The sequence below is a fragment of the Primulina eburnea genome, chromosome 7, assembly GCF_022965805.1.
Source record: "Primulina eburnea isolate SZY01 chromosome 7, ASM2296580v1, whole genome shotgun sequence".
NCBI lineage: Eukaryota > Viridiplantae > Streptophyta > Magnoliopsida > Lamiales > Gesneriaceae > Primulina > Primulina eburnea.
Window position 1 is genome coordinate 852,996 of NC_133107.1, and position 138,684 is coordinate 991,679.

At 35.5% G+C, this 138,684-nt stretch overlaps 20 protein-coding genes and 3 pseudogenes across 54 annotated transcripts in view; 11 read left to right on the plus strand and 12 right to left on the minus strand.

Annotated features, from left to right (window-relative positions):
* LOC140836342 (B3 domain-containing protein Os01g0234100-like) overlaps positions 1-169 on the plus strand; it is a 3,836-nt gene extending 3,667 nt beyond the window's left edge. For both annotated transcript variants that reach the window (XM_073201791.1, XM_073201790.1), the window contains exon 7: positions 1-169. This exon is cut by the window's left edge and continues 751 nt beyond it. The gene's annotated coding sequence lies outside the window, so the exon portion shown is untranslated.
* Positions 170-3,797: 3,628 nt separating this feature from the next.
* Positions 3,798-4,731, minus strand: LOC140835936 (uncharacterized). Of its 2 annotated transcripts, none has more exons than XM_073201347.1 (2): positions 4,237-4,731; positions 3,798-4,100 (listed from the first exon to the last, which is right to left on the minus strand). In XM_073201347.1, the coding sequence occupies exons 1-2, from the start codon at positions 4,625-4,627 to the stop codon at positions 3,955-3,957; spliced, it is 537 nt and encodes a 178-aa protein (XP_073057448.1). In that variant the 5' UTR covers positions 4,628-4,731; the 3' UTR covers positions 3,798-3,954. The 2 variants fall into 2 exon arrangements, with proteins under 2 accessions (XP_073057448.1, XP_073057450.1); XM_073201349.1 differs by having other exon boundaries at positions 3,798-4,114; positions 4,237-4,727.
* A 1,904-nt stretch (positions 4,732-6,635) lies between these two features.
* Positions 6,636-9,357, plus strand: LOC140836343 (uncharacterized). Of its 4 annotated transcripts, XM_073201796.1 has the most exons (7): positions 6,636-6,932; positions 7,126-7,232; positions 7,545-8,101; positions 8,223-8,270; positions 8,388-8,496; positions 8,616-8,697; positions 9,097-9,357. In XM_073201796.1, the coding sequence occupies exons 3-7, from the start codon at positions 7,609-7,611 to the stop codon at positions 9,298-9,300; spliced, it is 936 nt and encodes a 311-aa protein (XP_073057897.1). In that variant the 5' UTR covers positions 6,636-6,932; positions 7,126-7,232; positions 7,545-7,608; the 3' UTR covers positions 9,301-9,357. The 4 variants fall into 4 exon arrangements, with proteins under 4 accessions (XP_073057897.1, XP_073057893.1, XP_073057896.1 ...); XM_073201792.1 differs by having other exon boundaries at positions 6,637-6,932; positions 7,545-8,119; positions 8,223-8,496; XM_073201795.1 differs by having other exon boundaries at positions 6,637-6,932; positions 8,223-8,496.
* A 3,068-nt stretch (positions 9,358-12,425) lies between these two features.
* Positions 12,426-13,805, plus strand: LOC140836344 (mitogen-activated protein kinase kinase kinase 20-like). Its single transcript, XM_073201797.1, has one exon. The coding sequence runs from the start codon at positions 12,572-12,574 to the stop codon at positions 13,637-13,639; it is 1,068 nt and encodes a 355-aa protein (XP_073057898.1). The 5' UTR covers positions 12,426-12,571; the 3' UTR covers positions 13,640-13,805.
* Positions 13,806-15,113: 1,308 nt separating this feature from the next.
* On the minus strand, positions 15,114-33,826 carry LOC140836345 (nicotinate phosphoribosyltransferase 2-like). Of its 2 annotated transcripts, XM_073201798.1 has the most exons (15): positions 33,378-33,826; positions 27,916-28,063; positions 27,389-27,508; positions 27,111-27,245; positions 26,961-27,022; positions 25,979-26,054; positions 24,552-24,653; positions 23,775-23,891; positions 22,848-22,906; positions 22,050-22,224; positions 16,807-16,941; positions 16,637-16,735; positions 16,150-16,258; positions 15,399-15,511; positions 15,114-15,258 (listed from the first exon to the last, which is right to left on the minus strand). In XM_073201798.1, exons 1-15 carry the CDS (start codon positions 33,542-33,544, stop codon positions 15,181-15,183), a joined length of 1,695 nt encoding a protein of 564 aa, XP_073057899.1. In that variant the 5' UTR covers positions 33,545-33,826; the 3' UTR covers positions 15,114-15,180. The 2 variants fall into 2 exon arrangements, with proteins under 2 accessions (XP_073057899.1, XP_073057900.1); XM_073201799.1 differs by lacking the exon at positions 24,552-24,653.
* Positions 33,827-35,392: 1,566 nt separating this feature from the next.
* Positions 35,393-36,847, minus strand: LOC140837326 (filament-like plant protein 7; annotated as a pseudogene).
* A 263-nt stretch (positions 36,848-37,110) lies between these two features.
* Positions 37,111-41,975, plus strand: LOC140836347 (OVARIAN TUMOR DOMAIN-containing deubiquitinating enzyme 7-like). Of its 13 annotated transcripts, none has more exons than XM_073201800.1 (11): positions 37,111-37,217; positions 37,321-37,427; positions 37,503-37,578; positions 38,096-38,248; positions 38,435-38,496; positions 39,200-39,284; positions 39,394-39,543; positions 39,692-39,812; positions 40,518-40,651; positions 40,752-40,852; positions 41,696-41,975. In XM_073201800.1, exons 1-11 carry the CDS (start codon positions 37,155-37,157, stop codon positions 41,799-41,801), a joined length of 1,158 nt encoding a protein of 385 aa, XP_073057901.1. In that variant the 5' UTR covers positions 37,111-37,154; the 3' UTR covers positions 41,802-41,975. The 13 variants fall into 13 exon arrangements, 12 of the variants coding, with proteins under 12 accessions (XP_073057901.1, XP_073057907.1, XP_073057903.1 ...); XM_073201806.1 differs by having other exon boundaries at positions 41,717-41,975; XM_073201802.1 differs by having other exon boundaries at positions 40,755-40,852.
* Positions 41,976-44,219: 2,244 nt separating this feature from the next.
* Positions 44,220-45,025, minus strand: LOC140835937 (ethylene-responsive transcription factor ERF011-like; annotated as a pseudogene).
* A 3,770-nt stretch (positions 45,026-48,795) lies between these two features.
* On the minus strand, positions 48,796-52,443 carry LOC140836348 (uncharacterized). Of its 11 annotated transcripts, none has more exons than XR_012119073.1 (10): positions 52,073-52,443; positions 51,271-51,333; positions 50,565-50,649; positions 50,391-50,459; positions 50,067-50,142; positions 49,807-49,852; positions 49,573-49,655; positions 49,420-49,464; positions 49,223-49,308; positions 48,796-49,088 (listed from the first exon to the last, which is right to left on the minus strand). XR_012119073.1 is itself a non-coding variant. In XM_073201815.1 (10 exons), the coding sequence occupies exons 1-10, from the start codon at positions 52,376-52,378 to the stop codon at positions 49,043-49,045; spliced, it is 930 nt and encodes a 309-aa protein (XP_073057916.1). In that variant the 5' UTR covers positions 52,379-52,443; the 3' UTR covers positions 48,796-49,042. The 11 variants fall into 11 exon arrangements, 6 of the variants coding, with proteins under 6 accessions (XP_073057916.1, XP_073057915.1, XP_073057920.1 ...); XR_012119074.1 differs by having other exon boundaries at positions 49,223-49,335; XR_012119075.1 differs by having other exon boundaries at positions 49,223-49,340.
* A 1,423-nt stretch (positions 52,444-53,866) lies between these two features.
* Positions 53,867-63,946, minus strand: LOC140836350 (probable WRKY transcription factor 15). Of its 2 annotated transcripts, none has more exons than XM_073201820.1 (3): positions 63,037-63,943; positions 62,822-62,947; positions 53,867-54,285 (listed from the first exon to the last, which is right to left on the minus strand). In XM_073201820.1, the coding sequence occupies exons 1-3, from the start codon at positions 63,777-63,779 to the stop codon at positions 54,123-54,125; spliced, it is 1,032 nt and encodes a 343-aa protein (XP_073057921.1). In that variant the 5' UTR covers positions 63,780-63,943; the 3' UTR covers positions 53,867-54,122. The 2 variants fall into 2 exon arrangements, with proteins under 2 accessions (XP_073057921.1, XP_073057922.1); XM_073201821.1 differs by having other exon boundaries at positions 54,160-54,298; positions 63,037-63,946.
* Positions 63,947-66,045: 2,099 nt separating this feature from the next.
* LOC140836351 (phosphatidylinositol 3,4,5-trisphosphate 3-phosphatase and protein-tyrosine-phosphatase PTEN2A-like) lies at positions 66,046-72,243 on the plus strand. Of its 3 annotated transcripts, XM_073201824.1 has the most exons (15): positions 66,046-66,286; positions 66,425-66,480; positions 66,569-66,683; positions 67,127-67,511; positions 68,282-68,383; positions 68,468-68,524; positions 69,250-69,315; positions 69,610-69,786; positions 69,881-69,967; positions 70,056-70,120; positions 70,193-70,269; positions 70,592-70,638; positions 70,817-70,947; positions 71,300-71,369; positions 71,541-72,243. In XM_073201824.1, exons 4-15 carry the CDS (start codon positions 67,128-67,130, stop codon positions 72,042-72,044), a joined length of 1,767 nt encoding a protein of 588 aa, XP_073057925.1. In that variant the 5' UTR covers positions 66,046-66,286; positions 66,425-66,480; positions 66,569-66,683; position 67,127; the 3' UTR covers positions 72,045-72,243. The 3 variants fall into 3 exon arrangements, with proteins under 3 accessions (XP_073057925.1, XP_073057924.1, XP_073057923.1); XM_073201823.1 differs by lacking the exon at positions 66,569-66,683; XM_073201822.1 differs by lacking the exons at positions 66,425-66,480; positions 66,569-66,683.
* Positions 72,244-73,167: 924 nt separating this feature from the next.
* Positions 73,168-75,182, minus strand: LOC140836352 (F-box protein At1g47056-like). Its single transcript, XM_073201825.1, has one exon. It carries the CDS (start codon positions 74,972-74,974, stop codon positions 73,349-73,351), a length of 1,626 nt encoding a protein of 541 aa, XP_073057926.1. The 5' UTR covers positions 74,975-75,182; the 3' UTR covers positions 73,168-73,348.
* Positions 75,183-82,065: 6,883 nt separating this feature from the next.
* Positions 82,066-84,226, plus strand: LOC140836353 (cyclin-D3-3-like). The gene is made up of 4 exons (XM_073201826.1): positions 82,066-82,794; positions 82,910-83,111; positions 83,279-83,409; positions 83,501-84,226. The coding sequence occupies exons 1-4, from the start codon at positions 82,294-82,296 to the stop codon at positions 83,762-83,764; spliced, it is 1,098 nt and encodes a 365-aa protein (XP_073057927.1). The 5' UTR covers positions 82,066-82,293; the 3' UTR covers positions 83,765-84,226.
* Positions 84,227-87,157: 2,931 nt separating this feature from the next.
* On the minus strand, positions 87,158-90,216 carry LOC140836355 (probable LRR receptor-like serine/threonine-protein kinase At4g37250). Its single transcript, XM_073201827.1, has 2 exons — positions 88,380-90,216; positions 87,158-87,895 (listed from the first exon to the last, which is right to left on the minus strand). Exons 1-2 carry the CDS (start codon positions 89,965-89,967, stop codon positions 87,198-87,200), a joined length of 2,286 nt encoding a protein of 761 aa, XP_073057928.1. The 5' UTR covers positions 89,968-90,216; the 3' UTR covers positions 87,158-87,197.
* A 2,891-nt stretch (positions 90,217-93,107) lies between these two features.
* On the minus strand, positions 93,108-104,620 carry LOC140836356 (probable cadmium/zinc-transporting ATPase HMA1, chloroplastic). The gene is made up of 12 exons (XM_073201828.1): positions 104,020-104,620; positions 103,579-103,914; positions 102,364-102,510; positions 99,669-99,864; positions 99,265-99,377; positions 98,728-98,966; positions 98,217-98,322; positions 97,794-97,958; positions 97,391-97,607; positions 93,842-94,029; positions 93,669-93,755; positions 93,108-93,457 (listed from the first exon to the last, which is right to left on the minus strand). Exons 1-12 carry the CDS (start codon positions 104,494-104,496, stop codon positions 93,275-93,277), a joined length of 2,454 nt encoding a protein of 817 aa, XP_073057929.1. The 5' UTR covers positions 104,497-104,620; the 3' UTR covers positions 93,108-93,274.
* Positions 104,621-105,855: 1,235 nt separating this feature from the next.
* LOC140835938 (probable cinnamyl alcohol dehydrogenase) lies at positions 105,856-107,550 on the plus strand (annotated as a pseudogene).
* A 4,282-nt stretch (positions 107,551-111,832) lies between these two features.
* On the plus strand, positions 111,833-114,230 carry LOC140836358 (probable indole-3-acetic acid-amido synthetase GH3.1). Its single transcript, XM_073201831.1, has 3 exons — positions 111,833-112,196; positions 112,618-112,719; positions 112,849-114,230. The coding sequence occupies exons 1-3, from the start codon at positions 111,874-111,876 to the stop codon at positions 114,227-114,229; spliced, it is 1,806 nt and encodes a 601-aa protein (XP_073057932.1). The 5' UTR covers positions 111,833-111,873; the 3' UTR covers position 114,230.
* A 793-nt stretch (positions 114,231-115,023) lies between these two features.
* LOC140836359 (uncharacterized) lies at positions 115,024-128,715 on the minus strand. Of its 2 annotated transcripts, none has more exons than XM_073201833.1 (2): positions 128,154-128,706; positions 115,024-115,335 (listed from the first exon to the last, which is right to left on the minus strand). In XM_073201833.1, the coding sequence occupies exons 1-2, from the start codon at positions 128,628-128,630 to the stop codon at positions 115,243-115,245; spliced, it is 570 nt and encodes a 189-aa protein (XP_073057934.1). In that variant the 5' UTR covers positions 128,631-128,706; the 3' UTR covers positions 115,024-115,242. The 2 variants fall into 2 exon arrangements, with proteins under 2 accessions (XP_073057934.1, XP_073057933.1); XM_073201832.1 differs by lacking the exon at positions 115,024-115,335 and adding an exon at positions 123,889-124,109 and having other exon boundaries at positions 128,154-128,715.
* Positions 115,841-120,911, plus strand: LOC140836357 (uncharacterized). Its single transcript, XM_073201829.1, has 5 exons — positions 115,841-115,992; positions 116,813-119,433; positions 119,520-119,628; positions 119,736-120,425; positions 120,779-120,911. Exons 2-4 carry the CDS (start codon positions 116,819-116,821, stop codon positions 120,396-120,398), a joined length of 3,387 nt encoding a protein of 1,128 aa, XP_073057930.1. The 5' UTR covers positions 115,841-115,992; positions 116,813-116,818; the 3' UTR covers positions 120,399-120,425; positions 120,779-120,911.
* LOC140835939 (uncharacterized) lies at positions 125,201-126,751 on the plus strand. Its single transcript, XM_073201350.1, has 6 exons — positions 125,201-125,359; positions 125,433-125,525; positions 125,673-125,780; positions 125,860-125,945; positions 126,012-126,420; positions 126,504-126,751. Exons 1-6 carry the CDS (start codon positions 125,216-125,218, stop codon positions 126,612-126,614), a joined length of 951 nt encoding a protein of 316 aa, XP_073057451.1. The 5' UTR covers positions 125,201-125,215; the 3' UTR covers positions 126,615-126,751.
* Positions 128,716-131,602: 2,887 nt separating the features above from the next.
* Positions 131,603-133,071, minus strand: LOC140836360 (uncharacterized). The gene has a single exon (XM_073201834.1). The coding sequence runs from the start codon at positions 132,652-132,654 to the stop codon at positions 131,680-131,682; it is 975 nt and encodes a 324-aa protein (XP_073057935.1). The 5' UTR covers positions 132,655-133,071; the 3' UTR covers positions 131,603-131,679.
* A 2,069-nt stretch (positions 133,072-135,140) lies between these two features.
* On the plus strand, positions 135,141-138,409 carry LOC140836362 (probable prolyl 4-hydroxylase 9). Its single transcript, XM_073201835.1, has 8 exons — positions 135,141-135,479; positions 135,605-135,712; positions 136,500-136,657; positions 136,782-136,884; positions 137,024-137,119; positions 137,603-137,668; positions 137,769-137,888; positions 138,124-138,409. The coding sequence occupies exons 1-8, from the start codon at positions 135,354-135,356 to the stop codon at positions 138,217-138,219; spliced, it is 873 nt and encodes a 290-aa protein (XP_073057936.1). The 5' UTR covers positions 135,141-135,353; the 3' UTR covers positions 138,220-138,409.
* A 250-nt stretch (positions 138,410-138,659) lies between these two features.
* Positions 138,660-138,684, minus strand: part of LOC140836366 (uncharacterized) — a 2,667-nt gene continuing 2,642 nt past the window's right edge. For all 3 annotated transcript variants that reach the window (XR_012119077.1, XR_012119076.1, XM_073201838.1), the window contains one exon: positions 138,660-138,684. This exon is cut by the window's right edge and continues 305 nt beyond it. The gene's annotated coding sequence lies outside the window, so the exon portion shown is untranslated.

Below are 138,684 nucleotides of genomic sequence, written 5' to 3' on the forward strand. Positions count from 1 at the left end.
TTAGGTCTGTATAATCAATCACTCACGTAGCTTCCATACATAGGTTACAACATACGCTAGTCTTTTTTTCTCTTCGTTTTAATTCGTTATAAGGTATTGACATTATTCATTTTGTTGCTGTGCTTTCTTTGGTTGGGTGCTTTTCTAAATTCAAATATATTGTTCCTTATTTTTGGGTCAATTAAAATATTTGGAAAAATAAAAAAAAATTAATTTTATATCAGCTAGAAATATTATTAATAATCATAAATATATTATAAAAAACACTCGATTTAATTTTAAATATATTCTTCAATGTAGCCAGCTAAGCATACATAAAAACATAAATTACTAAGATTTATATTGTCGGCAATTAATTATTGTCGAGTGGTTGGGGTAAAGTTGTTGGAGAAAAGCTAACTGAAAAAAAACATATTTCACAGTCATGAGGGTTTTCTCCTTTCATTTTAGATTATCTCATTCTCAAGTATGTCTCTTATCTCAATGTATTTTTATTTAAGTGTGTTGATGTTTTGTTATCTTGTATTAAAAGAAGAGCGTGCATTATCTTTAGAAACTTAATTATTGTACAACATAAAAATTGAAGTAAAATTAATATTATGTTGATCATAGTTTTTATCATAGTAATTTTTAATGATTTTTCACCGTAAATTTTGATTTTATTCTTTATTTTCATATTTATATATGAACAGGACCAGCGTATACAATATATTAGTTTTATTAAATATAATTTTACATGCATGAACACTGCATATATAACCGGAAGAAAAGGCCAACGATTAGATGATGATTCCAAACCAGGTAATTTTCACTAATAGAACTTAAATCCCATAGACTTCTCAGCAAAATCCAAGAGATTATCGATCTCATCTGCATCAATGTAACCACTTTGATCAGAATCAGCCTCACTGATTCCGCGTCCACTCTTCCTCGTGCTGAACCACCCTCCGCGGCTCCGAATCGCCTTTCTGAGTTCCTCTTGGCTGATCCGCCCATCTCTATCCGAATCAAACTTCATCAGCCAAATCTTGAATTCCTCCGCCGTGATCTGCTGTTTCCCCGCGCTAGGTGCGCCGCGAGGCCTGTCTCCTGCTATCGCCATTAAAATTTTGAGCGGATAATTGATTTTTGCTGGATTGATTCAACTATATACTGCATGCGATGCATTTATACGTGAGAGAAAGGGATTCTGAGAACACCAAAATATAAAATATTTGGATGGGGACATTTTTCTTTAATGGGTTCCTTCTTATCAATTAGAAACGATCTGAAAATGACAAATAAATCACTCGAATTTTGCTTTGATTTATTCCTGAAAATGTGCTATATATTATGCATATTTTAGTGGCGAATAATATCTCAACTTCTGTATTCGAAAATGGATGAGCACATGATATTTGAATTGATACCTCTTTTTCATGTATTATGAAAGTCTGAATTTCGAGTAGGTCTCGTGTGAGACCGTCTCATGGATCTCAATCTGTGAGACGGGTCAACTCTACCCATATTCACCATAAAAAGTAATATTTTTAGCATAAAAAGCAATACTTTTTCATGAATTATCCAAATAAAAATCCGTCTCATAAAATATGACCCGTGAGATCGTCTCACACAAATTTTTGCCCTGAATTTTTCTTTGTTGCTCAATAAAAAGTGTTAATAAAGAGAATCGACCTCCTGACAACTAGCCAATACTTGCCCATTCCAATAACTCAAAACACTCATTGAGAACACACATATATACTATTGTTTATTAACGAGGTATTATTCAAGAAGGTCTCCTAGAAATTACTATTATGAAATTTAGTCTCACATCGAGTTAGTTTTTGAAAATAGCCCTTATATATGTTGAGTTTCGGATATATTCTTGGGGCTATTTTTACACGTAATTTTTATGCTAAGAGTATTCTTTTTTAATGTGATAATCGATAGGGTTGACCCGTCTCACAGAAAGATTAATGAGTCCGTCTCACAAAATACGACTCGTAAGACCGTCTCATATAAGTTTCTGTCTAAAATAAATTATGGAACTACTACGCATTTAATAGATAAATTTGTTTGTTTAACTTGTGCATTACTTGCATTTGTTTATTCTATATTTAATTTATAGTAGTAAAAGCAAAACTTTATTAAATTAGAAATTTTTATTATGCCTCAGTATATAATTGTCTGATGTTTTTTAGGAAAAAAGGTAAATACCATTCCCATTTTGTAAATGAGAATCTATCGCGTCAACTAAAGTTTTCGGAATCAGTTCTTTGCTTTTTTTAGCAATTTTTTAAAAATAATAAGAAGAAGAAAATTAAATAATTACAAATAAGTAAATAAAAATGAGAATCATCATAAACAGTATAAATTAATAAAAATAATAATGGTGATTGTCATTGAATAATAACGTTAAATATGATTGGTTTAAATAATTCTTATTATTGTTAATATTATAAATTTATTTACTATTATTTTTATTCATATAAATATATTAACAATACCAATTATTTATTAGAAAAAAAGATATAATGCATAATGAAAGAACTTTTTAATTTCAATTATTTTGACAAATGATTTTTTTTTTCACCAAGTTATATAAGTGTTTTATAATGGGAAAATGAAAAAAAGAAGAGTATTTTAAAATTGTCATATCATAAACACTATTTGTAAAACGACAAAAACTTGTGTGGGACGGTCTCATGAGTCATATTTTGTTAGACAAATCTTTTATTTGCTTCATCCACGAAAAAATATTACTTTTTATGCTAAAAATATTACTTTCTATTGTGAATATCAGTAGAGTTGACCCATCTCACAGAAAAATATTCATGAGACAATCTTACAAGAGACCCACTATTTTAAAACTATACTTTTGATGTGAGTTATTGTTACATTTCTCTCCATGAATTGCAGAAATCACTTTTGGTGTGTTTGGTTGAGTGGATTAAATAAGGATAGATTAATAGTCCAATATTTATCGTTAAAATTTTAAGTTATTTTAATAATCGTTTTGACCCGGTTTAAGATCCAATTTTATGGATAACTATTTGATTAATAAAATTGGATCTTAAACCGGGTTAAAATGATTATTAAAACATCTTAAAATTTTAACGATAAATATTGGACTATTAATCTATCCTTATTTAATCCACCCAACCAAACACACCCTTTAAGTGTTACAGATTGGGATGGGTACGTATAGCATGACTTCATGAATACATATCCGTAAAATGTGGTTAAGTCGATGCTACATGTGGGGACACTGCCCCCATATGGTTTGAATGGATAAAATTCACAGACATATGTGATTTTAAAAAAATTAGTGGACCTCATATATGTGTAGCTAAATTTGAGCTTTTAACTCTATCATAGGGATAGTACCTCTATATGTAGAATGAAATCAACCGTATAATGTTATATATTATCATATCGATATATAAATAACCAAAGAAGATTTTATTCTCTAATAATAAATACTAGCGAAGTGGTCGGGTCCAAAAAGAGATGCGTGATTTGACTCTTAACAAACGGGTTTTTGAATGTTTAGCAGGCCCAAGATCAAAAACCAATGGTGGTGCTATGAAACTCATATTTGGATTCAGAGACATGGGTGGGCCAATGATGGCCGGACAGGCCTGTAAACATCCGTGGTTATCAATGGAGAGAATAAAATTTAAAGACGTGGCTAAGCAACAAACGAAAATAAGTCCATCTCTAATCTAAAAACACTCCCAAAGTCGTATTTCCCAGCTAAACTTAAATTCTAAGCAAAAATTATTACATAAAAGCTAAATATTATGAACAATAAATTAGTCGGCGTGACAGGTGAAAGATTAATGTATTCAATTATTATGGTGGTAAACGAAAATTTAAAAGAGTTGGTCGGCGTACATAACTTACGGAATAATTAAAATCATATAAAAGAAAGTCCCCGTTGCTTTTTCGTCTAATGCAATATAATTAACATTAAATCTGTAAGTTCATGTGAACTTCACAAGAATAATATATAGATCCAATGAAAGATATGCTAACGTTGAAGATAGTTAATTCGGAGATTGGCGAACAGAGCAAGCAACCAATTGTGCCCATTGTCTTAATCTTGTCTTCATGACCTGCGGATTATCTCCTAACAACACAAATTAAACCAACAGGTTTACCAAAACTACATAATTTATGAAGCAAAGCAAGATCAAATGATAAACTACGAAACAGATTTCAAGAAAATGACAAGTGTATAATTCTTTTTACCTGCTGGAGTTGGACCGAGAATGGTGTGCGGGCTTCCAACTGGGGAGGGAGTGTCACACTCCGGCTGGGCCGAAGAGGAAGGCTGCTGCTGCTGTTGCTTTGCGACGGTGCTATTGTAATTCTTGTTGATGGCGTAGTAGAGGCCGTAAGCGGGAATTGTGTCGGACAAGCGCTGGTCGATTTCGGAGGAGTCAAAGGTAAAACCGAGCTCTATGCAAGCCTTCAGTTCGTCAAGATCTTCATCGGTTAAGCTCTTGCTGCGTCTGTTACGGCAGACCTTCCGCCGCAGCCACGCCTCGTCGCGGTTTGAGTCTGGGGACCAGGAATTCAGTTTGTACAAAGAGCGAGGCGGCGGAGACCGAGGGATAGAGGGGTGAGGTAGATGTGACATGGGGTAGAGCGGCGTCCAGCCCCTACGGCGGGGAGGAGAGGAGCTCTATTGGTCGTCGGTGGGAGTTGAGAGATGGTGTTGGCTGAGATGTTAATAGCTTGGCTAAGTATTGCAGAAATGATTCGCTTTCATGTGGGCCCTCCATTCTAATTATTCATTGGTTGTCCACAACATGATGACCTGTCCTTTGTTTTTAAACAAAATCAATGTGAAGAGGACTGTTGGTTAATTTGATTACACATATTTAAATTAGTCATAATAAATAAATATTATTTTTTTATTATAAATATAAGAGTGGTTCTTATGTGAGACCGTATCACGGATACTAATCTGTGAGATGTGTCAACTCTACCCAAATTCACAATAGAAAGTAATACTATTAGCATAAAATAATGTTTTTCATGAATAAGATATTCATCTCACAAATACGACCCGTGAGACCGTCTTATATAAGTTTTTGCCAAAATATAAATATAATATATTTATATCATGATCAAAGATTAATTAAAATATAATTATTTCATTGAAATATAATTAACTGAAAAAGGGTTTTAATATAATATTAAAATAAAATAAAAATTTTTTGTAACGCAAGACAGAATGGTTTTATTTATTTATCAAATTTGCACATTTATTCCAAAATTAGTTCCACCATCTTAATAATATAATATGAGTTTCACGCTACTTAACAAACTTCTTCTCATAAAACTTAATTATTTGGTATTAAACTAAAATTGTCGCCAAGTTACCTAAAATTAGGTTTGAAGTGATATGAACTCAAACAATGATTATTGTAGTTGGGTATTTATACTATTTATGTTTCATTAAGTGACCTTTCTTAAAGTTAATTGCATTTAAAATTATAAAAGTATGTTTTTGATAATGCGATTTATTTGTATAAAAATAGGGCAGTTGTATTTCTTTCTATAGTCCGACATTCCATTTTCCAGTTTTAAAAAAAATTTGTAGATATATATGATAGATAATGTTCGTGGTTATACGGATCGGAGTCCACGGCAGATTGTTTCACTTTTTTCGTCTACACTATATATATATATATATATATATATATACATACATATATATATATATACATACATACATATATATATATATATATATATCGATCATTAAAAAATATCTTAATATAACGTAAATGGAAAATAAATGAGTATCAATATGTAAGCCAATTGGTGGATATATAAATGCAAAAGGACGTGCATGGTTTATAATGGACAAATTAAGTACAAATCAAAGGGCAGATTAGAGAGTTTAAAGATCTTGCTTTGGCAGCAATTACGAAAGGACGACGAAAATTTGGTTATAAAATTATATATTTGACAAATTAATATAAAAATGAAATATATTGTCGTGGAAAACGTTGTATTTAGTCAAGAAATAAAAAGGAACAAAGAAATTTCAAACTTTTTTGATAGCGAGATCATATAACATTTTTTTTTGTCATTTGCCTAAATGTAGGCAGATAATATATTTTAATTTCATAAGATATTTCCAAACAATCAAGGTTTAATACTTAAACGCATCATCTACCGCAATTTTCTGTTTTCGTGAATGGCGCCGTCATATTTGGGTTTTAAGATTATTAATAGGAATGTGACATATCCGTTAATTTTTTGGCAAGAAATCAAGAACCCGAATCACTATCTTTTAGATGTGCATCGGATAAACTTCGGATTCGAACGCTAACATAGTAACATGTAAACCAACTGTTATTATTGTTTCAAAGGTAATATAAATAGGATATATGTATGCATATACACGTTATAAAAATCCATAATCTTTGATTATACTAATATATATACATGCATTAAACCTCTTCGGGTAATATTATATTATATATACAAAAACATATAATGGATAATATCAATTGATTATTTACAATGAAAGCTGTGTATATACGATCATACATCAAATTCAAAAGTTGATTTTCAAAGTAATTTATTTATACAGATCGAACTGGGGCCCTATATTTTGATTTGCATGTATTGTCACATGGATTGCATATGAGATATGCAGGGACACCACCCCCCTTCTTCCGCCATTAATTTCTCCAAATCCAAGCCAAGCCAAGCCAAGCCATCGTAGCACAACAGTCAATAGATCATCATGTCCAAACAATCGCTTTCACACTAGTATAATTATTTGTTTCGATTCATACCATTTTTACGCGTCCTTTTTAAACGTGAACAAGAAACAAATCTAAAGGAGACAGGCTGCGAAGGAGTGAATTGAAGCATAATCGGTTAAGTCTGCAAATACCGAGTTTTCTCCGACACATCTAAAGGTAATTGAGTGAGCAGCCCGTGTCTTTGTTTTTGTCTCTACTTTGATCTTTCTCTGTGTGGAGAGAGGAAATGTGGAAATTTGGTCTTGTGGTTTTTTATGTGTTATATTGGACAAGGGAAGGGTAGAGTATTTATATCTTTGAAGCTTGATGTGATCCAGCACTTAACTTGGCTGTCCCTATGCTTTTGTAGCATTCCTGTCGTGGAATCCTACAAGTTTAATCCGGAGCAAAAGTTTTGTGGATGCTAATTACTCTAATCGAACCAACTCGAAACTTGACAAGGGAAATTTTTTTTTGGTAAGTTCTGGCCATGGGCTTGTATTTGGCAAGAAAAATTTACGAGTTCGACTCAAGTGTAAATAATATAGAAGATGAGTTTAATAATATCACAGCCGAATCGAAACCACCCCATGATCAGATTCGTTTTCGTAGTATGTTTATTTTGGGTGAGAAATCGTGAAAGAAATATGAAGTTAGAAGGTTCTGAAATTTGATAGAAAGTGTGTATGTTAACCAATGACCATTGAGATTCAACATGTAGACGCTTGTTTTGTTTTTTCTTCCATTTGCGTCGAACTCTTACCCAGTAAACGGTTCATGATTAATCAGGCCACATATATAACTTGGGGAATAAGAGAGCAATGTAGCCTACAATCAACATCAACTACAATTCATGAGGAAGAATATGGGATCGTTTAGAAATTCCGGTACATATACGAGTCCAGGGACACCGGAACATGGTGACATCAGCATGGTAGAAACTCCCAGAGGTTGGAGCTCAGAGCGAGTAGGGATGCCGAATAGCAGTAGTCGGAGGCATAATAGTTATGCTGCTGCTTTGATACCCTTTAACAGTGGAAGAGCATTGCCTTCCAAATGGGATGATGCTGAGAGATGGATTAAGAGCCCAGTTTTGGGCCACAAGTCTTTCAAGGCCGTACCTTCTGAGGCGCCAAAGAGGCAGCCAAAATCGAAGAGTGGCCCATTGGGATCTTCAGGACTTGTCCGCTTATCAAACTACTCGCCCACCTTGGGAGCCGAGATTGTGAAGAACTTCGTGGGAAATGCAATGTCTACCGGATTTTCCAGTTATGATACTGGAATTGAAGTAAACTCCAGTCAATTATATTGTGAAAATGCTATTGCTAGAAGTACTAGCGTGCCTGGTTTGTCAAACTTTCTTGGTGAAACTTCACTTCCTAGTTATCAAGTTATCATATAAAGTCTCTTAATGTGATAAATCATTTGCCCGAAAATTGTTATTAAATGATGGATTTGATTTTTCAGAAGTGGGGCTTGATGATGGCACCAAGGAAGAAGATGGGTATGTTTCATGTAGGGATATGTCGACTCAAATAAGTCCAGAAGGAAGTGTTAATTCGTCCTCCAAACCAACGTTTTTGTATTCCATTTTAACTTCCTCTTCGTTGGGTCCAAATGCAAATCCCGCAGCTGAAAAGGAAATCCGAGATGTGCAGGTAGATAAAAGCACCGGTACAGGCCAGCAGTCCAAGAAACAAGAACAAATAGATGTGGAGAAATTAAAGAATGTTCAAGTGAAGTACGTTAATAATTTGTAAACTCTAGGGAGATGGAATTATGTAGTTTCTATTGCAAATTTACAGAGTTCAAGACGATGTAAGATAACATGGCTGCCCATTGCACATTGCCATTTTACAGGTTGCTAAAAGAAGAAGCCAAGATAAGTGCTTGGGAGAATTTGCAGCAGGCTAAAGCAGACGCCGCAATTCAGAAACTGGAGGTTCGTTCCTAAAAAATTGGCATTTATCAGACATAAAATCATGCTATTTTGAAATTCATGCCAGCGAATGTCGAAACTCTGCCTTGAATTCTTGTATAGCCTTTGGTCAACAGTAGATTCATGGTTCTGTAAACTAACATATTCATTGCAGAATTAGAAGATGAAACTATTGTTTATCTTTCCATTCATTATCGCATCGTTCTGTGTACACGCCTCGTCATGAGAAAGCACAGCAATCACATCTGAAACTTAAAATGTTCGAATTTGATTAATAATTTTGGGAAATATGAGCCCCTATACTAATGCCCTCCAAAGATTTGAAGGGGTCAGCTTGTTACCATAATGCCCCACAAAGCTTAATTGGTGTTCTCTTAATAACAACTACACTTGTCTGTACAGATGAGACTAGAAAAGAAGAGATCAGTATCCATGGACAAAATATTGAACAAGCTCAGAGCTGCTCAGATGAAAGCTGAGGCCATGAGAAACTCAGTGCTGTCAGAAAGACATGAAAATCGAAGCAGGAGAAATGCATGCTTAGGAAGTTCCTGTGGCTTTTTTGTGAATTTTCCTTCTCTCGTTGCCCGTGAGGACAGTCCGTGACACTGACAATCCTTCGAATAAAATAATCAAATAGTCATTGCTCTGTTTGATCATCAATATTGTTTCTGTGTGTTCAGTGTACGTAATCATGCATGGCTCACTTTCATTTCAATGGTTTTAGAAAATATCGAGGAATTAAAGAGATGATGGCCATTTTAGTCCATGAATCTCAATTATGTGAAACTACCATTTCCTTGTAAAATGATGAGGAATAATTATAAGTTTCAAACGAAGATGACTTTGTGGTTTCAAGCTTCGACCCCTGGCTGCTGGCTTGAAATTTTAATTATTTTTTTGGAACAAACACCAATTGTAAGACAACCTAAATGTACAGAATGTGTTCGATCGTGTTCTACCAAGTAATTCATTTATTTAATTTTTATCAACGCGTTGTATTAAATTTGAAAATTGATCAGAGCTACGACATTAGTGTTAGACCATTCAAATTAGTATATATACAATGAAAAGATGAACTGAGTCTCCACTAACATAATAAATCCAAGTCAAATTATATCAATGGGCCCTCTCTGCAATATATTATACATGGTCGTCTGTCAATTTGGTGGCAACAATAAAAAAACGAAGGATCCAACTTAAATGTGGGCATCTAATAATATAATCTTTATTAAGTCCGAGCTAGATTAGTGTCATGGTTAATTTTTTCAATCTCCAAAATATATTTTTTTATTACCAATTAATTTTATGTACCGACAATGCAAGCAAACACGCAACGCGCAATGAAAACTTTTGAGTAGTCAAATTGTTCGAGGGAGCTCGTTCTCTTTCGTGTGGGAGGATAATTCTTTGGTAAATAAATTACCTTCTTCATTTGGTTAAGTTGTAAAGTAATTGACCCACGGTTGGATCGGTATGGATGTTCAAGGAAGTGAACGCCAAATTTCAGTCGCATCAGAGAAAATTAAAATCATAAATTGTTGGCATTCATTATATATTGGATCAGTTTATGTATCTATGTTTTTTATTTTAAAAAGAATTTTTTTTATGTTTAAAAAATGGTAAAAGCTGTTATACTATTATTTTGGCTAAAACGGTAATAATAATAATAATAATAATAATAATAATAATAATAATAATAATAATAATAATAATAATAAAAACAAAAACAAAAACAAAAACAAAAACAAAAACAAAACCAGAAAGTCGGAAGTAGTTTTATTTATTTTTATATATGTGGGTTTTTTCAATAGTATTTAGAAGAGTGTTTATCCAAAAAAAAAAATTTCTTTCAAGTGTTTTTCCGGAAAAAAAGGAACACTTTTTTTTTGGAATGTTTTTTTTCCATTCAGATGCACTAATTATAATAATAAAAATCCAAAAAATTAAATTTTAAAATTTCAACCAAAATAATAGCATTTCCCGAGTTCTTTGAATAGAACAAATTCTACGATTCTCCAATAAAAGACTCGGGTAACGCTGCTTTTTAAATTTAAGTTATATATATTTATATATATAATATAGATTTGAAAAATGAATTAAGATTAATAAATCTAATTTATTCACGGCAAAAACTTGTGTAAGACGGTCTCACATGTCGTATTTTGTGAGACAAATATCTTATTTGGCTCAATCATGAAAAAATATTACTTTTTATAATGAATATAGATAGGGTTGTCTCGTCTCACAGATAAAGATTTGTGAGATCGTCTCACAAGAAACCCACTCTTTATTTATTGGTGCTGTTTTCATCACTGAAGATTTGAATTCATAAATTTGCATAAAAGAATCATAATTCAAATCGAATCTGAAAGATCGATGCCATGTACACACAAATCATGAATAAAGTGAATGAATTCATCGAAACAAAATAAATTCATAATCAAATAAGGATTTAAACCGCCTTTGTCAAAATGGAATTTTACGCCATATCAGATTAAAAATTGATGCACTTTAATTACATGCTTCTTATTTTCCTTTAATAAAAATCATGGTGAATTGTATCTGGGATACACAAAAAAACCCTTTCATATTCATTGTAATTGTCACAAAAAACCCAAAAAAAGAAAAGAAACCCTTTGATATTCATAATATTACCAAAAAATATTGATGGAAAACGTTATTCTAAGGTAAGGTTTAAGCGTTAAAACGTGCGAAGATGTGAACGCGAAGACTTCGCTATCAATTGTCGACACCTAGTGCAGCTGCTATCCCTACATCTCAACATTTTTTGCATGAAAAATGCGAGCGGATGTAACGTATATGCAGGTAATTAATTAGTAAGAGCACGCACCATTATTATATCCATTAAGATATAATTGCCTAGACTTTTATCAAGTATTAGCGGGTCGTGGCATATGCTGGTCCGTAGAAATTTGTGGAATTGAGTGGTTAATTATATCTTATTAATGGTTTAAAACACTAATTAAATATTAGTAAAATGAAAAATTATTTTGTTTTTAAAATAATTTTCTCAATATGTACAATTTTGATTTTATATTGGTATTTAAACGGAATAAGGAATATATTTTAACCAAATAGTGGCTTTTGGTATGAAAGTTTATGTAATTGGTTTTTGACAAAAACTTGTATGAGACGGTCTCACGGGTCTTATTTGTGAGACAGATCTCTTATTTGGGTCATCTACGAAAAAGTATTATTTTTTATGTTAAGAGTATTACTTTTTATTGTGAATATGGGTAGGGTTGACCCGTCTCACAGATTAAGATCCGTGAGACGGTCTTACATGAGATACACTCTTGGTTTTTATATAAATAGTTTTTCTGCTAATAATCTCACTAAAAGTAAATACAGTTGGAAGTTAAGATGGAAGGTTTCTCAAATTAACAACTAAATACTGCATTAATTAAGGTTAACCACCACTTATTTATGAAGTGGGAAAAGAGTGCTAAGCATATTAATTATTACGACCAAATGCTCAAAAGCCACGCCAAACAAATCACATGCATAAAAGCGTTGTTTTATTAAAATGTTATAATTAATGATTGTCGAACAATATCAACCACGTTTTTAATTAACCGAAGAACGCGACATGTCCCTAGTAACAACGCACGTGCTTTTTATTATTAGAAACCAAGCCTTCCACTAATGGTTTGCGGCCACGAATTTACACCAACTCACTCAAAAACCTTCCTATATATACTGAGTTTCACAATATCACAGTAACGTGTAGTTTCTTTCAGCTCTGTATTTTCAATTTCAATCTCAATCTTCTCCTCCAAAGCTAGAGATTCAAGCTTGAGTGTATATATATAAACAATTTGAAATACTTCTACTATCTTGCGTTTTCTGAAGAATGGATTGGATTCGAGGTGAGAACGTGGGACATGGTAGCTTTGCTACTGTAAATTTAGCGGTTCCCAGAAGCAAGAGTGGTGGAGTTTTCCCATTAATGGCTGTGAAGTCTTGCGGTTTTTCGCAATCTTCTTCTCTTATGAAGGAGAAATTGATTCTGGACGAGCTTAAGGACTGCCCGGAGGTGGTTCGTTGCTTTGGTGAAAGCTTTTCATATGAAAATGGCGAAAAGTTGTATAATGTACTGCTGGAGTACGCCCCGGGCGGCACCTTGGCCGATAAACTCAAGAATTATAGTGATCGGAGGCTTCCGGAATCCGAAGTCCGGCGGTGCACGAAGGCTTTGCTTAGAGGTATTCACTATATTCACAAGCTTGGGTACGTTCACTGTGATATTAAGCTTCAAAATATTCTCTTGGGCTCTAACGGTGGGGTGAAGATTGCGGATTTCGGGTTGGCGAAGAAAGCAGAAGGAGGTGTTTCTGCGTGTGAATTAAGGGGCACGCCGCTATACATGTCGCCGGAGATGGTCTACAGCGGCGAACAGGGCCCTCCTGCGGATATCTGGGCCGTTGGATGCGTGGTAGCGGAGATGGCAACGGGATCTCCGGCGTGGCGGTGCTCCGACGTTCCGGGACTTTTATTTAGGATTGGTATTGGCGAGGAGGTACCTGAAATTCCCGGGAATTTGTCGGCGGAGGGGAAAGATTTTGTTAGGAGATGCTTTGTTAAGAACCCAAGCAATAGATGGACGGCTGAGATGCTTCTAAATCATCCCTTCATTGCTGATGATCAAGATTTTGATGATGACGTCGACGTCGTCTCCTTAACAACCAAAGAGGAACAAAGTGCCTCAATTTCTCCGAGATGCCCATTGGATTTCCCAGATTGGGCTTCGTCGACATGTTCAACTACATCTCTGCCATTGCCGGTATATTCCTCGGAATACGGCTCTAGTTTCTCCGGCGATTTGTGGTCCATTTCTCCGAGTGTCCATCTGCGAGACTTGGTGAACAATCAAATTCTCCTTGATTGGTCTGTTTCGGATGATTGGCTGACAGTTAGGTGACGGAGCTCGTTAGAGCAATTCAGATAGCAGGAAAATAGAATAGATTTTTATTACTAATTCTTCACTTTCTTTTGTTAGTTTTCACTTTTCTAATAGGCAAATGACAGGTTTGTTTTTCTCTTTGTACGTATATATCATAAATTTAAAGATTGTAAAAATTGTTCTACATCTTGATTCTTGATTGTGTGTATATATATATATATATATATATATATATATATATATATATATATATATATATATATATATATATATATATCATGTCGGATCGAATCAATATTGAATTTAGAGAAAAATTTGTGCATGGAAACTAATATTGAAAGCCCAGATGTATATGCTAGATGAACTAAATTAAAGAAATTTGATATTTAAACTGATTCAGTTCCTATAATTAATCAGACAATATCATCTATTTATTAAATTTTCTTGGGAAAATGAGACTGTTGCAACGTTGCTTGGATGTGTTAGGCAAAAGATTTGTTATTTCTCTGATTTTCTGGTATTTTTAATTTTTAGCAGCAACTTGCTAGCAGCAGGCAGCAATAGCCATCGAATTCAAGATACATATCCTCGACTGCGTACACACCACCTAAAAATAATAGAATCCGCCTTGACTTTTGTGCGCGGCAGTTAAATGTTTTTTTAAAAAAAAAAAAACAGCATTTCCCTATCCAAATATAGTCTTTTTTTATTAAGCGCAAATATAAAACAATTTGGCCCCTCCCAGAATTCATATTATTTTAAAATTTAATTAGAGGTCAGCACTTGCAAGTCGTGGATCGAGCAGCAATGCATGTATAGGCATTACATCCCAAAACCCCAATCCCAAACTAATAAAAAGCACGTGTGGACGTATTTTATTCGTTGTTTTCCAAGCTAGAACTAGCCTTTTATCTTAAATGAATAATAAGTTCAATTGAAATACACTCCTCTTTCGATCGAGATTGTTGCATGTAAACACTGAACGATATATTTTAAAGTTCTGAGATCTTAATTTTTCTTATTTACATATTGTGTATTTAATAATTTATGAATTTAATTATTAAAAAAAGAAATATATATCTGTAAAAAAAAAGAAACATATAAAAGAAACATCGATTGCATATGTTAATGAAACATATATAGAAAGTTGGTAACTTCTATATTGAATTTTGGTGAAACCATTCTTATGAATTAATAAAATTAACACATATATATCAGCTGATTTTAAATAGTATTTTGATCATTTGCCCAAAGCGTGTTTGTAAATAATAAATATCTATAATATATTCACTTAAACAACGAAAACCATCTCACCTAAATATTTATTAAACTAAAAAACATTGAAATATAATATGCAGAGCGGATTGCACATTTATTTTTACTAATAATTAATAGATAACTACCGTAGGTTAGGCTATATATATATATATATATATATATATATATATATATATATATATATATATATATATATATATATATATATATTTCTCTGCTCCTTGCGGGGTGGTCGGTTCCCAGTTAAAACTGTTTTCCCTTCCATTTATCATATCTCGCATTCACTGCAGCTCTCCAACTGGTGCTTCATTGAGCCACAAGAAATGAATGAAATCATATAATTTTGCACTTACACTAACCTGCCCAGAAGATGAAGTAGCAAATCAGTAGGATTTTGCAACGAGAAAACATAAAATTGGAAGAAAAAATATAATTGTTTTTAACTGGTGGAATGGAAAAAGATAAAAAGGTATCGGTAACTGTAAATTACTGTATGTACCTTGTAAGGTGTTGGATTCAACCTTCTCATGTGGTCGGGTCGCATCTGATCCAGTTGTTTAATACATCGTTCTCTTATTAATTTTATGGGTGGTAACTCTGCTCTATCTTTTCCTACAAATATGAAAAAGCAAAACGAACATTATTAACATGATGACCAATAAGGATGGCCTCTAAAAAAATTGCATAATGCTAACAAGGCGACGACCAAGATACACAAAAAAAGATTAGATGCAGGGTAGCTGTATTACATGAGATTTTGTACCATTGACACAAAACATGAAGGTTCACATACGAAATAGCATAGCTTGCAGAAAGTGATGTTCGTCCAAGAATTAAATGTCAGCAAGATGAAGTGTCACGCCAAATATGATCCTAGAGCACGGAAGTTCAATCTTTGGGGGAATACGGAGCATGAAAGCATTTGTTATCATTTGCAACTGGTAATATGGGGACGGATATCTAAGATACACAAATTATGACTCCTAGAAATGCTGATGAAACACATGGATTATATGTTATACAGAAGTGATTTCAAAAGGAACTGACTTTGAGAAACCAATTAATGCCTATGGTATAACATTGTCAAAAGAAAATACACAATTTTTTTATAAAAATATTCACTTTTCAGCATATGCAAGGCATCAAGATGCCAAGAAACTTTAAGGTACATATTGGACAAAAATAGGCCATGCATTTAATAGAGGTTTAGGAAAATATCATGGAATAACGCAAGAAACCAAATATCACACCTGATTTACCGGGCCAAAAACATTTCATAAGCTCCTCAACACGCTGTGGCACCACATATGCTCTTTTGGATTCATTGAACGGATGGCGACACAAAATTCTTTCACCTACCTGAATTTTGAAAATTTAAACAATAGTTGAGACACCAAGTGGTTATGCTGAGAGGCGAGATCATTTATTACACAAGTAAGCAGTGCAAATGCAATGAATACTAGTAATTATGCAATTGTTTCATCATAACAATTAAATGCTGCTAAAAAATCTAACTTCCATTAGCACAATAATTTTTTTGGCTGACTGAATACTTCATAAGGATGTTGCCCAAGATTCTTAAATGGTAAACAATCTCAATAGTAACACATTCAATAATCATCCCTCTGAAAGATGCAAACACTTTTTTTAATTGAGTAAAAAGTAGTATCTGAGAGCAAAGAAAGTTTCCATGGAAATCTACGAAGTATTGAGGTAGTAGAGAAATTGAATAAGTACCTTGGGAGGAGGTTCATTTTCCCCAGTCATAATATCCACAAGAGGGTACCCTTCCTTCCCATACAATCTGTAACACCTTTTTTTGCACGGAATGGAGACCTGAAGCAAAAGTTTTACGAATGAATTTCTATTCTAGGATATGTTTTGATGTGATATCATGAGGATCAAACCTTCGAGACATCTTCAGAAAGTTTTATACGTGGCTTGTTGTTTATTTCGACCAGTTTGAAAACGACACCTAAGGCAGGCTGAGCATAACATGTAACCAAATGTGTTCCAATTCCGAACGCATCAACTTCATGACCCTGGTGAAAACATAAAAAGGTAAAAAAAATTGCAAACCAAAAGGATAAAAAAAGTCTAATTTTTTTTTCATAAATAACAAAAGGTTGATGATGCAAAATATATAATCATTTGCATTGACAAGAATTTCCATAAATAAACAAGAAATAAAAGCCCCCAAAACGTGACCAAATTTTACCCACTGACCTCATCCTCGTTCATATATTAAGGTTACATTTTCTTTCCCATCTTTTCCAAAGGACAAACTTTATAGATTAGAAATGCAAGGCAGGGAATTCAAAAAGAATATTCCCCAGAAAAATTTACAAATTCATTTTTGAGATCATTAGAATGTATAAGCAGTTTACAGATTGGAAAATGAGGGAAAATATTTTATTATATCTGTCGTTTAGTGACTCATAATAGTTGAGCACCAAAAATAAGATCTCTCACTCAATTCCTTTCCAAAACTTGATCATAAAATCTCTTTAAAAGCGAAAATCAACATAGAAGGGAAACCCAGGAGATTTGCTTTTGTAAGCATATCATTTAGGCAAATACATGAAAGATGTTGGCAGCTCCTAAAGATTACTGCTAGAGTAAATGCAGTTGAAAGAAACATCACAACACAGCTAAACAGGAGAAATTCTCTATGTGGTGTATCAATGACTTGGGCCAACGGTGAATAAAACAATCACCTAACAATAATTTTATAGAATTGCAAATTAGAGAATCTTTCTTTCAACACTTTGGCATTATTCATCGTCGTACTTGTCCTCACACTTCCGAACAAAATGGAGTCGTTGAGAGAAAACACCGTCATATTGTTGATATGGGTCTATCTCTTCTTGCCCATGCTCACATGCCTCTCAGATTCTGGGATGATGCCTTCGCTACTGCTGTTTACCTCATAAATCGTCTTCCCACCAATGCCACACATGGGGCAGTCCCGCTTACCAGTCTCACCAATACTTCCCCTGATTACTCAATCTTCCGAGTATTCGGGTGTCGTTTTCCATATCTTCGACCATACAACTCACATAAACTTGAGTTCAGATCAAGCCAACAACAATTCGGGTTGTTCTTACTATTGCTCTCTCCAAGAGATGGTCCTTACAACAATTAGACGTCAACAATGCCTTTCTTAATGGGCATCTTCAAGAAACAATTTTTATGCAGCAACCTCCTGGTTTTGAGTGCCTCCAATATGGATTGCCGCTTGTGTGTCGTCTCAATAAAGCCATCTATGGTTGTGCTTGGTTTGATAAACTTAAATATGTTCTTCAGTCCACGGGTTTTGTTCAATCCAAAGCGGATGTATCTTTGTTTATTCGATATACATCGTCTTACATTATTTATGTGCTTGTTTACGTTGATGATATTATTATAACAGGAAGCGATACATCACGAATCCAGGATCTTATTTCCCAGCTGCACGCCAAATTCTCTTTAAAGCACTTGGGTGATCTTTCCTATTTTTTGGGCATTGAGGTCTCTCGCCCAACAAAGGACACCTTGTTCATGTCTCAAACTAAGCACATTAATGATCTCCTTGCTCGAACCAAAATGGATAATGCCAAGCCTCTTCCTACCCCTATGGTGTCTGGTCTAAAACTGTCTTCCCGAGAAGGGGACCCTTTTGATAATGTCACACTCTATCGGAGTACAGTGGGTGCTCTACAATATTTGACTATTACATGTCCAGATATTGCTTATAGTGTGAATAAAGTGTGCCAATTCATGCAAGCCCCTCTTCATCTACATTGGAAGGCAGTCAAGCGAATTCTCCGTTATTTAAATGGCACGATGAACTTCGCACTTCATCTTACTGCTTCTACATATCTATCCCTTTCTGGCTATTGTGATGCAGATTGGGCCAATGATCCAAATGATCATCGCTCTACCCCAGGCTTCTTGTTGGTTTCTAAGAAGCTCTCCCATTTCTTGGTGTTCTAAGAAACAGCCAGTTGTCTCCCGCTCCAGTACAGAGGCTGAATATCGCAGCTTAGCTAATGCCATTTCAGAATTAACATGGCTCAAATCCTTGCTCACTGAGTTGTACATCCCACTGTCCAAAACTCCAATCTTATGGTGTGATAACCTTAGCACTATATCTCTAAGTGCTAACCCGGTTCTTCACTCGAAATCTAAACACATTGAACTTGACTTATACTTTGTACGAGAAAAGGTTCTCTCCGAAACTCTAAGTGTTCAACATGTGCCCTCAATTGATCAAACAGCAGACATCCTAACTAAACCTTATCCTCGGCTGCCTTTCATCGGTTACGACTCAAGCTCAGCATTGATTCAAATCCCCTGCTGAGCTTGCGGGGGGAAGTCAAGTGATGACTTGCACCATGCACTTGGTTGTAGAGGATCTCACCTGATGATGCTTCTGGAAGATAGTAGAATCATCTTCTGTTATATTGTCACAACAATATTGGAGATTATCTCTTTTTTATTCATTTATTTTATTCTTATCAATTGTATATAAATACTCTTGTATTGTTTCATTCCAATATAGTCAATACGTAATTTTCCCACAACGTGTTTCTTCATTTCATCATCTTCTTCATTTCCTAACTATGTAGCACCGCCGCACCGGTTATGAGCATTGCTGATAGCTGATTTGTTGTAACAATAAAGCTTTATCGGTAAGCTTGACGGTCTATTGAGATCTTCTAAAACTCTTTTGATCCACAAAACTTCACATATTTCATTTGTCAATGCTCTGAATTCGGGCTCAACACGACTCCTTGCAACCACACTTTGTTTCTTACTTTTCAATGTGATTAGATTACCCATAGAAATGTACAATATCCAGACGTCGATCTTCTGTATCATCATCCGTATATGCTTCAATTCTCTTTTCTTCACATTTTAAAAACAAAAGTCCTTTCGCCGGAGAACTTTTCAAGCAATGACAAATTCGATAAACTACTTCAAGATGATCTTCTTATAGAGAGTGGATGAATTGACTACCTGGTATCTTCATTTGTCAACAGGTGTACCATCTTTCACTTCCTCGGGTTTGACATTTGTATCAATTGGGGTATCGACTGGTCTACAACCACTCATTCCAGTACCTTTTAAAAGATCAAGGGTGTACTTACGCTGTGAGACAACAATTCTCCTATTTGACCTAGCTACTTCCATTCTCAGGAAGTATCTTGGTCGGCCTAGATCTTTAACTTCAAATTCTGTATCCAAATTTTGTTTCAATCTGTCCATTTCTTCCATGTCATCCCCAATCAAAATGATATCATCCACATACACAATCATTATAGATATATTGTCTCTTATAGATTTTATAAGATAGTATCGTTAGCTTCTCCTAGACTGTAGCCTTGATCCTTAAGGAATGAGGTAAATCTCTCATACCATTCTTTGGGATATTGTTTAAGACCGTACGAGATTTTTTAAATTTGAATACCTTGACTCCAAACTTTTCGGTAAATCCAATTGGAGGATCCATGTAGACTTCCTCTTCTAGGTCACCATTCAAGAAGGCATTTTTCAGATCTTCATGAACATTGTTAGGGATAACCACATTCGATAATTGTGAAATAAAGACTCCAAGTTTCATGAACATTTTTCAGAGCTTCACGAAGATGGGATCTTTTTATGTGATACAAAATTAAACAAGGGATGCTGTGTGCAAGACCAGACATTTTTCTTAAGAGCAATAGGAAGATCAAGATCATCAAAAATTTTGAGACTACCCGGTACAGTGACATACGGATCACTGAGACTCTCATGTGAATTTCTTGATCCAACCTCTGAGTAGATGCTTGTTCGTGTTTTGGGACAAAGTCTTCTCGTTTTTTTGCTAGATGCTGCTTTGCCGTTTGATGAGATATTTTTATATGATACAAAATTAGCCTGGGCTTTGTTCAGAACTACTGCTGCTGAAAGCCCGTATATCACCACTAGGCTTAAACTCATGCTTAGAGCTTTTCTTCCAGTTTAAGGGTTGGTCGTGCAACTTCCAACAAGTATTTTGATTGTGATTGTTCCGCTTACAAACATCGCACCAAAGACCAGATGATTTCCACCTTTTGCTCCTGGAGCTCCTTTGGCAATGAAGGCAGAGTCGTCGCCTGCCAGTGGTCGCCTGACGCTAAATTTCAGCATGAAAAGGTGCCGAGATTCTTCGTGGCGCACCTCCGAGAAGTCCTCGCAAAGACTTGGCAAGGGCCAAGGATACAACCGCGCACATCATCCAGGTCGGCGTTAAGGCCAGCCAGAACACGAAGATTATGCTCCTCTCGATTTTTCGCGTATAGCGAGTTGCATCGGATGAGCTTTCCCATTTATCTTCCTGGAAAAAATCCAATTTTTGCCAGAGTACAAGCAACTCATCATAGTACGTGGTTACTGATCGATTACCTTGCCGCAATTTCCACATCCATGTGGTTAATTCATATATTTGGGAGTGATTGTCTTGATTGGAGTAGGTATCCCGTATTGCCTCCAAGACATCTTTGGTCGTGCGGAGAAAGAGAAAAGGTTTACCGATAGCTGGATTTATGGAGTCGATTAGCCATGCGATAACCATGGAGTTCTCAAAGTGCCACTGTAGGTAACGGGAATCGTCGAATGAAGGTGACTTAGTGTCGTCACTCAAATATCCAAGTTTGCCTTTGCCGTCGATCACGGGCCGGATCGACTGAGCCCATTCAGGTAATTGTGTCCCATTTAATTTATGGATGGTCACTTGGAAGGGCTGTTCTAGCAGAGAAATAGTTGGAGATGGTGAAGTATTGACCTTGGACCTTCACTGGTACTGGAAGAAGATGTACGCGTGGACGAAGAGGTGTTGCTGGCGGTCAAAGATGAACCAACCATGGCTGCTTTAAAGTCCATTGTCAAACCCTGCTGATACCATGTAAGTTAACGTAGAAGAGAAAAATGTTCTCTTATTTTATTATTCTGCTCATTCTCAATACAATGTACACCAATATAAAGTGGAAAAAATACAACTGAAAAGAAAAGATTAAAAAATATAATAATCAAGGAAATATTATCATATCTCAATCAATCACTGAAATATGAGATTCCAGTTGTGATGTCCTCTTGATTTATCAACAATCTGTATTGCTTTTGAAAACTATATGCTTTTTTTCTATACCTGTTTGTTTAAAGCATCTAAAGTTTCTTCATTGAGGTCATTGCTAGCAGTTATGCTCGTCTTTCCATACTCTGACACTCCAAATTCCTTCTCAACCACCCGAAAAAAATTTCGGGCCTCACATGACTGATAGGCAAGATCACCGGAATCAAGTCTAATTCCTATTGCTTTATAACTGCAAAAGAATATTAGAAAACAAGGTGTCGGAAGGAAAATATGCCCAACCTGTAGAAGTGGGATGGATAGAGAATACTTGTAACACGTTTTTGTCAGATCAATGATCAGCAGTTTAAGTGAAGTTAGGTGGCTTACCTGATTTAAGAGTGATGTCTTTACAGTCTACAACTATGTAACTTAATAGTCAAATCTATTCGCACAACTCTTGTAATTTTTTCACGTGCTGAAAAAGTAAACCACCTTTAATGTTTCCAGAATCATGTACCAACCAAAAAGTAACCGTATAATTTCCAAAATTTATTCGAACAGTTAAAAAGCTATAAGATCTAGCAATTTTCTTGGAACTATTTGAAACCTCGATTTCTATCTGAATCAGAAAAACTATCCAAGGATGATGTCTTCCCAAGACATCGCCTGATACACCAATACTTACTCAATATTTGTACTATTCACGATAGATATTTGCAAAACTACATTGAAAGAAACATGATTTCCATAGAGCCTACAGGTGGAGCACCCACATAACTAATATAAAAAACTGAAAAACAAGTACACCCTAAAGCTAGCATAGTTAGGATTCACGACATAAAGAATCAACAAAACAATAAGACTTGTACGCACCCGAAATCGTTTAGAGCTAGAGCCACTGCACAAAAATTAGGAATACCACTTCTCATCACCTGCTCAAAAAGATTACAAGAGTCACTTCATGACAGAAAAATAGGAATTGGTACTCTGATTGTGAACAAAATAAATGAAATTTGTGTGTATGATGTAAGTTTGCCAGTTTGCGGTACCATATGGATTCTTATGCACAATCAGTATAAAAATTTTAAGAAAGGAATTTGAAGTATTCACATGCTTCTCAACATATAAATTCAACCTTCTCCAAGATAAGAATATTTCAATCTGGAGAGATCAACTTTACTTGTTTCTTTGTCAAAAACGATAGTTTGTTGTTCTTGAGAGCAAAAACAGACGGGCAAACTGAGAGACATGCTAAAACTGGAACAAGTAAACTGAAGGAAGTTGAACTAAAAAACCAATGAAAGGATCCCTGAGAAACTATAGAGATAAAATGGACAAAACTTTAGGAAAAACTCATCTGACCACTGAAGTTTTCAACTTAATAAATGTAAACATTATTGCAAAGATTTACTGCTTTATTACCCTAGAGGTTGAATAATACACATCCAGGGCCCTTAAATATTTAATTAGATTCTATACCTGAGTGATATTACACAAATTCCTCTGCCCCACATACTAGTCAAAAAATACAAAGATATGCAAAGGATAAATTGTCATTGAGGTGGTAATTCAACGAATCTGTATCTGCATGGAATTAATCTATACTTCTTGATAACCATGACCAGAAAGTCAGGTCGAATGTCGTTCCAAGAATGAAATGCTATAGAAGCTATAGAAAACAAGACAGCATAAGCAAAGAGAATAAATTGAACTATAAATAATTTCACTTACATCATTTTATTTTTATTTTCGAAGAGAGAATTTCTAACTTTTTGTTTCTATTATTTTAGCTTCACTTACATCATACGTGTCAACAAGGGCCAAAAAGTTTCTCGGAAAGGCAAGAGCATACGAGATGAAAGCAGCCAGCTCACTTTGATTTGTTTCGCCAAAAATACAGCCCAATAAATCTGAACACTAATCAGATGAAAAGGTTGAATCAGAGAATACCATTTTAATGCAAAGATTTCTCAATACGTTAAAATTACACCACAAACATATCTCAACCTTTTTAGTCAGGTGATGTGATATTCAACCTCATCTCAACAAATTACAATAAGAATGTTATCAGCACAACTTTATATTATACTTTGGGATAAGATAATAAGAAAATAAAGATTGTACTCATTAAAGACTTTAAATTCTTTAGAACTTAAAATTTCAGAATGTTTCACACAGAAAAAGAACTGAAGAGCCAGTGTCAGGGGACACTTGTACTTTACACAAGAGTAAGTGATTTTGTTAACTTGTGATTTATGGGCATGTGCAGTTCGAATGCATCGATATAATTTTTGGTCTAATGTTTGGCTATTCCTTAATATTTATGATATCAGCACCTTGCACGAACTGAAAACCAACATATGTGGGACTCCACTGAACTTAAAAGCAATTACCTATGGCAAAAAAAAAAAAAAGCAATAACCAAAATAAAGATCAAAAGTTCATGTTTCTCACTAAAACCCAACAAGTATATCAAGATTTCATATTAACATGCAAGGAGGATATGAACTTGAAACTGATTGAGAATAAGAATGAGATAAAAGAAAATATAAAGCAGCAGGGATATATTAACTACACCTTCAATTTTCTTAACCAAGTATGCACCAAACTAACAAAATCTTCACACACATTTGAGCCATCACAACTATGAAGTGACTTCTTGGTGATCTCATCAATGCTCTGCACAGTCAGATGTTTGGTATGATAGATCGTGTGCATAGTAAGTTAATGACATATTGCTGAGCATTCAAATCATGAAATAGTTAATTGAGTATGTTATGTTTTCATTGCCATGTAGCATGGCCAGCGATAAGTCAATTACAACTACCTCCCTTAAAAATTGGCTAAATAAAAAGACCTCCACTTCAAAAATCATATATAACCACCTCCCTCATTTCATAAAGTAAATTTTAAGGAACATGCAAGGCAAATATTATAACCTAATTCTAGATAACAATGAATAAAAATATAGATTAACTTTATTCCTCATCCTAGATTCATTCCATATGTATTTGTTCATAGAAAAACTGACTTTTTCTATAAAATTAAGTATAATTTCTTTATTGAATATTAATTGGAATCCCCAAACATCTACTAACCCCATCTCCAAAATCACTTCGCATCAGGCAGATACAAAGGAAAAATATATAATTTGTTTTTAAATAATAGATCTATAATTAATTATATGATCAATAAATATACATCTTTTGATGTCTTCGAAATACAATAGCTTTGTGAACATACAATAGCTTTTTATTTTTAAAAAAAATACAATAATTTTGTGAGCATAAATTTAATCAGAAATAAATTTCAAATATAAATAGTTTAATTTGTTTTTATTTTCTCTTTTATTTCAATTTAAATTATGAAGATAAAAATTAGATATTAATTGATTTGAAAATGTGTGTGAGCATTAATAAATTAATGTGAGAAAATATAAGTGTGAGAATGAATTTAGTACAGCTATTTGGAGTCATAGATATCAATTTTTGTTATAGTCATTTTCTTTTTGTTTTAACAAAACTTATAAAAAAAATTAACCATTTTATAAATCCTGTTAGTTTTTTTAAAAAAAATATTAGGAAAATATAACTTTTTAAACCTCGAGTAGTTTTAATATGTTTTTAGGAATGGGCATTGACAATTAAGTGAAAAAGTAAGTGGATTTCATTAACTCCAGAAAGAAATCAATCATTAGATTGTGCTACACACTTGTTTATAAAATAATAACTATGAAGGGATGTAGAGTTCAGATCATCAAAAACCTTTTTTTTTAATTAGATGCCTATATAATCCAGGCGAGAAAAACCATACATAACAGGTCCTTCTGGCGAACACAATTTTTGACATGCATAAACATAGTAACTACTGCCACCTCCACTTAGGTAAAGTGGCATGAACTTCTCCCTTTTGAGGTAGGGGCGTGGGTTCGAACCCATGTAAAAGCAAAAAAATCCCCCACCCTAATGTTGTAATAATAAATAAATAAATAAAATGGTAACTACCAGAAAAGAGCTGACAAATGCATGGGAATGTGTTCCACGAAGTGGTATTCCAAATAGTTTTCCAGCGGCAACATTGCTGTTAACACAAACAACAAAGACAGATAAGCTCGTGAATAAAGTTCAATTGTCAAAAAGAAGCTACATTAAAACTGGAGGGCAAAAGGATAAGTATCATTTCTGCATGCCTTATTTCGATTTGAACCTACAGATCCATGATATTACCCTTTTTGGGGATTAATAATTGTTTTCAGAACTATTCAAAAAAAAAAATTGTTTTCAGAAGAACAAACAAGCAGTTATTCAAAATGCTGAAGATCAACTACCAAGCTAACTGCAACAATCATACTGACGTAGCAATTATATTTTTGGCTAGTTTAACAAGGGAAGGGTAAAAATTGTCCTCGGACCAGGGCCATTTGATTAGACAACACATGTAGGAAAACCAAAATGCTAATAATCAACAGTATGCTGCTTTTGAAATTTGACATCCAAAATTACAGGATTACAAAGACATTTTTCCGTTGCCAACAAATCCAATTCATAAAATTGAATTCAGAGGTATTTGAGATTACTCATGACAAAAAATAATATTGTTTCACACACGCACACACGCACATATATATATTTATGTATTTACACAGTCAATTTATGATGCACAACGTTGACCAGATTAAAGATTGGTAACACAGAGACAACAAAATCTCATGGCTCCTTTAACCTTCTGAAACTACATGTAGAAAAAGGACCACAAGAAGTATAATAAAATTGACATAATTCTAAAAACAAATTGACATAATTCTAATAAAAATTGGCATAATTATCAAATGACACCCACAAATGAAAAAGAAAAATTCAAAATGAAAAAGAATTGACATAATTCTAAAAACAAATTGACATAATTCTAATAAAAATTGGCATAATTATCAAATGACACCCACAAATGAAAAAGAAATTCAAAATTTGATTCATCAATGTGAGTCACCTTGTCGCATCAAATCCACCCATGTAACAGTACTTTGAGGCTCCTATTCCACCATCAGGGCCCTGCGTGAAAAGCAGACAAACAAAACATTTGATAATCACAAAAAAAGACTAGAACATCAACATAAAACAAATAGGCAATAGATGAGACCTGTGCTCGTCGCAGCCCAAATTCAAGAAGTAGTTTGGACTTTCCAGCAACAAAACGATGCCTTGCAGCATTTGTAGCTACCAAAGATGCATAATTTACTAGGTTTAAAAGTGGGGTTTCAAGCAGCTGAACAACCTTAAAAGACAAACACAATCACCATGAGAAGCAGCAACTAAAACCAATGAACTGATGCAAAGCAATACATTAGTACAGTTTAATAACTTCAAAAAGATCTCAAAATAGATTGCTTTAAAAGGGAATGCCTACTAGATACTTACTGCTACTGGTCCTTCAACTCTCATTAATGGCATCCTTGGAAACACAACACAACCTTCAGAAAAAGCATGTATCTCCACATCTGAACAATCTATTCCCCTTAGATAGTTATAGAAGCCAACCTAAATCAAACATCCAAAAGTCATCATTATTTCTGAATCCTCAATCAGTGTGCCACGGGAACAAATGAGACAGACCTGAAGTTCTTCGAAAGCATGAGAAAAATAATTTCTTGATAAAGATTAATGGCAATAATTGATGCAGCATGTAAATTGATATACCTAACATGTTGATACATGAAGAATTTCTTCAAGAACGTTTATCCATGGATCACTTAGCTTGATCATTTTATGCTAATCATTTAAGTCTGAAGCCGAAAGTTAAATTCCAAGGATTGATAAGACGGGCACTTGTATCTGTGTACATCACTATATGATATTTTGTTTCAAACTCGTAATCAATTATTAAAAATTTGAACATAAAAGCAAACTACTATGTGCCCATTGACACATTAAGTAAATCAATATACCTCACATGTCGGAGGCAAAGATGATTGGATAAAGGCAATATCATCTTCCGTAAATCTAAAATTAGCAATTAGCTTTATGCACTCTTCTAGACCAGCAAAAACTGTATATTCACCTCCAAAAGGATTCCTCCGAAAATACAAGTCAAACCTGAAAAAGGATACCTCATCACCATGAAGATGCTATCACACAGACTACATATTCTCCTCGTAGATAGATACATGATGGAGCATAAATATTTCCAGATAATTCTCACGGCCAAAAATAATACTATTATCTTTTTATATGGTTAAACTTTCAGGAAACCTTTGAATATTTATCCCATCTTAGCCATCTGTAGACAGGCACATGTACGTGTTAGCATATGAATACAGAAAGACAAAATCAGGCTCTCACCCAGCACAATCATGTTATGACAAATGTTAGAGTGCACACATACACTCAAGAGAAATGAAGAATCTTATTTCATCAAAGGGAAAAAATTACATTTGTAGTGTCTGTACAAGTATTTATAGCCGGTCATTAGCATTTCCTAACTACTAACAGTTAGGCTAACGGTCTAACTAAATGACAATTAAGCAAGTAAAGAGTTGACTGTATTGACTACTAACATCCCCCCTCAAGCTTGAAGAAGGTTGAACATTCCAAGCTTGGAGAGTAGAAAACAATGTTGGTCGGCACTCAATGCTTTTGTAAAAACATCGGCAGGTTGACAATGAGTGGAAATATGAGAGGTGGTAATAAGCTTGGCTCGAATCTTCTCTCGAATAAAATGACAATCAATATCAATGTGTTTCGTCCGTTCATGGAATAAGGGATTAGCTGCGATATGAAGGGCAGCTTGATTGTCACAATGCAGAACCGTAGGGTGAGTAAATTGTAAACCCATATCGGAAAATATACCACGCAACCATACAATTTCACAAGTTGCAGCAGCCATGGAGCGATACTCGGCCTCGGCAGATGATCGAGAGACAGTGTTTTGTTTCTTCGTTTTCCAAGAAATGGGGGAAGAACCAAGGGAGATGAAGTAACCAGTGATGGATTTTCGACTCATTGGACAGGAGGCCCAATCGGAATCGCAATAAGCATGCAGCTGCAAGTCACAGGAAGCTGATAACAAAATGCCTGAACCAGGAGATTGTTTGATGTATGCAAGAACACGGTGAGCAGCATGCAAATGAGAAGCTTTAGGAGCCTGCATAAATTGACTCAAATGTTGTACCACGTAACAAATATCAGGCCGGGTAATAGTAAGGTATATAAGCCTGCCAATTAATCTCTGATATACAGAAGGATCAGTCAACGGCAGATCAGGGACAGCAGAATCAGAGGTAAAGGTTGCATCAAACTCGGCCGTGGTTAACTTTAAGTGTTGCTCCATGGGAGTGGCATAAGGCTTGCAACCAGAAAGGCCAGCCTCAGAAATGAGTTCGAGAGCATACTTACGTTGATTCAGACACAAACCACGCTTAGATCGAGCAATCTCAATCCCCAAAAAGTATTTTAAAAAACCTAAATCACGAATATCAAAATGATCATGAAGATAGGCTTTCAATTCAGAAATGGAAGAGAGATCACTCCCTGTGATAACAATATCATCCACATAAACCAAGAGAATAGTAATGTGCACATCATGTCGCTTCACAAACAAAGAATGATCATGGGCAGATTGAACAAAGCCATGCTGTAGGAGAATGGAGCAAAACTTAGCATTCCATTGTCGAGAAGCTTGCTTTAAACCATATAACGATTTCAGCAGCTTGCAAACATTGTTAGACTTAGGACGTTCAAAACCAGGAGGAACATTCATATAAATTTCTTCATTTAAATCACCTTGTAAGAAAGCATTGGAAACATCCATTTGAAAGAGAGGCCAGTTTCGGGCAGTAGCAAAAGACAACACGCACCGAACTGTTACAATCTTAGCTACGGGTGAAAAGGTATCATGATAATCAACACCATATTCTTGAGTATATCCCTTAGCAACTACCCGGGCTTTATACTTATTGACACTTCCATCCGCGTTATGTTTGATCTTATAGACCCAACGACAACCAATGGCTTTCTTAGCCGGAGGAAGTGGTACGAGCACCCAAGTATTATTGGCTTCTAAGGCTGCAATTTCCACAGCCATGGCCTCACACCATTTAGGATCAGAGGAGGCCTCTTTGAATGACTTTGGTTCAGAAACTTGAGATATAGAAGCAAGAAAGGATTGATATGTAGGTGAGAGATGATCATAAGTAAGGGAATGTGAAATAGGATAGGGAGTAGAAGTGGCAGAGCAAACATAATCTCTGGTCCAAATTGGGGGACGGGACGGCCGAGATGAATGACGAGAAGGAACAATCTGATTTGAAGATGGAGTAACTACAGATTGTGACTGGGAAGAAGAAGCTGGGGAAGAGGTACTCGGCAATGGAAGATGGTCCTCATCGAAATCACATACTGGGGGGTGAGGAAACAAGGGCAAGGCTGGTTGGCAGGAAGCAAAGGGAAAGGTATCCTCATGAAAAACCACGTTACGAGACACAAAAAATTGTTTGGTGGTGAGATCAAGCAACCTAAAACCTTTTTGATGCGGAGGAAAACCAAGAAAAATATAAGGTTTGGCCCTAACATCGAACTTGTCTATAGGCTTGGGATTAGAAGCATAGCATAGACACCCAAAGACCTTAAGTTGAGTATAGGAGGGAAATTTGTGGAATAAAACTTCGAAAGGTGTTTTATTTGACAATAATGGAGTGGGAGTACGATTGATTAAAAAAGCTGCATGAAGCACACATTCTCCCCAATATATAGTAGGAAGTGAACTTTGAAACTTAAGAGCTCGCGCAACATTGAGAATGTGACGATGTTTACGCTCGACTAGCCCATTTTGTTGAGGTGTATATGGGCATGAACTTTGATGCACAATACCAAGGGACTGGAAAAGCATTTTACATTCATGGTTAAAGAAGTCAGATGCATTATCGGTTCGAATGGTCTGGACATTTTTCTGGAAATGCGTAGACACAAAGACAAAGAAGTGTTTGAGGACTTGAAGTGTATCGGATTTAGAATGCATTAAGAAGACCCAAGTACATCGAGAAAAATCATCGACAATGGTAAGGAAAAATCGTGCACCATCATGAGTTGGTGTCCGATATGGACCCCAAATATCTATATGAATAAAATAAAACACATGAGGGGATATAGCACGGTCACTGATTGGAAAAGAATTTCGTGTTTGCTTTGACAGTGGGCAAATGGAACAATGCTTGGTAAGATTCTTTTGTTTGATAAAAGGCAGACAAGATAATCTTGACACAGACATGTGACCAAAACGTTGATGCCATATATCAATATCATTGTTAGCATAAGCAGAAACATTACACGTTGGTGAATAAGGGGACAACCCATTATTGTCAAAACAGGAAGAAGAAAAACATTGGTGTGATCTAACTTTGTTCAAAGATGTCCTAACAAGATAGTATAATCCATGCTTGAGTTTACCAATCCCCGTGATCTTCCCAGTCAAGAGTTCCTGAAACACACAAAATGTGGGGTAGAAAGTGACACAACAATTATTGTCTTTGGTAAATTGGGATATGGATAACAGGTTAAAATTGAAGTCAGGGACATGAAGGACATTTGACAAAGTGCAAGAGGTGGATAAGTGCACTGAGCCACGAGATAAAATGGGCGCAGATATACCATTTGGGAGACGAACAGATCCAGTAGGTAGAGGACATGTTTGAGAATCTTGCAAACCATTAGAAGTTCCTGTAATATGAGCATTCGCACCAGTGTCCAAAATCCAATCATTAGCTTCAGAAATAGACATCAAGCTAGTGATATTACCTGCCCAATTTGCTGTAACTTCATTGGACATAGGTGAAGCCGCAAGCAATCGTAGAATCTGATCATACTGAGAAGATGTAAACATGCCACCAGAGGAAGTCACTGGTCCAGATTCAGTAGAAGATGTCTGTGAAACTGATGAATTACTAACAGGAACCTTAGACGGGTGAGGAGCTGACTTAGAGTTCTTCACTTGAGGAAATCTTTTATGCAGTTTGTGTCCCGGAGGGTATCCGATCAAACGAAAGCAATGACTAATAGTATGGCCGGGAGTATTGCAATTATCACACTTGACATTGTCAAATCGTTTAGAACTTGAATAGAACGCTGTGGTGGGAGCATCAGCAATCGGATGTGAAGCAAGAGTATTGCGATGAGTTTCCTCTTGAGAAGCAAGCGAATAAGCTTGATTCACCGAAGGAAGGGGATTCATCAAAAGTATTTGGCTGCGAATAGCACCATAACTTTCATTCAAACCCATAAGAAATTGAATTAAGCGTTGATGTTGATCATGCTTAACATATTCCTGCGATGTTGGACACGAACAGGTCGGTAAGATCACCAAAGAAGCATACTCATCCCACAGCTGCCGGAGTTTAGAGAAATAGACAGAGATTGTGGAAGAGCCTTGAGAAAAATGGACAATCTCTCGGTGAAGAGCATAGATCCGTGAACCACAAATTTTATCAAACCGCTCTTTGAGATCTGCCCAAACGCTTGAAGCATCGGTCGAATAAACCAATCCATAATAAATTTCTTTGGATACGGAGGATAAAAGCCAAGAGAGAACTACCGCATTGCATCTCTCCCATTGATACAGAGTTGGCGATTCCGCAGCTGGTCGTTTACAATCACCGGTGACAAATCCGACTTTGTTCTTCGCGTGTAAAGCGAGCTTCATCGCACGGTACCAAACTCCATAATTCTCAGTGCCAATTAACGGATCAAGCACAAGAGAAACCCCTGGCGCATCGGAAGGATGCAAATATAGAGGATCGTTGAAGCTGAAAGTTGAATTGTTTGACATCCTCGCATCAACAGAGAACAAAATTCACCAATAATATGCAGAAAACGCGACCGCCGCACTGCTGATGAATCAATTTGCGGAAAAAAAAATGCTCTGATACCATGTTAGAGTGCACACATACACTCAAGAGAAATGAAGAATCTTATTTCATCAAAGGGAAAAAATTACATTTGTAGTGTCCTGTACAAGTATTTATAGCCGGTCATTAGCATTTCCTAACTACTAACAGTTAGGCTAACGGTCTAACTAAATGACAATTAAGCAAGTAAAGAGTTGACTGTATTGACTACTAACAACAAATCATTCTATAACTTTTATATCGAGATTCATTTCAATAATGATTCAAGAACCATCAATGATGTTACGGAATTACATCATTATGCTTGCTCCCATCCAGATGTGCTCACTTATAAGTTGTACATCATGAGTTAAATCATAAAAACTAGCTCATGGAAGATAAACTTCGTAAGCGTTCATAGGCAGGTCTGGAGAAACGGATACTTTTGCGAGCAAAATTTTGCCGTATCAAAAAAAAAAAAAAAATCGAATCGGAAAAATGAAATAAAATACAGTTAACAGTCATATATTTACACTGCCCGTTCATTGTGCTTGCCTCCTTTCCAATACGCGTAGGCCATCGTAAACTGATAGAGATCAGTCAGTAGCGGTGTTACCATAGGATTGGTAGGCCCGTCGATGCTTCTGGACTGTCTTTCCTCTTTCTCGACCCCGTTCGCCGCCGGCAACGCCCCCGCCATGATTGCTTGAGGCTGGGTTGGATTTTTATCGATTAATTCTGAGTATGTGGTGTAGCATACAAACACAGAGATGGAAATGGTGGGAGCAGATCAATAGGACTGATTCGTGCAAAACAAAGCAACACGCACAATTTGGGGTCTCTTATTTTGAGCTGTCGAATGCCAATCGGCTTGTGGACCTCGTAAATAACGGCCATGTCTATGCTACTACTGCGACTGCAGTTCGTCTGTACACGTCAGCTCATGGGGCCGGGCCTTTTCAGCAGAAGTGCAAAAGCACACTTCACACAGTCTTTTATTTTGTTTTATTTGTCCAACTTTTTATGACAATGAAATAACATTTTTGTGATAGATTATCAAAAATAGTTATAATTCAAAAATTATGTACCAAGTCCAAAAATTAAAAACTCGGTGAACCTAAACAAAGAAAAGACAACACACTAGATCAAAAAAAGTTATCCTCGCATCATAATATTTCATAACAATCTATACTACATATTAAGCGAGAGCACCCCAATAATAACTATAATTGGTTAAACCTTTTCTAATGTTTTGAAATTATCTTTAATTTGTTTTTTTCACACTTTATTTATTTATTTATTTTTTTGGCGAAAAGCTTATTCCAATAACAGTTTATCATTTTTTTTCTCATACAAAATCATTCAGAAAAAAAATTAATCAAAAATCATAATCGATTCTAATCCAAAATTGAAAATTTTATACAAATATCACAATCCATTCTATTATTATATATTTTTATAAAACTCTATTTAATTAATTTTTCTTACTTTGTGGACACGCATGGCTTGTCACACAATTACGATTAATAATGAACGAATCCACACTCAGAGAACAACGGGGGCCGCTAAGAAAAGTAAAAGCAAGTACATGAAAAGGGTGAGCAAACCTGTGGAAAGCTCCCCCCCTTTGGCACCTCACACCGCCAACTCCCCAAACCTGAGAAATTCATGCACGGGCAGCTCGGCTCGGCCTGGCCCGGTGCGATATGGCGAAATAAAGATTGCACCAATTCGAAAACTTTGTGTCCATTAGTCTATCACCTGCGCTCAGACCAAACAGTGCGCCGTTAGCCGACAGTCAGGCTGCGTTCGGATCAAACAGTGCGTCCCTTGGCCTTTCACGCTTTCCAAGAAAGTTGTGTTCATATCCAGAAGATTGTGCTCCTCCTATGCAACCAATGAATAGTCTAAAAATAATCCCTCTATCTGCATTGATCATACTTTTCAAATTTTTGTTGCATTCTTTTCTCGTTCACTATGTGCTTGAAAGTTCTGCATATGTCGTTCGCTGTTAACAAGAGTTGTAGTGATTTATTTTCTTGATTGTATTTTAGAGACGAATGTCATCAACATAGAGCACTGTTATACAAGTGATCTCATCTCGTGGATAAAAGATTTATTTTTGCATCGACTTACTGCTTTCTGTTGCTGCAAATTATTTTAGTGTCAAACATCCAAACTAATCACATAATGCTAGTCAGATGGACTTCCTCAGGGACGAGTAATCTCATTACATGCCTTGGAGGAATGATGAGAAGTTCCAGCTGGCTAATCGACAGACACTACTGCCAACTTTTCCATTTCAGCAAAATCAGTCATAAGATTCATGTCTGAACTTCCCGTATATATGTGAGATGACGTGCCCAATTGTTTCTTGTTTTTTAAATGCTCAAGCTCTGAGATCAAAACAGAAGCCCAAGATTCCTCACAGTCACCTAGTTCTGCAGTTGTTTGGCCTTCACGTAACTCGTCTATCTGTCCTGCCCGTGATAGTCTGGAAGGTGTAGTGGCACACATGGTTCTAGCAAAGTGGAGTTCACTTGAATTCTTAAGTGCATTGTTCAGAATTCTGTTTTCTCATCACATGCAACTGCTCTGGCAGGGAATTGATTCTTTTGCTTGGTGTTTCAGAAGGCACGTTGACGTGAAAGTTCCCTGAACTAATCAGATAAGGATTTGGCCTTCTTCTCCTTATCTCCATTTGATTGTTTCCAAGCATTTCGACTTCATTCTTCATTTTAACAAAAGCAGCAGGGCCAGGCCGAACAAGAAGGCGTAGCCTTTGACATTCTGACTCAACTTAGCAATTTTTTTAACTCTCTTGGAGTTGTTTTTGAGCAATCTCAGAGGTTCGACAATTAAATTCCCTCTGCTCATTCTGGATGTCATGCTCCTTCTCAAGAACACGGACCTCGTACTTCATCTGAAGTATTCTCTTTTTCAGCAGATTCTACTCTCAACATTAGGACATTAAGATCAGCCCCTACCTGAGTTCTATGCTTACTCAAATCTTCAATAACCTTTTCCTTTCCTGATGAAGCTTTACCGAGATGAGTTTTCTCGGCGTCCTTTTCATCTAAAATAATCCTCGTTTTCTCAAATTCTTCTTTTGTCTTCGCCACTGCGCCATGAGCTCTTTTCTCCTATTCTTCACGAACAATCCTCAATTGCTGCACACACTGCTTCAATGCAACATCCAAGTGGCCTAATCGTTCTTCAAAAGCTGCTTTCTGCTGTAAAACATTATCAAGTTCTTGTTTCAAAGATACTGCTTCTGACCCTGCCCTCTCCCAGCCTACATATGAATAAATAGAGGATGTCAAATTATGAACAAAGTTGCGAGGAAAGGTTCCAGAAATCTACTCTGCGAGTTGTAAATAGGCTGTGATATACTATTTTTTTTAGCAGTAGATCACCTGCAACAGCTTCTTGGGCAATTTTCATCTGTTTCTTTGCCATGTTATCATTGATGTTCATTCAGAGAGGGCAGATGAAAGCTTGTCATCTAGAATTTTATGATCTCTTTCCAGTTCTGTTTTTTCTGCCAGAAGTTCCTGTACCTGTCAAAACATGTTGGAAAATTTTCCATGAGCTAAAACATTTTTCGGAACATTAAGCAAATAACAAGATACTTGAAGGCAAACAAGTTTGATCCATCGATTTTGAGTATCACACAACCTTTTTATAGTTCCAAACTTCCAATGGGCTTAATTGGAGTCAGAATCAAGTTAGACTCGTAATTGTACATTTGATGGGAGAAACAACAATAAAGAAGTATTTGTATCAAAACTCAGCAAATGGTTGACAATACTTGGTCAGGAGAATCTTCTTAAATGCTGCAGTTTTCACAATTTTTAAACAACTTTTTTATTTATGCATAGTAACTATTTATTAAAGACTAGTCAGAATTTATGTTTGATCTTTTTAATTTAACATATGTCATCAACTAATGTACTAAACCAGCTTCAGTACACTGAAACGATCTCTTTTCACAAATCGTCATTTTAAAGAATATCTTATTAAATAGGTTTTTCAAAAGAGCATAAGGCATCTATTTACTTTTAAAAAAAAACAAATAATTCAATGTTTTCTTTAAAAATAAAATAAGAAGGATATTTTGGTAAATTTATATCAAATTTATTTTTCGAAATTGAGAGATATTTTGCAAAATAATAAATTATTTGCGCCAACTTGAGGCCCGCTCTTTCTTGGACCAACCTGCCCCGGAAGCCCGACTTAAAGATTCCTAACCCTAACTTTTGAACAAAACATTTCACTAGATTTCGCCAACGGCTAGATGTGGACGAAAAATGGCTAAAACGAAGCATCAAAAAGTAAAACCCAAGCCTCATAAACAAGCGAAACAATCCCATGTAACAACCTGAATCATCAATTTCCATTTTCTCATGTTCAAAATACTCACGGTTATTGGCATTTGGGTGGTTTTGTTTTTGATTTTGTGCAAGTTGTGAACAGAATAAAAAGGGAGGAAAGCAAGCTGATACTTCTGGATTCCGAGCTCAGCTTGATGCTTTGGGATTGAAAATCATTCAAATCACCGCGGATGGTAATTGCTTTTTCAGGTTTGTTCTAAACTTGTAAGGAATTGTACTGCTCGTGAGTAATTGATTTGATCAGGCTAGTGTTGTTCGCGGCAGGGCATTAGCTGATCAATTGGAAAACAACGAGGATGAGCATGAAAAGTATAGGAGTATGGTGGCTCGATTTATCGAGGTATAACTTTTGCTGGATACAGCTTGGAATCAAATTTGGTGTTTTGAATCTTAGTTAGGGAGATAGATACTATTACCATTTTAATCGTATCACCATGTTGGTAATTTGGGATGTTAAGGTTTTGAATTGAGTAGGTAATTCTTCGTGTTTATTGGTGAAACTTGGAAGGTCTTTGGTTGTATGTACCAGAACCTGTTATCATATCCTTTTATTTGAAACAAATTTGTTACGAATCTAGAAAGACTGAAAAAATACTTAAATTTCATGGTATCATGTTTAATTATTTTATATTTGACAGATTTCTTTCGTTAGAAGTAGCATTAAGACCAATAAATTTAGTTCTGTTGCTAAAATCCAGGATTCGGATGACACTGCAATACGTTACAATTTGGTTGCGATTAACTGTGTGGGTTTTGTTACACAATGTTGTTGTGTGGTGTGGTCTGGTGTTTAATATTTTCTTTGAAAGTTGAAGGATACTGCTTTCAAGTTTGAGTGATAGATGAGCTACATTTAGCAGAACAATCGTGAAAAGTTTGAGCCCTTTGTTGAAGATGAAGTCCCATTTGATGAATACTGTCGGTCTATTCGAGAGGATGGCACTTGGGCCGGAAATATGGAATTGCAAGCAGCTTCTCTTGTGATGCGCATTAACATATGCATTCACAGAGTACGATATGTTTACTTCATAAATACAAAGAATTCTTTAACAGTTTCAACTGATTAATTGATGATAAACTTTCCTGAAAGTGCTCAATTTTTTAATAGCAGCAATGTGTTTGTGATCCTAAGTTATGCTGTATATTGACTAGACTTTGTAGATTTGTCAGGAATTCACATTTCAAACTTTGTGCAGCACATGTCACCTCGCTGGTACATACAGAATTTTGATATGCATGCCGCTCGGATGATTCATCTGTAAGTACTCTCCATTTCAGGTTCTCTTCTTGATTATCTTCAATATAACACCCTTCAATGAACAATTTTTCTTTGTTTTAATAACTGCTCAATTTATATGGTTTAACTACGTGATAAATGTGGATTTCTTTTTAATTGTTATCTCCCTTCATTTGGCTCATTAAATGTTTTGACTGACTTGTTTGATCGGTGTAATCAAAATGCAGTTTCTTAGAACAGAGATAAACCAATTAAATAAAACCCCCAAGTTGAAGTTGTATTTTTGTTACATGTGGCTAATTTTCCTTCGTTACTGCATTATCCTTATCAACCATAAAAACACTACCTGAAAAATCTGAGAATAAACAAATGAAGATACTTTGGTTTTGGTCATGTGACTTTAGGGTGTTGACATTCCATAGTTCTGACACATTTACGTGAACATTTTTTAGTTGTGGATAAACTTGAATATGAGTAAGTCGTGTTCGTTAATTTTCACTCAATGCCGCAATTAACTAAGCATCCACATACCTTGTTTTTCTTTCTGCAATTTCGACCATCTGTCTTCTTCAGCAAACTTTGCAATCAAGTTTCCAAGGCCTTATTATACCGTGCTTTTGTTTTTCTCTTTCATAGAGGGATAAGAAAAAGACAGTAACTGAACATGCATTGCTTTGTGAGGATGATCTTATTTCTGCCCCTCAACTTAATCATCATTTCGCAGTTCATATCATGATGGAGAGCATTACAATAGTTTGCGCTCAGAGGATGATGATTGCTCTGGGCCAGCTAAGCCAATTGTTATCAAGGTTTCTCACATTTTAGCATTCAAAGCTCTTACATAATTTTTTGCAAATTTATATATGTAGTGTATACTTCTGTACCTAGAATTCTAATAACTCCTACCTATATAAAAAGGGTGATGCTGATCTTTCAGCAAAATCCAAGCAACCAAAAGTAGCTGCCACGAAGTCTAAACATGATGGTTTGGGGAAAGTTATGCATCTGGAATCCATTGCCTTGGTAAAGTGTGGAAGTGGATGCGGAGATACAAGCAAACTAGAACAGGTAATTCCTGTGAATATATGAATCACCCTTGTCATTACATGACAACTGGAAGTGAAGCCAATAAGAACTTCCCCATATTTTTTCTAGAATGGGAATATGACACACATGATTGGTGATATTGTAACAAGTTTCTTTTGATTCATTCTAGGCCCTGAAAGAAACGCGTGGTGATGTTGATGCTGCTATAGAAAATCTTACAGCAGAACAAGAATCTGTAGATCAGCAAATTTCTCATGATGAACTCAGCCATTCAGTGAAAAATTCATGTGGTAATATCTGGGCAATCTTTTCCATGCCTCTGCTGATATCCAGTTTCTTGATTTTTGTTGTGCACCTTGAATATTGTATCCCATCTGAAGGGATAACTGAGGATTATATGTTTGTTTATTCACATTAGGGTTTTTGTGAAGACTTTGGATTTCAAAAGTGCTTCCAATCTATGGCTGCCATATCTTTTGGAGCAGTTGGGTTTTAGTTTCTTCTTTTTCTTTAAGAAAAATTTTGCATGAGTGCTTGACTCCCCCTTCCCATGAAGTTAACAATATATCTTGTCTGCAAATGCTGTCTTGAAATCTGACTGCTGGTGTCGGTATCAAAGAAAGCAAAAAAAATTCACTGGGATAGATTTAATAATTTGTTCCTAATTAATATTCTTAGCACGTCAAATTTCAGATAGTCTTTTTTTGTGCTCATCTAAGTGGATAATGCTGTCTCTCTTCTTCTTTCTGTATTTGGAGTCTTTTCCTTTATAATCTGTATCTGTAGATTGTTATTCTGATAATGGTCTGTAGGTGTCTTTAACCTGACATGGTCATAGTTTTTACTGATTTTTCATTTGTTCCAATGTACTTTCAGTTTTATGGATCCAAGCACTACCAATAGTTTTCTTCGGATAGTAGGTTTCTTTTATGGAATTTTGCTAATGGTTCTGCTTTCATGGCATTACATTGACTTGGCTTCATGTGGTACTGTAGTTTCTCCTTGTGGAAATCAAGATAAGGATTCTGAGCAGCACAAGTTAAAAGTTCAAGAAAGTACATGCCATCCGAATCTAACTGACAAGTTAAATGAAAAGATTCACAAGAAGAGCCCTCAACCAGATGAAATGGTTGTATGATCGACAAGACAATTGAAATTGAAAGTACTTTTAGTATCTTATCATTTGTCAACTTATCTAAGTTGTAGTTTATCCATCTCTTTCATTGCAGCAGAAAATATCAAGAAACAAGGCATGCCCGTGTGGTTCAAAAAAGAAATACAAGTCTTGTTGTGGTTCAGTTGCAGGGAATTCTTTTGGCAGATTTCCAGTGTATGCTTCTTAAACAAAATCCTCATATACAATCTATCCATAACTAATTATGACATAGTGACACCCGTGAAGGTGATATGTAAGTTAATTGACGAATTTCATTAACCCATCTCTAGGATGCCTCTGCTCTGATAAGCCTATATAACATTTTGCATAATTTTCTTGTAATAATCACACACAATTACAATAGTTGTGATATCTAAATCCTGGTGTTGTGATGCACGTTAACAAGCCACAAATCTTGTATGAAGCTTTTCTGTCTAATAAGAATCAATATAATGTACAACAGGAGGGGAACAACCGCAGCAAGACATGTACTCCAGCTAGTTTAGTTAACAAAGTAGTGCTTGCTTCTAAAACAAAAACCAATTTGTGAAGTTGACATTTCAAAGTCATTATAACGATTTTCCTCAGAAAATCGTTACTCGAGTAAATTCTGCTGTCAATTGTGGTTTCTGGATGTGGAAAGGCTGTTCTGACATTCTGTTGTATGTGAAGGCACAGTGAACTAAACCTAATCCTTCGTTGCACTTGCATGCACGTCAAATTTTCATAAAAAGGATCACGCCTTCATTAAATTCAGCTAGACATGGTTGATCTTATTGTTGGTTGTAATCGAGTTTGTGAAGAGTTTTGCTCATAAATTTGTTTTGATGTGATTTGGATATCATTTGATTTCATGGGTTTTTTTGACGTTCTCCTTTCATGTCCATGCAATGGCTTCCATTTTACGTTGGTTATTTCGAATTCAGTCTATTTTGCATGAACACACGTGCATTATAAGTATCGCATACATCTGCCTATTTATATCTATTAATTCACGTTATGCTATTACATTGACAGTGACCAAACAGTCGAATACAGGAATAGTGGGAAAGACAGAAAGCAAGGCAGGAGAAGCGGATCAACCGATGAAGGACAACCTGACCTGGGTGCACTCTGCATCTGATTCTGATATGACTTCCAGTGGAGGGACAAAGATGACTTTTTAAAGATAAAATCTGTAGCATTCTGTATTTACACACAATGATTTTGATCATGCAACATTTCTGTCTTCGTACGAAGACCCGTTATAGCGGAAGTTATTTTTTGATATAAAAAGAGATAAAAGTTAGATAAATCAAGAAAATACACAATAATATAATGATGGTTTATTTTAGGAAAAAAGTTTTCGACGTGAATCTGAAGTTCAAGTTGGATACAGGAAGGAAACAAGAAATTTACTAATGAGGGACTAATTATTCGGTTACATATTTTTATAGTCTACGTTGTTGTCTTCTTTTTCCTTTGTATCCCATGATTTGGTCGGCGGTTGAATTCTATATAGGAAATTCATTATTGGCAATAAGTGTGTAACATAGAATTCGCCACGATTTTGGACTGCGTATAATATTTCATAAGTGCGTGATTATACTTTCTCATTAAAGGATGAGTTTTTCCCCCTAGAGAATTTATTAAGATATATACTACTAACACAAATGCATTGGCATCTATCTTATGTTGCCTTCTTTGAGACTGAGTACGAAAAAATTCCAATTTAAAATACTACCCATTTCCCAAAATATGCAATAAGGAAGCATCATTTTTGTAGTTATGTTAACTGTACGAAACTTTCATTCTAGAATAAGTTGGTCAAGAATAAAAGATGGTGCCCCAAAAAATCTTGCTCTGTAATCCATATAAATAGAAATTACTATTTCTCAAATCCGCCTACCATAACTTTATAGTTTATTTCCTTTTTTTTTTTTGAAGAATTATAATTTCGTGTATGATATTACAAAAGACGAAAAACTTTTATTTTTTTAGTTGAATGTGATATTTTTTCCCTTTCTATCTCATTTCTAGCCATGTCTGTTGAGGATGACAATGTGTTAGGTTTGAGTAGAATTATATCCTCAGTCCCATCTCATTTATTATATGCATCCACATCTCAATCCCGATCCGATATTTAACTTGGTCTACATCCTCATACTCATCGTATGCTTGGATATTCATACCATATGCAAATATCTTATTATCGCATATATTTACATTTTCTCACATTTGAATTATTTCGAATAAACTATGAATATTTACTAAATTATTGAGAATAATAATGAAAAAGATAAATATAAGCATTAGCAAATTAAAAATTATAGAAGAAACAAACAAAATATTATAAACAATTTATCATATTATCGTTATCCTACAAAAATAACATCAACTATATGTATGAATTTTCGACTATGAAATGCTTTTGTTGGATGAAATGAAGAAAATTATTAATATTAGGATAAGGTATACATAGGATTGTTTACACGCCTTCGTCCTCGTTACCGAAAATTTTCATATCCGTTTACTCATTTATTTAATCGAGTAAAAAATAAATTTTCATACCCTTCTTTATTTAGGTCGAGTATTGGATTCTCCGTGAAGTTAAAGAGGGTAGGAAGCAAGATTAAGAACATCCGAATTTATCTTGGAGATTAATCAGTAGGAATGTCGTCCTCCTGAATTAGTCGAACAAAACCCAGATACTTGAGTCCTGACTCAGGAAAAAAAATAAGCAAATGGGAATTAAAAATTGCGCTCCTGAGTAGGAAAATGTTATCTTAATCTTTAATAAAATCATCACGTCGAACCTTTTTTCTTCATTTTTCTTGGCACATGACACAAAAATGTAACAGTGGCATGGGTAGGATAATCTCATCTCAGATTAAAATTTCAATTTTGACTCGTTAAATGTATAGGCAACTAGGAAACTCCTGTTAGTTACGGTCGCAACCCATTATACAATTTATATCGTATCTTCTCCGACGCTCAAATACAACTAATTTGTGACGCTTCATTTTTCTAGTTCGCAATTAGCATTTAGCATAATACCAACTTGTACAGAAGGACATTGAGGAGGCAATGCTCTTTTCATCACATTTCCAATTTTATTTTTCATACAATTTTTACAAACCAACATTGAAAATGTAATTTTAGACTTAAATTTATTTCAATCTATCCCATCCCACCTAGATAAAAACATTAATTAATTACACCAGAAAGAGCCAAGAACGGACCAGGGTAAGAGGAACTTTTATCTTTTTCAAAAATCGAACACACGATTTTAATTATTATTTTTTCGAATGACGGGAAAAAAATAAGAAGAAAGAAAGAAAAGCAATCCGCCTCTACTCGATCGATCCAGCCTGCTCACCACCACCATTCTACAATCATCATTATCATCTTGCTCTGCATTTCACATCACATGCAAAGATGAATCCAAATATGATATTGCGGTTGAACTTTTCAGTCTAATTGTATTGCATTCACCAATTCTTGAGTCCATTTAACAACATAACGGTGGAAACAATTAACAAAAGTGTTCTATATTGAAAGGAAAAAAAAAGGAATATTTTTATAAAAACAAAAACTACACCAAGGAAATAGTTAAGAGGAAAAAAGAACTAGGATGGTCTAGTTTCTTAATTGCTGCAAAGCTACGAGATGCATGCTAATTACCAGAGAAGAAGAAGAAGAAGAAGAGAGGCAAGGATGTATAATTTGGTTTTGATTTGATTTGCAGATCTTCAACAAAATTCAGCAGGCGGACCATCTTCGGGCTCGGGTTCAGGCTTCTTGTTCAAATCAATCTCGTCTTGTAACCAATACGGCTTCAGCGATTGATTATTTATTGCATGTACACCCGCACCGCCGCCCTGGAGCGCGTCAACTCTAGCACCGACCTCCGCCGCCATCTTCCTTATAGAGGCGGCGGATAGATCCTTTCACCCCGCCGGCAGATATTTCATCTGGGAAATTGAGCTTCGCGGTCGGTCCGCGGAGGTAGAACACAGCGGTGTCGTAGGCTCGCGCCGCCGCCACGGGTGACGAGTAAGAGCCTAGCCAAATCCTGGATCGCTTGTTTGGCTCACGAATCTCCGCCACCCACTTTCCCCACTTGCGCATCCTTATGCCTTTGTATGGCTTGTCACTCCTCCTCCGGCCCAGAGATCTGGGTGCGCCACCTCCTTCAGAAACGCCGGCGCCGCCGTCCATGACAAGTCCGGATAAATCGAAGGTGAATCGTTGTACTGGTCCCGCACAAATAGGTGGATTGGACAATAAGCAGAGGGGGTATTTGATTTGATATGGCTAAGGGATTAATGTCGTTGTCATGCGGTACAGAGGCAGCGCTGATAGTTGTCGCAAGTTTTATCAACTCAAAACAAAATGCACCGACACACCACCCACATAACAGAATCTCTCTCTAATTTACATTTTTTGTTTTGTAATTAAAAGAGTTATAAATAACAAGATTTTTATTTTACTATATTTTTACATAAAAATTACTTGATATCCAAATATTTCTAAGATACATATAGTTAATATATTAAAAAGTAGGTCTCTTGTGAAACGGTCTCACGAATCTTTATATGTGAGACGAGTCAACCATACCAATATTCACAATAAAAAATGATACTCTTAGCATAAAAAAGTAATATTTTTTCATAGACGACTCAAATAAGAGATGTGTCTCACAGAATACCACATGTGAAACCGTCTCACACAAGTTTTTGCTTGTATTAAAATAACACAAAATTTCATCAACAATCGTTGTAATAGTAAATTTTGTGAGACGTGTCTCCGATCTGACCCTACTCAATCTATGAAAAATATTATTTTTATGGTAAAAATATCATCTTTCATTTCATTGTAGATACGAATTAAATCGACTCATCTCACAAAAAAACTTACTTTTAAAATAATTTACGCTATTAAAAACTGCTATTCTTAATTAGTTGTTGTTATTATTATTATTTAAAAAATTGAATTGAAGGATATCCGGATCATGTGATAATTTGAATAAACTGGGGGTTTAATGTACAAATGGTAGTGTATTGTATAATAAATCAATAAATATAATGAAAGAGATTATTACTGTCTATAATTAATTAATTATCATTATTATTATATATGAAATTTGTAATGGGAGGTTAGGTCGGTGTTCGGCGCCGGGTTGAAAGATATCTCCGTGGCTTCATTTTCCTACCCCGTGTGTGTGTATTTATATATTTTACTTGACTGTATTAATTATTTGAAAATATAATATATTTTTTATGAAGAAAAGATTAAATTTCAAAAAAAGTGAGTAAGTTTCCAAGTAACTGCTCACAACTCTGACTTCGATAATGAAAATTAATCCCTTCAATGATGATATGTAGTTTATCTGATTTCGAAGTTTCAAATTTGAAATGAGTTTAGTCTTCTCCGACCCAAAACCGAACATTAAAATATCCATGGAAAATCAAACATTAAAATATTCATGGAAAATAAATTTTAATTCGAGACTGATAAAAGAACAAGTTCCAGCACTTCATCTCAAAATCCATACAGTGATCTGGCTTGGCACGCTATATATTAATAATGTACATGGTAATAAGAACAAAGTTGCTTTTCTAGTTGACAATAAAATTGTTCGAACGTGTCGAATTTAAGTTGCACTAATCGTCCTGTCCTGACGCGACTTCGATTGAATATTAATTCTTTCAAGTGACCCAATGGTAGGTAACCACTGATGAATTAATTGGTGCAAAATTAAATTTATTTCTGCATTGCTAGTCTGATTCCACATACTTCAAATTAATTATTCTCTAATTAATTTGAGTCTTTAACGGGATATTTAGAAAAATAGTTTTGATCAATTATTTTTTTTTAAAAAAAAATGACCTCGAGTAAATATAATTAAGGAGGTCATTTTTTAAAAAATAATGATTGACTAAAGTTAAATAACAAAATACCCTGTCATTCATTAACAGACTAGGGTTCTTCAATTCTATTTTCGGAGCCCCAGAAAACCTTGTCATTTCCAATTTTATAATCGAGGGATCTCCGAATCAAGATTTCTTAAAATAATTTTATTCACATTAATTTTTCCCAAATATAAATTTTAAAAAACTAAAGTACACAAACTATATGGGACATATTCGACCGAAATATATATATATATATATATATATATATATATATATATATATATATATATATATATATATATATATATAAAATAAATTGAACTCGTGAGTGATCATTTGATTCGTGCTTACCTACTTTAACAATGCATGCACTATGTAAGCATCAATAAATATCTAATTACGATACATCGACGGCTTCTATCCGAAATTCTATATATTCAATTTTCATGGTTCCCGAGTATATTTCGAGGATATATTTAACAATGGAGTCATGTCTGAAAATTTTATTTTAAAAAATAGTAATTTTTGTGTGATCGTGATCGTTTATTTTCGAGTTAAATGAATAAAAAAAATTCGATGAAAGGTACTCATGAGAATTTTCAGTCTACTTATTAATTAATTTAAAGGCACCAATTGTCTCCCACTAAATTCACCACAAAGCTTGGTCAAAATCATGATCGACATTATTGATCTTATAATAAAGTTTAAAATAAAAGCATGTTTGTTATTATACACAATGGATCTGTAATCCACGATATTATTGTCTTCCCAAGCTTACTTGTATATTCAATAATTTATACTTAAAAGTTTCTTATTCTATTACACCTTTTTCTTGTGGATTTAGAACACTTTTAAATAACTAAAATTTAAATTTCGTAAAAAACAGTTTCAAAATAATTTTATTTGACAAATCCCACAACATATATGATGACAGGGATTCAATTATTTAGTCTGACTTCGCAACGTCCTATGTTTTGACATCAAGTTCTCCCAGTCAAAAGGCTGATGAAACGACTGGACGCAGTGTCATTTTTTTCAATAAAAAAATAAGTGCTAATTTGAAATATGGGTTTACGAGTTCGTACATCTGAACTAGATGATGTTAATAAAAACTGATGCTTGGAAGTTTGATTTTTTTTTTCTTATCAACATTTTTTCAGTTATTTTTAAGGGTTTTTCTAATATGATTTATCTAAATAACTTGATTTGCAAGTTAGTTATTCATTCGAAATTTATCCAGTACGTACCGAAAATAGTGATCACGGGTTCCATCGTAACAAAAAAAATTAAAATCTATACTTGTATTAAAAAAATCCATATAAATATTTACATAATATACATCTACAGATTTTACGATGTCATAAAAATAATCACGAGAAGATATGTAATCTCAAGGAGATTTTACATTTCTAAAAATAATTTAATTGAATATTTGATAATGATTGTTTTTTTTAGGTTGAAGAGAGTGGTGATACAATGAGAACTCGAATTTAAGATTTTTTCCTCAAATTCGGGAATTTTAGTGCCATATATATGAATTATAGGTCATCCACAATATTGAATGTTACTTTGATAATGTAACACCAAATTTTCCACTGTTATCTATTTCTTTTTATATATATAGATATAGATGTATATGTGTCATTATATATTTTAAATATGTTTTTGAAAAAGGCATAAGCAAAGGTAGAAATCGTCGCCCACGTAATAAGTCCAAATGGTTAAAAAAAAAGTCAAAAGTGGGTGGAGAAAACTTTGCGCAAACAATAAATATCACAAATTGACCCCTCTTCTCTTCTTCTTCTTCTTCTTCTTCTTCTTCTTCTTCTTCTCTTCTATGCGTTTGCAATTTTAATGCATTGTAACATAGATTTATTTTTCAAGAGCAAACACACAGAGAAATTCACGGAGTTGGTCAAAACAGTTGTACTGAATCTATATCATAAGAAAAATATCGCATCATCAATCACTATAAAGAAACCATGCAATATCATAAATTATACTTTCTAAAGTAATATATTCTCATCGAACATCATTTATTCATTCTATAATTTAAACTAAAATTATCGTTTAGTAATCTAGCGTAGTTCAATTTAAACAATAACAAAGAAACAGTAAAGTTATTATTGTAATTTTTAAAAATATCGATGTATATTTGTCTCTTTGATATGAATATATAAAGAATTGCACACAGCCTTTAAGAAACATTAGTTCTAAGAATTAAGCAAACATATGTCTCTTTAATATGCAAACATGCACGTACTGAGTCGAACGAGAGAGCATTGCAGTTGAAATTATATGAGCAATCACATGCCGCCGTTTCTTAGATCTGTCCAGACGATTGCACAAATTGGTTTAATACATAAGATTGCAGTACATAATATATCTACTAACTATTTTTTCAAGTACACGGGGCTTCTCTAGACCCTTGAAAAACGCCAAGCTCTTTGCCAGGTATTGTTCCACTTCACCTTGATTTTTTACTTCGCATTCCCATTCGCGACTTTGCAAATCTAGATTTTCGGTTAAGAGAAATCGGTCACTGTCATACAAACAACAGATAAGGAACCGGATAAGCTATTTCTGATAAATAATAAAGAAATAACAAGTGGAAGATGAACAGATGAGGAACAAGTTTAAAGGATACTCCAGCCGCATCCCTTCACCAGATGTTGAGGAATAAAGAACAGTGCCTTGTAAACGATTTAAAGCCTCTGTTGAGCAGGCAGTATCCTGAGTTTAGGAGCATTCATTCAGTTTCTTTCCTCGAAATAGAGTACAAAAGAAAATTAGGTAGACTCGATGACTATCTGAATTATAATTTTTCATCTTATTGAAATGTACCTGAAAGTCTACAAATGACACTGGAGCTCCATACGTGCTCTGCATCTTCAATTTTAAAAATCCGTGACATCTATATCAGACCAAATAAAGATATTTTTTTATAAAATGCTATTATCATCAAATCGATAACTCTTTAAAAGATCTTCTACAAACCTCGAAAACACATGCGTCAGCTCTTCCTCTGAGCAGCTTGGACCCAAATTAGCCACAAAGATGGTTGGACACGGAGTATTGCTCTGCAAATAATTTGGAAAAATTATAATTCAGTTGCACAAGCAACCCTGAAAATTCTATACTTTATACTATCTGGCATATAATTATTACATAGGAGAAATTAGTTCGTTTTCAAGGAACTTGAAAAAAAAAAACTTTGGAAGTAACACTCACCGATTTTGCAGCCGCATTCACCAATCCACCATCAACACTTCCAAAACTGGAAAATGACAACGAATAAATTTAGTAGAGCCACTCTGTAATCAGCATGCTAGACTAGCAAAGAAGTCTCAACTCGAGGAAATAGGGCACAATGCAAGTACTTCAGCTTTGCGCTAGACCTTTCAGCCAGAAGTAATCATTAAGGTAGGTACAACACGCAAAATTGAAGCAATCACTTCCAAGTAAAATTGTGCATAAGTAGTGCAGATGACCTTTGTGTGGAAGGATAACCAATCGTGTTGTAAGCAGAATTACCGATTCCAGGCATGTGAATGCTGTCAACACCTGCTAGTGCCCAAGGGTGCAAACATGTGTAGAGTGAGATCTTAGAACAGTGTCCCCCATGTGACTAACTAACTACGCCTTAAAACAGAACAGGTAAGGACCTTTCAACCAGTAATATTTTCTTTTTTTGTAAAAAAGTACAATTTTAAAATATACAGGAAATAATGCTTACAAGCACCTGCAATTCACATTATACACCTCCAACTGGAGACTGTTAATAAGTACTACACAAACCTACGACACATTCTTACCAGGATCATAGCTCCTCTCAAAAGTAGAATATCCTTTTAGTCTCTTATCTGAACTTTGTCCCTCGTCATCTGATTTTTCAGGGTTGTGATTTCACAATATCAGCTACTAGCCAACAATCAATGGGGACTAAGGAAAAAAAGCACAAAAGGAGACTGCACTCAACTAGAATATACCTGATCTGCAGCGCTTTGACCTAGAATTAGATTTTGCGAGGTCAATATACAGAGTAGAACCTTTTTCAAGATAAAAAACAATCCCCTGAAAAAACGATTTAAAGGAAAAACCCAATAAACCATAGATCATGGTCCTTAAGTAGAACATTAAATATATAATTATTCAGCAATAAATTTTAATGAAATGGTTCTCTTTTCAAGTTGAGTGAAGTCTGAAGTGACTCTTTAACTTCTTATTTGAGAATTGGCGCATCATCTTTCCTTAAGACACCTCATTTCACTTAACAAATGAATCGTGGTGTTGGAAATAGAAGTAAGACTACAGGAGCCAAGCCAAGGATCTTATGAAGTTCTTGAATGTAGAGAAAATTTCAATGACGGTTGGCGGCTCGCGTACCAAGCCTAGGCTCGTCATACTCAAACAAAAATTCATGGCCAAACAGATGACTTTTTAACTTAGCTCTGTCCATTTGGCTCACCAAAGATTTGTCAACTTAAGCTTTTAACAAAATCTTTCAAAGGGATCAAAGATCTTTTCACTCTTCAATTACAGCATGTAAGAGTCAAAATATATTTTATCCTTGTATATAAAGTTTGCACCACGAATCTTGACAAAACAAGTTAAAAAGTTCATTACGTGATATCAGAAGTTTAAAATTGACAGAATTTGCAACTGCTGTGTTTTAAAATCCACGAGAAGTCTTACACTCAGTGCCTGCAACGCCATAACTGCTGACTGCTGGTCCACAAATGTTGCAAAAGCAAATGGCTGGAAACACATAAATCAGGTAGCATAAGGCATTTTCAGAAAAAGAGAATAAATTACTGTGATATAACACAAGTCGAGGTTCAAAAAATCAAAATGCTGAAACAATTCCAGCTAATTCAAGTTCACGAGAAATAAATCAGTTTGACAGAAAATAATTCTTAGAAAAACAGTAATCGACAGATAAGTAAATAAAAGGCTCTAATATTACAGCTAGGGAACCCAACAGACACCTGACACCATACAAAATCAAAATTAGCCAAGCAACGTGTCTACGGACTTCTCGCAGGACTAAATAAAATAAGATATAAGCCAGATAAAACAAGATCCCAAAAAGGCCAAAAGATAAAACTGGAGAAATACTCTAATTCAAGCACTAAGCTACCAATCTCAGGTACCCGACACAGTTAATATATACATGATAAAAACACAAAAATATCGCAAAAGTGATTAAATGAATCACAAACTGGTTCTTCCCAAATTTCAACGACCATAATTTAAGCTCATACGGCTCCTAATCCCCTTGCTTTATTCATTTAGCATGCGTAGGTAGTGGAATCCACAAAATTTCTCCAACCAGCAAGCCACTAAAACAAATCCTAGATGCCATTTAAAAAATTGGACACAGTAGCTGGAATCGAAACATTAATTTTTTAATAAAATAAAAATATTCAAGTTAAGCATAAAAAAAGCGAATGCTGAACTACTTCTACGAAGCACAAATCCATACAGGTCATGATACCTGACTATTAGATGAGGTAGGCGAACGAAGGTTGGAGGACTGGTATCCAGGGAATTCACGAAAAAGATTGTAAATTTCTCTAGGTTTTACAACTTCTGGAAAACCTGCGACGAAGAGTGTTCGCAGCTGATCGTTAGAGGACTGCGGATAGAGCGGGGAGGCGTAGGTGACAAATTGAGGTTGTACGTGAATTGGATGAGAAACGGCAGATGGAGGTTGATGATAGGTCCCCGGAGACGGAGGCGGGGTTGGCTGGTAATAAGGGTGGTGGATTGGTGGCGCGTAGTAAGACGTGAGGTCGTCCATGGAAGTTCGAGTTCAAAGATCAACGATCCGTAGGTTCCACCAACTTTTTAAAAGGATCGATCTACACTGGCCGGCCGCTCTGGGCCCTTTTCAAACCTATTAAATGAAGCATTGAACAGAAAAGCCCATTTAGATGGCCTAAAGCCCATAAATTAGGGAATTAGGAAAATGCCCACTATCAAACTTGTAATTTAAGATCACTAAGCTTTTTTATGAAAATAGTTTCATAGTCCTAACTGATCGTGAATACACGTGTAAGCCCTATGGGCTCTGGGTGAATTATTAAGTCCTGCCTGTTCTTTTTTTATAAAATTTGTTGGAAAATAAAATATAATGTTCTAAACAATTTGGAGATGGAACTTAGCCAAAAGATTTATTTTGACTTTCGAGGCTGAACAACAACATATCATAAAATTTTCAAACAAAATGGAGTGACTCATATCAGTATCAGTAAATTTTATCTAATCACTGATATAAACTATCATATTCTAATAAAATACAAAAAAAAAAATATTAACATGAGACACATCACATATCGGTAAAAACTAATATATATAACATACCATCTATGCATGTTGTGCTACTCAAGACTACAAAATAAGATTCAAAAACTCGATGCCATTTCAAACCAAACTTCATCTTAAATTTCTTGCCCCCAACCCAACCAAATTACCGGATCTTCAATATAATATATCCACACGAGCATTGTCCCTTGTAATTTTACCGAATTTCTTTTTCGTAAATAATATATTGGTCTCAAATCTACTGGCTTGTTTATTTTTTCACACAGATTTAAAAAAATCATTCGAAACAATTAGTTTATAAGCAAATTTCATATTTTATCTTTAATTCATTCATTCAAAAAAAAAAATGCATGTTGTTCAAGACTTGTCTCATACTAAATATAGATATTGAATTATATATATATATATAATTGAGACAACTAAAAAATAAATTATATTTAATTAGAAGGGATTGAGAAAATATATATAATGCATGCATTCACTACTCTACAATGCGCAGCATCTAACTTTGGACGTTCCAACTCCCAACGTCTTCGGCTTTTAATTTTCTTGGTCAACCGTCCAACGCACAAGCTGAGGGGAGGAGGGTCCCACCACTACATGCATGCTTCGTCATTATTACTCTAAGCCACAGTTTTGCCTAATCTTTTCCTTCATTTTTTTTTTCATTTTTCAATCATAATCATTATTACTTAAAACCAAGATATCTCTAAGTTTAATTATTTATAAGAAACAGACATCAAGATAATAAAATAATATGTTTCGAGTCTCACCGGCCAGTGGCGAGCACAGTTTTTTTAAGAACTTTATTATATATTAATTTTCTGAATGACTCAATTTAAAAAATTTCAAAATCAAAGTTGGAATAAATTAATAATCTTGGTCTCAATGATTGTGTCCCACATTGCATATAAATAAACTACATCAAATCCACCATTGACCATACTTTTTTTCTTTTAAAGGAAATAAGACACTAAAATATAATAGTTCAAGTTGATAATTCCCGAAATTCGCAACCATCGTACAAAGAAATAAAAGAACTCATGAACTCATAACCTCGGCAAAACAGATACCATTTTGACAAATAATTAATCCATAAACCCCAAATAATTAATTCGATTGTTAAACCACACAAATATTTAGGCAACCCTTGGTTAATTAGAGTACAATTGGTAGGATGCATGCTTTTAAATATTTAATTATATATATCGCAACTAAGATTAAGAAGACTCTAAGATCATGGTACTATTGGTTTCAGCAATGGAGAGAGAATGGTTGTGCTGGCCTTCGTAGGTGACGACTAGCATCGTTGGATCGTCCAAAGCCCTCTCCACATGTTTACGCGCCGGACACCCTCGAACACTGCTGCACTTGTAGTATCCTCTGCAATTATTTTCTATTTTTATGTCGGAAATCATCATAAAAATTCTAATATAATTGAATTTATGTGAGATATTTCAAAAAAAATGTGAAAATATATTGGACGAGAGCATATATATCAAATTCATGTTTAACATAAAAAAATCTAAAATAGCAATAATATTATTTTTTTACCAAGCTTAAAAAAGCAGATTGTTGCCATGTTTTGGTTTGGGGTTCGGGGAAATTAAGGCAACATTTGACAAAGGAGATGCCTTAATTAAGAAGCTAGGTTTAGTGGTAGCTAGATTTGGCGAATGAAACCCCGTCTCACGGCAAAGGAACAATGACACTTAATTAACTCGTGTACGTGTGAAATGTACTCAATTAGTCAAATAGAACTTGGATTTTTTGTTGTGTGTTCCCTCAAGTTGCCAAAAAAAAAAACCATTTGTTTTTCCAGTTACACTATATATATATATATATAGAGTAGGTGTAGTAGCCCGAATGCCGAATTGGGTAATTAACGGATTAATGGTGATTAATCATGATCGGAAGGTCCGAAGATGGTTCGGAAGCACCGAAGAGTTCGGCAGGTCCGAAGTGAGTTCGGTGGATCCGATCATTAGGTGTCAAGAGTTGATCGACACGTGGGAGTTCGGACGTTCCGAAGTGTAGGTTCGGTGGATCCGATCATGAGGTGTCAAGAGCAGCTGGACACGTGCATGTTCGGACGGTCCGAAGTGTATGATCGGAGGATCCGATCATGAGCTGTCAAGAGCCAGTGGACACGTAGCGTTCGGACGTTCCGAAGTGGTGTTCGGAGGATCCGAACATGGCCTATAAATAGTGGTCGGATTTCCTCATTTTGACTCGCCAATTCAGAGAGTTCCATAGCATTTCAGTCGTTTCTGACAGGTTCTAGTCTTGTTCCGAGATTTGGGCACTAGCGGGGAGCTGCTGGTCTTGTAGCAGAGCTGTGCTCTAGTTGGGAGCTAGCGGCATCAGCGGGCTAGCGACGGACGAAGGTTTGGAATTTTATCAGTATTTATCTCAGGATTATCTAGTTAAGTCTGGTAGATAAGTTTAGTGATGGTTTTCACTTGATGAATAGGCTTGGATTAGACCTGTTGTCTGGTTGTTCCAGTGGATTAGGATTGCTGTGATAGAGGTACGAAAGTACTATCCGAGATATCCTGGTTGAGTATACATTCATATATGTGTTGCATGATTATGTGGTGCATTGATATATGTCATATGATGCATGCTATTATGTCACGTTTATTACTGCACGTTGCATTTCATGTTGAGCCGTATCTCCTTCGAGATAGCCTTTGCTGTTGAGCTGTATCTCTTTCGAGATAAGCTATATCTTGGGGCCGCTCAGCCCTGTCTTGTGGACGCATGGACACCGAGAGTACACAGTGGCCGACGGGTCGGGAGGGCTTCGGTGGTCCGGGACATTTTAGGTCCACGTCTGTCTTGTAGTGGATGCAGTGACCCAGAGGTTGGACCGCGCGGCACTATCCACTTGGCGCCTCTAGACTGAGCATTGTTGAGATCCTTTTGTGATTCCTGTTTCTTGACTACCCCGGTATCATGATCATAGCATGTGCATTTCATATAGGTCTGTATACTCATACTTTTGTACTGGGCGTTCTTATCGCTCACGTCCTCGGTTTTGTTTATCTTGGACACCCCATTCCCTTGGGGCAGGTCTCAGGTTGGATGGTTCCGGAGGAGCAGGAGGAGGACGTTGAGTAGCCGGTTGGTTTAGTTTCGGTATCATTTGATTCGATATGGTTGTACCAGATATTCTTTACCTTATTTTGAGTTGTTCTAGAGTTCGTTTGGGTTGTATAACTATCATTTGTTAGTTGTTTCCGCTATTATCTCTGATTAGTAATTATTAAGTTAATTGCATGCTTAGTTTTCAATTAGTAGGTGATTCTGGAACGGGTCACTACATTTATGGTATCAGAGCATGCGTAGGATTTTGGGATATAGATTTTGTTTTGGGATTTCCGTTGACCATTTTTCCCTATTCTATCTTGTAGCGATGGCTGACCATTTTGATGACGGGAGTAGTCAGGGGAGTGTAGGTCGATGGGGTGACCAAGATGATCTTAGGCGTCACCATGAGCATCGTCATCGTCGGGATGGTCCTAGGCGTTTCGATATGCATCGTTTCATGCAGATGGGGCCTAAGCCTTTAGTTGGCGGTGAGACTCCCGATGATGCGGAGGATTGGTTAGAGCGCATGGAGAGTTGTTTCCGCGCATTCCAGTGCACCGATGAGCAGAAGATGGAGACCCTTAGTTTTCTTCTTGAGGGCCGTGCTCGCAGGTGGTGGCGATCGACTTCTGCGCCGATAGTTCAGTCTCAGGGTAGAGCGACTTGGGTCGATTTCCGTGCAGCGTTCATGCAGCTGTACTTTCCTCCAGCCCTTCGCCAGGCCAAGACGATTGAGCTCTTGAACCTGAAGCAGGGGAGTATGTCTGTTGATGAGTATCAGCAGAAATTCTTTGAGTTATTACCCTTCGCTCCTCATATCAGTGGCAGTTCTGAGGCCAAGTATGATCATTTCCTCCAGGGCCTTAATCAGGAGATCTTTGATCGAGTCACTGTCTGTGATAATCCTACTTCGTACGATGGGTTGGTGAACCGGTGTCGTCAAGCAGAGATCAGTCTCCAGCGTGGTAGGGCTATTCTTTCTTCTAGACCTCCGAGTACTTTGAGGCCTCGATCTCAGTCGTTCAAGAAATCTGGTTCGTCTTCTTCTGGATCTAGATCTCGATCTAGCAGTGTTTTCCGCTTTGGTAAGAAGAAGGAGTCTTGTGCGCATTGTGGGAAGAACCATCCATCGGAGCAATGCCGAGTAGCCGCAGGAGCTTGTTATCAGTGCGGAGAGATGGGGCATATTAAGAAGAATTGTCCTCAGTTGCGAGGTGGAGCAGGATCTGATTCTGGATCTCAGGCGACTGTTCAGCAGAGGAGGCAGGGTCAGGCAGTGGGTAGTTCGAATCTTCGACCTCGTGCCCAAGGTCAAGTTTTTGCGTTGAACCAGGATCAGGCTGCAGACGAGACCGAGAGAGTCATAGCAGGTACTTTTTGTTTATGCGGTATTCCTGCTTTTGTTCTTATAGATACCGGAGCATCTCATTCATTCATTTCTGCACGATTCGTTAAACGTCATAAGTTACCGTATGTTTCTCTAGACGTCATTCTTTCTGTTTCTACCCCGATGGGTCATTCGGTTTTAGCCAAGCGTCTAGTGATGGGTTGTCCTTTAGATTTTGAGGGTAACGAGTTGACTGCGAATCTTATGATTCTGGAGATGGAAGATTTTGATTGTATTTTGGGTATAGACATTTTGACTACCTACCGAGCTACTGTGGATTGTTACCAGAAGCTTGTTCAGTTTCGTACGACTGAGAGCTCTAGTTGGTTTTTCTATGGTGAGGGAGCGCGACCTCCGATGCCAGTAGTATCTGCTCTGAAAGCCTGTCGTGCTTTAGAGGCGGGCGGGGAAGGCTACCTCATCTATGCAATTGATACGTCCACAGGTAGTGTTGGTATAGAGGATATTCCAGTGGTTTGTGAATTTCCTGATGTATTTCCAGAAGAGATTCCTGGTTTTCCTCCGGTTAGAGAGGTGGAGTTTGGCATTGAGTTAATGCCAGGGACTGCACCAATTTCTCGTGCCCCCTATCGTCTGGCTCCGTCAGAGATGAGAGAGCTGAAGCAGCAATTGCAGGATCTTCTTGATAAGGGTTATATTCGCCCGAGTGTTTCGCCTTGGGGAGCTCCAGTCTTGTTTGTCAAGAAGAAGGATGGATCGATGCGGTTGTGCATTGATTATCGCCAGCTGAATCGGGTGACGATCAAAAACAAGTACCCATTACCCCGTATTGATGACTTGTTCGATCAGCTTCAGGGTACTTCTGTTTACTCCAAGATCGACTTGCGATCAGGTTATCATCAGATGAGAGTCAGAGATGATGATATTTCCAAGACTGCATTTCGTACTCGTTATGGGCATTACGAGTTTCTAGTTATGCCATTCGGATTGACGAATGCGCCAGCGGTGTTCATGAATCTGATGAACCGAGTCTTCCGAGATTTTCTGGATCAGTTTGTGGTGGTTTTCATTGACGATATCTTGATCTATTCTCATAGTGTGGAAGAGCATGTCCGGCACTTGAGGATTGTGTTGCAGATTCTTCGCGAGAAGCAATTGTATGCTAAGCTGAGTAAGTGCGAGTTCTGGATTGATCGTGTAGTATTCCTTGGTCATGTGATTTCCAAGGAAGGAATTTATGTGGATCCCAGCAAGATTGAGGCAGTGCTAAATTGGTCACGACCTACGACGGTGGCTGAGATCCGTAGTTTTCTAGGTCTAGCAGGGTATTATCGTCGCTTCATCGTGAATTTCTCCCAGGTAGCTAGACCTTTGACGCAACTTACTCGGAAGGATGTTCCATTTGAGTGGTCATCTGAGTGCGAAGATAGTTTCAGAGAGCTTCGTCGACTTCTGACTTCTGCACCTGTTTTGGCGTTACCGTCAGGATCTGATGGTTTCAGTGTTTACACCGATGCCTCTTCTCAAGGCTTAGGGTGTGTGTTGACGCAAAACGGTCATGTGATTGCTTATGCTTCCAGACAGCTGAAATCTCACGAGGAGAAGTATCCTACTCATGATCTAGAGTTGGCAGCTATTGTGTTCGCGCTGAAGATTTGGCGTCATTACTTGTACGGGGTTAAGTTTGAAATCTTTACTGATCATAAGAGTCTGAAATATCTGTTCACTCAGGCTGAGTTGAACATGAGGCAACGTCGTTGGATGGATTTGCTGAAAGATTATGACTGCGAGATCAAGTACCATCCAGGATCTGCAAATCTCACAGCTGATGCTCTTAGTCGCAAAGTGAGAGTTTCTGCACTTCAGACCAGTGCTATGATTAGTACTATTCAGGATTGTTGTTCGTTGGGATTTAATTTCAAACATCGGAAAGGTATGGAGAGCATTCGTGTTGCTACCATTTTATCTGAGCCAGCCTTGTTCGCTCGGATTCGAGATGCTCAGATGTCTGATCTCAAGACTCAGAGATTAGCTCGGTTAGCGGGTGGAGATAGCGGTTTCCATTATCAGTCTAATGGTCTTCTGTGTTTGTCTAATCGAGTTGTAGTACCAGAAGATGATAATTTGAGGGAGGAGATCTTATCTCATGCTCATCGAAGTAAGTTGAGTATTCATCCAGGAAGTAATAAGATGTATAAAGACTTGAGGACACGATTTTGGTGGAAAGGGATGAAGCGCAGTGTTTATCAGTTTGTTTCCAAGTGTCTTGTTTGTCAACAGGTTAAGGCAGAGCACCGTCGACCTGGAGGATTATTGTTGAATCTACCTATTCCTGAATGGAAGTGGGAGCATATCGCGATGGATTTCATTACTCACTTGCCATTATCGTCGAGGAATAGTGACGCTATTTGGGTAGTGGTGGATCGACTCACCAAGTCTGCTCATTTTCTGTCTTATAACCGGGATTTCACTTTCGATCGTATGGCTCGATTGTACATTCAGGAGATTGTACGTTTGCATGGAGTGCCTGTCAGTATTGTCAGTGACAGAGATCCTCGTTTTACCTCACGGTTTTGGGGTAGTTTCCAGTCAGCTTTGGGTACTACACTGAGTCTGAGTACTGCTTATCATCCGGAGACTGACGGTCAGTCAGAGAGGACTATCCGTACGCTTGAGGATATGTTGCGAGCCTGTGTTATGGATTTCGGACCCGCTTGGCAGGATCATTTGCCTTTGATTGAGTTCGCGTACAACAACAGCTACCATCGTAGTATTGGTATGGCACCATTTGAGGCGTTGTATGGGCGACGTTGTCGTACTCCTTTATTCTGGGACGAAGTTGGTGAACGACATGTTGAGGGACCGGAGTTAGTCCAGCAGGCTATTGATAAAGTTGCAGTAATCAAGAAGAGGATTAAGATTGCCCAGGATCGACAGGCTAGTTATGCGAACACCAAGCGGCGACCTCTTTATTTCCAGCCAGGTGAGAAAGTGTTTCTCCGAGTTTCGCCTTTTCGCAGGATTTTGAGATTTAGTCTCAAGGGTAAGCTATCTCCGAGATTCATTGGTCCTTTTGAGATTCTAGAATGTGTGGGAGATTTAGCTTACAGGTTAGCATTACCTCCGTATTTGTCCGGTATTCATGATGTGTTCCACGTATCTTTGTTGAGACGATACGTAGCAGATGAGTCTCACATCTTGCATCCCTCTGAAGTTCAACTTGAATCAGATTTGTCTTACGTGGAGCGACCAGTTCAGATTCTCGATCGCAAAGACAAGGTGTTGCGGAATAAGATCATTCCTCTTGTTTTAGTACAGTGGCAGCGCAGAGGCACTGAAGAAGCCACTTGGGAGGTAGAGAGTCGTATGCGTTCAGAACATCCAGAGCTCTTTTGAGTTTTGCTTTGTATATGTTTGTGTTTTTCAATTGTAATCGAGATATCAGTTGTATTCAACAACAATTGAGATATAATAGCGATGTTGTTATTTCGTTTTGTTCATTCTCTAAGCCTGATTTCGAGGACGAAATCTTTTAAGGGGGGGAGAATGTAGTAGCCCGAATGCCGAATTGGGTAATTAACGGATTAATGGTGATTAATCATGATCGGAAGGTCCGAAGATGGTTCGGAAGCACCGAAGAGTTCGGCAGGTCCGAAGTGAGTTCGGTGGATCCGATCATTAGGTGTCAAGAGTTGATCGACACGTGGGAGTTCGGACGTTCCGAAGTGTAGGTTCGGTGGATCCGATCATGAGGTGTCAAGAGCAGCTGGACACGTGCATGTTCGGACGGTCCGAAGTGTATGATCGGAGGATCCGATCATGAGCTGTCAAGAGCCAGTGGACACGTAGCGTTCGGACGTTCCGAAGTGGTGTTCGGAGGATCCGAACATGGCCTATAAATAGTGGTCGGATTTCCTCATTTTGACTCGCCAATTCAGAGAGTTCCATAGCATTTCAGTCGTTTCTGACAGGTTCTAGTCTTGTTCCGAGATTTGGGCACTAGCGGGGAGCTGCTGGTCTTGTAGCAGAGCTGTGCTCTAGTTGGGAGCTAGCGGCATCAGCGGGCTAGCGACGGACGAAGGTTTGGAATTTTATCAGTATTTATCTCAGGATTATCTAGTTAAGTCTGGTAGATAAGTTTAGTGATGGTTTTCACTTGATGAATAGGCTTGGATTAGACCTGTTGTCTGGTTGTTCCAGTGGATTAGGATTGCTGTGATAGAGGTACGAAAGTACTATCCGAGATATCCTGGTTGAGTATACATTCATATATGTGTTGCATGATTATGTGGTGCATTGATATATGTCATATGATGCATGCTATTATGTCACGTTTATTACTGCACGTTGCATTTCATGTTGAGCCGTATCTCCTTCGAGATAGCCTTTGCTGTTGAGCTGTATCTCTTTCGAGATAAGCTATATCTTGGGGCCGCTCAGCCCTGTCTTGTGGACGCATGGACACCGAGAGTACACAGTGGCCGACGGGTCGGGAGGGCTTCGGTGGTCCGGGACATTTTAGGTCCACGTCTGTCTTGTAGTGGATGCAGTGACCCAGAGGTTGGACCGCGCGGCACTATCCACTTGGCGCCTCTAGACTGAGCATTGTTGAGATCCTTTTGTGATTCCTGTTTCTTGACTACCCCGGTATCATGATCATAGCATGTGCATTTCATATAGGTCTGTATACTCATACTTTTGTACTGGGCGTTCTTATCGCTCACGTCCTCGGTTTTGTTTATCTTGGACACCCCATTCCCTTGGGGCAGGTCTCAGGTTGGATGGTTCCGGAGGAGCAGGAGGAGGACGTTGAGTAGCCGGTTGGTTTAGTTTCGGTATCATTTGATTCGATATGGTTGTACCAGATATTCTTTACCTTATTTTGAGTTGTTCTAGAGTTCGTTTGGGTTGTATAACTATCATTTGTTAGTTGTTTCCGCTATTATCTCTGATTAGTAATCATTAAGTTAATTGCATGCTTAGTTTTCAATTAGTAGGTGATTCTGGAACGGGTCACTACAGTAGGTCTCATGTGAGACCGTCTCACGGATCATAATCTGTGAGACGAGTCAACTCTACCCATATTTACAATAAAAAGTAATACTCTTAGCATAAAAAGTAATACTTTTTGGATGACCCAAATAAGAGATTCGTCTCACAAATACGACCCATGAGACCGTCTCACGCAAGTTTGTGCCATATATATAACAAAAAATAATGTTGAAAACAATGATATTTTAAAAATTAGATAATACTAAATATTTGGGTATTAAAGAGGATCATAAGATTTATCTGAAAATTTAGAGATTTAATACTTGTTTGATCAAAATTGATTTATTAATTTTTTTTTTTACTTTCATTGAATAATTGGCATAAATATTGATTTATGGAATATTTGATGACTAATTTTTAAAAAATTAATATAAAAAGTCCTGAATAAAACAATATTTTACTACTGAAATGCTGATGCGTTGGAACCTTGGATGTGGGGAACCTTTGATGGGTTTCTGACCGTATTTTCTCCAGGAATAATCATCCGGTGGAATATCAGACATCTTCATGCTGATCGCCGGAATCCTGATCACCCTCTTTAGTTTCAGTTTCCTGCCATTAAAACGGAAATCAAAGCTTAATCTTATGTTGAATCGTGGAACAGGTGCTGAATAGTTTAGGTCTTGTAAGCAAATACTCACTTTCTTTTTGAACAGTGGCAGGGGCCGGAGGAGCCACTGCACTTTCCGGAGACGGCGTTTTCCGACGAAGTGCATTTTCTTTTAAAAGAAGAACAAGATGACAGAGGAGGCTTCCCGGCAGAATTCGAAACCTGAGAAAGACTGCTAATCATATGAAGCACCGAGGAAGATGATGTTTGCTGCTGCTTAGTTTCAGAAAGACCGCCGCCGGCCAATGACGATAAAAACGAATTCCCTCGAGAAACCATCGGCGAGTGTGAGAAACTAATCGTCCTAGACCCCGATTCTTTGCCATTTTCCACGAAATTTTTCTTCAGAACATGATGATATTCTGGAGGTGAGACTTGTTGAATTGGTGTAGGACAGTAGACTTTGGCATAACTTTGAGCTTCTGCTAGAGGGTTTTCCGTAACCATGTGTGGAATCAGCACAGAATTAGGAGACGAGTCCGGATCATAAGCAGCAGTAGAAGAAGAAGTTAGCGGCGCTCTTCTGAACCGAGCATGACCGGTTCGCGTCCGGCTAAGAATAGATATAACTCTTTTAAACTTGCTCACCGCGACATCCGCCACCGCCGCGTAATCCATCTCCATTTCATTTGGGTTTCGATCTTTCTCTGACGTGAACAGGTTCAAGAGCTTTTCAACACTTTGTAGCCCAGAAGTAGCTTCTTTCTCAGCGTATTCTTCAGACTGTGAAATAAAACCGCTGTTCCTGTAATTCATCATGAGCTCCACAGCCATGGCTGCCGCCACCGATTAAAATCTGTCTTTCTTTTTCCAGTCTCTACGTTTGCATCCACAGTATTAATTTAGAGAACAAAAGAAAAAAAAATGGAACGAAGAACTATGAAATGGGAATAGAATTTGTTTTGAAAACGTAACTGAAGATTAGAGAGTCAAAAAGAAATAGAGAGGTGGTGGATGGTAAAGTAAACAGTAGGTCACTGACCTGTCAATTTATCTGCAACGTCAAATTTAGGTGCGAATAAAGATCAAATCTGCACCCTTGGATCATATTATTATATCGAATCTTGTGCGACACTACTGGCTGACAAACACAAATCTAATACTTTTTTTTAATTATTATTAAATCAAATCACATTAAGTTTAAATTTATCCAATTTTTGTTTCCAAATTATTTCTTACATCTGTAATTAAAGTTATGTAAGAAATGAGACTAGGTAAGTTGGTCACATGAACTTATGTTTTATGATCAAGACAAAAGGAAAAGGAAGAAACGATGCGTCCAAGACCTTGACCTCTTATGTATGGGGTCCAGTTGAAACATTACGAATCAGTCGTACTTATTATTTCAACTCAATTGAGATATGATTTAATTTATAAAATCCAATCAAATTTATTCAAGTTTATTAATTCAATCTTATGTACATTACTTTATAAATTGTTGTGGGATATAAATATCAAAGTTTTAATTTTTTTTACAAAGATTGGTCTCTGATTTAAAATAAAACGTTGAGAAAGAAAGCGAAAAGGTCAAACATGTGATCCCGGATGCCGTCTCCATCTCATAGAAAGGCGTGTGGGAATGGACGATTGGTTGTTTGTGTTCTGTGTATGTTGACTTTGAATAAATTGTTTGGAGACCTGGTCTCAAATCGGATCCCTATTCCCTCCGGTGTTGTCCTTTTCCTCTTGGTTTCACATCTATTTTACTACTATGATTTGATGATTTTCCTTTTTTTTAATCCTTAAATCCATTTTCAGTGGCTCATTATCATTAATACTTGATATGGATTTGAAACTCGTGTCTCTATATCAGATACAGAAGAAGTTACACCATCTCATGTAAGTGCAAAATCTCGATAAGTTGATATGCGCATGATGATATATATCTTAGTTGATCTGCACGAGCACACACTCGTCTTTTTTTATTTGGTTAGCAAGATCATGCAGTACTGTTTATAAGTCAGCTTCTCACAGCCAGTGTTCTTCTTATTAATGCAATATACATTCATGATAAAAAACCCTGATGTACTAAGCTATTGATTAGCTGAGAATCATGATAAATGCAAGGCTTCACCGAACTGCTAAAAACTGGTTAAAATTTGAGCTGGGCAGACACTCGATCGAGCACTTTAAAAATGGCCCTCCCTATATGGACACGAGTACTTTTAAATAATCAAGCTAAGGGGATATCCTTGAACATGATAGTACGTAGTAGTAGGAGTGGTAGTGGTCAGATTTAAAAATAAACGATTACAATAGTAGTACGTACTTTGCTAAAAATATATAACGATGTCGATAATAGTAACAATAATGACAGGAATAGTGCAAAACAGTATTGTGAATGAAAATAACGATAATGGTTATAACATCAACAACAACAATTCTTAGTTTAAATATTAGGTTTCATTTCGACATATATTTTAAAAATGTTTTAATATTTTATAAATGAAAAACTTAAAGTATATGTTTAGATAAAATTTTTGTTAAACGTTTTTTTATTTTAAAAAAAAGTGTCTCCAATTATTGTTTTTAAACAACAAGTGAGAAGTGCTTTTTTTTTTATTATTATTTTATGTTTTTGGAAGGAAAAAAAAGGGAGTTAAACGTGAATTAAACTTTTTTTATAGAATAGTTGTCGAATCATTGATGTTTTCAACTCAAAAACATTTTTATAGAATAGTTTTCTAAATATATATTTATTTTTAAAACAACTTTAAAAATAATTTTATAATTTTTTTTTATAATATATATTTTATAAGTATTTATCCAAACAAAGTCTTGATAATAGTATGAGTGCTATATTTTTGTGGATAATAATTGTAATAATTGTAAAATCAATTTTCTTAAATATATTTCGGGGGAAAAAAATCGTTGGCAAAAAAAAATGAAATTTAATCCTTGTCGATTCAATATGTTTTTCTACGAATGGGCTGGATAAGACCTGGATGGGAAATGACCCGAGGGCGAGCCCACTAACAGTGACAGTAAATGTCCGCTAAAATATCCAATCCAAATTCTCCAGCAAGGTCCGTATAGGCCCGTTAATCCGTCGTTGACCGATAAATGGCTTCGGATCTGGTGCTAATCGCGGAATCTGCCATGGCGAATGACAGCACAAAATCCAATATGATCGTATCCCTCTAGGGGAATTCCCAGGAGCTGACATTCATCTCCAATCATAGACAAGATTGTTAAATGGATTCTTCATAACACGTTTTACTCTCATTCACTCTTCAGTGAATTTGAGAATATTAACCGCGATTTTGCAATTTTCAGTCGAGGTTAGAGATCCGTGAACCATGTATTATAAGTATTCGAAATTTTACTGACTTTACGAATCTGAATATCAACAGGAACTTCTTACGTTGTTTATGTTCTTTTTCTTTCTTTCTTTCTGTTGTATGTGAGATGTTATGCAGCTAGAGCCTAGATTTACTCGTGTAATGTCATTCACTCTCACTTGAGCATCTACTATGTAAGTATGCAAATGGAATATCGATTGTGACTCGATTGCTTGTTTGCTATTTTAAATGCATTTAATGGATGTTCTTTTTGCAATATAGTGATATATTATCGACAAAGTTGTCCGAGGAAGGGTGGGGAATGTGAACACTTTTACGAGCAATGTTCAACGAGTGAGCTAAAATAATCAGTTTTATTACTTGTGTTTCATCTAAGGTAGGGAAAATTAACAAATTTTTAATATCATGGAAAATGTTACTGGTATAGAAAGTTGAAGTAAATGTTTAGTTGAACGAAGTAAATGCACTTGTAGCTGTAGTTGTTTTTGATAGATTGCATTTATGCACATTGTTTACAGCTTTCAGTGTCTCTAACATCAAAATAACAACCTGCCATAAGTTATGAACCTGTTGAAGCGGGGATGTATTTTTCGTCAGTGGTAAAGGAATAGGTGATGCAAAATATTCCTTTTGTTTAATGATGTATACTTCTACAATTGGTTTTCTTATCTATGTTTGTTGTTGATCTTAATGGCATACTTCTGCATTACTTGTGAGCGAGCCCCTTGCGTTGGAAAAAGTTTTTTTTTATACCTGAATTAGAACAATGATCTTGTGCCCTGAAGTTCATTTGTTTCTTGTTTATATCTTGAATATCAGAATGAACTCTGCTAATAATGATTTTGGCGTTAAATCTGAACCTTCCATTGTCTCTGAGAAAGAAAGTTCAGCACGCAACTCGTCTTCTACATTGTCTGCATCTGCCATTTCTTCTTGGGCCAAGAGTCTTAAACTTCCACAAATGACTCCAGAGACAATAAATGCTGGGAAGTCAACGTTTTCACGCCTTACCAGCGGCCTAGGCTTGCAGATTCCTTCTAAACCATCTTCATCAAATGAGACTGTAAATAGTAACTCTGAGAATACGCAATCAGGTGTTCTTGAATCATTTACTAAAGGAATAGTTGATTCATCTTTAAATGCTGTGAAGGCTGTGCAAGTAAAGGCAAGACACATTGTCTCACAAAATAAGCGAAGATACCAGGTACCAAACTTTTAATATATCTGATGTGTTGGATATCCACTCAAGTCGGAGATAACCTCCACGAATTTTTTTTTTGTTATTAGGTTTTTTTGCTGTATGAACCCATCACCAGCTCAGCTTTCTTTTCCTCGGTTCTTTGTGTAGCTGTGCTCGTTCTCAGTTTTAATTTGCATGAGATGTTACCAGTTTCGATGCTTGTTGAAATTTAAGTGTTCTAAGCATGCATTTGTCCTCAGAAATGTGTATGTACTTGCAATTATCAACTCAGTTAAAGCTAAAGATTAAAATTGCCATTTTCCCATTGCTGTTACTTGTTAAAAATGATGCGTTATGATAGCTATAAAATATGACCTCCCATTTAAAGGTAGCATAAGGTAGCAGGGATCCATTTCTGCGCACAAAAATATATAACGAGCAGAATACAAACTCGGTAACTTCAAATTCTTTATTTGACGAGATGGTGTACATTTGAATTTGTTGCTTTTTCATGTAGTAATTATTACCTATCAGACTGTAATTAACTTTTAGTTGCCCCAAGATTCAATATTTGTAAAAGCCATTATCAGTATAAATAATGGAAAATTTAAGTTATCTATATGGACAAAGGTTTATCATAATTTATTTTATCTCAACCAAATATATTTCCACTTCTTCCAATGTCTTTATTCCTGAGATTTAATCTTCAAAATCCTCTCCCCTTCCTCTGTGAGTTTATACATTTAATGTGATGAAGGTTTAGTGTCATGCATCTCCATTTTACTTGTTTTCAGGAGGGAGGATTTGACTTAGATATGACCTATATAACTGAGAATTCAATCGCAATGGGGTTCCCTGCCGGTGACTTGAGTTCTGGTTTATTTGGTTATTTTGAGGTGAGGCTCATTTAGCTCTTGTATTATATCTTTTGAATTTTTATTCAATCAGTTTCACCAGAGTATTTTGTGGAATATGTGTAGGGTTTCTATCGAAATCACATGGAAGAAGTCATCAAGTTTTTTGAGACTCATCACAAGGTACTTTGGCTGTTATATTTGATATTTACAGCTAAAGAAAATGATATCTTGGAAGGATAGGCATATCAACCGCCTGGAAATCAAGGGGTGGGTTATAATGGTGATAGGACTGCCTTGGGGAATGGGTTGAAAATATTCTTAAATTATTAACTAACAGATTGATTTGCTTTCCTTTCAAAAGGGTGATGAGACAGGTCAAGCATTACTGTTGTCAATTAAACCGAGTTAATATAATAGATTAAGTTAGACAGTTAACATCATGATGGAACTATAGAATAGGCATCACAGAAGAGCCAGCAATCTTATTACTTGATTTTCTCCTCTTAATTTGTTTGAATGGTCGCATGAACGATACGATATTTTTTAACTTTTATCATTGAACGAGCATCCAGTCGCAGACTCACTCAAGCAGCACTCATCAGCAAGCTTGATAGTTAGTACTGGGATATCGGTTTGCAACTAAGACGTGGGAATGCCTGATACAAGTATTTACTTGTGACAGAGTAGACATTTTATCCAATCTTTCTTCCATTACCAAGAAATTGTGTAATCATATCCTATTTTAGGCTTGGGTGCCGAGTCCTGTAACTTGTGTTTTAGGCTTTTATATGAGCTTCGACACCTGTTTTTATGGCCTCTGCCATTTTTTTTCTGAGGAAAACTATGGCATTTTGACATAATTTCAATGTTTGAATTGTTTATATCTAAGTAGTTCATTTATGCAGGGAAAGTACAAAGTGTACAATCTTTGTTCTGAGAGGTTGTATGATGCTTCGCTTTTCGAGGGAAAGGTACATGTCTATGGTACACAAAGCAAATTTTGCAACTTGAATCGGTATTGTTTGCAAGCCTATTAGTTCACTTCTGAAAAGAAACCCCAGAATCTTGAATTTCGGCTTCTATCAGCTCTAAAATCAAGAGTTTACTTTTTCAAAGGAAAATATGTATGCTGAGCCTCACAGAACTAGCTGTAATGAGTGGTTAATTTGGCCTCAGTTTTAATCCACCGCTCAGTTCTGCTCTGTTCAGAAAATAAAAAAATATGACTGAAACTCCGCTGAATGTACACGTTATTTTCCTTTCAGGTTGCTTCTTTCCCATTTGAGGACCACAATTGCCCCCCTATTCAGCTTATAAAATTGTTTTGTGAAAGTGCTTACTCTTGGCTGAAGGAGGACATTTTAAATGTGGTTGTAGTTCACTGTAAAGCTGGGAAAGCAAGGACGGGATTGATGATGTGTAGCCTTCTTCTATTTTTAAAGGTTAAATTTGTCCTACGGCATCATAAAATGCTGGAATTTATTCCATAGAACAGATTTTTTTATTAATTTGTTTTACCTTCCATTATAACTGCAGTTTTTCCCTACTGCCAAGGAGTGTATTGATTACTATAATCAGAAAAGATGTGTGGATGGGAAGGGTCTTATTCTTCCAAGCCAGATTGTTAGTCAAATATTTTCCATGCGATATTGATTCTAGTAAAGTCCCATACACATATATAGTGGCTAAATGTTTTTTGTACTGTATTTAGAGATACGTGAAATATTTTGAGCAAGTTTTGTCACACTTCAATGGTGAAACTCCTCCAGGACGTAGGTACTTTCTGGTTATTCATTTCCAAGATGAATCTTGCTATCTTTTTCAAGATACTAAAATCCCGTTATGTAGGTGCATGCTGAGAGGATTTCGACTTCACAATTGTCCATATTGGGTTAGGCCTTCCGTTACAATATCTAATCATACTGGTAGGTCCTTTAGTTCTTTATACTTTCCTTTTAGACTTCTGGTCACTTTTATACGACCACTAATATATAAACACTCAATGGAAAGAACTGAAAAAATTCAACCCTCGACCACACTTTACGAAAAAAGCAATGCACTTTATATTGAAGTTTGCTGATTTCCAGAATTGGGGATGTCCTCTAATGCCAAAACATATATTTGTTTATTCTCCTTATGATTTCTTGACTCTCTGATTTCAGCATTGAAGCCTCGCTATTTTTAAGTTGCAGATATTTGTTTTCATATTTGCTAGTCCTGTGATAAGTACCAACAATTTTTCTGCAGGTGTGTTGTTCTCAACAAAAAAGCATCCCAAAACCAAGGATCTTATGGTAAATTTATCTAACCTCTACTCCAAGTAGTTATTATTGATAAATGTTTATATATATAGACAAGGTATAAACCTTTTTTTGTAAATCAATTGACGTGTTCTTTTTTGAAGGATGGTTGTTTAGGATTTCCGCCCTAGGATGGGGTTCAAATAAACTAAACTTAGTCGAATTTTTGCAGCCAGAAGATTTTTGGATTCGTTCACAAAAAAAGGGTATTGTAATATTCGCCCTGCCAGGAGAACCTGGACTGACAGAATTGCTGGGGGACTTCAAAATTCAGTTCAATGATCGGCAAGGAGATTTCTACTGGTCAGTGAAATGCCTTCCATGTTCTGTTATATCTCAGAATTAGAAAATTCTCAATTTTCTTCAATGAAAGAGAAAATATCTAATTTCTACTCAGCAGTGGTCATCTAAACGTGAGATTTGTCAACAAGGAATATCGCATGCCTTGTCACACACAAATCAGTCAAGCAGCATTGACTATACTCATCACCTTTGCCTACTTGTTATTTTGTGTTGGTGCAACAGAACCAAATTTACCACGAACCTATAAATAGAGTAGTGAACTTATTCTTTTGAACTTATATTTTTATCCCTTTAACTGGCATTAGCAATATGACTCACATTGTGTACTTCATTAAATGTACTTTCTTCACAGCTGGTTGAACACCGCAATGATGGAAAATAGAGTGATTTTAGATGGTTCTGACCTCGATGGCTTTGACAAGGTAAGTTCCTTTTGTTATCACACACTTTTACCCGATATCCAAAATCAACACCATCTCATATTAAGAAATCTAGTGGTTTAGCTCTGACTAATGTCTTACCCCGATACTTAGCAATCCCCTATAACAGAGGAAGGTTCTATATCTTTTGCTGATTCAGCTTACTTTCTGCAGAGAAAATTGCCCTCCCCAGGATTTCAAGTTGAAATTGTGATGATAGATTATGACGGGACAGTCCCATCGAAGGTTAAAACTGATCGTGACACCAATTCTGCCAATGCAACATTGAGAGACGCTCCTTCAAGCACTGAACATAAAGCTGATCCAGATCAAAGCAAGGCCTCTGGAAAACAAAAAGAAGAAGACGATGTGTTTTCTGATAGTGATACAGAGGAACCTGCCAATTCAAGAAGCAAGAATGGGCCAGGACCTGCCTCACATCCCAAGTCTGGCACATCCCCTAGTGAACAAATTTCGAGCATATCACATCAGACTGAAGAGCTTTCGCTAGGTAGGAACTCACCTAGTTCCCATTTTGACACATCCAACGAAATGAAACTTGAAGGTATTCAAAGAGCTTCCTCCAACCCAAACATGGAGTCCACTGACTTAAAGGCTATTGCAGCAGATGCTTCAGTTTTCAGTTTTGGAGATGATGAAGATGATGAAAGTGATTGATATGTTTTAGTGAGGACTGCTGGTACTGGACCATTTATTTGCATTCGTCCACAAGAAAATGTAAAACGTAATCTTCGGTTATGATCCATTTGTCTGATATAGCTTCCATGTCAGTAAAATTGTGGTTTATATGTAGTTTGTGACTTTCTCGATGAGGCAAAAGGAGGATTTTAAAAACATGATGCATTATTTATGGACACCATCTCTGTAAATTAGTCCATGCTACAGAGCTCTAGATTATATAAATATTGATTCACCACGTGCACATATGCGTATGAATACATGAACGGAATTACTTATATTGGTGACAATTAAGAAGATGAAATCTGATTTGCAATTATGGGAAGGCGAAAACTAAACAAAAGCATAGCAAGTACCAAGTGTCAGACAAGAAAATGGCATCATACTCGTCTTTTTTAATGCGTGCATTCAGTATTACTCGTACTCAGGATTAAAGCCCTTCAGTCAACCGTTGAGCCAACTGGTTCGCCACCAAGAATGGACATGGTAGGTTACAATCAGAATTCAGATGACGCAGTGCCAGAGGACAAGAATCTCAGTTCGAACAAATACGAGAGGCAAATGTGCATCTGACACTACTAAAGAGTGATCTAAATGACGGTCGAGAGGGCCTCTTAGACACCGCCTAGGCGGTAGGCGACCCTCGACCGCATGTGCGGTATACCGAATTTTCGATATCGATATCGATATGAAAAAATTTCATACCGATATTTTCGGTACGGTATACGGTACCGTAGTTCGGTACGGTATACCGTACCGTACCCACCCCTACATGAGACGAGTGTTTTAGACGGCCAAAGCTATACGACGCTGGGGAGGCATGTCGAAGCGGCGAAACGACGGACGAGACAGTTGAGATTTTTAAGTTATAGTCAACAATTTTAAAAACCTAGTCAAAGTCAACTAATTAATTACACATTATCTAGATGATATTATATTGTATGAAGCTTCTTTGCGCTTAAACATTATTTAATTGCACATTTAACATTAAAATGACGACTATTTATGATTATATTGCATGATTATCTATCATTATTTATAAAAAAATTACTTAAAAAAATTCAACTGCCTAGGCGGTTCTATCATTATTTATAAAAAAATTACTTAAAAAAATTCTACTGCCTAGGCGGTGCCTAGGCGGCCGAGGCGGTGGCTCCCGCCATTTACAACCTTGCAAATAAAACGCATCAAAAGTACAAACTCAAAGTTGAGACAAAACCATGTCTAAACAGACAACTCAAGATTGAACAAGAGTTGACATTACTGACTCTCATTCAATTCATTCACAAGATATCATTCAAACCACCACCACTATTTGATAACCTCCGAAAAGCACAAGCAGCGAATATCCTTGCAGCAAAAAGACTAAACCTTGACTTATTCGAGGATCGACCTCCGTTACTCGCTGACGGACCATCAACATTTACAATTCCACTAGACATTGCTCCACTAATCATAGGGAGAAACTCAACACCTTTATCTTGTGCTCCTCCGTCGCTTGTACTCGCATCTATAACCTCATGCTCAATCTCAACAGCATCTAAATTCACAGCTAAAGATACCCTCCTCGCCCTTAGCCAATCCGCAACCTCACTTGTTACTCCCTTGCACTTCTTAACTTTTATCTTCACCAAATTGGGACACCCCAACGCAAAAGCCTCAATCCCTGAATTTGTAACACGACAACCCTTTATACAAAGCTTCTTCAACGCCATACATTTTGCTGCAATACAAGAAATCTCAGGATCGCCAATTGTTTCACTCCCACAAAGAGCTAATCTTTCCAATTTTTGACAATTTGACGCCATAGTCATCAAGCTCACAGAAGTTGGGTTCACCCCAATAAGAACAAGTTCCACAAGATTTACACTATGCTTAGCAATTGAAATCAACCCTTCATCGCCTATTCTGTTTGTCCTCCACCCATCAATATGGAGTCTCCTCAAACACATGCAAGCCTCCGCAATGGCTGAAATCCCATAATTCGAGCAATCGGGAGCCTTCACCAAGTGCAAGATCTCTAAGTCGGGGCACTTAGTAATAGCCATCAACCCCACATCACTCACCTGCAGTCTCTCCAAATGAATCTCAGTTAAACAATTTTTTCTCCCAGTAATATTCTCCAATAACCTGTCCCAATCACCCAAACACCTCAAAATTTTTAAAGTTTTCAAATTTTTCGAGCCAATAATCAAGGGCCCAAAACACTGCCCATTATAAAGCTCCTTAAGGGTAATTGATTTCAGCGATGAAGCAGCAATCCCTGGCCCGATGGGCTCCGCCGTAGACCCATCATTAATTCCCCTTAAACGCTTTACAGAAAGTTCCTCCAACAAAGAACAGTAATCCAACAAAGCATTCATCCCTTTTGCCCCAAACACACACGATCCACATGAGAATTTACGCAAAGATTTGCAGTTTTGAGCTAAGGCCAACATACCCTGATCGCATATTTCGCGGCAGCCGCGTAGCTTGAGGCGGGTGAGGTTTTGCCATCGGAGGGAGATCAAGGTCAACGCATCATCATTTACGCTGACCGATTTGCGGTCGCATCGGAGGGCGAGTTTAGTGACGGAGTCGAACCGGTTGAATAACGCGGGGAGGTGGATGGCAACCTCGTTGGAAGCGTTAAGGGCAAGACGGTGGCGGTTCTGGCCTTCGACGGCTAACCAGCGACGGCAGACAAGGGAACACTGCTTCCTATCACCGGCGCCCAGAGACTGGAAGACTAAACCTAAGCATTCGTCGGGGATCTCGGCGGTGTAATCTTGTTGTTGATTAACCAAAAAAGCCCCCAACGTCTGGGGATCAGAGATGGTGGGCCGAAGCTCGTGAGGGGCAAGGTTGGGATGACGGTAACGGGTCGAACCCGCCGAAGAATTGCCTGTGGCAGAAGTGGTCTGCCCCATTGCAGGTTGTTTCGGAAAGGAAATACACGCGCCGCCGATGGAAGATGCCGAGGTGTTGGTTAGATGTGAGATCCAGATTTGGGGAGTAGGTTTTTTATACGACGAGTGGCTGACCCGTCAAAAGGGCATTCATTGGCCGCGCGTAGAGGCTGCGCGTCAACGCCACGACCGAATAGTTGAAGTGATTAACGGGTTCACACAAACCAAATACCCAATCCTTCTACCCATTTTGATAAGATGGGAAAATATCATTTTACTTTTTAACAACTAATAAAATATTAATAATATTATTTATTAAAAATAATATTGTAATTTAAATTAATGATTTGATTTGATAAATAATAAATTGATGGATAAAAAATATTACAAAATAAATATGAGATAAGAAAAAGTAAATTATATATAACCTCAAATCGTATCTTAGATTAACTGCAACTTTGAATTTTTAACTCAACTTGGGCATGAAAATTTTTAAAAACACAATTTTTATAAACTTTTTTACATCTATAGGTGACAATTATTTTGAACTATTCTTAAGAAACTCATGACCTTCGTTCATAAAAATTTAATCATTGGCAGCAACGAATTAATCAAAGATAACATGTTTACTTTATCAGAAGCGGCGTGGTTATTTGATATCGTTGTCGTTTCTCTCGTTCTATCGGTCTTCTCTCGTTTGATTTGAGAGAATTTGGGAATTAGGGTTTCTTATTTTCGTGGAGAATGATATTGGGAGAGCCTATCACGATTGATTTGAGACTAATATGGGAAAGCACGTTGTTTAACAGGAAGATAACGTTGGGATATTTTTGTAAGAAATTGGAAAGTTAAGGAACAAATTATGCGGCAAACAATGAAGAGAACACTAATTAGAAAAGGTACAAACACTAATGAAAGAATTTATTTTTAATGTTGGTATAAAATATAATATTTTATATAAAAATAATGTATGCAGACAAAGTTGAAAGCGAAAAGCTTTGTTGGTTTTTTTTAATGATGTGAAAATTCGTAGACATTATTATTTAGTGCCTAGTGGGTGCTGATAATTTTCAGGCTACCATAATATACTACAAATTAAGTTAACCAAGTAAACCGTATTGGAAGAGTAATCGAACTTTTAATCATTGGTTAAATACTCACGTATTATACCAATTCAGATATCCAACTGTTGTAATGTTTTTTTTTTACTTTATTATATGTTGGCTTGACATTGATTCGTTAGCATGCGAAAGTCTTAAAATACACGGTTTGGGTAAGAAAAATTTATATAGTGATTGTAAAATATTTACTTATTAAATTTAAAAAGTAATATCTTAGTATAGTAATTGGGTGTCAAATTTACATTGACATAAAATATCTTGGATCTCGTAACCCAAATAATCGGTACCAAAATGTTTTATAATGAAGCATCGTAAATAATGTAAAATTATGTTTGATTTAATGGATTTGAGTGGATTTGATTTCAAATCTACACGTCAAATTTATTGTATTCATTTGGTTCAAAATTAAAACAAATGATTTAAAATCTCTTGTGTTTGTTAAGTAGATTTTTTTTGTTTCAATTTCAAATACAAATCTCCACTTGGTTATTTCAAAATCCATCAATTTCGAATGTTTTGATTTGAAATCATCCAATAAATCAAAATTCAACTTAAGTGAATACTAGAATTTCAAATTAGTGAGAATTTTTGTATAGATCGAAGAGTTGAAAATTTAAATTGATTTGGTCCTCCGCTAGGGCCTATATGAGCACACGGTAGGACAAAAACTTCCATAATTTGGACTATGCTTTCCTGATTTGCGGCTAGACAAAGAAAATCAAGGCCACGTCCATTATTTTATTTATATATTATTTATTTTGAGCCCATTCAAGAGTGGACTGACTCTCGAGAGATATGTTTTTCCTTTAAAAAAAACAAGGGGATGTATGATTTTCGTAAGGTTGAAATGGTATTTTCTTGAATTTCGATTGAGAAAAAACAATTTTTTTGTCTATTAATTTATTTTATATTTTAACTTTTTAAGTATTTAAAGTTTTGCTTGGTGTGATTTTTTTTTTTCAAATTATATTTCATCGGATATTGACGTGATACTTAAAATTGTTGTAATAATGTTGAAAATCGATTGTGAGGCACCCAAAATTGTTTATGTGTGGTGTCATGTCAGCATTCAGATCAAAATAACTGGAAATCAAACGTTAATATTGTGCCAAAATCAAACATAGAAGACATGATATGACCAAAACTGTTGAGTATAAAATAGCAGAGGAAAAAGTTATTTACCTGTATTATATATAGAGATATGAAATGAAACTTCCATGTTAATTTGTAGGTGAGCAGAATGACCGGATAATCAAGAGCAGAGAACTTCGGTGAAAATTCCTAGACCGAATGAGGTTGAAAAATTAATATACAAAAATACTAACATGAGTAGGTATGTTGTTGTCTTTATATATGATTTCATGAGCTAGGCATATAAACCTAAAAATAAATATTTGAATTTCTAGTAAATTACATAATAATTTTAAATTCAGAACCTTTTCTTAGAACTTGTGAGGACTTGTTCTATTTCTTCGTAAAAATAAGCCTCGATTTAGTGTAAGGGTGGACATATTGTTCAGGGATCGTCACAATATTACTGTCTCCCTTTGATGAGTACTTCATCGTGTCTTAGCTAAGGACATCTCCAACCTAACATAGCATCCATTCCATTTCTTTCCTCTAATGCAGCGCTGTCTTCTGCGCTATGTTGTAGGTATATTTTTTTTTTAAATTTATTATTATTATTATCTTTTATTATTATGTGAGCTCCACAAAGAAAAGTTTCCGAACCAAGTCGGAAAGAATTGGGCTAAGAGGATGTAGTCCATTTCTATTTGGGCTTCTTAAAATAATATTTTGGTTAGGTTTAAATTCTAAATTCGTGTCCGTGAGAGAAAAATTTCCCAAACAATAACTAACCACAAATTTGACACCATCTTCTAAATTTCAAAATGTGCTTAATTAGGTTGTTGAGATCTATCATACATATAGAGGTACTCACCATTCATTCCTATGGTCGGGGTGAAGCCGAATCATTATGTTTTGAGTTAAATAACTCGACATTCAATTGGAGAAAGATTAATTTTTTATATATAAAATAATGTTTTCCTCTAATTTTATATTTTGCATTATATCATGTTTTAAAAATCTAGGAATTATATAGATTGTTTATTTTTGGTACATAAATCGATCCTTTATTAGATTATTAATTAATAATTTGATCAGTTCAATTGTGATTAATATAACTTCGAATCAACCATTAAAAAAATTTGGATAGCAAACAAAAGCGACCCTTGACTTGAACAACAGCAACCATCTCGTACGTATTCTCGTGGGCCGAGGCGAAAAAGGATATTGAAGACATAAATAAAAGTCTGGGGGTACAGTCTCCCTCTGCGTGTGTGTGTCTGTGTGTAAATAGCATACGAAAAGCTAGCAAAGCACCATTTGACCCATTCTGTTTTTGCGCAACGTTTTCTCAAGTAATTATATGTTCCGGCCACCAGTGTCTTTTTAGTGTATGGCCAATGCATACGCAACTCGTCCCTCATCACAGACAATATTCAAGCAATATGCATTGATAAATATATTTGTTGTTTTCTCGTTCGGTAAAATCTGACAACACGGCGGTTTGAAAGTGCATGGAGAATAACAGATTTAAATTTAAGAAGAAGAAAAAGAAATTGAGAAAATAAAAAATTAAATGGTTGGCAATGGCAGGCACGGATTGATTGATAGATATAAAAAGTGCACGCAAGTGAGGAGAAAGGGGTGTTGGCAGAGCAGCAGCATTGGCGTATGTTATATGCTACCAGACCAAAGGTCCGTTTTTTAGTTTCAACTCTCACCCCATGCACGTAACCTCGGGAACTTGGACTTTTAAAAAAAAAAAATTAAAAAAATATATAATTTCGGTTAAGAAATATTTCTATTTCCCCGACAAATGGCCCAACATGTCCACATTTATGCAACAATACTGTTTTTGAGAAATATATGAATTCGCATTCCCATGCACGAGTTTCAAATCTTTATTAGCCTGGCATGTTTTTATTAAAAAATAAGAATTTACCTCGAAACTTTCCAGAAAAACTATTTATGTATTTTAATTAGCATTTTTTTTTATATATAGAAAAGTTCAGGGATTGAATATATATATATATAAAGCCGAGAACGGATGAATATTACTAACGTTTTTTATATTCAAATTTAAATTTATTTTGCTCGAGATTGGCGTTAAATTTAAAATTAATTAGTTTGGGATCATGTTATTAGTCTTATATTATAGTTGGAATTAAATAAACTTAATTTATTTTGTTCAAACGACATATAGAAAATGTCAAATTAACCAGACAAAAACTTGTGTGAGACGGTCTCACGGATCGTATTTTGTGAGACGGATATCTTATTTTGGGTCATCCATGAAAAAATATTAATTTTTATGCTAAAAGTATATATTACTTTTTATTGTGAATATCGATAGGTTGACCCGTCTCACAGATAAAGATTCGTGAGATCGTCTCACAAGAGACCTCCTCATTTAACCATGATCGGACATACGGGCTTGTTCAATTTTGAAATATATTTATGATGTGGAAAACATGAATGACTAGCAGTAAATAACCTACTGATAAAAATTGTGAACGAAATTATTTATCTTCAAGTTGCTTGGTTCTTCCTTATAACTATAATTAACCAAGAAACAATATAAAATTGATTTAGTGCAATTTAAAAAGGAAGAATATATATATAATTGAGACGAGACGAAATCGAGAAAAATAGTTAGTACCTCAACATATGATTAATAGACCACATATACTCATAATGAGTTCATATAGAAACTCTATCATAGTCTCAAATTTTATATATTTTTTCATGTGTGATTAAACACATAATCTATATGTTTAATTAAATCAGTGATAATTATTAGTTCCCCTATGGTAATCTCAATAATCGCCTTTTGATATTAGGGAGTAGGTCTCTTGTGAGACGGTCTCACGAATCTTTATCTGTGAGATATGTCAACACTACCGATATTCACAATAAAAAGTAATACTCTAATTAGCATAAAAAGTAATACTATTTCATGGATGATACAAATAAAATATATGTTTCACAAAATACGATCCATAAGACCGTCTCACGTAAATTTTTACCTTTGATATATTACTGTTGTGGTTTGTGGTGGTGCATGTTTAAACGAAACTAGTACAATGAATCCCCAAGTGAAACGTACGTCACCCCTCTTCACTCTGTCAACACCTGTCAACTAATTTTAATTTACCTGCTAATTATGATAATACAACAAGTTTAACAGCTCAAACCAAGATAAAAACACACACACACACATATATATATATATATATATATATATATATATATATATATATATATATATATATATATATACACAACAAGTTTAACAGCTCATACCAAGATAAAAACACATATTTGTGTTATCCATGAATAAATATTACTTTTTATGTTAAAATTATTATTTATTATTGTAAATATAGACATTGTTGACTATTTTACGGATAAAAATTCATGAGATCATCTGTTTTACAAGAGATATACTAATATATAAAATATTCATGTTTGGATTTTGTGAGATAAGGTAGATGAGAATTTATACAATGCGAAATTATAACAAACAGATTTCTTTTAAATTTGAGAGAGACATGTTCTTATATAATATGTTTGATTTCGAAACATTGCAAAAATATAATAAATGATTTGACTTGGACTGCGTGATAAATATAGATATAGAGTAGGTGAGACGATCTTACGGATATTTTCGAATTAAAGATCCAAATAAAAAAATTGACAGGTTAAACATCTCACTGGAGTTTTTGTGATATATTATATTATATAATAGCTAGAATGCCATGATTATTGTCATATATATTACAAAAACTCATATAAGACCGTCTAATGAATGAATTTTGTCAAACAAATCTACGACTCGATCTGATTTATACAAAAAAAAAATATTATTTTTCCAGAATGCAAGTACTAAATTAGTGTGGTGGCTAAGAGTTTTGACTCGTGAGTTGAGCAACGCTTATTAATTTGTTTGTTAGAGACTGGACTTCGATCGATCCAATCAATTATTGCTTTCTTCAAGATTGATATTGTTGAATTTGTTTTTCTTCGCAACGCAGTAGATCTATCGTGTTTGTAATGCATCGATCGTACTCTAATTTACGTTTGACCCGCTCAGTTGGCATACATTTTTTCCAAAGATTGATGGAGGAAAACATGGATGGGATCTCAATTAAAAATCTATTTAATGTGAAAATTCGACACGAGTTAACATCACAAATATTAGTTTAACTTTTATTATCATTAAAAGGCTCGAACATCTCCCGAGATTATCATGTTGGACAAACACGTCCTAAATGGTCAACGTTAAAAAAAACACCGAACTCCTCAATACATTCAGATCGATGCATGAGTTATAAGATATAATTAGTAGTTTAGTTTTAATCACGATTAGATAAATAATTAAGTTAAACAAGTTGTGATTTGCAACGAGGTGGTCGGAATTTGTACTGGCTTCCTTCCACTTGAGTGGTGTGTGGATCCGGTCTTCCAATGCATTAAACGCCCGTGGAATTTTTTTAAAAAACTTGACAAGATCATATTGCGCTTGGGAAATTGATAAATTTATACCAGATAATTAATTTATTTATTTCAAAGTGCAAAATAATTATTATATATAATATAAGACTATAGATTTAAGTTTATTGGAAGATATCATACAACGAAATTTCCACTTAATTGAAGAAATAGTCAATAAATGATTTTTTTTATATTGAACTATTTTTAGTTTTAATTAAAATCAATAAAATAATCGAAATTATGATGAAAAATTGAAAAAGTTTATAAGAGAATAACTAATTATGTAATTTTTTTTAGCAGTGAAGGTTTATAAAAAGATAATAGAAAAGTTATATATAAATAATTATTGTGATCAGTCATGTAATAATTAATAAAACTAAGATACAATTACTTGGAGCAAAATTTGCATTTTAAAAGATTTGTTAAACAAAAAGTGGGAAAAAAGGACAGGCGTGGAGGGTCACTCGGATAAAAGCCCTCTCTGCATTCTTCTTTAGGTTGCCTCCGACGCTCGACCTCCTCTCTTTCCAGCGTCAAAGGGAGAAACGAAAGGGCAAACCAGGGTAAATTCATACGTAAGAAGATATGATTCAGAGCTCAAGACTGAATCTTTAAAGATAATGAGCAGAGGCTCCAGTGTCTTCTTCTTTGAAGAAGATGGTTTCTCATATCCAAGAACAAGAATCCCTTCTCCAGAATTCAATATTTGATGCCCTTTACTGCGAAGAAGAGCATATTGACGAAGATTCGAGCATTGGGTTTGACTTGAAAGAGCCAGAAATTGAAGATTTTCTCGAGATTTGCGGAAAGCCACCCATTTTTCTGTCTGAGCGTGACCTTTTCTGGGAGGATGATGAGGTTTCGAGCCTTTTGTCTAAGGAGAAAACACAAGCCCGTTTGAGTTTTGAAGAAATAAAAGTGGATGGATGTTTAAAAATGGTGAGACATGAGGCCATTGTATGGATTTTGAAGGTGGTTTCCCACTATGGATTCAATGCCCTGACCGCGGCTTTAGCTGTGAACTACTACGATAGATTTATTGCTAGCCCTTACTTTCAAAAGGATAAACCTTGGATGAGCCAGTTGGTTGCTGTGGCCTGTGTGTCGTTAGCAGCAAAGGTGGAAGAGACTCAAGTGCCTCTTTTGATAGACTTTCAAGTATGTTTTCCCATCAACATTTCATTCCTTGTGCGTCTTAATTGCAGGTGTTTGTTTAAGTGCCTCTCTGATTTGATTGTGTTGTTATCGACTTTTGATTGTGTGCGCGTTTAAGGTAGAAGAATCAAAGTATCTGTTTGAGGCAAAGACTATTCAGAGAATGGAACTCTTGGTGCTTTCTACACTTCAATGGAAGATGAATCCTGTGACACCGATCCCATACTTTGATCACTTTACGAGGAGATTTGGATCGCTAATTAATCCACATTGGGAGTTTTTGTGGAGGTGTGAGAGTTTGACTCTCTGTGTACTCACCGGTAAGCAGATCGGATAATTTTGCTATAAACTTATCATAAATCGGTTGGATGTAGATTATGTCAAACTTCTAATGTGCATCAATGAGAATCTCTCTCTCGTTCTCTGGTTCTTTTTTTCTTTTTTCGTATCAACTGCTAATGTTGTCCGGTTATGTACGCTATCACAGATTCTAGTCTCCTTCGATATCTTCCATCTGTTGTTGCTGCCGCTACAATGATGTATGTTATTAGAGAGATTGAACCTTGTAAAGAGTTGGAACTCCATAATCAGTTTGTGAGTGTGCTTAAAGCTAGCAAGGTTAGCTATACTTTGAGTGATAATATTTTGGTCTTTCCTTTAAGAATGAATGGTTATCAGACCTTAGTTCTTGATAATGAATTATAAACAGGAAAAAGTTGATGAATGCCATAAACTGATAATGGAGATAATGGATGATCATTGCATTAAGCTGCATTCCAAACGTAAAAATGGGTCCATACCGAACACTCCAACTGGTGTAGTCGATGCTTATTTTAGCTCAGATAGCTCTAATGATTGTTGGGCCTTTTCATCATCCGTGTCATCATCACCGGAGCCATTGTTCAAGAGAAGGAAAGCTCAGGATCAGCACATGAAAGTGGCTCCTCATGGACTGAACCCTGGTTTCTTATAATCTGATATTAGCAGTGGTACTTCGTAAGAACTTTTTCATTATGTTTTATATCATAATCTAAAGGAATTATGCAACATTTACTCCGTTTCTTGCCAATTCGACGATGGATGAGACCTATATTTATGATTACTGGCTTTGTTATATTTGATCGGGCGTGGTGATTTATATCTGAGAGAGATGCTATCACAGTTTCATCTTATGTTAATTGAATATGAATTCAAAACCCCTTCTTGTGCAGCATGAGGCCTAATACTGGCTTATGTATGTTTGATCAAGAATCAGTGACAGGGACGACTGATGAGTGTTCCATGTCTTTGGTTGTTCGCAAATAGGATGGATTCTTGAATTAAGAAAACTTTCCCATGTATATGCCAGATTCGCAATATTGGGATAACTTTGTTTATTTAACGTAAAATTTGTATTTTAAAAAAATTATATATTAAACTGTACTACCGTCGAGTACGTAAACCTACTATTTTGTTCTAAGTTTTTATATTAATTTGATATGTGGAGCCATGTTCTTGAAAGCATGCAAAGATTATCTGCAGTGTGATCTAAGTTGCTGTTTGACAGGGCTTTTCTTGCTTGGTTTTGACCTTACCGACAAGAAATCCCCCATATGAAATGTCTTAATAGGAAAATCATGCATTTTTAATAGCTTAGGTTGGTTTCGTTGTATTTGGAATCTAGGAAAACTAACAAGATTCTTGTTATTGTGATAAAATAACTGGGAATTGCTTATATATGACTTGGTCAATCTTTTCTTCTTGAGATAATTTTTGAGATTCAGTTAGCTCCAATGTTCTAATATTTAACAATTTCAGTATCCTTTTCTTGATTATACTTGTTAAGTTTTCTCGGTTCTTGTTTACTCTGAAACACACCAATTATTTGCATTACAAATCTTTTTTAAAACATGTTATCGAATAATATATTATATTGTACGAAAATTCTTCAGTGTTCTGCACTGGGACACATGATGTGAACTGGAACACTCGACATCAATTTTTATAAAATGTCGTGCTCGTCTGATTGACTGCGTAATTTAGTTATATGTATTTTCAGTTGATACGTGATAACAATCCAAATACGTGAAATAGATTAAAGAAACACGATTTTCACACCAAATATAGAGGCCATAGGAATCAAGGGAGAATTCCCACCTATTGTACTATCATAGTCTTTTGTTAGATTCAACGAACTTAATTAATGTGGATCGATCTCATGCAGAAGAGCGAACGGGCATCAAGTGTCTTGTGATGATGTTGTCCCCTTTAGACTACTTGATTGAGGAGATGGAACATAATCATGGTAATCCTCGTGGGTTTGGAGGCCAATTTTCCAAGAAATATCAAATATGAATGAATGAATTATGAATAGCTATTCTGCCTATTGATTGATAGAACCAATAAATGAAAATAATGAGAACAATTTCGATAAAATCATTTGAGATGACAAAAATATTGGTACAAGTAATTTACCCAAAAAAATTAGATAGAATCATGCAGTTCAATATTGATTAGAAGCATTTATAAAATCTTGAAAATTTTGGAAAACCTTCAAATGATTGCCACACTTTTCGACGGTACGGGCTGCACGGCCTATTGAATTGGGCCCGCCCGATGATTCTGGTATAATTTGATGACCGTAAATGCAATTTGCATAAAGATAATTTCAATCATGGCTACTGAAATAAGAAGATTTATTATCAGCTACGTCTCTCGATTTTAAAAAATAATGGCTACTGAAATAAGATAATAATAATCTTCGAGCCTCTTTTTTGCTTCTCGTGATAGAACCCTAATCGTAATTTTAAGATTTTCACGTATTTACAAACAAAAATTTACTATTTTCACCCGCCGTCGAATTTTTTTTTTACTTTACTTGCATGTTAAGTGGAAAATGAATGGGTATAACTTTGTGTTTCTTGTATGTTCAGAATGAACTACTTTCTTGTGAAGTGTACATACCACACATGATGATTCTTTATAAGATTTGGACACATACTTTAAAATTTTTAAGTTTAACCTATATCTTATTTAAGACTAAGAACTGTTCTAATATCTATGAAATATTTCAATTGTTTTGTCCGGTCAAGAAGTTCTGTGAAATTTTGTTGATAACATATATTTCAATTCAATGTGCCTTAACATGGAATTTGTCGCACAACCAAGTTATCAACGACAGGGAGGAATGACAAACTAAGGTTGGATCAGGAAATATATTCAATTGACTTGTTGAGTAATCCATAGTTTACATTGAAAAATAAATAAGTTGATACTCAAACAAATCATATAAGATTTAACATCATCGATTATATTTTTAATAAAAAAAACCACAAATCTCAACAATATACATAACATAAATAGAAATTTAATTATATATAATGCGTAAGACATTAAAAAGTGAAGTTTTAAATTCTCACGATATGTACTCTCAAGATAAATGTCTTCATGAATGGGACACTAAAATCGTAACCTCACCCACCTATTTTTTTTTATAGCAAGACGGGTTGATCCGTTTTCATCTGATCAACTATAGTTCTGAAAAATGCAAAATCTTGAAAAACACTATTAAAACCAGTGTGTATGTAAAATATTACATGAATATCATGATTTATATGTGTGATAACTGTTGAAATTGATAGATAAATTTTTTACATGTATTTAGCTAATTTTTCTTAATATTTGAAATTGAATTATGGAAAGATCTTGAATAGTAATAAATTGCTAAAACATGCGAATAATATTCTAACATTAGAGTATGCGTTACTAATTCTAAAACATGTGAGGTGCTTGTCAACAACAAAATTATATATGCCATATTTGACAAATGATTTAACTTTTAGGACCATATTTTTTCAACTATCACGGGCGTAAAGCGTCATAATCGAGGCTCGCTCGATTGGAGCATAAATTAAAATTAATTAATATCTAAGGTAAAATATCAAATTATAATTTAAATAATATAAAATATGGTCCCCAATTCACGTTCTAAGAAACCTTAGGCTGAGTTCATCAATCAGACCATGATGCATTACCAGAAGTATAACTATTGGAGTTATTTTGATTGTTGCTCACTAACAAGAGGATTCCTGTCATTAAAACAAACAAAGTCCGTCATCTCGAAACCCACACCGTGGAACCGACGTTTTATTTTCAAGAATTTATCTATCAATAAAATGTCATTCATATATTGAATATACAATTTGTATATATTTCATCACATCCAATATATTATTATCACCTCATGGATAAATACAAAGTTGAGTGTATCACATAAAAAAGCTGCATATATATATATATACACACACACACACAACAGAGACCACCTCTTTATTTATGAGCAAGTCCATGATTTTTATTGAGGTCGTATAATATAAAATTCAAAAAATTAAAATACAGTCAAATTATACTCACGTATTTGGGTAAATTTATGGGCCATAATTGTAAGACGAAGAAAATGAAAAGCATTCGATCTTTTCAAGCGATTGGAGGACCTCTTTCATTGGTGGTCTTTTTTGTGGCACACTACATATGCAACTACACCCTAATTTTAGTAGTGCTAACAGAGCTTCCTCTTTCCCCTCCACGTCTGCACGTATCGCCGCATCAGCCATCCTCAAAATCTTGTCCTTGTCTTCCTCTGCTGAGGTGAAATTTCTGATGGCTAATCCGGGAACTGTTTCATCAGATACGATGGCTTTTCCCGTCAGCAATTCGAGCAACACAACACCGAATGCAAAAACATCCCATTTTGGACTGGGCTTTAGATTTCGAAGAGATTCGGGTGCATGATAGGGAGAAATTCCGATTACGCTCGGGCTCGGGCTTGGAGTAGGCCCCATGGTTGTGTAATCGTGGATACTATCCTTTGAGGTTGTAGATCGTTTGCTCCCGAAGTTTCTGGCAGATCCACCGGCCTTGGAACTGCTATCACAGGTGGCGAGCCTTTCGAGGCCGAAGTCTCCTATCATGGGCTCCATTCCAGGGCCCAACAGAATATTGCTGGGCTTCAAGTTTCCATGCACATGTTTTTTCTCGTGGATGTAACAAAGTCCACGGGCCACCCCTTTCGCTATCTTGACCCGATTTCCCCAGGGTAAAGGACAAGGGGATGACCCAGCTTTTCCTACACAAATGAGACAAGCGAAGAGCATGTTAGATTCCATGAATATCTTATTCCTCTAGGCCTTTAGGGCCAGGCATTCTGCATGCTAAACGTTGACTTCATTATCATGCGCAGTTGGCGTAATTCCAATTGCTACAAGACAAGGTTGACTTGCAAATTTTCAATGTTTCAGTTACAATAGTTTCATTCAAACAAATTATTATCTTTCTCGTTACATTCTAATCCTTTAAAAAATAAATGACTTCTTTCATCCTATAATTTTCGTATACATCAAATCAAATTTGAGATTCATCGCATGAAGAATGCTGGTTATATCTTCTTCGTCAGTGGGTCTCAAAATAGATGACCCTCGCTGAGATTTCTTGGAAAAATCAAGTGTCACAAAATTTGGTGGAGAACCATTTATTTATGTAATCATACAACATAAGTTTACTAAAAACCAAATTGCCCAAAAAATATAAAAGCAAGAAGAGTGAGAACTTACTGTAACGAGCATTAGCGAGACTACCATTGGGCACAAAATCATAAATAATCAGCTTCTCATCTTCACCCCAATAGAACCCTCGAATCCGAATCAAATTCGGGTGCACCAATTTCGCGATCACTCGAATCTGATTCTCGAAATCCCTGAATCGCTCCACGCCACTCTCCCCAATTCTTCTCACAGCCAACGTGGTACCATCCTCAAGCACAGCTTTGTAAACTATGCTGGAACCTGAGGCGCCTAAAATGTAAGCCGAGGCCTTCAGCAATGTCTCCAATTCCAGGTCCTTTTCTCCGTCGACAGTCACAAGGGATCCTTTTTTCTGCTCTTGGGGGACGTGGGATTCGCGGTTCTTGAGCGAATTTTCGATGTCTCTGTTGCAGGGAGTCGTAATTTCTGATGATGTTTCCACTTCATCTTTGGTGGCGGCGCCGTGTCTTTGTTTCTTTGAGCAAGCCCATGATCTTAGACAGTGGTATTGGTGCGGGGATGTTTCAGAGGATGCCCACTCGAAGTGATCTTTAGAAAGTTCTGTCTCCTTTTGGATTGTACGATCCTTGTTTTTCTTTTTCCTCAGATGATAAATGTAGATGAAAGTTAGAGTGAGGATTCCCATTCCGGCGACGTCCCCGATGATGATTCCCAGGATTTGTCCGGTCCTGAGACCGGTTCGCTTTCCTCTAGATGGAGCTGAACCAGGGGCGGTGTCGGTAGGTAAGGCAGCGATTGCAGGTGGAGAGTCCGGTGCAAAAGAAGAATCAGGCAGAGTTGCAACGGAAGATGGAATCGAGCAGAGATTGTTTAATGGCTTCCCGCATAATCTGGGGTTGCCGGAGTACGATTTGATGTTTTGGTGAAAGAAAAGATTAGAATTAGGAATTGGGCCTGCAAAATCATTGAACGACAGATCTATTGTTGCATTTGCGGGGATTTTGGCCGCAAATTCCGGCGGAATTTCACCGGAGAGTCTGTTAACCGAAACGTTGAAATACGAAACTATAGCGCCACCAAAATCTGGAGGCAAAGATCCGTTGATCAAATTGGAAGACACGTCTAAACTCTGAACTGAATTAAACCCACCTGGCAGTGCACCAGAAATCAAATTGTTCTTCAAAGAAACCACTGTTAAATTCTGAAGAGTTGTCAAATTTTGTGGCAGTTGACCCGAAAAGTTATTGTACGAAAAATCAAGAACTCGAAGCTCTGAAGCGATGAACAGAGTGGAAGGAATGGGACCGGTAATGAAATTTCCAGAGAGATTAAGATAACTGAGATGTTCGATCATTCCAAGATTCGAAGGGATTGAACCTAGAAGCCTGAGACCCGTGAGTATCAATCCCGTAACCCGAAAATAAGCTTCCGCAGAGCCAGAAGTTCCACAACTGACTCCATTCCACGAACATGGCATCTCATCATTTTCATCCCAGTTCTTCAAAACTCCTAACGGATCACTCAAGACACTACTTTTAAAAGACAACAAGAGTAGCCCGTCAGTGTTCAGCCCGAAAGATTGAGCTTGAAGCATGAAAAAGAAAGCGAGATTCCTCCACCTCCATAAATGGAGTACAGCAAAACTCTTGGTGCCCATTATTTATCATCATTCATCGTCTGTAGTCTGTACACAGCTAGAACCCGAGGAATTGAGCGGGAATTTGAGGCATAGAAAGAGTGCAACGATGTAGAAACTAATTAACTGGTATTTAATTTGCAGAAGGGGCGGCCATGTGAAGGGAGCTTCGCGTGGAAGAGAAAGAATGCATGCATTGAATGAAGAGTCACAGCTCATTTAATAAAAAGTCCAAATTTCTTCACCAAATTAAAACACCTTTGATGGTACTTTGGATATCTTTATTTTTCTTTTCTTTCTTTTCTTACAACTATATACATATAACATTATATTTCATTCAAACGATGGATTTTGTTCGATCATAAAAATTATATGAATTTATAAATTTTTTTTAGTAATTGGAGAGTTACATCGTAAGATTACCAAACATCTAATTTACTTTCATGTACTGGAACAATTACTTTCAATCTTTGGTGTCTTTATGAAATATTTTATTTTTAAAAAAATAATAAACCTCACTTATCAAATTTCTTTGATATTTTTCATCACACAGTACTCCATCTAATTACCTACTTTTGGGATTCATTAGTCGATCAATACTAGTCTTGCCAATATTTCAGCCAAATCGATGAGATTGTTCTTTAGAATATCAAACTAATAACAAGAAACCCATTTCCTATATTTTTCAAGTGAGTAAGATTTACACTGTCGCCGTGTTACTTTCGGTTTCCAATTTTCAGTTTTTAATGCCAATATGATTGGTACCTCGAGAGGCCCGGGTCATGGATATTGAATGATCCCAAGTAATGAATCAGGTTATGAGAAGTTTTAGGCTAATCCGATAATAGCGGGGCAAATGAATGTCCGAGACTCCATCTCCACGGGCAACCAGAAACCCGGGCTTCCAGACGAGTTCTCGAGTGATGGCTTTTTACCCGGGTTACTTCGATAATAGTATCTCATTCGAATACACAAGTATGAGGTAATTATTAATGTTAAAATTGCATGGATTTGACAAAGCGAAAGAGACAGTTTGGCGTGTCAGAAAAGTAGAGTATCAGCAATCATCTTGCCATAATTAGTAAGTTAGCACTGATCTTATAAATAAGAGATTTGTTTAAACATTAAAGGATTAATTCATTCATTTGCTTACATATTGCCTACAACATTCATTACAAAATTCTCCCTATAACCACTGACTGATTTGAGCGTCGAAATTATCAAATGTTGAAAATAAGAATTGTAAATATTGAAAATTAGTGTGTGATGATATATGTAATGATGTATTTATTTATGGATTATTTACAAAAAAATTCTATAAATAAGTCTCTCAATTTGTGAAGAAAACATACAATTGAGTAGACAAAATTTTCTAAAGTGTATAGTTTAATATTATGATTTTGAGATTTTTATTTTTTACCGTAAATTTTTATTTTTAACATATATATATATATATATATATATATATATATATATATATATATAACTTTTTTAGAATTTAAATTAGTTATATTTCGAAATAATTAAAGCGAGACAAAGTATGAATAAACAAATAATAGTGGGATCATTATTGCAGAATCTCACATTTTATTTCTTTCAACCCGTCTCCGTAGGATCCTTACATGTGACAAATAAATAAAAAATGTAACTGGTCATCCGTTATGACATAATAATAATAGAGTGAGTCTAATGTGAGACCGTCTCACGGATACTAATTTGTGAGACGGGTCAACCTTACTCACATTCACAATAAAAAGTAATACTTTAAGCATAAAAAATTATACTTTTTCATGGATTACCCAAATAAGAGATCCGTCTCACAAATTCGACCCGTGAGACTGTCTCACACAAGTTTTTGTCATAATAATAATAATGATGATGATGATGATAATAATGTATACATCCGTGTTGAGAAACAAAATAGGTTTCTAGAGAAATTTTAATTTTTGGAAAATTATTTATAAATTTTGGTAATTTATGTATTTAGGCAGAAGGTTAGGTTAGATGTTTGGATCGAAGTAGCCCTCCAAATTAAAGTATCAGTTGCTAGATTGTCACAAATTAAACTATAAATAAATTACGAGCAGGTCTCTTGTGAGACGGTCTCACGAATTTTTATCTGTGAGATGAGTCAGTCCTACCGATAATCATAATAAAAAGTAATACTCTTAGCATAAAAAATAATATTTTTTTATGGATGATCCGAATAAAAGATCCGTCTTACAAAATACGATCTATGAGATAGTATCACCCAAGTTTTTGTCATAAATTAAATGTATATACTCGACTCCATTTTAGAAATGGCATGAATTGACATGCGTCACATCAACTAATATCTTCCTTATATCTTGTCACCTTACAAGAAAAGTAGCTTTCTTTTACTATTTTTATTTATGTGATCAGTGTATTTAAAATACAGTAAAAAATAATATTTTTGACATAAAAAATACAATAATTTTATAAATAACAAAAATAAATATATGTATCATAAAATTAACTAATGAAATCTTACCACAACAGTTTTTGTGTTGTCTAAATTATTAAACGGACATTTAGGAAAAATAGATTTTCCCAACCATGTTTTAAAAAAATAACATTCTCAAATGCATTTGAAATACATTATATAAGATATTTTTAAAATAATTATTAACTAAAATTATATAAAAAAATACCCCAAATTAAGCCCTACCTTTGACTCATATGAAAGTGTGACATACCATCAACCACCTTGAAATTAATTAAAAATTAATTAATATTTGACATGACATGAAGTTCTGTTATTTTAAGGAATAACCATATCAAACAAATTTTCCCTTCAGAAAAAATAATAAAATTATTACTTCACTAAATAACATTTATAACTCTTCGTACTCTGATACGAAGAATAATAAAGTAAATTATTATGGATCATTGTTCCATATAATATAATTTATATATATTGATTTGAGTCTCACGAACCAAATGCCCAATACAAAAAGAGATTTTTAGTCGCCAGAACCACAACTAAAGTATAAATGTCCCAGGTTGCCCTGTTACACAATTATTTTATGTAAAAAAGTGACTTCTAATAACGTATTTTGCATATCAGATAGCTTACACAGTATAATCGAGTTGATTTTATGGTGCTAAAAATATAATCAGTTCACATATTTATGTAAGAAATCGATTTCTTACATAAACAAATATTCTGAATTTCTGCATTTTCTAGTACAATTAATATATATTACATTTCAAATTAACCTGCCAAACATAATCTAATTGCTCACGGGAGGAGACATGAATTCTGGGGATTTATTTGTCTATTCACAATTGCACATTGAATTAATAACTACAAAGGAGCAGCCTGAATGGTGGTGTCCTTGCCAGTTTCACCATTCCTTGAGGATAAAAGCAGCAATTTAAATTTGCCAAAAAGTCGGAGAAGATCGTTCCTCCAGGACCACGACGGAGAATTTAGAGCTCGAACTGAATTCAAACAAACTAGAAGAGTTCCCCCTTCATGCAGAAGCACCTGCATCATGCATATTCACACGATTGACACAAAGCACATTCATGTGTGAAGTTTGTTTTGTAGTTCAACAATGTCATAATTAACTTTTGACAAACGGCATAATAAAGGGATATCCAGAACACCAAGATTTTTGACAAACGCAATTTAAGAATTAAGGAAATTTAGCAGGCAAAACTCAGCTTTTCTTTTAAAATACCATGCCAAAACTTACTGTTAGCCAAAGAGGAAGAAAGCCCGAGACGGAAGTAAGGGAGGCTACAGCAATGCTAGATAATGCAATAGTAACATTTTGCTTAACCTGCGATCCAGACTTGTTATATTATCAAATTGTTATAAGAAAATTAGAGGTAAAAAGTATGGTAATGATGAGGAAAGTATGTATACCAAGGAATTAGTTTGTCGAGATTTTGCGACACAAAATGGAACCCCTGAAATATTGTCCTGAAGTAACAGCACATCAGCAACAGCTACAGCAGTTGCACTGGCACGCTCTGCTAGAACAATACCAACAGTGGCAGCAGCCAAGGCCGGAGCATCATTAATTCCATCGCCTACCATGATAAGACCTCCACCTGCCATGAAAATGAAAGATCAGAAATCACAAGTCAGGAATTAAGTTGTATATGCGCTGCTGATGGGATGATTGACTACGTATTGCAGTTCTGCATTTAGCTGATGCTGACGAAGCATCTCAAATCATTTTTCAAAAAGAAAATGGTACAATAGTTCAAGGATAACATTTCAAAAAGAAAAGTGGTGGTGTTGGAGTCATTGGATGTCGGAGACTCAACCAAATCTGGAATGACATATTCAGGGCTTGGTGGCTGAGGCTCAATCAATGGTGGAGTGACATATTCAGGGCCCGGTGTGTTTAATGGAAGCGGGAGAACTACCTCAGGAAATGAATCAATACAAATCTTGGATATGAGTGTTTTGAATGGAAATGTATTTTCACGAAATGTCACATCCCGTGAAACAAAGATTTCTTTGCTATGGATGTCGAGTAGTTTGTATCCTTTGATGTTGGAAGGATAACCCAGAAAAACACAAGCACGAGCTCGAGGAGAGAACTTGTCACGATGAGCAGCCAAAGTAGATGCGAAGGCAAGACATCCAAATGTGCGTATTGAAGAATAATCAAATGCCTTGTGATAAAGCAGTTCATAAGGGGACTTATTGTGTGTTGTACGGGATGGAACCCGATTGATCAAATAAGTTGCGGTCAAGATACACTTGCCCCAAAGATCAGTATGTACTTGGGATTGGAAGAATAAGGCTCTGGCAACATTAAGAAGATGCTGATGTTTTCTCTCAACCACAGAGTTCTGTTGTGGTGTCTGGACACATGATCGTTGATGAATGATACCCTTCTCCACGCACAAGTCGGTGAAAGCAAGTTCCTTTGCATTGTCTGTACGAAATGCTTTGATCTCTAGATGGAATTGAGTATGGACCATAGTGGAAAATCGAGAGACAACTCTACAAGCATCAGACTTGTGTCGCAACAGAAATACCCACGTGAATCTAGTGCAATCGTCTACCAATGTTAGGAAATATCGTTGATTATTTAATGTTGTAGCATTGTACGGTCCCCAGATATCACAATGAATAAGGTCGAAAGGAGAATCAGACATGTTATGATGAGATGGAAAAGCAAGTCGCCTTTGTTTAGCTAATGGACAAATGATGCAAGATTTACAATTATCTAATGTGGCTTCACTGTATTGTAATTGATCTTTTAAGGTATGCATCACTTGAGCAGATGGGTGTCCAAGACGGTTGTGCCATGTCTCCACCGAAATCTGATTAATGAATATGTCCTGATGATCTGAGTTTGTATCCAGAACATAAAGACCTTCAACTTTCCTACCCTTGCCAATCATCTTCTTCGTGTTCACCTCCTGAATATTGAACGAATTGTGATAAAAGCTAATCACTGACTTAGCATTTGCAAGAAGGGAACTGACTGATAATAGATTAAACTTGAAGTGTGGTATAAACATGACATCTTCAAGAGTCAAATATTCACTAATTCTAACACTGCCGCAAAACTTGACTTCAATGGTAGTGTGATTAGGGAGCGTAACGGTGGAACCAGTGACAGATTTCAATGAGCTAAATAATGACGCACATGAGCAAATATGTCTGGATGCCCCGGAGTCAACAACCCAACATGACGGATAAGATAAACCATTATGAGCATATGTGGATAAACAAATACCTGTGGTGTGGGCAGTTTCAGAGTTAGCCATGGGGGTAACATGTTTGTCCAAGGAAGAAATCTGCTGATCAAAGAGCTGTCTCAACTGATGCAGCTGCTCAGTGTTGAATCCTTGGATGGAATTCTGAGATATAACATTGCTGGGAGGAACATGACCTGAAGGACCACTAATTTCAGATACTTGATTTGCCTTAGCTGTTGTATAACGAGATGTGGGTGTGCCCCGAAGCTTAGAACCTGGAGGGTATCCATGTATTTTATAGCACGTATCCACTGTATGACCGTGAACGTTACACTTGGTACAAAATGGCCTTTCCTTAGGAAACCTCGATTGCCCTCGACCCTGAACATGTCTTTGTGACTGATCATTCTTGAATGCAAATGCCATGTCTCCAGTTGAATGAGGAGGAGTAGTGAATTGTGTACCAATTGTTCGGTGCCTTTCTTCTTGAACAACGAAGGAGAAAACACGGTTGATGGGGGGAAGAGGATTAAGCAATAACACCTGACTTCTAATTTGGGCATAGGATTCATTGAGTCCCATAAGAAAGGTCATGATGTATTCCAGTTGAAAGTGTTCATCCAGCTTCTTTACCCCTTCACACATGCATTAACCACAACTACACATCGGACGAAAGTTGTTCAATTCTTCCCATATGGCTTTGAGTTTTGTGAAATATACACTTACAGAAAGTTGTTCTTGACGTAAGTTCACGAGATCGCGTTTCAATTGGAAAATTCTTGGTCCATCACTTTGCTGAAAACGCTCCTTGAGATCATCCCATATGGCGGCTGCGGAATCAGAAAATAGAATACTTGCGGAAATATCTTTGGATACAGAATTAAGAATCCAAGAAATCACGATATTGTTGTTTCTAGTCCAGAAGCCAAGTAAATGAGTATCAGCCTCTAATGGCTTCACAATTGTCCCATCCACAAAACCCAGCTTGTTCTTGACCGATAACGCAATTCGCATGGCTCTGCTCCAAGAAGCGTAATTGTCTCCAGTCAATGATTGCGAGACTAATGTGAGTCCCGGATTATCAGAATGATGCAAGAAGTAAGGGCTCATTGGATCATCTATGGCAGGAAGACCGCCAAGTCGAGGAAATTCGGATAGATTTCCAGGCTCCATTGGAGATACAATTCAAGTTTCACCGAAGAAATACGACGAAACAAAAACAAATTGGCAATTTGGGAAGAAGATGAAGAAAGAACTCACCAAGAACAGTGACGATTAAAGCAGATAAATCGAAGATTGACTTCGTGATTGACGTTTCCGACGCGGAAGCTCTGATACCATATTACGTAATAATCGGAAACATTCTGTATATTGAGATAATGAAGAATCAAAAAACTGATTGTTCATACAGAGATCTACTTTATATATCTTTGATGTGTTAGCTTCTTTCACATGGTTACTAACCAACCAACTAACTAACTGAATGTGTGTGTGAATATCTAGTAAGTGAGTTGTATATCTAATATAGTTCAAGGATAACATTTCAATTACTACGTTGTACGGGTATCCACATAGGAGAAGAGAGGTCATTGTTGCTTCCAAATAAAATCAAATCGGAAAAACAATTTACGCTACTAAACAGTAAGAATATGTTTCAGGTGAACGTTCTACCAAAAAATTACACCCACATATAAATAAAAGATTAATTTATCGACATTTACTGTGTTGGGCAGATAAAACATATTGCTACCTGTATCTCTGGGAATACTTGTCACATGATAGAGTTTGTCCTCTGGCTTTAGGCTGCAGTGAACTTCTTTGATGCCCACAGCATTGGCTACTCGCGAAGCACTCATCTCGTGGTCACCAGTTAGCATCATAACACGGAGATTTCCTTTATCTTGCAATGACTTTATTACATCCAAAGAATCTGCTCGAGGTTTATCTTCAAAGTGAAATAGTGTCACCTTCACATAGAAGTAAAATAATTTAGGAGCCTCGTGAAAATGTCAACACAAGAAAGAGTTTCTAAAGGCACAATACTATCATCCACAAAATTAGAATGGAAAAATAATGAGTCAAACAAAATATCATCATAGATTCCAAGAAGCTCTTTATCCTGAAAAAATCAGTCAATATTAAAAAAAAGTCACCTTTTTATCGACAGAAAGTGCAGCCCGAACAAAGTCACCTCCATGAGAAGAAGTGTCAAATGCCTCCTTAACTTTATTTGATTCACCATCCGACTGAAAAAGTGAAGTGATGTACTCCACAGAACCAATTGAAGCTTTCAATGTTTTACCACCTCCAAATCCTGGCTATAATGAAAACAACGACTGAAGACTTAATTCACAGTTACCAGGCAATAATAAAGGGCATCTAGACACCTACTATAATATTTAACTCATCATCCATCTTTAACCAACAAAGTGTAAGTAAGACAAAAATAGGGATTATGGGTCAAAGTAAGATGCTGAATAATTCATGACATTTCCAAAATAATTCCAGAAGTGCTGTGCAAGTTCATATTTCAGAGAGTGGTCTCATAAAAATTCCGAACAATTTACAATTAATACCTCAGTGGTAGATATGGTAGCAAATAGACCTCTGCCAGGTAGATTCTCAAAACTTTTAATTGAAACTGAAGGGAGATCTTTCCCAACACTATGATCCACAACAGCTCTGCAACAATGACAAAACTAAGATTATCCTTCTTTACAATGTTGTTCAGGTGGCACCTTGCTTTCGTGCAAACTGTCACCGCAAAAGTTTAAAATAAGCTTGCGGATTGCTTATCCGTTATGTAATTTTTATTAAATTTTCAATAAAATTTTGTTTCCTCTCAAAAAAAAAAATAACATATAAAATATTCTTGATTGTAGATGTTAACCCACAAATGATACAAGACCCAATATCTTGTATATTACATTTCTCCTTCAATCTCATTTTTGTTAGTCCAAAAATTATGTTCGATATCTTGTTAGGAAAGTAATCATCAAATGCCATATATCATAATAGAGACTGAGATAAAGCACACTCGGCCAAAATGCTATGCCATGAAAGATGTTTCTACAAAATTTAAAAAACCTTCCAATAGGGTGGGTAGTTCCCTTCTCCAAGGCAGCAGCAACAGCAAGAGCTTCTTTCTCGCAGCTGGGTACACAACACGAAGCTATTTGTTTATCATTGTCTCCAAAATGTCCATGTATTGGTTCAATTGCTTTGCACATGAATTCTCCAGTTGTTAATGTGCCAGTTTTGTCAAATGCAATAGTCTGGCAAGAAGCAAGTGCATCTAGGACATGTCCCCCCTTAAGCAAAATGCCCTGTTTAAGGGTGAATTTGTTTATGTGCCTATAAAGAGAGTGAGAGATGATGGTACACATTTATTTATGCAAATAGAGATTCATAAAATTTTGTTTGAATATGATCAAAATCAAGTGTGCTTTATCGGGGAGGAATATTAGTGAATATGATAATCAAGTAAGAACGATATGCCACTATGACATGTCTGATGTCTAAGATTTTAAATAGCAACAAAATATGAAATTCGTGAATATATTGAGTTATGAACATCTATCAAATTAGCAGCTTAGCAAACAGATTATAAAGATGGGTAAATACCTTTTTTGCACAAGCACTTATTGCTGTGGCATATGCCAAAGGTGCAACAGCCAATGCACATGGTGATCCAGCCACCATAAGCCCCAATGCCCTATAAACTGATCCTCTGCAAACTATGGATCTAAAGCAAATTATTAAAGTAGATATAACAACTACAAATTCACATATAACTCGTACGCAAACACAATAGCATCCACACACACATAAATAGAAGAAATTGAATGGCTATTTGTTATAAATTCGCATTCGCATTCACTTTGAAATTTTTGTTATTTGACTTCTAACATCAATAGAGTAAGAATTGCAGGGATGGATGCTTCTGCTACCAAGATGGAACCCTACGAAATACTTTCACAAAAACGAGAGAAGGAAAATTTATCGACATAAGAAAATCCACAGCATACCTGATGTACTGAAAAATGGCCACTTAAACAGAAATGGCCCCATGAATGCAACAGCAAAGGATAAAATTATGACAGCTTTGCTGTAACGCTCGCCAAATTTATCAAGCCATCTTTGAAGCCTTGGTTTACTCAATTGAGCTTCTTCAGTCAATTGCACAATTCTACTCAACATTGACTCTTTCCAAGTCTTCTTTGCCTGAATTGAATGTTAGAACTTCAAAAAGGCGAAATCTGGACAGAGACAGTCCATGCACTAAGGCATGTTTATACTTCTAGTATGATCATTACATTAAAATGCAAGTTAAAAAAGATCATTACCACAGCTACAACTGTTATAATTGTATTAAGAAACTTTAAACTTGTAACGCCCGAAAATTCCAAGCGTCCACATAGACCGCATGATATTTATTTTTAATTGCTAAATATAATATATTCAGTGAATTAAATTTTTTGAAGTATTTTACTTTATTTTCGAGGGAGTCATTATTTTCAGATGAGATGTATTCAAGACGGATTTCCGGAGGAAGATACCCGGGTACGGTAAAAGTTTATCTCATAATTTTATGAAGAAATTTTAAGTGAAGTATCAGCCTCATCATTTTTGTTTGAAAGAAAGAAAATATGTGATTTTACTATCATCCTATGGGTTTATTTTCCAGCACAAGTTGATTAACACATTCTTATAATGTTTCAGCACTTTATTTACAAAATTAAAACACACTTTCAAGCCATAGTTTAAGTACTTTTAAAACTAAATTTCAGCCTTTCATTTCTGAAATATAATAAAAGGAAACCTTAATCTTCCCACCCCTACAAAACGTAAAACACAAGAAAGAAAAAGAGAGGGGATGGCTTGATCTAGGGTTATAAGGAGGCAGAAATTTGTAGATCCAGTGGTTTTCAGTCGTGCTTGGGGAATCTTCCATCATCTCGAGATCATCTCTAAATAAAAAACAAAGCAAGTCGATTCCATTCTTTTTGACATATAGTTGAAATCATATTATGTTTGAGATTGTGATGTTTTCGAATATATATGATCATGGTGGGAAGGAAAATCTTTCAGTTTTGATATCTATGATTAAAGTTGAAGGTGTACAATCATATATGTATATACACCCGTGTGTGTGCAGATTTAGATATAGAAGTGTGTGTGTGAAGATTTACAGGTGCATGTGTGCGTGTGAGATTGTGCAGGCCGTGCGAGGAGCCAAAGAGGGAGGCGTGGTGTGAGGGGTGTGCAGGAAGGCTGGTGAGGGGGCTCGAGCCGCCGCCGCCCTGCATGCACAAGTGTTGTGTGCGCAGTTGTGCGCGGTGGCTTGGTCTCTAACCAAGCCCCGCAGCTCGTTGTGCCGTAAACTCGTCTTCGCGATCCTACGTAAGGGAAATTTTAAGGAAGCGATGCCATAAAATTTTTAGCAAAATAATTTCTGGTGAAGCAGAAAATTTTGAAGAAAATAATATTTTAAGAATTTATGTCATGTGGCGAAGTCATGACTGTTTAGGGTTTTGGATTTCGGCTTTCGAGTCGGGCATCTCTACCAACTTGATCAATTACATGTTTTGGGTTTCGGATTTCGAGTAAGGTGTCTCTACCAAAAGGACTCATTATGGGCGTCGGCCTTCAAGTTAGTGCGCCTCTGCCAAACCTGGATACATGGTATTTTATGTTTCGCCAAACGACCATAGTGATGACTAAGGAATTTCTGAGCTACATTTCATAAATTTTGTGAAAGCTTTTAAGTGATGAAATTTTGAGGAAAATTTGACTAGTTATTTTCATGGGGGGTTATTTTATGCTTGAAGTTTGAGGTGTCAAGGGACTGTCAAATTTGGTGTGCAATTTTCAAAAGTATACTTCGAGGAAAAAATGTATTTTCATATGTTAAATAAGTTTAACGCAAGCATCCTTTTTATGTATATATAATTTATTATTTTCGGATCTGCTTGTTGAGCCCTTGTCTCACTAGATTTCATCAATGTATATGAAAAGGAATGAGATGGTGCTTGCTGGCGAGGATGAGCGGTTTGGGGTGGAGGGCACTTATCTGAGCCTATTTATTATTCAGCAAAAAAAGTTTGGAGTTTAACGTTTTCTAGATGAGAGATTTTACTTTTTATGTCAAAGTTTAAAGTTATGTTCGGATGGTGAGCTTAGAGGTTGATTCTTATTTATTTGAGGTTTCATTTTTTACACAATTGGTGTAGAATTTTGCATTTAAAAAGAACGGACAGATTTTAGAGCATCGTGATGCCGTTATCGTGCGGGGCAATGCTGCTCTTGCTGTCCCGGAAAGATCCCAGGTCGTGGCGACGCCCATATCGGGCGTGGCGCTGTTCTTGCTGTTAAGAAAATTACAAATTTGTACATATCACAATTTGTAAGAAAATTACGAATGTTACAAATCTCCACCATATCGCAAGTTGTATATCACCAAAAAGAAGCAATTCAAGTAATGACTGACAAGTTCAACCAAATCGTGTCACAAGAAAATTTACTTCGCAGGTCTTCAGGAAAAATGTTGGGAATTTTTTTTAAAAGAAAACTTAGTGCTTATGTGTCATTTCAAGATAGGTTATACCTCATAAACGTAAATAAAAAATATACTGCAATTGATGAACATTCAATAATCTGTTACTTGATAAGATCCACCCATCCAATTAAACAGGACAATGCTTAAATAAATCAACTGCGTACCTTCACAATCATCATCCCATCCAAGTTCCGAGCACCACCAGGAATGCTGTCTCCAACTTTCTTTTCCACAGGTTTGACTTCACCAGTCAAGTGCTCGATTGTTATGGTCGATCTACCAAGGAAAACTTCACAGTCCACAGGCACTGACTGAACATAGCAAATACTACGATTATATCAATTGAAGATAATTTTATGTACGGACATTGATAAGAAAACAACCCTAAGTTTCCACTGATCAGTAATTTTTCATCAAATAAATTTAATAAAACCGATAAATAATATACAACCCCTTCAAGAAGAAATCATATCATGTATGATAGAGAGAAGCTATTGACACCTAAAAAACATTGAGACGTCATCAGACAATAAAATAAAATCATTCAAGAGGAAGGTATTAATAAGAGGTTTTTGCAGTTCAGCATTTGACGTGCTTGCATAAAATGGCCAACAGATTGAATTATTGGTGATGCAAAACAGCCAAAAGGTCTCAGGTTTGAGCCCCGATGCACCATAATTCACTGCATACAAAATATATTTCCTGTCTGCGGTAGCCTGAAAGACTACTGGAAAAATTTATTCTTCAACTGTTTTCAAGGATCAGATAAAACTGAAAGATAAAGAAAAGAAAGACACAAACTATTGCAATTATTATTGTGCATTATCATGTGAATAGCAGAATCATTTAAATATCCTCAAAAAGAAAAAAAGAAAGGGATGCAATCAAATTCAAACAGCCAGGTTCTATTAAAGGTGGGCCACAAACTCGAAAATAAACTAAATAATTTGCTGACAACTTCACGAGAATGTGATTAGGTGGTAAGATTAAGCATTATCTAATCAGAGAGTGATTTTTTTTCAAACGAGACATATCTCAATTCAATATAACAGCGTTTCAATCATGATTTTAAATTTGAAGTTACAATGGCAAACCCATCCTCCATAAACGAGAGAAAGTCAATCATCACAACTCTGAAAAGGTCATCTTAATGGTAATGATTTGAACACATACACATGAGTTTTGATGAACCAGGGTAATTTAGTGTTTGCTTAAGCTGAAAGACAAGACCAAATAGATAGCAATTAAAGAAGGTAATATTTAAAACTCGTCAGCCCAAATTTGTTCTCAAAAGCATCAAGGAACATGAGCAAAGAGCTAAACGCAACCAAAAAAAAATTGGCATAGAAAACGTGATGATATGATTGACAAAGACGGACCTCACCAGCTTTGACCAATAAATACGACCCAACCTCCAAATCACTAACAGGAACCTCGGTATAAGTTGAGGCTGAAAAACTGGGCAACTCCCCATTCTTCACGTCCAAAAGTAAAGCAAATTCAGGATGGTTTTCCTTCAATTCCTTGACATCAATTTTGGACCTACTAGTAAAATACTCTTCCGCAATGTGAGACAAATTGAACATTGCTAAAAGCATTCCGCCTTCTAAAGCATTCCCCATAAACACTGAAGCAAACGCAGCCAAAGCCATTAGAACATGAATGTTAATTTTCCCAGCCATGATATCCATCAGAGCATCAAAAGATGCCGAAACCTGCACACAAGGATCAGAGAAGGAAAGATTCACATATATGAAAGGTGATAAACTGGTTTCCGCTGAAGCAGAAAAAGAAAAGTTCTTTCCGGAAATATGCAGTACCCCAACAAGAGGGAAGGCAATGCACATGAAGGTGTGCTGAAAAGGCTTGACAGCAGGCTTGGGGAGCAAGTAGGGACACGCAGCAGTTGCCAAAAACAGAGCAGCTGAGCAGCAGCAGAGTTCCAAATGCTCCCTTAAGAAATTAGCCAGATCAGCCCATTTAATAAACTTGGCGAACTTCAGGAAAATTTCCTGAGATTTTGTCAGCGGAGCATCACATCCGGCACAAAGGCCATGGCTGTGACCGTGATGATGATGATTATGGTCATCATGATCGTGGTCATGGCGATGGTGATGGGTATGATGGTTTTGGTCTTTGGAGCAATCGATGAGACGAGCATTAGACATATTGCAGAGGCAGATCCGAGTTCTGAGTTTTCTGTAGTGGCGAACATTTTGGTGAACTAAAGATTTGACTTTTTGGGTTCTCCAGTTGGATGGTAGTTGACATACGGTGGGGAGACGGAGAATTTCCATGAATTGCAGGTGAAAATCTAGGGTTTCACTCCATTGATTTTGGGGCAAGCGAGCTAGTAAACTAGTGGTCGCGGGTGGGGACGGAGATGGCGGCTGGTAGGTGGTGACAATATGTTGCCATGTTTTGACATTTTCTCATATTATTGTTTTTCCTATTCATGTTTTAATTAAAGAATAAAATTAACATATATTATTAAATTTGACTAACTTTGAGTAAATAATTTTTCGGTGTCACGATCTGTTTTATAATAATATGTATTAATAAAGTTAATAAAGTATTGAAACTATAATGTAATTCACATGTAATATAACTGATAGAATTTTGTATTACAAGTATTAAGTTGTAGGTTCAATTTTTAAGTTTTTTTTTATTTATTTTTTAATTCATATATTAAAATTGCAGTTTTTATATTTTGATCATCATTTAAATATAAACTAAATTAATTTTTAAAAATATTATATAAATATGTAACACGTACGTCGATATACTGATATATTAAGTTCTTAACATGTTTTCATAAAGTATGATAATGAATAAATTTAACTTTTTTTATAAATATTATTTATTACGAATAAATAAAAATACTTATTAAGAACATTTTCTTAAAAAACAAAAATTAATTAAATAATATACTAATTGGACTTCAAATTTGATGAACTTTTTCGAATCCATCGCATTCTTCTTGCGTTTTCCATCCATCTATATAACCCCATTAAATGCTTAAAAATCAAAGGTGAATCGACCCCAAATTCAAATTTTCCATGCACCCAGGCTTGGGAAAAGTTATATAATTTATTTTTGAAACATAAATTCATTAAAGAACTATAAATCAGATTTCCAATTAGAACATGTGAGTGAATACTAGCTATATTAATTCTTTTGAAGGGAATAAATTATATTCTAATCACAAATAGCTTTCGATATCTTCTACTTCCTGGACCCGTGCAAGCCTTGAGAGTACGTATTTGGCATATGAACAATCGACGCATCAAAAGCACAGTATGGACTAAATAAGAAAGGTTTTCCCAGAATGACAAAGGAGATGCATTAATATAAGTTTATCTAAAAGACGAAGAATAAAAAACCAGAAGTTTTGAAATAATTCAATCTAGAACAAATAAAGCAACAACATAGTTTAGTATAGCGTGAGATAGATTGAATGTGTTCTCCGTATTGGTTGGGAGATCTATTATGTTCATGCATCACCACTCAATTATATTGTACTTTCAACTGCTATATTAAGTTAATTAATATTATTATAGATTAATATTAGCCGCCTACAGTAATCCATTATTCTTATGCAACAAAAGGGGAAATCTTTCTTTCACTTTGTTGTTGATTGTAAGATGATTGACAAATACTAAGTATATTATTATTTCCATAATTCCGCAGCATCACCGGTGTTTTCCGGTGCAATGGGAAGAAAAGTCAATGCTTGGGTTGCCATGGATTCATCTGGTGGTCTTTATTCTTACTCATTTCATCTCAGGTATGATCTCTCGTTCACCAGAAAAGACTTATAAACATAATAAATTAATAGTGAACCATCGAAACTCACCCACGTGAGTTTGCTTCTCATGATTACTTGTTTTGACAAAAAAGAAACGGGGCCTGATTATATGCTGCTGAGGGTGTTATATTGTGGAGTAGACCACACAGATCTTCATCAGATCAAAGGGTGAACTAACAAGTAACACTACCAAGTACCTTTTGGCGCCAGGGTACGTGAAATAAAAATAATACTACGTCATGTATATTTTTAGCTATTGTGTATATATATATATATATATATACACACATTTATGGATGATATTGTTTCGTTAAGCCACGAAGTTGTAGGAGAAGTTGTCGAACTCGGGTCAGAAGTTAAGCCCTTCACATTAGGAGACATTGTAGGAGGTGGAGGAATCATTGGATCGTGTGGTGAATGTAATTTATGCAACTCCAATCTAGGCAATACTGTAATCATAGAATCTGGGCACACAATGATATCTACAAAGATGGAAATCCGACAAACGGAGGATTCTCTTCTTTTATATCTATTCATAAGAGGTTCAAAAAATTCTCTTTTTTGTGTGCATGAGGACAACATATAGATATATTACTTGATGAAGATACATGTTGAACAGGTTTGCCGTTAAAATCTCACAGAAGTTAGCACCAGAACAGGCGACACCGCTATTATGCGCAGGGGTTACATACGCCTTATAGTCCTTTGAAACAGTTTATGGGTTCTGAAATGGTTTTCAAAGGGGGAACATTGGGTTGGGACTTGGGAGGAGTTGGTCACTTAGGGGTTATGATAGCAAAGGGAATGGGTCACCGCTCTTCGGACAAGAAAAAGGAGGAAGCATTTGCATGCTGACGATTTCTTGTTGAGTATCAATGAGGCCGAAATGAAGATATGTTCTTGACATTGTGCCTGCTTTTCACCTCCTGGAATCGTACCTTTCGCTGCTGAAGCCAGAAGGGAAGTTGTTGATAGTTGGGTCAGTCCCTAAGAGACTTCGATTTTTTGCTAGCTAGCGAATTAATAGATGACAGGTATGTATAAGCAATTTAGGCTCCAAGAAGTTGAGAGATATGGTGGAGAGCGAATGATTTTTAGAGCGAAATTTGTAATTTAAGAAAAATAGCATGTAAAATTTTAAAATCTTTTAGTCTTAATGATTGTGATTCTCCATCCCCTTGCACCTTTTGCTATCTAGATCGACCCGATGCATAAGAAATTCATATCTCTAATGCAATATCATTGTCATTAGAAACCTTGTTTCTTATAATAAACCCTATTTCTTAAAGATATATATTAGTCAATCTACCTATTCAAATTCCATGTTCAATATATATGCAGGAAAAAATGCGATAATGGAGAGTTTTCTTGGAAGCATAATGGAGCAGAGGAGTTACTGATGAACTTCTGGGTGGAAAATGGTTTTATAAATATGATAGAGGTGGTGAAGATGGAGTATGTTAAGGAAGCAACTGAGAGGATGAAAAAGAACGAGGTGAGGTACAGGTTCGTGCTAGATGTAGCCAGCAGCAATCTTGAGTAACAATGCATCTCTGAGTTTCATTTCCTGTTCCATAAAGAAGAATTCTTTTGTCTTGTCCAAGATCTATGATCTAGTTACATAAATATATTGATTTAAATAATTTGAACTCTGATACACTTCTATTATCTCTACCATACTATTACTAAACTATAGACATGCATTGAAATGAGGCTGTAGATTTTCTGAATAATCTACCATCTTTATCGGTGACAAGTAATAACTAGAGTAGACCTTCTTCTTCCAAAAGTGGACGAAGAGTAGAGGTAATTGTTACTAAAAAGTGGCCTGTATCCCTTTAATTCATTTTCTTAACAGAGAATCGAGAGGAAAATGGCAGTGAAAATAAAAGAGAATTGAATTAAATGCGTAGACATTGAGATTTTTGGAGCTCTTTTGTCCTTTTGGTTTTGCATTACGAAAATAGAAAAAGGTATACGTACCAAGGGGAGGACTAGGAGGAGAGAAACGTGGACAAGTTTTTGGTTTTATTCCTGGTTTCATAGCTTCTTATCTCTCATTGTATTTAGAAGATGCAGCAGTTCCAACTTCTTCAGCTAATTGTCAAATTCATGGTAAGCTTGAAAGTGTAGCATATTCATCCTTTTTTTCTACGAACCCGCAATAAAGACATTTCGATGTATACTGGATAAACCCTCGAACTAATAAATTAACCTACAAAACAAGCTATCTAAATAAATATTTGGCTGAGTTTTCTATTACATACTCATACGAGAGAGTGGTTGTAAGAAAAATCGAACCTTTCATTATTGGTCAAGCACTCACGTATGATTGTATATCGTGATCCTGCTCCCAAACTTGCATCTGTTTATTAATATTTTATAAGTATAAATAAAATTAATTAATATTCGACCTTTTATGTTTTACTGCTTGATAACTAAGCTCGAACAAACGAACTGGGCTCAAATACAAGCTTCAATTCGAGCCGAACTCCACAATGCAATTAATATAGCTTATCTTTGGGAATTAGCTCGTTAAAAATTAATTTCAGTTTATATAACAAAAAATATAGAAGTGTTTGATTCTTCCAGTTTGTTTCAAAATTTTAATGACAAAACACGCCCAGGAGTGACATACTTTAGAAGGATATTTTTTACAAAAACTTTACATATAAATTTTATATATGAAACGAAGTGTGAATAACATTGGCCATATCATATATGTCTTTGATATGTGTATATGAAAAATAAAAGCAATCTAATTATAAAATTAGAAAGTGTACAAAAACATTTTCTTATAAAATATTTCTTTAAATTTTTACTTCTTCTTTTTTTTGCCCGTCATGTGGCAACATCGAAAAAGGAAACGTTATCATTAATTAATGTCAAATGTAAATGATTGACGCGTGAATTATATAAAATTGTTTGTATTACTCACACATAGCCATAAAAATAATATGGAGCAGGTAACATTAGGGTGCATATATTTAGATACCTAGCTATTTATATCACGAGATCAAAGTTTAAAATAATGTAGGCTAGTCCCCTACAACAATTTTAATATCAAACTAACATAATTGGTTTTATTATTAAATAAACATGTATAAAAATCCGGAAATTGAAAACCTAGACCTATATATAAGTCGTCTCTATATCATTTTGAATATCAGGTTTGTTTATTTTAGTTATTTATTAGACGGAGGTTTTTAAGCTGTTATAGCCGTATGGTCAATATGAGAATTTTATATGGTCAAATTTGGATCATGGCTTTTAAGTTTTCTCCATGACAAAGTTTTAAATTATTGCAATAATATAAAGACCTCGCTACCAATAATATAAATTTTAAACAATACAATCTAATCTAATGTTGTGTCCAGCGGTTAATTTTTAAAATTATTGCATTTTGATCTTACATAGTTTATTATCATTATATTCATTTTAAGAATGAGACGGAACGATCATGTTCATATCTTGCTTGAAAGGTAATATTTTCGATATTAAAAGTAAAAAAATTCATGAGTCGGTTAGATAAAAAATATGTCTCACAAAAAATCGAACCGTGGTGGTCAAATAAGAGTTTTTGTGTTTATTTCATATTTATGTTAATTAACATAAATTTCATTCATAAAAGCATTAATTATATATATACAATTTAGTCATCAACGTGCCTAATGCACATAACATCTTAGAACAGTTTAGCTTATTATAAAAAGCATATAGATTAAAATTTAACGGTGCAATCATTTGTGTCGATTGGGTTTTGAATTGATTCTACTCAAGTAGAGTTGAGATAATGGGCTACCAGGATCTGAACCGTTGATTTTAAAGAATTTGATAGACTTCACATATGAATTGGTAGACCCCGCATATGTGTGATTAAATCTGAACCTTTGATCTTCTCATGGGGACAGTGTCCCATAAGATATGGTGAAATATTCCGAGATAATAGCTCAATCATTCGCCCGGAGACAAAGGATTCCTTCCAAGCATGTGATGGGCATTAAATATATCAAATCAAGCCACATTTTTAGTTGCAGAAGATCTATATATATATATTTATATATATAAATGCACCCCTTTGCCAAAATTTTTTTTTATTCTATTTATTTTATATACGTACATAATTATTTTTGTATATTCAAAAAACATAATTTGATTAAATTTTTTTATCATGTTTTCAGTTAATTTACGATCTTAGTCCACAAATTTCTACTTTTTTATTTTAATAATTTTTTAAATTAGAATGTTAATATAATATCAGAAATTGCTAAAATGATGAAAATGATTGTTGGAAAAAAAATGTAAATTAGTGTATCAAGATGATCAATTGACCCATAACATGACGAAAATATAAATTCACTCGCTCTGCTTCTATCGTTTCAGTTTAATATTACACAAGAATTTGTTTTAGTTTTATATATTGAAATTTTAAACTTTCGGTATATGTTTGCAATCTCAAATGCGGGTTAACTTTATTTAATTTAATTATAACCCCAACATAATCTGACGGTACATTAGTTTATTATTGGATGATAAAAACAAAGATAAATCATTAATGGAATCGGCCCTTAGACGGGTAGAGTAGATGCTACCTGTGGGGGCAGTGTCCTCACAGGATCTCAGCCATTGATTTTATATGGTGATTAAATTTGGGCCTTTGATCACTTCATGGGGTGTATGTGTGTTTAAATCTGGGCCTTTGATCACCTCATGGAAGCAGTGCCTCACAAGGTAGGGTGAAATAAACCCCTTAGACGTCTGTTGACGTAAAGCCATCCGACAGAGATTACAAAATATAACGTAAATGACAACATTAGGGTTCCCTAATCGATTAGTAATATATTTAGCGCTAATTAACCTATGATTAAAAAATGTAATTGTGCTTTTGCTGCACACGACAGGGTGACGTCACAATGTCCCACGTGTCACCTTTAGATGGAACACTTTGTCGGTCCGGCGGATATGTTTTACATAGGTCGTTCCAAGTACAAGATGAAAAAGGATATACATACCCGGCTGTCCACGTTTATAATATACGTGGTAATATTACTTGGATACAATATTATATGATCGAAAATATAATTTTCTAATAAGATAGACGAAATAATAAATGTCAATTTTATATACATTGAACTCTATATATTAGCTGATAATTTGTAGTCCATATATAAAAATAATGTCTCAAATTTACGATGAGTCTCGAGTTCGAGATCCAATATTTATAACAAATTGAATATTGATAATTGTAATATAAAAGATCGTACAATATAAATTGTATATTCATTTAGTATATAATTGTGTTTGATGAACATTTGATATATTTAAATTTCTTTTCCATGACATTTACTTTCAGTAAATACGTGTATTCATGGTACTTAAATTATGAGATATGGTATTTAATTTAAGCAATTAATACTTGAAATAAACGTCCGAGGATTGTGCTCTATTTTTCAGTTGTTTAATGATATGACTCTTGTAAGACGGTCTCACGAATCTTTATCTGTGAGACGTGTCAATCCTACTGATATTGACAATAAAAATAATATTTTTAGCATAAAAAGTAATATTTTTTCATGGATTACCCAAATAAGATATCCGTCTCACAAAATACGATTTGTGAGGTCCTCTTATCACACAAATTTTTCTCTTGTTTAATTTAATGTGCAATACACGGTTAAATCAAGTAGACAATATAGGAAAATTTAGTATGCATGAAATGTAAACCTAGGAATGTGACGTCGCCGCTAGTGGAAAATTTCAAAGTTGTTTCGCTATATAAACAACAATGGACTCGTTGTTAGAATTCGCACCACCAACACAAATTCTTAACATTCGATTTGATTTCGATCTTGATAGTTTTCGCATAATGGCCGTCGATTTGTCTCCACGACCGGCTGTGAACTGTCCGGAGCCGAACGAGAAATTTGCAAAGGCTCTTCAATTTATTGAAGAGATGACAAAAAACACAGATTCCGTACAAGAGAAGGTGTTGGCCGAAATACTAGGCCAGAATACTGAAACTGAGTATCTGCAAAGGTTCAATCTCAATGGTGCCACCGACCGGGATTCTTTTAAGTCACGGATCCCAGTTGTCACCTACGAGGATCTACAGCCTGAGATTCAACGAATCGCGAACGGGGATTTTTCGCCCATCCTTTGCTCTCACCCCATTTCTGAATTCCTTACTAGGTAAACTTCAGAAGAAAAACGAGCAATCGTTGTACTATACATATTTGATTCATGTTTTTTTATATCAAGGCTGGGAAAAACCGCGGATCGACTCCCTTAAAAAGGAAAAAAAAGACAAGACAGATCCGAGGAACCGGTGCAATATCTTCTTGAGTGAATTTTTGGATATACAACCAAATACAGTGGCTGAAAGTTAAATGACTAGAATCGTGGATTTGCTGTTTGAATTTTGTTTTGTTTTAATATAATTGCATTTAATTTGAATGTCTGAATATAAATAACTTCTCTCCAGTGTTTATTGGATTTCTTTTCACCTTTTTTTTGTCCAATTATCATGCATGCACACAGCTAGCACACACACAGAATATGTGACTCGACTTCGTAATCCAACTGATCCACTGTATATTGACTGAATTTGCAGTTCTGGAACATCTGCGGGTGAAAGGAAACTCATGCCAACAATCAGTGAAGAGATGAACCGCCGCCAGTTGTTGTACAGCCTTCTCATGCCCGTAATGAACCTGTAAGAGTATTCACAATCTTTGGTTTCCCCCATTAATTTACTGGTTTTAATAAATCAAATATCTCAACGTATAGATTATGAAACCAAATTTTTAACTATATACTAATTACTCTCTTAAACTGTAAGCAGATACGTTTCAGGACTGGACTGTGGAAAAGGATTGTACTTTCTGTTTGTGAAGGCAGAATCTAAAACTCCAGGTGGGTTGGTCGCGCGCCCGGTTCTCACCAGCTACTACCGGTGCGAACAATTTAAGACCCGACCCTACGATCCGTATAATGTCTACACAAGTCCAGATGAAGCTATTCTCTGCGTAGATTCTTTTCAAAGCATGTACACTCAGATGCTTTGTGGCCTTCTGATGCGTGAGGAAGTTCTGCGGGTTGGAGCTGTTTTTGCTTCGGGACTTCTCCGGGCCATTCGATTTCTCCAACTAAACTGGAGACAACTCGCGCATGATATTTCCACCGGCACTTTAAACCCTAGAATTAATGATTCTTGTATTCAAGAAAAGATGGCTACGATTCTCAATGAACCTAACCCTGATCTGGCTGAATTTATTGCGAAAGAGTGCGAGGACGAGAATTGGGAGAGCATAATTCAGAGAATCTGGCCTAATACTAAATATCTTGATGTAATTGTTACAGGCGCCATGGCTCAATATATCCCACTTCTTGATTTTTACAGCGGAGGCCTACCACAAGCTTGTACCATGTACGCTTCATCGGAGTGTTATTTCGGGCTTAATTTGAAACCGATGACGAAACCCTTGCAAGTCTCATACACCATCATGCCTAATATGGGATATTTCGAGTTTATACCTCACGGCCTATCAGCCCCCGTGAAGTTTTCTCGGGACTCACCACCCCGATTGGTGGATTTGGCCGATTTAGAAGTTGGTAAGGAGTACGAACTCGTTGTGACAACCTACTCGGGATTGTCCCGCTACCGAGTAGGCGACATCCTGCGAGTCACTGGGTTTCACAACTCTGCACCACAATTCAAGTTCATTAGGCGGAAGAATGTCTTGCTGAGCATTGACTCGGACAAGACCGATGAATCTGAGCTTCAAAAGGCCGTTGAACATGCTTCAGCTATGCTGACCGAGTTTAGGACAAGTGTGGTGGAGTACACTAGCTATGCTGACACGAAAACCATTCCAGGACATTATGTGATATATTGGGAATTACTTGTAAAAGATCCAGCTAATGCCCCAACCGATGATGTTTTGGCCAAATGCTGTCTCACCATGGAAGAAACTATGAATTCGGTTTATAGACAATGTCGGGTCGCAGATAACTCAGTTGGACCACTCGAAATCCGTATTGTGAAAAAGGGTACGTTTGAGGAGCTCATGGATTACGCAATATCGAGAGGCGCATCAATCAATCAGTACAAAGCCCCAAGATGTGTAAGTTTCACGCCTATCGTTGAACTACTCAATGCTCGAGTTTTGTCAAAACATTTCAGCCCATCTGCCCCGAAATGGACGCCAGAACGACGAATTTGAACGCATGCAATATATTTGAAGTAAAAGTAGCATAAGGACTTGATCTTCTAAGCTACCAAGAATCTGTATAATGTGATATCTTTGTGTAATGTTTATTGTTATATATCAGCTTTGGAAAATGTGCTTCTCTTGTGTTTTCTTTCCCAATGTTTTATGATTCGATTGGCTTTGTTTAATTTGTGTGAGTATAGGTTCAAATAATATGTACGTACGTATATTAATATATATATATACTCCATGTACGTAGTATATATATGTTTGGAGGCAAGCTGTCTAAATTGTAGAAAGCGAAATGGATCGATCAGGGTGGAGTTGATTTGTTCTTTTTAAATTTCCATGAAAAAAAGCTGTAGCATTTATGTAAAAATTAAGGTTGTGATTAAATATTTTTGCTAGTTTGTTAAAGTGCTTTTGCATTATTAGTTGCCATCACATATTCAATGTTTTCTATAATAAATTATATATTTATGTATATATAATAATATAAGCATGATTTATGTCGCCTCTGGTGACTGATAAGTATGAAATAAATGGAATGAACTTTGTTGTTAGAAATGAAAATAAATGAAGCAATTTAATGATTTTGCTTCGCTCCAATAATCACTTTTTAATTATTGCTATTTAATGATAAAAATAATATACTAAACTTTGTTTATAGAATCAATATAAAAATTTCAAAATTAATTAATTAAACTTCAAGTTTTAATATGTGGGTAATTCATATATATATATATATATATATATATATATATATATATATATATATAATATGTAACATAATTAAATACCATAAATAAAATAAATTAGGCATCAGAATATATTTAAAATAAATGGAACCAAAGAGATGAAAAGAAAACAAAAGGGTTCCCTCAAATTTTGGCCACTACGTGCCAAAGAATAGAAAGAGTGACAAATGAGACAGATCGAGAACAAATCCAAAATGTAATATCAAACTCAAACAAAAAAATGTTAAAATGGTCACAAAATAAAAGATCTAGAAGACATATGATTCTTTATAACAAGAAGATTAAACCGAACAAGGCCCCTCCGCCAATTGCCAAACTTCCAAGCAACTTCTGCACGGTCAACAATTTCTCTGCCCCACTCTGCAATGTACACATAAAAGTTTTTTTAAAAATAATAATAAAAATCACCAACCCAAACCTTATCCCGCGAATATTGGACAAAGTCACTCTACTCCTCCACTACAAAAAAAACAATGTATTACGACCGGTCTGCCAGGAGCGTTTGCGTACCCGCTCCGAATAAGTGTATCAGCAAGAGCGGTGTGACGGAACCGTTTGTACTGGGTTCGAATTTTAGGAGCGGTTGTGGAACCGCTGCGAAGGAGCACCTTCCGCAACGGTTCACTACACCCGCTCGTACCGCAATGCAATGTAGTTGCGGTTATCCAAAACCGCTCCTATCGGCGTGAAATTTGAGAGCCGTATCATTTTTAATGTGTTAGCAGCGGTTTATGAGACGTAAGAAGCGGTCACGTGAACCGCTGCTACAAATTCTGATATATTTTACACAATCAGATCCAAATTTCCCAATTTTTCACCCTACGCCTCACATACTCGCCGATCCAAATTACTCGCCGATCCAAATTTCCCAATTTTTCACCCTACGCCACACATACTCGCCGCAAACGTGAATTCTTCTTCTTTCTTTTTAAAAATCCAAGCTTCCGAGATCCTTCAAAAAATAATAACAATCCAATTTCTGCGCTGTTGCTGCCGGAAATAAACTCACTTGTACAGGTAATACTCATGTAATTCATCTTCTAATTTCGTTACAGATCGTTTTTGCCTTGCACCATGTCTCCTATTTAAGATTCTGCCGACTTCGAGTACTTAAGGATTAAATCATTTTGTTGCTGCCTAGCTGCGCAGGATTGCAGATTATTTTTTCTAGTTGAATGAAGCTAGCATATTAGTAGTTTGCTCAAAGTATCGAAATCTATGTTATTTCAAAGAAAGATGTTCTCTAATTCTTTTTAAAATAATTTAAGAGCTGTAAAAAAAATATTTTTTTAAAAGATTGCAAGTTAATCCCTATTTGATAGTTTCCAAGTTTCTGTAATTGTACATATAAAATCAGTTAATGTTTTCCAAGTTTCTGAAATGGTACCTATTTGGTACCTTACCGCCCGCTAAAACAGCGTAATCAATTTCATACTAATTCATCAAGCAATGACCCGAGAAATTCATTTAAAAGTTTGAATGGAGGGCTGAAAACAGATTCTGCCCTTGTTTTGTATTGAATGAATGTATGAAACTTTGAGTACTTGTGTTCTACCTAAAACTTTTAGTAAACATCCAACATTTTTACTAGACGAGAAATAGATTTTTTTGGACAATGGTTGGCAAAAATTCTTCAGTTTAGAAACATAGAATGTGATTTTAATTGATTTTAGTTGAATTATATTCGCATTTGATAAGTTTAAAAATTATTGTACTCGATTAGTATGGTATAGATATTTAAAATTCCTTGTATGATTTTTTCTTTATCATATCATTTACTGTTCGATGCATTCATTATTACATATATGTATTTGAATTAGTTAAAATAATTTAATAGGTTCGAATGGAGAAGGCATGGATGGACTATCCCCACGGTAGTCTTGAGTATCGGGTTGGAGTCCTACACTTTTTACGTTACGCATTTGATCACACAAATGACGAAGACACAAAGCCATGTCCTTGTCGCAAATGCATAAACTCATTGAATCATGATCGTCAGACAGTACACGAACATCTGTTGATAAATGGTATTTTACGAGATTATCGTATTTGGAGTTTTCACGGAGAAAAACTTATTATACAATCTCATGATAGCGTAAGCAACGATCTTCCGGCTTCTTCTAATGAGGTTTCTAGTATGGCTAATCATGAACCTATGATACAAGATATGTTACGTGAAGCACTTGGGATTCCTGAAGAATCGGTTATGAATAATGAGAACTACGCTGGTGCATCAACAAGTCATATGGGGTATGACTCTAATGTTGAAGATTTTTATCGATTGGTAGAAGATTCTAAACAACCACTGTATGCCGGATGTACGGAGTTTTCAAAATTGACGTTCCTTGTTGAGTTATTTCAGTTGAAAGTGAGTGGGAAATGGAGTGATAAATCATTCACGACATTGTTGGAGTTTCTTCGCCGAGCACTTCCATCTGAAGCACAAGTACCTAATTCTTTTTATGAGGCTAAAAAATTAATTTCTAAACTTGGGCTTGGGTATGAAAAAATACATGCTTGTCCAAATGATTGCATGATTTATTGGAGAGAAAATAAGAATGAACAAGCTTGCAAAGTGTGTAACCTCTCAAGATGGAAGGACTTGCGGAAAAAAACCAAGAAGTCAAGTAAAGGTGGGAAAAAATGTCTTTTTGTGAAGACTCCAGCCAAGGTATTTTGGTATTTTCCTCTAAAACCAAGATTACAACGATTATTCATGTCAACTAAGACAGCTGAAAACATGCAATGGCATTCTAAGAAACGGGTTGTGGATGGAATTTTGAGGCATCCGGCTGATTCACAAGCATGGAAGGCCTTCGATGAACGACATCATGACTTTGCATCTGATGTTCGAAATGTACGATTGGGGCTCGCTGCTGACGGCTTTAATCCTTTTAAAAATCAAAGTGTGTCACACAGTACTTGGCCCATTGTCTTAATGCCTTACAATTTGCCACCTTGGGAGTCCATGAAATCTCATTCAATTATTTTGTCCACCTTGATTCCAGGCCCAAAAGCACCTGGAAATGATATTGATGTGTACTTACAACCTTTATTGGCTGAGCTGAAAGATCTGTGGGAAAATGGGATGCCGACATATGATGCTTGTAGCAAACAAATGTTTCAAATGCACGCTGCATTACTTTGGACAATCAGTGACTTTCCTGGTTTGGGATGTTTATCTGGATGGAACACATATGCAAAGAATGCATGTCCAACATGTGCTGATAAGACAGATGCGTTGTACTTGAAGAATGGCAAAAAGTGGTCATTTAGAGGGCATCGTCGCTTCTTATCTCCAGATGCAGAAATTCGAAAAATGGCGAGTTATGGCAAGCCAGAGCTACGTGAGTTAGATCTGAAACCGTTATCTGGATCTGATGTTCTTGAAATGACTCTAAACAAAAATGTCCTGTTTGGTAAGAGTAATGCATCAAAGCCAACTGTACGAATAAAAACTGGGTCAATTGAACAAATGTGGCGAAAAAGAAGTATATTTTTTAGTCTTCCTTATTGGGAGTTTAATTTGATCAGACATAATTTGGATCCCATGCATATTGAAAAAAATGTTTGTGACAATATCCTTGGCACACTTTTAAATGATCCAACCAAGAACAAAGATAATGTTGCTGCGCGCAGAGATTTGAAAGTTTTAGGCATTATGAAACAATTATGGCTACAGAAACAACCAGATGGTACGAATTATTTTCCAGCTGCTTGTTATTCTTTGAGTAAACCTGAGAAGAAAATATTTTGTTCGGTTCTTAAAGATATACGTGTCCCTGATGGTATGTCATCCGACATTTCAAAGTGTGTTGATGTTGAACGTTGTAGAATAATGGGTTTAAAAAGCCATGATTGTCATGTCATTATGGAATATTTCCTTCCAATTGCACTTCGTCGAGTGTTGTCAAAAAAAGTTGTTGCACCATTAATCATTTTGTGTGAATATTTTAAGGCAGTGTGTGGAAAGTCCTTACGAGAAGATGAGTTACAGAAAGCCGAAGAAGGGGTTATACTTGCTTTGTGTCAGTTGGAAAGAATTTTTCCACCATCTTTTTTCACAATAATGGTACATTTGGTGGTACATTTAGCATACGAGGCAAGAGTTGCTGGACCAGTAAATTATCGATGGATGTATCCAATAGAAAGATATCTTGGTAAACTTAAAAATTTTGTTAGAAATAGAGCACGGCCAGAGGCAAACATTGCAGAGGCATATTTGGCAGATGAATGTGTTGTATTTTGTTCTCGTTATTTAGAGGGCGATAACTCATTCTACATTAATGAAACAAGACACAAAGAGACAACAAATTTTGAGTTTCCTTCATTACCAATGTTTCCACAAGTAGGACGACCTACGAAAGGGCGCCAAGTAGTCACCTTGGATGTCAAAACTCTAAATCAAGCTCATAGATATATCCTTTCGAACTGTGCAATGCTGAACCCATATCGTGAGTATGTATACTTTTTAAACTATTTTTTTTATTGTTTTTATCGTCGATGAAAATTTCTAACTTCCAGTTTTTGCTACCATTGAACAGAGAATTTAAGAACGAGTTGAAGAGAAGACATAGATATGGTCGTCGTCCAACTAATTCTGAATTGGATGGTTTCGTACGAATGCAATTTGCGGACTGGTTTGCAAAAAGAGTAAGTAATTTATGATTATGTATTTGTACATCACATGTTCATCGATAGACAAATCATTTTTTTAAGATTCATATATGATAATTTTTGAAATTATTTGTATATTGTAGGTTGATCGAACAAATGAACAAATTGATGACTTAGACCTAAGAGCACTTTCATATGGTCCCAATTCTGTGGCATTCCGTTATCATGGGTTCAATATAAATGGTTTCGCATTTCGTACAGTGGAATCTGAACAAAACAAAAAAAATCAGAATAGCGGGGTCATGGTGCAGTCTGCTCATGATAATGATGATCACGAGTCAACCTATTATGGTCGATTAACTGATGTTATCTCACTTGATTATGGTGGTCGTGGACGAATCGTTCTTTTTCGATGTGATTGGGTTAATATTACTAATGGAGTGAAAATTGATCCGTTAGGATTCGAAATGGTGAATTTTTCACGTTTGATACATACAGGAGAACGTGAAGAACATGAACCTTTTATTCTGGCTTCACAAGCTCAAATGGTCTATTATGTATGTGATCCAAAAGATGAGAACTGGTATTGTGTCATTCGTCACACACCAAGAGATATATATAATATGGGAGATGAAGATGATTTTGATACAACGCATTTCACTCATAATAATTTTTCTGGTGTGCAGTCGCTGTTAGATGATGTAAATGTAATAGATATTGAATTGATAAGAACTGATGTAGAGGGATCAATAGTTGAGGGCATGTCAATGCTAAACAATGAAACAGATGATGAGCATTCAGATTGATTTTTCTTTTCTTCTTCTGAAGACTAGGTGCGTATTCTTCATCTTGTTGGGAAACTTGTTTATGGGCAAACAATAACATTAGCATTTGACTGAAACGGCGTATACACTGTTCTTGATTATTGAAACTTGACTGTCTCAGAGCATTCAATTGTATGGTTAGTTTTTCTAATAGATTTTAAACTCAGTTTGCTTTGCCGAGTTTAAACTTTGTTAAGTGATGGAGTCTGCTTTACGTTTCCTCTAAGATTGTAGAAAGGTTTGCATCATATTGATCTATGAATGATTACTGGATCTTATAGAAAATTTTCTTATTGATATTATTTAGATTTTTCCTTGTCCATGATGTGTAAAGTTGACATAATCACTTTTCTGTGTTACAGACCTCAGATGGTGGTTGGTTGGTATCATTCACATCCTTGTTTTGGGTGTTGGCTTTCTGGTGTTGACATTAATACTCAGCAGGTTTTTCTCCTTGCAGCTTCATCGAGTGTATTTAGTTTAAAAACTAGCAGGTTTTTGCTCTTCATCAGACATCCTTATTTTGTGCTTCTTTAATTTTATTTCATTCATACAAATATATGAATTTTTATTGTAGGGACAAGAATATTGGATTTTGATTAAGATGAGATGGTTGAAGAATGAAGATGAGTCACAAGTTTGCTTATGTTTTGCTTTACAAGACTTAATTGTTTGCTAGTTTTCAAACTAAATACATTTGGTACATTTGTTGGGGTTTAAATTTAAATGTTTTTCGGGGTAACAAATTTGTCAGTCTTATACATTAAAGATTGCAAAGTTAATGACAATTATTGATTAGCAATTTAATTTCAATTTTAAAATTTTGTATTTGTATTTATGTTAATTTGTTATAACCTTGAATATTATATCATGAAAATATTGAAAATTGATGACATTTCATAAAATATGACATTTTTTATGTCACAATAGAAGATTAAATCATGTGCATAAAAAATGTCATTGTAAAACTCATATGGAGACATTTCAAAAAATCATTATAAACAATTATTAATGACAATTCTCAATGTCTTTATATACTAGTATAGAAGACATTTGTATGTGTCATTACAGATTATATAATGTGTAACTATATCATCAAATAAACTAATGCCTTTTTAAATAACGAAAAAATATTATATACCTAAATAATTATATTATTTTAAACTTTTAAATAATAGATATTGTTTAGCTTGAAACCTTTCATAAAATTGTTCTTTTTCCTCAAATATAATAGAACAATGTTTCCAAAACTGGATCGGACCAAGTCTATAAACCTTGTTAGTGGTCAAACTGGTTAAGAATGCGTTGGACCAACCTCAAACCGGTTAAAAATTGGTCCGACTGATTCACCCCCTTTATATTATGTGATTATTTGGCATCAGTTTTGATATGCTGAGCACCGATAAAGTAAAGTGTTTTTTTATTATTAATTGAAAAACAAATATTTCAAAATAAAATAATTTTGCAAAATTACTTTAATCCGTGCTTGGATATTAACAAACTAACATCCAACTCACACGCATTGCGTGAAAGTATTATTATTATTATTATTATTATTATTATTATTATTATTATTATTATTATTATTATTATTATTAATTTAATTCGAATATTCTGTATAATTTGGTTGGGTGATTGAAAAATTAGAGATATGAGAGGATTGAAGAGAGAAAATTAAGGAAAATAAAAATAGTAGTCTTTCACCAATACACCAATAAGAGGCTTAACTTTAGCATATAGTATCGATGAAACTCACGCTGAATTATAATATTTTCATTACATTCTTAAATTTATATTGTTTATTTTCTATTTAAGCTATTATTATTAATTGAATTTCAATCACAACATAAAAATAAATAAATATATTATATGGAGTGAGGTGTGTAAGCACGGATGCTCATCCACGTGGAACATCCGTACTTATCACATAAGTATGCACGATGAGTGTGCAACATATCCAAACTCTATATACTATATTATATTATATAATATAAAATTGTTCTGGTCCAACCATCTGATTCAATCGGTCGGATCGGTTGAACCATTTTTGAATATTGACCAGTTCAATTAGGGTGGGCATAGTTTGGTTAAAACCGAAAAAATCGACCGGACTGAAAAATGTGATTGGAAAAGATCTTTGTTAGTTTCAATAAGTTTACATATATTTAAGTTATGCTTCAAGATTGTGATTCATAATCATTATTGTGATTAATTTAATGTCAAATTTGTTTTTTGTTTTGCAAAACAGGATTTTGGAGTTTGACAATTGGAATTTCAAATTGTTATTGAAGCACATATTGTTAAATGTATTGAGATTTGAGATGCAAAATCTATGTGCATTTTGGACTCTGAGAATTGGAATTTAATGACTACGTATCTTTTTATTGAAAAGCTACTGTTTGAAATTGTATTTCAAATTGTTATTGAAGCTTAGATTGTTTAGTCATTAGTGTATTGTAATGATATATGTTCTACTCATCTACCGTCATTGTTTCTTTTATATGTGTCAAGCATCAAGTGATGTATAATTTTATTTCTTAACAAAATATTATAAAATCATATATAACCGACCATATAAATCGAACCGTATTACAAAAAAATCGGACCGAACCGTAATAAAATGGTTTGGTTTTGGACTAGGTATATTCAAAACCGAAAACCGAAAACCGAAAAACCGAACCGTTATAGAGAAAAATTGGACCGAACCGATCGATGCCCACCTCTAGGTTCGATTACCGGTTTGGTTTTGAAAATATTGAGTAAAATCAGTTAATAAATCATTCTTTTAAAATATTGTAATCGGTCGGACCGGTTGAATCATTTTTGAAATATTGACCGGTTCGATTATCGGTCTGGTTTTGATAATATAGAGTAAAATCAGTTAATAAATCATATTTTTAAAATATTGTCTAAATAAACAAAAAGTTTATGCAAATTTTTAATCAATGTAAATTATTTTTATATAAATTAGTTTAATATATTGTTATAAAAGCATAATAAATCGTTTTTATTATTAGTATTATTTTTAAATGATTTTTTTAAACACTAATTATTATTAAATGATAGATAATTTTTTTCTTACATAATATAAACTGACCATAATCTTGGAATTTAAACATAAAAAAATTATAAACCGACTATAATCTTGGAAATTAAAATATTCTGTTGCAAATAATGGATTTCACAATGGATCCTAAATAATTTCCAAATTTTGCCACTCATTAAAAACCAATCGGCCTGCACAATTTTAATAATGAGATTTGGATTAGTACAATTCTTATCACAAAATTTTATCAAAATCAACAATAAAATGGCATGTTTATCTTAAACGAAAGCTGGCTCCCTTTTTTTTAATTAAGTCCCGCATTAGTTTTCTAATCATTTTCACAATTCCCGCTTTAATTAATTCCAGAACCCGCCTACCATGTAGCTACTGATATATATCGCTTACTCTCTTGTACAGAAACTTTGCAGGGATCGGAGAACAGTGCAACGGCTTTGGTTCTTGAAGGTAATTTCTCTCTTCCACTCATTAAAATCCAATTGGCCTGCACAATTTTCATAATGAGATTTGGTTCAGTACAATTCTTATCAGTTCTTGAAGGTAATTTCTGGCTTTGGATCGGAGAACAGTGCAACGGCTTTGGTTCTTGAAGGTAATTTCTCGCTTCCACTCATTAAAATCCAATTGGCCTGCACAATTTTAATAATGAGATTTGGTTCAGTACAATTCTTATCACAAAAATTTACCAAAATCAACAATAAAATAGTATATTTATCGGCAACGAATTGAAAGCTGGCTCCCTTCTTTTTTTTTTACAGTCCCCGCATTATTTTTCTAATCCTTTTCACAATTCCCGCGTTTGATTCCAGAACCCGCCTATCTAATGTAGTGATATATATAGCTTACTCTCGTTGTACATATACTTCTCAGGGATCGGAGAACATTGCAAGGTTTCTTGAAGGTAATTTCTCGCTTAAATTATATATATAAATAATTTTTTGAATCTGATTATTTTGGGTGACTATTCTAGACTACCATATCGTTTTAGGCGTAATTAATTTTCTATTTATTTGGAAGATTGGTAATAATATTTTGAAAAATATCACACTTGTTGTCTATTCTTGTAGGAATTGCTTCACTTTGAAAATGGTGAACAAAAGAATTCAAAAGTTGCTTCAAAATACTAGAGGAAGATCTAGAAGAGCAGAATCAAGTAATAGAGGACTAAATGGTGAAAATGAATCACAAGTTGTAACACCTCCGCACTCTCCGTCGGAAACACCAAATACTGAATTGGAGTTACAACACAATGTTGAGCATGGCGAGGAAGGTTGGAATTTTTTTTAAAATAGCTAATTTAATTCACAACAATGAAGTAACATTTTTTTTAATGAAATAATATTATATTTTAAATACATTTTTAGGTTCATCTCAAAGGAGCCAAAATACACGTGGTAGGACAGTGATGAGGGATGTTCATTCATTAGGTCCCAATGACTTATTGGTTGTAAGATTTAATGAAAGGGGCCAACCTTATGGAGAAATGCAACCCACGCTTTCAAATTTTGTGGGAACGATTGCTCGGAATGGAAACTTGTTGCCCCTTAGTTTTCTAGATTGGAGGAAAATACTTAAGAATCGTTTGGATCTTGCGTGGGGATCTGTAACTGTAAGTCGAGAAGCATTTAGTTCCAAACTTGAAATTGAAATTAATATAATTTGTTTAATGTTTGTAGGCACGTTTTTGTATCCCTACTCGCCACAGAAATATTGTGATGCAAATCATGGGAGCTGCATGGAGGCGATGAGGACCGAAGTCAAGGCAACGTCTTATGACCCAAATATTCCTTTCGATGAGCTTTTGCAAATTCGTCCTGTCCCTCATAAGCTGACACCCGAGGTTTGGGAAACCTTATGTGACTATTGGAAGAAGAATGAGGTAGTAGTAATCAATTTATTGTTTTTATTTTTAAATGCGTGTATATGATGCTTTTTTTGTGAAATTATTGCAGAGAACTTCAAAAATTAATAGAGAAAATGCTCATAAAAAACAAAGAATTCATGCACAAGGACGCATAAATATTCCAACTTTGGAAGATAAATTTGTAAGCATTATATATAATGATTGTTTTTACAAGTTCTATATGATTTTAATTCGCAAGTTCTATATTTTATGGGAATTTAAGTATTGATTAAAGTGAATAGAATATAGTTGGTGTTAGTTTAGTTCGATGGCACAATTTGTTGATTAGTTTCAGGAGAATGGCGTAAAACCTACTCGTATTGAACTATTAGAATTAAGTTGTCGCAGTAAAAAGAAAGGAGGTGCTCCTATTGATGATGAAGCTATACGACATGAGGTAAGAATTTTGTTTCAATTTTTAAAAATGACTTCTCAATATTTTTTTTAAAAAATTTTATTAACAATTTTTGTAACAGGCTTTGTTGAATGAGGCTGTGAAGCGCCATCTCCAAGACATGCCGGAAGGAACAGATCCAAGACAAGTGCATGAACAAGCATTTCGGTAATGCGCACATTTTAATTTTGCTGAAGTTATAAATTTTATGACACTAATTAATTTTTTATGCAGCGAGGTGTTCGGGCCTGAGCATTCTGGGCGAGTTCGATGTTTAGGAGCTGGTGCACTGCCTAGCCAAGTTTTTCCTGAGCAATATAAGCGTAGCCATTGCCAAGGATATGACACTGCTTCGGATGTTACAGAAAAGTTCAAGGAAATGGAAGAAAAAATAAAGGATATGGAAGCCAGGGAGGGAGCGAGAGAAGCGCAATGGGAGAAAGCAATAAAGGCAAAAGAAGCAGAGCGAGAAGCACGATTACAGGCAGAAATGGAAGCACGTGAAGCACAAAGGCAATTTGAGATGGAGCAATCAATGAGGCGGATGCAGGAACAACAATTCCAAAATTTTACCCGTATTATGCAAAGTATGATGGTCGGAAATTCCGGGGGATCTCGAGTACCCGAAACATTGCCAGGACAGGTATTAACATGTTTAAATTAACAAATGAGTTTTTAAAAATTACTTGTATTATGACATGACGTAAAATCTGTTTTCTTTTGTAGCTGGCAGGTGTGCTGTCAGAAATCATGCAACAAAATATGAGTATTCCTTCAAATGCTCAAGAAAGTATCCGTAGATCTCCTCCACGAGAGAAACCGAATAGTAGCAATTAGAATTTTGGAATGGGAAATTTGGATTATTATTAAGGTTGGAAATAAATAATATATATTTTTAGTTGAATGATATGTTAGTTTGGTTGATAATGATTGTTCGTAAGGATTATATATTGATTTTTTTTTAATGATGAAATGACATTACTTATTTTATCTATTTATTATGCGAGTTATGGAATGATTTGTTTTAGAAGGAAATATAAATGTTTTTTTTTTATAAAAAAAATCTATTTGCGCTGTCGAGTGGATTGGATGAAAAATCAAAAGTATTGATTATAAAATTTTTGTAATAGAAAATAATCAATGTGTTGAATTGAAAGCTAATGCAGTGGTCGGTTGGTTAAGACTCGTGATTTGTAAGAACGAATGTTTAACCATTCCTAAATTATAACATTTAAATGTGGTCACAAAAACCGCTTCGAATTATGATTTTCAAGAGCCGTTTTGAAACCGCTCCCCATGCACACATATAGATGTGGTCACAAAAACCGCTTCGAAGTATGATTTTCAAGAGCCGTTTTGAAACCGCTCCCTATGCACACATATAGAATCGGTGAAGAGAAGCGCTCTTGAAACCCACGTTTAGGAGTGTTTACAATCTGTGCCTGATACCTGCAAACAGAAGCGGTTTCGAAAACTGCTCCTAGGATTCACCTTTTGCATCGGCTTAAACACCGTGGCAATATCCATGTTTCAAAATCGGTTGTGAACCGATTCAACATCCTCATTTGCAAGATCGGGTATTGCCCGTACCTGGTATAACGCATTCGGATCGGTTTAGACATCCGCACCAACAGAACATATGTTACTGCGGTGGCGAACCGGGGCAACAACCGACTTATTAGAGCGGTGATGACAACATTTACCACCGGTTTTTTCTACCGCTTTAATTGGTCCTAGCAACGGTGGCAACAAGTGCGCTTGGGAAACCGTTGCAATATTTATAGGAGCGGTGGAAAACCGTACCTACATGTCAAATAAACCGTTCTGATAGCTTCTTTTTTTTGTAGTGCTCGTATCTTGAGCCGCAAAATTTTTAAGAATTTATAATTTCAATAGACAAGTTGGCATGTTTATTATATCTAGGCAAGGTGTCCATCATCATAAATATTAATTATGTGAGTGTCTGTGATTTTTAAATTTAACGACATACATAATTCATTGTTGCCAGCTCAAAAAATATGTTACCTAGACGTTCGTGAAGACAGTACAACAGATTTACTAGTTCAAATAATGGAACAAGTGCAGGCTCATAAAAGACATTAAAAGAAAAATTAAACATGCAAGATTCGCGGTTGTTGAATCGGCAATGCGGGTGTGGAAGCGTCGAAATGCAGAATATGATATTCCACGAAACCCGAATCGCTTTGGTCAGAGACATTATTTATCACATATGTGTTTTGTCCTCAGATTAATTTGATATCTCAAGCTAAACGTGCCTTAGCAGAAAATGAGAGGGTGTTATCATGCACTAGTACCGGATCTGGGATATGATAATGGATCAACGGAGCTTTTTTGAGAAGATTTGGTGATGCGTACCTGATCGTTAGCAGCTGTCGTCGGACTAGGAGAAATGGAATCACTTGGTAGGGTAGATCCCGTTGGTGGCGCTGGCGGGCCAAGCAGCTTGGGCGCAGGAGCAGGCGCCTTTTTTACATTCTTTTTGCTAGGAGCTGGAGCCTTAGCCGGGGGCGTGGGAGCCGGCGCTCGTACGGGAGGAGTCCTAGCCTCTGGAGCGGGAACTGGTGGGGACTGAGCTGGAGCGAGAGTTGGTGGGGAGACGACCGGCACTAAAGCTGGAGGCGAGCTTACCGGTGCCACAATCGGTGGAGAACTCACCGGAACTGAAACCGGGGGATTTAAAACCGGTGCGGCCGGAGGAGTGGGTGTAACAACAACAGGTGAAGCAGCGGGACTAACGGGGCTCGCGACTGGGGCAGAAACCGGAGACTGAGCTCCGGCAGTAGCCAAAGCTACGCAGATGAAGGCAAGGAGAAATCCCGTTTCCCGGTGCATGGTTTTGGTGGATTGATTCTGCGCAGGGATATATTTTCAAAGAGAGTATATAAATAGTGAAAATTTAGGGAAAATGGACATGCGGTAAACTCTACTGGGCCCTACTTTATGTGAGTAGGTTGGGATTCCCCCACATCATCCGATATTTTATATGTATTCCTTGCCCATTACTACAACCACCGAATTATATATACATATATATATATATATATATATATATATATATATATATATATCCTTGAATTTGTACAAAATAATATATAGTGTCCCATTTGATCCATTTCCAGAAATATTTTAATTTAATTTCATAATAAAGCATGTCTTTAAGCTGCATCCAAAAATAATATATAAATATAAACCATATACATATTTGCAAAATATTTGTTTTGTAAAATTAATATACAAAAACTATTGTGAGACGGTTTCATGGGTTAATTTTGTGAAACAGGATCTCCAACCCAACTTAACTCGTGAAAAATATTATTTTTCTATTAATATATAAATCGAGCTTATTAATGTAACAAATATAGACCATTCTCCCAATATACTACTCAAATTAATATATATTATGATTGACTGGATCGATGGTTCAGTATCCCTGGATCAGTTTTTTTCCATCTGTTCAATTTTGTTGTGCTTTCGGAGTTAAAACTACAGTTGTAAATAAACGTGTGGGACATTAAGCTTAAACAAATAAAAAGCCAATAAAATAGAAACACGTCGAGTCATCGGTGGTGATTGGCCGGTAATCATGCACGCCACGACTCTTCTGTGAAAATTTTGACCAAAATTATGATATATTGATTTTAATATCACAACTGTAAATATAAAATTGTAATTTTTTTTTTAAAAAAAACATAATTAAAAAATAGTAATAATGAGTCTCTTGTTAAACGATCTTATATAAACAATAATTTTAAAAGATTTGCATATTTTAAGCGATATACCTTAGAGTTACAGCTCGATTTTGAAGATTCTTATATTAGAGATATAGACGTAAAACATTGAACGTTTTGACAATAAAAAGAAGAGGAAAATAATGTCATGTGGAATCAACCCAAATTCTTAATAATGGAATTACACCAAATTTCGGATCATCGATAGCTTGTTCTGCGCTGGAAGAACTAATGCAACAGTATTATTATAATAATGATGCAATAATGTGATGTGGATCTTTCCATATGACTGACTTCATTCAACATATTGCATGTTACCAATCATTATATTATTACAAGTTGCATATAAATAATATTTTTTTTATTTTTTTTGTGTGTATAAATTTGAGATTCACGTAACATAAATTCATTAAAATAAACAAATGATTCTGAATTTTTCTATTTAAACTTAATCCTAAAATATAGACAATGTGCTAATACAAAATTAATCCAACTGTCATATTCATGTGTATATATATATATATATATATATATATATATATATATATATATATATATATATATATATATATATATATATATATATATTTCTTGGGCTGAATGGCTCAAGAAATGGTCCTAATAAATTTGCTAATAAATGGTCCTAATAAAGCTCGCCCAAATGTCCGATTATAATCTATTTCCTTACACCTGACACCATCCCAAACGGCCCAACAAAACAATATGAGCCATTCAGCCCAAGAAATCAACATGGGCTTTCTGTGGTTCTTAAATTTTTTATTTATTTTAAATAAAAAAAAATCGAAATAAATAATTTCAAATACATCAATACAAACACAATCTATCCGAGAACATGTATATTATTACCGTATTTTCAAAATATCAAACTTTTATATGGATATTTAAAAATAAATTAAACTCAACAGTCATACTAATTAAATAGTGATGACATATATTGTCCAAGCTTTTGGGTGTTGAGAGTGCGGACAAGAGTATTATTATTCCACAACGTCGGGACGTGAGTTTGGGATAATTTTGAACTCATCAAACAGAAAAGAGGACCACGAACTGCGACATCTCCTGATGGAAGAATTTAGGCCATAAGAAATAATTTTTTTGCAATCCAATCTATCATCATATATCCATGCATGTATATATGCTTTTCTTACCTTTATTTATAAGTGTCTCCCGTGCTTCTTGGCAGTGATGAAATGCCTAAAAATGATCGAAAGTGCTACCAAAATTTCACACTTTAATCATGAAGCCACCCACTCCCACCGCCTTCTCCCACTCTTTCCATCCAATTTTAAATTTACTTCTTTGCTTTTTTTGATGGAATATATTTCTAAATAAATTTATGTTTGAATTTTTACGTGAATCATGTGATTATCAAAATAAAGATAGAATATTATGATCGAAATTCTATTTGATTTTGCTCATAAAAAATCTGTAACATATATTTTATGAGAATAACAAAGGATATAGATAGTATCACATCCCAGACCAGAAGATTATACTGATTTGATCGAACAATCTTAATATAAAATTGGATGTTATTTATCCCAACTTAATAAAAAATGTAATAAAACTTAGATAATTATGACAAAATATATTTAATATAATCTAGCGAAGAGTTAAAAGTTCATTTATGAATAATGGGTTTAATTTGAATTAAAGAATTTGATCTCATAATATAGATTTGAAGTTTAGGTTCAAGTTGTTGCCAATCTTGTATGTATGTAAATATTAATCTACATGTTTTCTCAATTGATCTGTATATAATTATCATTACCACTTATATTTTTACTTCATTATTTGGTGTTAAAGATCATTGACTTGTGTTTAATTTTATGCTAAAAGTTAATTTAGGAAAGGAAAGGTTTATCATGTTCATATATACGATACAACTTCCAAAAACGTAAATAAACCGATGTGAAACATAAATTTCATCCCGAACATAATACGTGAAATACTACACATTTTTTTCGATTATAATTATGTTCAGATAGATATCTTAGTTAGATAAGCAAACTACTGTTCAATGAGATAATAATTAGTAAAATAATACCCAAAAAATTAAAAGGTAAACTAAATTAAATTACACTAATATCCCAGAAAAAAGTGAATAAGCAGATAAAACAAAGTATTTGGAATCAAGCTTCATCGGCTGGGCCTTCTACGGAAAGCTGCTTTAACCATTCAAACGTTCGATGATGGGACAACTGCTTTTTTGCCGCCTGCGGTTTCGTCTGTTCCACATTCTCATTCTCATCTTCAATCCTAGGAGCATGAATCTCGCTCTCACTGGCGCTTTTCTTGATTTGGGTGATTTTAGAACTAACGGTATCGACCGCATCATTTGTACACATGCATCCATTAAGAAAACCTTTCTTCTTCTTGTCTGGGCTGATCTTGTTGCTGCTACTGCTTAATGAACTGGTGTTGCTTCCCGTGCTGTTACGGCTCCAGAAATTCGTGCTGTTGTTGGGACATCGTGTTTTGAGATCCTGCAATGCGATTTCAGGCGGAGCTGTGACTAAGCCTAGTCGGAAAATGTTCCATATGGCCGATGATGTTTTCTTGGTGCAGTTCCGGTTGTTTGAATTCACAATTCCAGGTCTGTTTGAAGAGTTTAATCTGGGAGATGGGCTCGGGTGGGAGTGGAATTGGTTCTGCGGGGGCTTCGGTCGCTTATGGTGGGGCTTCGGAAGAGTGGCGGCGGAGGAGCTGCCGCTGCTGGATGACTGGTGGCTGCTGCTGATACTGCTGCTTCTGCTGGAATAATATTCCATGGATTCTGACCTGGAAATTGACCTGCAAATTGAATCGCTTCCGCAGTACTGTAATAATCCTTTTTCAGAGCTTACAGAATGGCGTAATGGCAGAATTTGGCCCTGGAAAAACACTTCGTCCGCGGCGCACATTTCTGATTCCTTAGACAGAGAGCAGAAATCGAAATCTTCTTGAATTTCGATTGCTCTTAGAGGAATATTACTCGGGCTGTTTTCCTCATCTCTCTCTTTTCTTGAATTCTGAATCATTGGGAGATCACATAGAGACGGGGCTTCTTCTTCCTCCTCCTCTTCTTCTTGCCGTAAATTAACAATTTTTTCTGTAGAATTTTCCATCTACACTATAGAATTCGGTTCGGAATTCAAATATTTTAACTTCTGTCAAGAAAGAAAGAAAGAACTTCACTTCTAATTTATAGCATTACTGTCAACAATTACATTGAGAATTCAAGAAAATGGTAGAGAGACAAGTGGAACATAGAGATGAGAAAAAAAAGGAGAAAAGGTTTCAGATTTGAGGGAGACGATAGAAGATTAGATTACAAATGGAATTGACTGCAGGCGACCCAAAATTTTTGTACTTTTCTTGTTTGGGAGTAAAGAGAAGTCTTATGGGGGCACCTAAGCCGGCTACCCTTTATTTAACTGAGCGTGAATAAAGTTCTAGTTCATTGTTATATAACAAAAAGCTTAACTTTTTTCTAGAATCACAATGATTAACAAGCTTATGCCTAAAGTGGGTCGGCCTGAGATTATTTTTCCCCCTTGCTTTATCCAGAGAATTTGAACTGAAAATGGCTTTTAAATTATTAAAAAACCTGTGGTAACTGTAAAAAACACGGCTTTTGCTAGGTGTGCCTGAGAAGAAATTATTCTGTCCACGTACTCCCATATTTGTCGTGTCTGGTAGGTTTACATGAGTTATTCTATTTGGAACATCTCAACTAAAAACTCACATCCAGAATCCATTTTGGTCATGATACGTGGAGAGAACGCTCCAGATTTATCATATAAGCTGCAATTGAGAATTTTCTATACATTTTTTTAATGATTGGATTATGTTTTTTAGTGATGATATGTGATGCAAGAATGTTAATCGGTTTACATTTTCAACGATAATATTATGTTATCTATAGAATTTAAAACTCCAAAAAACTGAAATAATATAAAATGACGATCATATGAATCTTTGTCGTATTCTCCACGATGATATGATATTGTCTACTTGCGGGATAAATATTTGTAGATTTGTTTTTGCACTTTATTCAAACGATCTTGAACACCAAACCGTTACAAATTGTTGATTTCACTTGTCGCATCACATCAAACTCTCCAGATTTCAAGAAATAATTTGTTGTGGGGTTTGAGATGCAAGATAAGAATTATTGTTTTTTTTTTAATGACGCTTCAATCCGAAGTTGGTTTGTTAGAATGTTGATGCACGATTATTAATGGAACAGATAGTGATGTTTGCTGACTAGTGCAGGGAAAAAAAATAAATTAAACCCGAGACAACAGAGTCGCTGAAATTTAATATTTGGCAAAGCTTGTGAAATTAAATGATGTTGTAATTATAACAGTAGTGGTTTGCCTGTGTGTGTGACAGGTAAAGGAATAGCCAGATATGTGTATCATTTAATGGTTCACGGAACCCCGCTTCGTGCCTCAAATTGTCTCGTGGAAGACATTTGAACACGAGATGATGAAAGTAGAAGGTATTATATTCTTTGGATTTTTTTTTATCCTGTTTCATTTACTTCTACGTCACATATTTTTGTTGGGAGATAAATGGGGCCAAAAGAGGTCATTCAAAATAAATGATTAGTTTTACGGATATAAGATTTATATTCGCAAAACGAATCAATCTAATTCATACATAAATGAAAAATGATATAAGAATAATAGTTAGACAAATTTATGACCAATAATGGATGGGCCAAAGAGATTAGATTAGACTCTGACAGTACTCCACACGTACACACACTTGTTGTTCTTCGCATCTATAAACAGACAAACCAAACTTTAAGTGGCTCATATTTTTCAGTCCAATTCCATATAAGAAAATAATTCATTCGTATAATCGATCTTCTGATCGTTTAGAAAATATTTCTGAAATATATTTAAATTGATTTTGTAATAATATTCTTATCTTCTAGAAGAACATGCTCAATCAATCACATGATAGTTCCATATATTTTTATTTTAAATTCAAATGATTAATCGAAAATATTTTAATAAAATACAAGGTGAATAACAGTCGATCAACATCAATTCTATATTTGACAAGCAAAATCGAAAATTTTTACTAAATCAATTTCAATTATATAAATACAGTTTTATTTTATTTAATGTGTATTTATATAAATGGTTTGCTATATTTCTGATAATTGGTTAATTACAAACTTCAAATTAAATAGAATATTTATTACAAAAAATATTATAAAAATATAATTGAGACGGAAGAATACAAATTGGTCTTTTAAATGGGCCTAATTTATTTAATGTTTATCAGGGCCAATAGTTTGCAGGTTACGAGCCCACGAACAGTCTAAAGTTCATTTTATGTATTAGACAGACTTGTTTTCTCGTATAGCAGCGGAAATCCAACGTGGAAGAAAATAGCATGGCAAAATGATATTTTTAGTAGAATTTGTGTTTTATATACAATTTATTAGTTAACCATTATGTTGTATTTGGATTTGATTTGATTTGAAAAATTAATTTGAAAATGACACTTGTTTTGCATATTTCAACAATTTTTTTTTCCTTTTTCTACTTAATCGTGCCTAACTTTTTAACTATTAATGTGCGATAAAAAGTCTGACATTTCAAATTAATAGGTGGGGATGAATCAAATTCAGATTTATCAATCTGATTTTTCTCGATTAAGTCCAAAATCATTTATACCAAAACAAAAACACAGGATTCACCTAGAAATCACGAAGCACTGAGGCTGCCTTTAAATTCCACGAGAATCTGACTTGTATGAAGTCCAGGTTATTGTTTTGAATTGATCGCAACTGACATTCACGATAATGAAGATCAAAGGAAGCAAATTCGGTGGAGGAACTCGGACGAAATTAGGGTTGCCGTGGATTTTCCTCCTTTGTCTCTCCTGCTTCCTCGCCGGTTTTTCTGGTTCATATCTTTTTTCCAACCAGGTCAGTATGTATATACCCATTTTGAGAAAATGAGTGTCTTTGAAGTATGGAGTGTTAAATGTGTATATGCGGTACATGTTGGTGCTGTGTATGCTTGATCGTCCTTATTTACTTGCGTGAGATAGGAGATGCCAAGGCCGCCGCAGCGGAGCATGGAGGAAGAGAAGTTGGAATTTAAGGCTCTGCCACATGGAGAATCCGGTGAAGAGTCCGTTGCGACGATCCCCTTTCAGGTATGTTTCAATTCCTTTTTTTGTTCTTTTTTGCGTTATGGGTTTGAATCGACAGAAGTTTCACAATGCAGTGGTGGTCTTTTCTGATATTTGTTTTCTTATATGATTTTATATGGATTTTAGTTTGAATAGATAGATACAAATAGCAGGACCACGGGATGAATGAATTGGTGGTGTGTGCCGGGAGGAATAATTTTTTATCAGGATTTAACGTAAAATGATGCTTAAAACAAACAAGATGGTAAATTTAAAAGGAAAAAACTTATATGTGTGCGTATGTATGTTTTTTAAGCTTATTTGAGTAAGTTTGTAAGACCAAACCTCGCTGTAGAATGTAAACAAAAGAATTTGAGACTAATGGTTTTTGGGTCCAGGAAATTCATCATCGAAATTTTGCTGGAAGGAAAATTATGAGATTATGATAAATCCTTAAGTTTTAAAATTGATGAGTTAACGAATTCCGTCGAATGATTGTATCATATTTTGTGCGGGATTTGCTAGTTTCTGGTTTAATAAACTTAGATCATCTGAAAAAAAAAATTATATATTTCATACATGATCATTATCACCTACTGTCTTAGAATAGCAAAAGTTGGAGGATAATTTAAATATAAATTGAAAAGAAAGAAATAAACTTGCGATGAAGATAAATATATGCAGTGACTCAACTCTTTGATGTGAAGCAGTTTGATGGCTGAAGTCTGACACAGTTGTCATCCTTCCTTGCTATTTTATATAATTATTATGTTTTATCATGTCTATCATGTTTCTTCAACTCTAACTGTAGATTCTGAGCTGGAATCCTCGTGCATTATACTTCCCAAATTTTGCGACTGCAGAACAATGTCAAAGCATTATCCAAATGGCCAAGCTGCATCTCAAGCCATCATCCTTAGCTCTACGTGAAGGAGAAACAGCAGAAAGTACTCAGGGAATTAGGACGAGGTGATTTGATTACACATGCATCTGTATTCTAAGTGGTGGAGTAAGGAAGCTGTATATGGTTGTATGTTTTGCCTCTCTTTCATTTCACCTCTTGTGTATTTGTTTTATTTTCTTTTGTTACTAGTTCTGGCATGTTTATGAGCTCATCTGATGACAAAACTGGAATCCTGGATCAGATTGAAACAAAAATTGCTAAAGCAACAATGATCCCTAAGAATCATGGAGAGGTAGTTTTGTTTTAAGCTAGATTAATTTTTTTTTTCTCTATGTAGTCTTTATTATTCAAAATATCTAACTAAACCAACAAAAATCACGATTAGTTTATCTCTATGGTTTTCCTGATAATGGCCTTGCATCATGTTTCAGGCTTTTAATGTCTTACGATATGAGATTGGACAGAGATACCATTCACATTATGATGCTTTCAATCCAGCTGAATATGGTCCACAGAAGAGCCAAAGGGTAATGAAAGCCGGAGATATGTAATTCTTGAGTTCTTTACTGTTAGAGATGTTCTGGTGCCCAACTCACGAAAACTGGAAACCTAGTGATATTTGTATCGAAGAATCCACATGTTGTTCATCATATAAAAACTTATGACTTCCCATTTGTATTCTCTGGGATAATTCTGAAGAACTGCCATATTAACGAAAATAATCATAAATAACCTTTATATTTTTCATGCGATAGTTCATCGTTCTACTAACTGCCAAAATGTTCAGTTTTCTTACAAAAAGAGTTAAAACTTACCCTGGTAAAATTTTGTTGTCACCAATCTCAATATTTTGTCTATGTTCATTTTCGTTTGCTTTAATCATTTTCATCCACACAAATATCACTGATTCATTTCCATGGGCTTTTTGATTCGACAATTGTTTCTCCTTTGTTGTCCGTGCTCTTACTAGTTTACTACTTTTATTAACTCTTTACTGCGAACTTGTTCAGATTGCATCGTTCTTGTTGTATCTATCTGATGTTCAAGAAGGAGGAGAAACCATGTTTCCTTTCGAGGTAATGTTGTCTACTTTTCTAGCTTTAATTCCCTCTGGTGGCCATGTACCCCCTCGAGTTGCCGATTGCTATATGTAACAAAATGCTTTTTGATGTACAGAATGGACAAAACATGAATTCCAATTACAATTTTCGTCAATGTGTTGGTCTGAAAGTTAAACCCCGAAGGGGCGATGGACTGTTATTCTACTCACTGTTCCCGAATAGCACAATTGATCTTGTAAGTAAAACTTAGACATCTGCATTAGGATCCATTCTTCCGTAGAAAGCAATTTCGTGTTTTTTGAGAATGTAACATGCTGATGAGCTTACATCGCTGGTGAAGATTCATTTGTTTTCCTCATATTTATGTATCACAGCATATCGAAACAATCTTCATTTTCTTCCTCATATTTATGTATCACAGCATTTCGAAATATTACGAACTGGTGCATTTTGCTATGTTTGGTGTACAGACGTCTCTCCATGGGAGTTGCCCAGTAATCAAAGGTGAAAAATGGGTGGCCACCAAGTGGATCAGGAACCAAGAACGAGACGTTAATGATTATTAATGTATACAAGGAGCTTGGCATTTATGAGAAATCAGTAGGGCGAACTTTTGGCTGTGCTTAGGGTACAGGAAACATACATTTTTTCTCAATAATAATGAGTAGACAACGAGCCAAAGTTATTCATGCGTGGAACTTTCACAAACTCCTCCCACATGGAAATAAAATTTTGCGCTACATGTGAGGGGTGATTTACCTGCATGAGTAGATATTCTCTTTCTGATTGCGATTGAAAATATATAGAAATCGCATAGTAAACCAAGAGACAACAGATCTGAATCATAGTTGCATCGGCCAAAATCAGATTGAGGAGAGGGCGATTAAATCACAGACCATGAACTATTTTCGGAACCCAAGTGGCCAACTAGGTCGACTATGATGGTTTAACGATTGGAATTCGAGTGACATTTACAGGGATAAGAAGGCATTGTGAGGAATAACAATTAACAAATCAATGTGGATGGTCGA

Excerpts from the sequence above, each read along its gene's own strand:
- LOC140835936 (XM_073201347.1), bottom strand. The coding sequence starts at position 4,627 with ATGTCACATCTACCTCACCCCTCTATCCCTCGGTCTCCGCCGCCTCGC. Across the intron at positions 4,101-4,236 it reads TCTCGGTCCAACTCCAGCAG|GTCATGAAGACAAGATTAAG; the intron begins GTAAAAAGAATT and ends GATAATCCGCAG.
- LOC140836343 (XM_073201792.1), top strand. The coding sequence starts at position 7,609 with ATGAGGAAGAATATGGGATCGTTTAGAAATTCCGGTACATATACGAGT. Across the intron at positions 8,497-8,615 it reads TTAAAGAATGTTCAAGTGAA|GTTGCTAAAAGAAGAAGCCA; the intron begins GTACGTTAATAA and ends GCCATTTTACAG. Across the intron at positions 8,698-9,096 it reads CCGCAATTCAGAAACTGGAG|ATGAGACTAGAAAAGAAGAG; the intron begins GTTCGTTCCTAA and ends TTGTCTGTACAG.
- LOC140836344 (XM_073201797.1), top strand. The coding sequence starts at position 12,572 with ATGGATTGGATTCGAGGTGAGAACGTGGGACATGGTAGCTTTGCTACT.
- LOC140836345 (XM_073201798.1), bottom strand. The coding sequence starts at position 33,544 with ATGGCGGGGGCGTTGCCGGCGGCGAACGGGGTCGAGAAAGAGGAAAGA. Across the intron at positions 22,907-23,774 it reads CCCTTGTTGACACGTATGAT|GTGATGAGAAGTGGTATTCC; the intron begins GTAAGTGAAGCT and ends CTTTTTGAGCAG. Across the intron at positions 16,736-16,806 it reads TTTCTGAAGATGTCTCGAAG|GTCTCCATTCCGTGCAAAAA; the intron begins GTTTGATCCTCA and ends CTTTTGCTTCAG.
- LOC140836347 (XM_073201800.1), top strand. The coding sequence starts at position 37,155 with ATGGCTAAAACGAAGCATCAAAAAGTAAAACCCAAGCCTCATAAACAA. Across the intron at positions 38,249-38,434 it reads TTAACATATGCATTCACAGA|CACATGTCACCTCGCTGGTA; the intron begins GTACGATATGTT and ends AACTTTGTGCAG. Across the intron at positions 39,544-39,691 it reads ATACAAGCAAACTAGAACAG|GCCCTGAAAGAAACGCGTGG; the intron begins GTAATTCCTGTG and ends GATTCATTCTAG.
- LOC140836348 (XM_073201813.1), bottom strand. The coding sequence starts at position 52,378 with ATGGACGACCTCACGTCTTACTACGCGCCACCAATCCACCACCCTTAT. Across the intron at positions 51,334-52,072 it reads CTACCTCATCTAATAGTCAG|CCATTTGCTTTTGCAACATT; the intron begins GTATCATGACCT and ends ATGTGTTTCCAG. Across the intron at positions 50,143-50,390 it reads TGAGAGGAGCTATGATCCTG|CAGGTGTTGACAGCATTCAC; the intron begins GTAAGAATGTGT and ends CTTGGGCACTAG.
- LOC140836350 (XM_073201820.1), bottom strand. The coding sequence starts at position 63,779 with ATGGCTGTGGAGCTCATGATGAATTACAGGAACAGCGGTTTTATTTCA. Across the intron at positions 62,948-63,036 it reads TGCCACTGTTCAAAAAGAAA|GAAACTGAAACTAAAGAGGG; the intron begins GTGAGTATTTGC and ends TTTTAATGGCAG. Across the intron at positions 54,286-62,821 it reads AAAGGTTCCCCACATCCAAG|AGGATACTACAAGTGCAGCA; the intron begins GTTCCAACGCAT and ends AAATAATTGCAG.
- LOC140836351 (XM_073201824.1), top strand. The coding sequence starts at position 67,128 with ATGAACTCTGCTAATAATGATTTTGGCGTTAAATCTGAACCTTCCATT. Across the intron at positions 70,948-71,299 it reads CGGCAAGGAGATTTCTACTG|CTGGTTGAACACCGCAATGA; the intron begins GTCAGTGAAATG and ends CTTTCTTCACAG. Across the intron at positions 71,370-71,540 it reads ACCTCGATGGCTTTGACAAG|AGAAAATTGCCCTCCCCAGG; the intron begins GTAAGTTCCTTT and ends TACTTTCTGCAG.
- LOC140836352 (XM_073201825.1), bottom strand. The coding sequence starts at position 74,974 with ATGGGGCAGACCACTTCTGCCACAGGCAATTCTTCGGCGGGTTCGACC.
- LOC140836353 (XM_073201826.1), top strand. The coding sequence starts at position 82,294 with ATGGTTTCTCATATCCAAGAACAAGAATCCCTTCTCCAGAATTCAATA. Across the intron at positions 83,112-83,278 it reads GACTCTCTGTGTACTCACCG|ATTCTAGTCTCCTTCGATAT; the intron begins GTAAGCAGATCG and ends ACGCTATCACAG. Across the intron at positions 83,410-83,500 it reads GTGTGCTTAAAGCTAGCAAG|GAAAAAGTTGATGAATGCCA; the intron begins GTTAGCTATACT and ends AATTATAAACAG.
- LOC140836355 (XM_073201827.1), bottom strand. The coding sequence starts at position 89,967 with ATGGGCACCAAGAGTTTTGCTGTACTCCATTTATGGAGGTGGAGGAAT. Across the intron at positions 87,896-88,379 it reads TCTCGCTAATGCTCGTTACA|GAAAAGCTGGGTCATCCCCT; the intron begins GTAAGTTCTCAC and ends TCATTTGTGTAG.
- LOC140836356 (XM_073201828.1), bottom strand. The coding sequence starts at position 104,496 with ATGGAAATTCTCCGTCTCCCCACCGTATGTCAACTACCATCCAACTGG. Across the intron at positions 99,378-99,668 it reads GCCATTTTTCAGTACATCAG|TTTGCAGAGGATCAGTTTAT; the intron begins GTATGCTGTGGA and ends TTAGATCCATAG. Across the intron at positions 93,458-93,668 it reads TTCTTCCTCTTTGGCTAACA|GTGCTTCTGCATGAAGGGGG; the intron begins GTAAGTTTTGGC and ends TGCATGATGCAG.
- LOC140836358 (XM_073201831.1), top strand. The coding sequence starts at position 111,874 with ATGGCCGTCGATTTGTCTCCACGACCGGCTGTGAACTGTCCGGAGCCG. Across the intron at positions 112,197-112,617 it reads ATTTCTGAATTCCTTACTAG|TTCTGGAACATCTGCGGGTG; the intron begins GTAAACTTCAGA and ends CTGAATTTGCAG. Across the intron at positions 112,720-112,848 it reads CTCATGCCCGTAATGAACCT|ATACGTTTCAGGACTGGACT; the intron begins GTAAGAGTATTC and ends AACTGTAAGCAG.
- LOC140836357 (XM_073201829.1), top strand. The coding sequence starts at position 116,819 with ATGGAGAAGGCATGGATGGACTATCCCCACGGTAGTCTTGAGTATCGG. Across the intron at positions 119,434-119,519 it reads ATGCTGAACCCATATCGTGA|AGAATTTAAGAACGAGTTGA; the intron begins GTATGTATACTT and ends ACCATTGAACAG. Across the intron at positions 119,629-119,735 it reads CGGACTGGTTTGCAAAAAGA|GTTGATCGAACAAATGAACA; the intron begins GTAAGTAATTTA and ends TGTATATTGTAG.
- LOC140835939 (XM_073201350.1), top strand. The coding sequence starts at position 125,216 with ATGGAGGCGATGAGGACCGAAGTCAAGGCAACGTCTTATGACCCAAAT. Across the intron at positions 125,360-125,432 it reads ACTATTGGAAGAAGAATGAG|AGAACTTCAAAAATTAATAG; the intron begins GTAGTAGTAATC and ends AAATTATTGCAG. Across the intron at positions 126,421-126,503 it reads CCGAAACATTGCCAGGACAG|CTGGCAGGTGTGCTGTCAGA; the intron begins GTATTAACATGT and ends TTTCTTTTGTAG.
- LOC140836359 (XM_073201832.1), bottom strand. The coding sequence starts at position 128,630 with ATGCACCGGGAAACGGGATTTCTCCTTGCCTTCATCTGCGTAGCTTTG. Across the intron at positions 124,110-128,153 it reads CGACAGCTGCTAACGATCAG|GCCAATTGGATTTTAATGAG; the intron begins GTACGCATCACC and ends AAAATTGTGCAG.
- LOC140836360 (XM_073201834.1), bottom strand. The coding sequence starts at position 132,654 with ATGGAAAATTCTACAGAAAAAATTGTTAATTTACGGCAAGAAGAAGAG.
- LOC140836362 (XM_073201835.1), top strand. The coding sequence starts at position 135,354 with ATGAAGATCAAAGGAAGCAAATTCGGTGGAGGAACTCGGACGAAATTA. Across the intron at positions 135,480-135,604 it reads CATATCTTTTTTCCAACCAG|GAGATGCCAAGGCCGCCGCA; the intron begins GTCAGTATGTAT and ends TGCGTGAGATAG. Across the intron at positions 135,713-136,499 it reads TTGCGACGATCCCCTTTCAG|ATTCTGAGCTGGAATCCTCG; the intron begins GTATGTTTCAAT and ends CTCTAACTGTAG.